This window comes from Meles meles, chromosome 1, assembly GCF_922984935.1.
Source record: "Meles meles chromosome 1, mMelMel3.1 paternal haplotype, whole genome shotgun sequence".
Classification (NCBI taxonomy): Eukaryota; Metazoa; Chordata; class Mammalia; order Carnivora; family Mustelidae; genus Meles; species Meles meles.
Window position 1 is genome coordinate 206,042,522 of NC_060066.1, and position 108,723 is coordinate 206,151,244.

At 48.4% G+C, this 108,723-nt stretch overlaps 3 protein-coding genes and 2 long non-coding RNA genes across 8 annotated transcripts; 4 read left to right on the plus strand and 1 right to left on the minus strand.

The window, feature by feature from the left end:
* Window positions 1–3,842: 3,842 nt before the first annotated feature.
* Window positions 3,843–7,358, plus strand: LOC123950833. The gene is made up of 3 exons (XR_006820310.1): window positions 3,843–3,892; window positions 4,546–4,725; window positions 6,869–7,358. It is a non-coding gene; the product is annotated as an uncharacterized LOC123950833 (long non-coding RNA).
* An 8,850-nt stretch (window positions 7,359–16,208) lies between these two features.
* Window positions 16,209–26,301, plus strand: AGMAT (agmatinase). The gene is made up of 7 exons (XM_046010458.1): window positions 16,209–16,600; window positions 18,325–18,527; window positions 21,160–21,208; window positions 22,472–22,667; window positions 23,371–23,550; window positions 24,943–25,027; window positions 26,003–26,301. The coding sequence occupies exons 1-7, from the start codon at window positions 16,329–16,331 to the stop codon at window positions 26,074–26,076; spliced, it is 1,059 nt and encodes a 352-aa protein (XP_045866414.1). The 5' UTR covers window positions 16,209–16,328; the 3' UTR covers window positions 26,077–26,301.
* Window positions 26,302–28,416: 2,115 nt separating this feature from the next.
* Window positions 28,417–68,601, minus strand: DNAJC16 (DnaJ heat shock protein family (Hsp40) member C16). Of its 2 annotated transcripts, XM_046010455.1 has the most exons (15): window positions 68,510–68,601; window positions 66,457–66,641; window positions 62,565–62,631; window positions 61,004–61,343; window positions 50,515–50,699; window positions 48,479–48,583; window positions 47,634–47,792; window positions 35,969–36,099; window positions 34,423–34,606; window positions 33,366–33,548; window positions 33,135–33,211; window positions 31,866–31,946; window positions 31,662–31,760; window positions 30,925–31,095; window positions 28,417–30,423 (listed from the first exon to the last, which is right to left on the minus strand). In XM_046010455.1, exons 2-15 carry the CDS (start codon window positions 66,621–66,623, stop codon window positions 30,024–30,026), a joined length of 2,349 nt encoding a protein of 782 aa, XP_045866411.1. In that variant the 5' UTR covers window positions 66,624–66,641; window positions 68,510–68,601; the 3' UTR covers window positions 28,417–30,023. The 2 variants fall into 2 exon arrangements, with proteins under 2 accessions (XP_045866411.1, XP_045866412.1); XM_046010456.1 differs by lacking the exons at window positions 50,515–50,699; window positions 62,565–62,631; window positions 66,457–66,641; window positions 68,510–68,601 and having other exon boundaries at window positions 61,004–61,131.
* Window positions 58,854–60,073, plus strand: LOC123945220. The gene is made up of 3 exons (XR_006819126.1): window positions 58,854–58,921; window positions 59,176–59,325; window positions 59,664–60,073. It is a non-coding gene; the product is annotated as an uncharacterized LOC123945220 (long non-coding RNA).
* A 1,806-nt stretch (window positions 68,602–70,407) lies between the features above and the next one.
* Window positions 70,408–85,030, plus strand: CASP9 (caspase 9). Of its 3 annotated transcripts, none has more exons than XM_046022058.1 (9): window positions 70,410–70,628; window positions 72,314–72,707; window positions 74,988–75,022; window positions 75,939–76,115; window positions 76,544–76,633; window positions 77,804–77,951; window positions 81,417–81,596; window positions 82,234–82,343; window positions 84,175–85,030. In XM_046022058.1, exons 1-9 carry the CDS (start codon window positions 70,497–70,499, stop codon window positions 84,262–84,264), a joined length of 1,356 nt encoding a protein of 451 aa, XP_045878014.1. In that variant the 5' UTR covers window positions 70,410–70,496; the 3' UTR covers window positions 84,265–85,030. The 3 variants fall into 3 exon arrangements, with proteins under 3 accessions (XP_045878026.1, XP_045878014.1, XP_045878021.1); XM_046022065.1 differs by having other exon boundaries at window positions 72,314–72,563; XM_046022070.1 differs by lacking the exons at window positions 82,234–82,343; window positions 84,175–85,030 and adding an exon at window positions 81,820–82,224 and having other exon boundaries at window positions 70,408–70,628.
* The last annotated feature ends 23,693 nt before the right edge of the window (window positions 85,031–108,723 follow it).

Below are 108,723 nucleotides of genomic sequence, written 5' to 3' on the forward strand. Positions count from 1 at the left end.
TGGGTGGCTCAGTTGCTTAAGTGTCTGCCTTCAGCTCAAGTTATAGTCTCTGGGTCCTGGGATTGAGCCCCGCGTCAGGCTCCCTGCTCAGCAGGGATCCTGCTTCTCGCTCTCCCTCCACACGCATTCTCTGAAATAAATAAATAATTTTAAAAAGATTTTATTTATTTATTGGACACAGAGAGAGAGAGAGAGATCACAAGTAGGCAGAGAGGCAGGCGGAGCGGGGAAGCAGGCTCCCCGCTGAGCAGAGAGCACAATGCTGGGCTCGATCCCAGAACCCTGGGATCATGACCTGAGCCGAAGGCAGAGGCTTAACCCACTAAGCCACCCAGGCACCCCTAAATAAATAAAATCTTAAGGAAAAAAAGTGGTGAGAGTGAGTATGATGTTGGCTATAGGTTTTTCATATACAACTCTTATTATGTCAAGGGATGCGCCTTGGACTCTGCTCAAATGCTTCTTGAGATCTGGTTCCAAGTGTGGACTCTCACTTCTCTCATCACTCTAGGAGGTAGACTTTGCATCTCCAACATACAAGTAGTAAATGGCCATTCTAGGATTCAAACCAGGCAAACTGACTTGAGTCCACACTTTTTTTAAAGTTTACTTATTTATTTAAGTAATCTGTACAACCATCGTGGGGCTCGAACTCATGACCCAGAGATGGAGGGTTGCATGCTCTTCTCGATAAGCCAGCCAGGGACCCCACAAGTCCACAATCTTAACCACTACTTTACATGGCTACATGTAAGACCTCATTTCATGCTTCTAAAAGCCCACAGAGATAGGAACTATAGGTTTCCCTTGCTATCTGAAAGTAGATGGTTCCTACGAAACCTTTTGTAAATTGAAATGGTGCAAAACAAACAAGTCATTTTCAAAATCAAAGATCCTCTTTAGATTTCTTTTGGTTAGTGAAAAAAGTACTAATGTAGGTCTTTTATAAAACTGAAGTTTCATAAACCGAACTTTTGGATGGCAGGGGAATCCTGTATTTGTATTCATTCCCATTTCATGGATGAGGAAATTGAGGTGTGGGAATTTTAACCAACTTGCCCAGGTTCATACAGCTAGTGAATAGCAGGTTCTCCAAGTTGTAAAAAAAAAAAACACAAACCTTTAAGAACAAGAAACATCTATTTTCAACCTTTAACTAGAGCACCAGCATTCTGCTGGCACACTACACTTGAAGACACCTGGCTGTGTTCCAAAACCCTTTCAACACCATATGGTCACCACCAGCAAAGTTTCTGCCTACTTCTAGGTTCTTGCCTAATTCTTCTCTACTAGGAAGAACAGATTGGTAAAGGCATTGACCCTATTTGATTTTTAAAACTCCTGCAGTTGGTGGGTGCCTGGGTGGTTCAGTTAGTTAGGTGTCTGCCTTTGGCTTGGGTCGTGATCCCAGGGTCCTGGAATTGAGTCCCCCATTGGGCTCCCTGCTCAGCAGGGAATCTGCTTCTCCCTCTACTCCTCCCTGCCCTTCTCCTGCTCACGCTCTCTCTCATGCATGCAAAAATGAATAAATAAAATCTTTAAAAAAAAACAACTCCTACAATAGGGACTAAATCCCCAAACACTCTAAGTACTCATTTTTCTTTTTCTTTTTTTTTTTTTAAGCAGGTAGATATTGTTCTTTGAATATTCCCCTTATCATCAGTTAGTGGTTGCTCAAAGAAGTCTCTCTTACCTTGCTGTTCCTGGCATGTCAACTGATAGCAGACAGTGCTCCATTTTACTCATTTTACCTTAACACAAAAACTCTTCTCATTCGGTTTCCTATTTCTTAGGCCAGGATCATGTGCAGATATATAATGCAATACCTCTTCCCTTTCCTGCTTATCGTTCCTAAAGTCTGATAGCATTTCAGTTCCACTATATTCTAGGTCAATTCTTCCTCTTCATTTCCAGTGTACCGTGTACTCATTGGGTTATCAAAATATTGCAGGTAATTATGGTTGTAATTTCAAGCACTATAATTTGCCTACTCAGAAATTTGTAGCTAGAGATCAAAATGTACTTTGATTACCAGAGTCAGCCTGGGCAAAAGTACAAAACAGGCCAAAGTTTGTCCTTGGCAAACTCAACGTGATGCTCCTTCTTTGGCTCCCTTTCTCTCCACCTGTTCCTCCTCATTCTCATGGGTCCTACTTTCTTCACTTGCCTTTTTAAAACCTGCTCTCAGGAAAGGAGCTGGATCAACTCACACTAAGGTACTAATGACTGCTGAAACTCAGTCTGGTCTCTCTTTAGGTAGTTGCATTTTAATAGGGATAAAGGTATCAATCATCAGCTACAGATTTCTAGGCTTCAGCAGAGAATTTGGTAGGGAAGGCAAATTTTCCCAAGAACACATGCCTAGTTCTCTATTCTGTTGACATCTGACCAGGATTTTATTGATCTACCCTTGATATACCTGGTTTAATACCCACCTTCATAGTTAAACTGCTTTCCTATTTTTTTCCCTTCAGGAAGCTCCTGTTTTTTTTTGTTGTTGTTGTTTTGTTTGTTTGTTTTTTTTTTTCATGAACAACGTGTGTCTTTCTTCTTGGAACACCACATCATAGTTGTGGAGAAACCTCAGGTATCAGGTATCATGACTGAGAGTACAGAGCCAGCTTTTAAGATATAAAGTGGAAACAAAACATTCTCATTGGGCACTGCCAATGTGAGAATCATTACAATAGCAGGGATATGTTCAAAGTCCTTTAGCCTGTTGGAACAACTTTGGTCCACTGGCCATAATCAGGAATAGAACCATAATTTCTTCAACCATTCTTTTTTTTTTTTAAAGATTTTATTTATTTATTTGACAGAGATCACAAGTAGATAGAGAGGCAGGCAGAGAGAGAGAGAGAGGGAAGCAGACTCCCTGCTGAGCAGGGAGCCCGATGCGGGACTCGATCCCAGGACCCTGAGATCATGACCTGAGCCGAAGGCAGTGGCTTAACCCACTGAGCCACCCAGGCGCCCTCTTCAACCATTCTTAACACCTACTGAATGCCAGACATTGTTCTAGGCACAGCAGGGAACAAGACAAAAAGCCTATCCACACGGGGCTTACATTCTAGCAGGAGCTTACATTCTAGTAAGGGGTCACAGAGAACATAAAAATTTGTCAGGGGGTGATAAATGCTTGAGAGGGGAAAAGAGCAAGCAGATGACAGGGAGTGTTGGGAGAAGGGTGAGGAATTTGGGCACGCAGTGGTCGTTACTTCGCAGAGGGTGGTCAGGAAAAGTCTGTCTTACAAGATGACATCTGAGCAGAATGAAGCAGAACGAAGCAGTAAATCATGTGGACATCCATGAATACTCAGCACAGGTCATAGCAGGTCCGTAGACCTAAATATGAAACGATACCTGCCTTGTTCCAGAAACAGAATGAAGAACAGCATTTCCGGAAATCAATGAATGAGGACAGTAGATAGATAGGAACCTATGGGACCAGATTATGTGGCAAGTGATCCTAAGGTCTTGGCTTTCACTGACTGAAATAGGAAGCCACTGGAGAATTTTGAGCAGAGAAATGACATGATGTAACGCGTGTGTCAATAGATCACTTTGGCTGAGGCACCTGGTTGGTGGGGCCGGCGGAGCATGTGACTGTTAATCTTGGTGTTTTGAGTTCAAGACCCAGGCTGGGTGCAGAACTTACCGAAAAGAAAATCAAAATCACTTTGGCTGACTTGCAGAGGAAGGCATTGGTGGGCTAGTTAGAGCCAGCAATAGAACAAGCAATAACCCACGTGACAGACCTTGGGGAATCTGACCAGGGTGCAGGTAGTGAGAAGCTGTCAGATTCTGAATTCATTTTGAAGGCAGAGTCTAGAGGACTTGCTCACGCACTGAACACAGTGTGGAAAGAAAGAGGAATCAAGGATGGCCACAGGTGTGTATGTGTCAGTATTCCAGAGTATACATAGTATTTTAAACTCCTTTGCCGGCTAGTGTGAAATTTATTAGAGGGAAAGAATAGTCCTGCCAGCAGCCTCCTGGCAGTTTTAAGAAAGAGCTGGGCGGTCCCAATGATCTCAAATCCCTTTCTTTTTTTTTTTTTTTTTTTAAGATTTTATTTATTTATTTGACAGGCAGAGATCACAAGTAGGCAGAGAGAGAGGAAGCAGGCTCCCTGCTGAGCAGAGAGCCGGACGCAGGGCTCGATCCCGTGACCCTGGGGCCATGACCCGAGCTGAAGGCAGAGGCTTTAACCCACTGAGCCACCCAGGCGCCCCTCAAATCCCTTTCATATGGGACATTTTTTCCCGTCAGGCCTCACAAGCTTGTCGCGGGGTCCCCCGAACCCTGGCCTGCACGCGGGGTCCTAGGATTTATGAACTGACCCGGGGGTAACCACCTTTCCAATAACTACCTCGGCGAGACAGGACCCCCGACCCCCGAAGTGATGCCTCTTACCCGAGATGCAGGATCTCTCTTCTAGCCAGTGCTGAGTATGACAGCCTTAAATAATATAATAACCTTAATATCCCTAAATTTCACCCCTTATTAAATATTACAAATTTCACACTTTTTCTGTGCCCACAGGAGGCAGACTTCAGCATCTGACGAGTCTTATTCTCAGGAAAGGCTCCTGCACGACCAGACAAGCCTCACGACCGCCTCTGGCACCGTTTTATCTCTTCACTGTCACTAGTGCGGAAAGGCCCCAGCTGCGCCTTTGGTCACCCTCAGACCACCCCATAGAGGCCGCCGCCGAAACCCCAGGTAAACAGTGCTCCGGCCGCACCACCACCAGAGTCCCACAGCCGGGCGGAAACGCGCCTGCGCCGTATCACGTGACGTTAGCGTAGCCTTCCATGGAGCAGGGGCGTCTAGTCACGTGACGCAGCCAGGCCAATGCCCGGCGTCCGCTCTCTGGGCTCCTGGTTGCTAGGCGACCCCCTCCCAGCTTCCGCGACCTGGCTTTATCGCGGAGGTAACGTCGGACGCCGCAGGCGGGTCCGGGCTTTTGGAAGTGCCGCAGGCTGCGGTGGTGTTTCGCGGTTTCCGCCTTCTCTGTGGCGGACACCGGCTGGCGGTGTCCACTCCCGTGCGTCGTTCGGGGCTCCAGTCCGGGTGTCCCCGCGTCCGCGGTCGTCTGGGCCCGAGCCGGCGACCGAGGGGCCGCAGAGCCGCGCGGGTTAAGCCCGGTCCACTCTCAGGCTCCCCGCCTGGGCCCGCTCCGCTCCGGAGAACCGGCTCAGCCTCCAGCTGGCGCGGAGGTGTGCGTGAGGCAATGGCGTTGGGAGAAACTGGTGCCTGGTGGGAGTCCCAGGCGTGGGTGGCCTCTGTCAGGGCTTAGGCTTGTCCTGGACCAGAGAGAGGAAATGGGCGGTGGACTCTGTGCACTGCTGATGCGTCTTGGCCGAAAAGATGGTGCCTTGAATAGTGGTAGACCTGAGGATAACAGATTTCCATTAAAAAGAAGAAAAAAAATCGCAAAAGAGCCAAATACTTATTTAAGAAAAGTTTGTGGAGCACCTGGCTGGCTCGGTCGGGGGAGCAAGCAACTCTTGATCTTGGGTGGGTCCTGACTTCCAGCCCCACACTGGGTGTAGAAATTACTTTTTATAAAAAAGAGTTTATACATTTACCTTTCTTTTAAAGGCTTTGCCTTTGAGATTTCTAATAACAGTGGCAGTCTTTCGCTGTTCAGCATTTTCAGTCCAGAAGTACTTGTGGTGGGCTTGGGAATTGTATGTGGCTCGGTTCTAAAAGTTATATGTATAATCTTTTCTGTATTCCCCATGACGCTACTCAGTATCTTAAAGGTAGAGAATACAGTTATAATGATCGTTTTAATGTCTTTGCTAATCCTCCCATCTGTGTCACTCCTGCGTCCATTTGTACTGGTCGGTTTGTGTCCTCATGGGTCCCATTTACCTGTCTCTCTACTTGCCTGGTAATTTTATTTTATTTTTTAAAGGAAGAGTATTTTATTTGTTTATTTATTTATTTAGATTTTATTTATTTATTTGACAGACAGAGATCACAAGTAGGCAGAGAGGCAGGCAGAGAGAGAGAGGGAGAAGCAGTCTCCCTGCTGAGCAGAGAGCCCGATTCGGGGCTCGATCCCAGGACTCTGGGACCATGACTGGAGCCGAAGGCAGAATTGCCTGGTAATTTTATGATGGCATGCCAGATATTGTGACTTTTACCCTGTTTTAGTGCTGGATATTTTTGTGCGCCTGTAAATCTGGAAATTGGTTCTGGGGTGCAGTAAGTTACTTGGAAATAGTTTGGTTCTTTGGGGTCTTGCTTTTAAGATTTGTTAGGGCCACAGCCGTGCCAGTTGTAGGGCTCATTATTCCCCCCAAGGCAAGACCTTTATGAATGTTCTTCCCAATACCCCATAAATTATGAGCTTTTCTAATCTGGCTAGTGGGACTATGCCCAGCCTGGTGGGTGCATGAAGCACCTTTCCCTCTAATCCTTTCAAGGGGTTCTTTTCCCCAGGCTCAGGTCGTTTTCTTACTTGAATGCCCTATCCAGGACTTGGTAAATAGCAGAATAGGGCCCTCTACAGGTCTCTTGGGATCTTTCTCTCTCCCTCTGTGTGTGTGTGTGTGTGTGTGTGTGTGTATTCTCTCTGATACTCTGTCCTGTAAACTCTAGCCACCTTGGTCACTCTGGACTCTTGTCTTCACAATCAAGGACTCTGTCTTCACAATCAAGGACTCCACTGAGCTCTGCCTCAGCTTTCCTTCACTGCACTGTAGCTTGTAAGCTCAAGGTAGTAAACCAGGGCAAGTATTAGGGCTCACCCTGTTTATTGTCTTTTATTAGGGATTATTATCCATTGTGGCTTTATATCCAGTGTACTGAAAGCCATCGTTTCATATTTTTTGTCCTCTTTTGGTTGTTTTAGGTGGGAAAGGAAATCTGGTTGCTGTTTCTTTATCATGACTTTTGGAAGTTGAAGTCCAAATATCACACCCATCTGGAAAACGTTTGTGTCTCAAAACCATTGAATCTTGGGGTGCCTGGGTGGCTCAGTGGGTTAAGCCTCTGCCTTCAGCTCAGGTCATGATCTCAGGGCCCTGGGATCAAGCCTCGAGTCGGGCTCTCTGCTCAGTGGGAGCCTGCTTCCCACCTCCCCATGCCCCGTCTGCCTCTCTGCCTACTTGTGATCATTGTCTGTCAAATAAATAAATAAAATCTTTAAAACAAAACAAAACAAAACAAAAAACTGTTGAATCTTGAAACTTTAGGTTGCATACTGTTGAGCTCACAATCAATTTATTCCAGGAGAAGACCGCTGTTATCTATCTTCCTATCCCTACAGACTTAACCAATAGCCTCTACTTGGCGGACACTCAGTAGAAGCTGGAGTGCTTGAATAAACTATTTTGAGCAAACAGCTGTCGGTCAGCTTATGGTGTTTTCTTCCAACATTTGTTGATGGGCCTTTGCAATTTTCTTCTTGCCTGCCAGCAGCAAGTGAAAGCTAGGCAGAATGGAAATTTCTGGGACTTGTTATTCATGACTGTAATTATCCACAAAAATGCACCTTTTAAAAAAGTTTATTTGCAGGCATGAGGAAACTTTTAGGTATGAGGAGTATGTTCTAAAACTGGGTTGTGGTGATGGTTTCACAAGCTGACAAAAAGTCATTGGATTGTACACTTAAAAATAGGTGAATTTTATGGTAAATAAATTACACCTAAACAAAGCAGTTTTTTAAAAACATTATTTTTTTAAAGATTATTTTAGAGAGAGAGAGTGTGTGAGCGTGCACGTTTGCAAGCAGGGGGAGGGGCAGAAGGAGAGGGAAAAGGAGAGAAGCAGACTTCCCCTGAGGGCAGAGCCAGACTCAGGGTTCAATCTCATGACCCTGAAATCATGACCTGAGCCGAAATCAAGAGTCACGTGCTAAACTCACTGAGCCACCCAGGTACCCCTAAATCAGTTTTTAAAAAAACTTATCTTGAAGATTTCCAAGGCATTTAAAAAAAATTTTAAAATTTTTTAATAAACAGGGGCGCCTGGGTGGCTCAGTGGGTTAAGCCTCTGCTTTCGGCTCAGGTCATGATCTCAGGGTCCTGGGATCGAGCCCCGCATCGGGCTCTCTGTTCAGCAGGGAGCCTGCTTCCTCCTCTCTCTCTGCCTGCCTCTCTGCCTACCTGTGATCTCTCTCTGTCAAATAAATAAATAAAATCTTAAAAAAAATTTTTTTTTAATAAACATATAATGTATTATTAGCCCCAGGGGTACAGGTCTGTGAATCGTCAGGTTTACACACTTCACAGCACTCACCATAGCACATACCCTCCCCCAATGTCCATAACCCCACCACCCTCTCTCTACCCCCCTCCCTCCGGCAACCCTCAGTTTGTTTTGTGAGATTAAGAGTCTCTTATGGTTTGTCTATTTCCAAGGCATTTTAATGTGAAAAAGAGAGTTGCCAACCACTTTATATAAGCTAAACCGAGTTTTGGTTTTTTCAAAAGCCTTCTACGCATTGAAATACAACCTTGAGGGGCGCCTGGGTGGCTCAGCGGGTTAAAGCCTCTGTCTTCAGCTCAGGCAGAGGCTTTAACCCGCTGAGCCACCCAGGCGCCCCTCAAGGTTGTATTTCAATGCATAGAAGGGTCCTGGGATCGAGCCCCGCATCGGGCTCTCTGCTTGGCTGGGAGCCTGCTTCCTCCTCCTCTCTCTCTCTGCCTGCCTCTCTGCCTACTTGTAATCTCTATCTGTCAAATAAATAAATCTTAAAAAAAAAAAAAAAGAAATACAACCTTGACTAGGTGGGGTATGCAATGACGGACTGTCACTTTGCACAATACACATGTATCACTTTTGTAATCAGAAAAAACTAAAGATTTTTAAAGGAAGATCAAAATTTAAAAGAGAAAATCAAGTCAAGGGTGACACCAAGAGAAAAAAGGTTATTTGACCCATCCACAAGGCAGTGAACAGGATATTCGGTTAGAAATCAGAAGGTCTGAATTCTCTTCTCATTCTGGTCTTTGAACTCTGAGCTAAGACAAATTATATAGCTGCTGGCTATTGTTCCAGAAACCGAGTTCGAGTAATGAAGTGAGTATTTGAAGTGTGGATCATAAGTGTCAAGAGGGGAACTCTGAAACAATTTTAATAGCAGCTATAGGAAGGATATCAATTCAGGGGGATTTTTAAAAATTCTCTTAACTGTCCAATACTCACTCCCTTCCTACCACTCTGACTGAAACCTTTAACAGGTAAGACCATCTCTCATCCTGGATCCTGGGGAGGAAGTGGCCATGCAATATACATTGACATTACTGGCTTAACACTCCAGTTTCCTTACCAAATGTTTTATTTATAGGATAATTGAAAAGACAAATGAAGTAAAACACATCAAGTGTTGAATATAGAAAGAAATTGGGATGGAAAAGTAAGTCATAACGAAACAGAACAAATACTTCATCTTCCCATCGACTTTATGATACTGCAGGTATGATACAATGTATCATACCTGCTTTATTGTATGAGAACTTTCTCTGTACTTCAAGCATTGGTCCTTATCCTCCAAGCACTTATAACAATGTTCTCTTGGTTTGAATTGCCCAGGATGAGTTGGCTTATAGATGGCTTTGTCTAAACAGCATTTCCCCACGTGTCCCTGAGATTTGTGTCGGTCTGGAACCTTGGTTTTTAGCTACAGTTGCTTTGGTCCTCAATTACTGAGTATTCAGTCTCACTCGTAACGAGTCAGATCTATTACCCAGAGTATATAGTTTACAGTTAAGAATTGGCCCCTGCGGCGCCTGGGTGGCTCAGTGGGTTAAGCCTCTGCCTTTCGCTCAGGTCATGATCCCAGGGTCCTGGGATCGAGCCCCGCATCGGGCTCTCTGCTTGACAGGGGGCCTGCTTCCTCCTCCTCTCTCTCTCTCTCTCTCTACGCCTGCCTCTCTCCCTACTTGTGACCTCTGTCAAATAAATAAAAAAAAAAAAAAAAAAAGAATCGGCCCCTGCATTTATCTAATGCCGTTCCCACCAAGGACCGGATTGACCATATGCTTTTAGTTATGCGTCATCACCAGGAAGTCAGGAGAGGTTAGCTCCTCCAGGCTCCGCTCTGCAGGCGAAGGAGAGCTACTCAGAAGCTGCTGACTTCCTGAAGAAGGCAAAAAGGACTGCCATCTAAAAGAAACTCAGGGGAAAACTGGCTCGGGCTTGAAGAAGTCTCAATATTTTCTTCAAGAAAGAATTAAATGGTGCAAAGATCACATGAAGCTAGCCTACTGTATAATAAAATTGTGGGCTTGGACGCCTGGGTGGCTCAGTTGGTTGAGCGTCCAACTCTTGATTTCAGCTCAGGTCATGGTCTTGGGATTGTGAGATCCAGCCGCGAGACCAGCTGTGTGCTCACTGCAGAGTCCGCGGGAGGTTCTCTCTCCCTCTGCCTCTGCCCCTCCCCTACGCTTGTGCTCTCTGTCCATTTCTTGAAGTTCCTCTTCCTTGTGAGACTCTCAGGCAGAAGTTTTCTGAGCCCTCTCCTGGCTTGACTTGGAAACTGCATGATGGTAATCTTTAAACTTCATCAGGTGGGTCTTTCCTTACATAAATTCATGCTCTCCCCTCCCTTTCTCTTGCCCCAGGAGGCTTACTAGGACCAGAGAGAGGCTGAGCCGGCCACTTATTTGGCATCCGGATAAAAGTGGTTGGATCAATCAGGCTCCAGATGTCCATCCAACTGGCAAATGGACCACCAAACTACCAATCTCATGTCCAAATAGTACATATTATTTTCGAGATTCCAAAATGATGCCATGGGGCGCCTGGGTGGCTCAGTCGGTTAAGCGTCTGCCTTTGGCTTGGGTGATGATCCCAGGGTCCTGGGGTCTTGTGCTGCATCAGGTTCCCTGCTACAGGGGAGCCTGCTTCTCCCTCTTCCTCTGCCTGCTACTCCCCCTGCTTGTACTTGTTCTCTCTCTCTCTCTCTCTCTCTCTGTCAAATAAATACACAATTTCAAAAGCAAATGATGCCATTAATGGAAGTAACACCATGTGAGTGTGTGAAGTATTCTCAGAACCATTGTTGAGTGTGTAACTTTGTAGGTAAAGAGTGGGGAGTCTGACAAACTTGGGAGAAAGTATTCTGAACCTGCTAAAAAATACTTATTTTTCTTTAAGGCCAGGGGACAAGGAAATGTACCAGTGTAACTGTGTGACAGTGAGTAAAGTGTCCCCGAAAGCCCCCGGCCAAGTGTCTCGGGGAGGCTGGAGTTGAGGCAGGATCATTTCCAAGCGTCTGCAAGCACAGACCAGTTTGTTGACTCCGTCCGTGGAACCCTTATACCATTCTTTAGGCCAAAGGGAATCCATGCAGACAGCCGAAACGTACACAATGTCTTTCCCATGTTCTCTGGCTGTCGCAGTTTTGGGCTGAAACAGCAATCAGCCTAGAGCTGCCCTCTACAGCTTCCAGAAGATCCACTCACTCACCCACCAAACATTTATCCTGTTACTTGGTTTTTGAGGCACGGCGATTAGAGGCTGGCTGAAAGGACGAAGCACATATTGGAACTTAGAGTTTACTAGAATGGTGTTTTGGAATCTTTTTCCTGTCAGGGCACACACAGAAAAATTGGACAATTTGTATGTCACATTGAGGTAAACGTTGATGGTGAGGAGTGGATTTAGGGATCTGTATGGGATTTGGTTAAAAAAAATATATATATATATATTTATATGTACTTTTTTTTAAAAAAAGATTTTATTTATTTATTTATTTATTTATTTATTATTTGACAGAGAGATCACAAGTAGGCAGAGAGGCAGGCAGAGAGAGAGGAGGAAGCAGGCTCCCTGCGGAGCAGAAAGCCCGATGCGGGGCTTGATCCCAGGACCCTGAGATCATGACCTGAGCCGAAGGCAGCGGCTTAATCCACTGAGCCACCCAGGCGCCCCTTTATATGTACTTTTAATATATTATGTATAATTATGATTTGGAAAATAAAATGAAAGTATTAGCATTAAATATTGAACTTACATAAAATTTCCAAATAAAATATTTTCAAATTTTAGCTTTCTCTGTGAATGTGACTTTTTATTCTCAGGTTTTACGTTTGAATTGGCTAGATGCAATAAGTACCAAGACTTTTCAAGAAGGATCCCTTTGGGGCCCCTGGGGGGCTCAGTCGGTAAAACATCTAACTCTTGATTTCTGCTTGGGTCATGATCTTGGGGTCATGAGATTGAGCCCTGTGCTGGCCTGGCGCTGGCTGGGAGTCTCCTTGAGAGTCTCTCCATCTCCTTCTGCCCCTCCCCTCACTCGTGTGCTCTCTCTCTCTAAAAATAAATAAATCTTTATTTTTTATTTTTAAATATTTTATTTATTTGAGTGAGAGAGAGCACGAGCTGGGGGACAGAGGGAGAGGGAGAAGCAGACTCCCCACTGAGCAGGGAGCTTGACACGGGGCTCAGTCCCAGGACCCTGGGATAATGACCTGAGCCGCAGGCAGACATTTAACTGATTGAGCCACCCAGCCGCCCCAATAAATAAATCTTAAAAAAAAAAAAAAGGATCTCTTCAAGTTCTTGATAGCTACGAACAATTGGAAACTCAAGTAAGTAATAAAAATTTAAAATTTTAATATTAAAAATTTACAAAATTTAGATTTATAGAAGCGTCTTATTTTCTTTCATTAATGGTTGTACAATTGAAATTTCTTGCAATAACAATCGGTTTTTAGGAGCTCCTGGGTGGTTCAATGGGTTAAGCCTCTGCCTTCAGCTCAGGTCATGATCTCAGGGTCCTGAGATTGAGCCCGGCATGGGGCTCTCTGCTCAGCGGGGAGACTGCTCCCCTGCCCCCCGCCTGCCTCTCTGCCTACTTGTGATCTCTGTCGGTCAAATAAATAAATAAAATCTTTGAAAAAAAAATCGGTTTTTAATCCAATCAAATGCTTTCCAGGCAAGCATTTCAAGCTAATGACAGCTCTGATTTAAAGCACGTTCCTTCAGAACAAATACTTAAAATATCCGCCTGGTATGAGCTGGCATGTGTTGTTTGAGGCCAGCTGGCCTCTGTTCTGATGGGTCGATGCCTGTGCCATCTCAGAGGTTAAATATTTTTAATACGACCCCTCCATCAGCATTGTTCAAGCAGTCGCTCCGAAGTTAGCGTGGACCCTGTTTGGACAACAGCCAAAACTGGACAGAGATCTGATGGTAAGTAGAGAGGGATCTAGGTCAGCTGTCTGGGGCTGCTCTGGCCCAAAGCTCCCAGCGTTGCTGCTCGTCCTCCTTGGGGCCCTAGTACCCAACTCCTCTAGCGGGACCGTGAGCCCTCCTCCGCAATGGATAGCAGTGCACTCTGCAGCTGGCCTCGGGGGTCGATGCCCAGGTAATGCCCGGCAAGCCGCAAATGCTGCTGATCCTGCTGCCTCCTTGCGAGGGTCAAAGAGCAGGACGTCAGACTCCGAGGGGTACTGCGTGGCCTGCATGTACCCAGAGGTGACTGGCCTTGCTGGTGGCCCCAAGGACCATGGGATCTTTATGTTATGTATACCTCCCCCCCCGCCCGCCCATAACCCCTACAAACACTAGTGCCCTATGACCACTAGTTAGGAAACTCAGCAGTAGAAAAAAATAAAACATACAATGACGACACGACCTGGTATTTACCAACTGTTGGTTTCACAGAGCTCTTCACAGTGGACCTCATTCAATCCTGATCAGAACAGTCAGAAAGGTTTATCATTCCATTTGGCAGAACAGGAAATGAGTTCAAAAGGGTGAATTGCTCAGGTTGACATGCTAAGTTCATGCCTCCCTGACCAGATACCTCGGGGATGTACACATGGGTGTGCTGGTTTCAATAATGTCAGTTATTGGAGTGACAGCTTCACTTAAAAATTTAGGGGGAGCAGGGGCACCTGGGTGGCTCAGTGGGTTAAAAAGCCTCTGCCTTTGGCTCAGGTCATGATCCCAGGGTCCTGGGATTGAGCCCCGCGGCAGGGGGGGGGAGGGGTCAATGCTCAGCAGGAAGCCTGCTTCCCCACCCCCCGCCCTGCCTGCCTCTCTGCCTACTTGTGATCTCTGTCTGTCAAATAAATAAATAAATAAAAATCGTAAAAAAAAAAATTTGGGGGAGGGAGCAAACTGGTAAACAAGATCAAATGTTTTTATACTAATATAAATGTGTGTTATGAAACAGAACAAATTGCAAGTCAGGCATGAAACTGCAAAGAGACATTGTGCTGGGTGGGGAGCTACTTTGAGCTGTTGCCCCAAACCCGCAGCGGTTTTCTCCTGTTATATGTCATTGAGATACACAGAGGGTGGAGCTAGGATTTAACTTTTTTTCTGACCCCAGTTCCTTTACTTGTCCCCCAGTGAAAACGGTGAGAATTTTAAGTTTTAAGAGTTCCAGAGAGAGCAGTTTGAATCTGGGCTTAGCAGAACATGGGGAAGGTGGAGGTGGGGGTCGTGGGAGAGAGAACGTTCCAGGCGAGGAGATGGCGTGAGCAAAGGACAGGAGGCAAGAAAGTGAGGGCTGTGTAAGGTGAGCAATGGCTCAAGGGACAATCACACGCAAAGGTATGGTGGGAAGCCAGATTAGAAACGTGGATTGGCTTCAGGAAGCATTATCGGTCTGATGGGAGAGTGGAGACATCAGGTGGAAAGCTAGAGGTGGGAGGCTGGAACCACAGCAACAGCAGAGAGAGAGAGTGGGGGGCTTGCCTGCAGGAAACCATGGGGACTCACTAAAGGATGGGACAGAGAGCAGGATCAACAGAAGGAGGTGGAACTTCGCCCGCTGAGCCACAGGTCACCTGGGCTGCTGTCAGAGCATCTGGGTGAGGAGTAAGAAAATGGGCAACTGGAGGGGTGCCTGGGTGGCTCAGTCGTTAAGTGGCTGCCTTCAGCTCAGGTCATGATCCCAGGGTCCTGGGATCGAGCCCCGCATTGGGCCTCCCTGCTCAGCGGGAAGCTTGCTTCTCCCTCTCCCTCTGCCTGCGCTTGTGTTCCCTCTCTCGCTGTCTTTCTGTCAAATAAATAAAATCTTTAGAACAACAACAACAATGACAAAAAGAGGGCAACTGGAGCCTGTGGCTGGGATTTGGTCTGTGAATTACCTGCGTCCAGGTCAAAAACGTCACCTTGATATTGAAGGAGACCGCCCTCAGAGACGGAGCCATCCGGAGAGCAGGAGGGCACACCTGATGGGAGGTTTAAAGGAAGGACGAGTTCAGCAGTATCGAAAGATAGGAACGGGTTGGTGTTATCACACAGTCCGGCACGCAGAAGGCACTCAAATATTTGTGAGAAGGATGAAAGAATAAACCAGGGGTGAGAAAATGATACATCCAGGACAAACCATATGAAAGAAATGATGATCGAATCTGCCCCTAGGGCTGTTAAGGGATTGTTGCTTCTTTTTTTCCCTGGAAAATACTCTACAGGCTCTTTCAACACTGGCTCTTAGGAAACTTTGCCCCCAGCCTACAGAGTGGAGGCCGTAGGTGGTGCGGGGTTTAAGGTGCGACTTGGGTATGAAGTTTGCAATTTAAAGCCAACTCAGGCCTTTTCCATTTGATCTCAGCTTCCAGAGATTGAAAACGTGTAATTCCACCGCCTGGCTCATGTGACTTCATTACAAATCACTTTTTCCTTTCCCTGGTGTTTTTCTCCTCTTTCCCCCTTAGAAATAAAGAGGATTGCAGATTAGGGACCTTCACGGGGGGCAGGGGGGGCGGGTCTCTAAATCCAAGAAGATTATTTAGAAAGACTCCACTTCTAAGAATCTTACCCAACATTTCTTAATATATTATTTAAAAAAAAAATGCATTTCCAGGGGTGCCTGGTGGCTCAGTCCCTTAAGTCTCCTACTTTTGATTTCAGCTCAGGTCCTGTTACATTATCAGGGTCATGAGATTGACCCCGCTATGGGCTCCGGGCTCAGTGCAGAGCCCGCTTCTCTCTCCTTCTGCCTTTCCTCCTCCGGTTTGCACCCTCGCTCTCTTTCTAAAATAAATAAATCTTTTAAATAAAAGTGCATTGCCTATTTCTCTTCCTTAGAAAAAAGTGTTTTTTTTTTTTCTTTTCTTTAAATCTTTTCACTTTTAAAAACATTACTCTGAAAGGGAGAAACAGGGGTCAAGGGCCAGTTTTGGGGTGGGGGACACAGACAACCGGGGCGGGGCCGTGGCCGGGAGTGGGGAGGCCAGGCCTGGCTTTGTTTATCGAGCGAGCCAGAGGCCAGAGTCCAGAGAGGGGGCGGGGAGAGCGCGGCCCCTCGCCCGCCCCGTTCCCCAGGCGGTCCGCTCCTTGAGCGCGCGCTGCTCGGCGCCGGCACAGCCCGCGGGGCCTGGCGCTGTGCGGTCCGGGCGGGCGGCATGCTTCGTTGGATTTCGTCCCGGGGCGCCCGGGGCCTGGGGGTCGGCGGGGGCGCGCATCCTGCCGTGGGGCTCTGCCACCCGGGCCGCAGCTCCAGCAGCCGGTCTTCCGATGCGCCCCGGAACCAGCCCCCCAGCTCCGAGTTCGTGGCCCGGACGGTGGGCGTCTGCTCCATGATGCGGCTGCCGGTGCAGGCCTCTCCCGAGGGGCTGGACGCCGCCTTCGTCGGGGTGCCGCTGGACATTGGGACCTCCAACCGGCCCGGGGCGAGGTGAGGTCCGAAGGATTAGGGGACAGGTGGCTGGACCGCCCGATGGCCACTGGGCGCGCAAGACAAAGGGACGGGCGCCTCCGCTCACCCAGGGTGGGACTGGAAGCTGGTGTTGGCTCCGAGAAGCTCCCGATCGTTGTTGGAAAGACCGTTGATTTCCCTCCTCCCGCATCGAGCAATGGTGAGGGCTGGTCACGGGTGTCATCTGTTGGTGACCGCAGCCTTCTCCACACATTGATTCCTGAGCCTTGCTGGGTGGCTGTGGGACTGGGGGTTGGGGGGTGGGGAGGCAGGGGACATTATTTCTGAGAAGAGGAGAAACTGGATGCCCCTTCCCCAAACCTCGAGATGTCACCTGATCAAGAATTGTTCAAATACAAGGATTTTTTAAAAAAATACATTTTACTATTTTAAATTTTTTTCCATTTTATTATTTTAAAAGATTTTATTTATTTGACAGAGATCACAAGTAAGTAGAGAGGCAGGCAGAGAGAGAGGGGGGAAGCAGGCTCTCTCCTGAGTAGGTAGCCAGATGCCGGGCTCGATCCCAGGACCCTGAGATCATGACCTGAGCTGAAGGCAGAGGCTTAACCCACTGAGCCACCCAGGCGCCCCTCATTTTATTATTTTTAATCTCTATACACAGTGTGTGACTGGAATTTGAAAGCCGGAGATCAAGAGTCCCACCCTCTACCTCCAACAGTTGAGCCAGCTGGGGACCCCAAGGCATTTTTTCTAAGATGGAGGCAGTGGAAGTAAAATCTGTTTTCCTAGTGAGTGAGCATCAGATAATTTCTTTCTTTTTTTTTTTAAAGATTTATTTATTTATTTATTTGACAGAGAGAGATCACAAGTAGACAGAGAGGTAGGCAGAGAGAGAGAGAGAGAGGGAAGCAGGCTCCCTGCCGAGCAGAGAGCCCGATGCGGGACGGATCCCAGGACCCCGAGATCATGACCCGAGCCAGAGGCAGCGGCTTAACCCACTGAGCCACCCAGGCGCCCCAGCATCAGCTAATTTCTGATCAGCTCGCCGCCTTACCGCAAACACGGATGCCGCCATTTATTAAACATCTCCTAAATGTAAGGCCCTTTGCAGAGGTGACCTGGCTCCATTCCTCCAACACCACAGCAGGTAATTTTACAGATTAGGAAATTGAGGCTCGTGGAGATTAAGAAATTGTCTAATGTCATTTAGTAAATTGTTGATGGGTGGGTCCCTAAATTCGTGCCTTTGATGTCTTCAAGTATGTAGCCTGGGGGGTGCCTGAGTGGCTCAGTCCTTAAGCATCTGCCTTAGGCTCAGGTCATGATCCCAGGGTCCTGGGATCGAGCCCCTCGTCGGGCTCCCTGCTCAGCGGGAAGCCTGCTTCTCTCTCTCCCACTCCCCCTGTTTGTGTTCCTTCTCTTGGTGTTTCTCTCTGTCAAATAAATAAAATCTTTAAAAAAAAAGTATATAGCCTGGATCAGTGGTTCTCAACCAGAGGTGATTTTGCCCCCAGGGGACATTTGGTAGTGTCTGGAGGCCTTTTGGTTATCCCACTTGCTACTGGCATCTAGTGGGTTACAGATCAGGGGAGACATCCTACAAGGATTGGTCGGCCCCCCCTCATGTCAAAGATTCATGCAGCCCCAAATATCAGCAGTGTAGAGGTTAAGAAATCCTGGCGGAGGCAGGACCTCTGAGCTTTCTGGGGTGGTTCACAGGATGATTTTTCCTTCTCCAGATTTGGACCCCGGCGGATCCGGGAAGAATCAGTGATGCTGCGGACAGTCAACCCTAGCACGGGGGCCCTCCCCTTCCAGTCCCTCATGGTTGCAGACCTAGGCGATGTGAACGTCAATCTTTACAACCTTCAGGATAGCTGCCGTTTAATTCGAGAGGCCTATCAGAAAATCGTAGCAGCTGGCTGTATTCCCCTGACCTTGGGTAATGGCGTCTGTGGGGACAAGGGCAGCTCTCGGGGCTGGGAGTTCCTTTATCTCAGGCTTGGGTGTAGCTGCTCCTTCAGGGGAAGCTACTGTGAATATGGAGACAGCTGGAAAGAGAATGTTTTTTTTGTTTTTAATTTTCTTTCTTTTTTAAGATTTTATTTATTTATTTGACAGACAGAGATCACAAGCAGGCAGAGAGGCAGGCGGGGCGGGGGGTGGGGAAGCAGGCTCCCTGCCGAGCAGAGAGCCCGATGCGGGGCTTGATCCCAAGACCCTGGCATCATGACCTGAGACGAAGGCAGAGCCTTTAACCTACTGAGCCACCCAGGTGCCCCAGAAAGAGAATGTTTTTAATTCATGTGTTTTAACCCCTGGGGAGATGCTGCTTACATTTTTGGACTCATATGACTGACAGGGATGGACTAGGGTGAGGCAAGTGAGGCATTCACCTTGGGGGGTTGGCAAAAAGTCAACAATAGATATGATCGACTTTGCCCTTTTGAGGCTCCAATATGGTTCGGAATAGCACTGTTACTGATCCTGTCTTTTTAACAAAATTTTTATTTTTTTTAAGATTTTTTTTTTTTTAATTTGACAGATGAGAGAGAGATGACAAGTAGGCAGAGAGGCAGGCAGAGAGAGAGGAGGAAGCAGGCTCCCCGTTGAGCAGAGAGCCTGATGCAGGGCTCCATCTCAGGACCCTGAGATCATGACCTGAGCCGAACGAAGGAAGAGGCCTTAACCCACTGAGCCACTCAGGCGCTCCTTAAAAATTTAACATGGAGGGGCACCTCGGTGGCTCAGTCGGTTGGGCGTCCGACTCTCGGTTTCCGTTCAGGTCACGATCTCAGGGTCCTGGGACTGAGCCCCGCGTCTGGCTCTGGGCTCAGTGCAAAGTCTGCTTGTCCCTCTTCCTCTGCTCCTTCCCCTCTCCATCTGTGCTCTCTCTCAAATAAATAAATAAACCTAAAAAAAATTTCTTTTTTTTTAATATTTTAGTATATGTGCTGCCGAAGCGAGCACTTTTTTTAATATTTTATTTATTTTATTTGACGGAGAGAGAGGACACAAGTAGGCAGAGAGGCAGGCAGAGAGAGAGGGAGAAACAGGCTCCCCACTGAGCAGAGAGCCTGATGCGGGGCTCGATCCCAGGACCCTGAGATCATGACCTGAGCCGAAGGCAGAGGCTTAACCCACTGAGCCACCCAGGTGCCCCTCTAAAAAAAATTTCTTATCCTAGATTTTTTTTTTGGCCTTGACCTTGATTTATAAAAATCAAAATAGTTACATCAAAAAATTACATCATAATAGTTACATCAAAAAAAATCACATCAAAGTAGCATTTATCTTAATGACTCAGTTTTTTGGTGTTCCTTAAATTTTGCATCCCAGCAAGTTCCTCTGCCCACCTCAACTTTGTCCTACCCCTGAGAATCCAGGCCTCGGGAAGGCTCACAACAGAACCTCACTCAGCTGTGGCTTTTTTAACCTTTTCAAGGGCATGCTTTTCTTTTTCCTTTTTTTTTCCCTTTCTTTCTTCCTTCCTTTCTTTCTCTCTTTCCTCCTTTCTTTGAAAGAGAGAGGAGAGCACGATAGAGCGTGCACGCCCCTGGGCAGGGGTAGGGGTGGAAGGGGCAGAGAAGAACAAGAGAGACTCTTTGGTGCTCTACACCGAGCACAGACCCCACCCAGGGCTGATCTCATAGCCCTGAGAACGCAACCTGAACTGAAATCAAGAGCCGGGCGCTGAGCCAACGGAGCCCCCCCAGGCCCCTCTCAGGGACATAGTTTTTGTTTTGTTTTTTTTAAAGATTTTATTTATTTGACAGAGAGAGAGAGAGACAGTGAAAGAGAGACCACAAGCATGGGGAGTGGGAGAGGAAGAAGCAGGCATCCCGCTGAGCAGGAAGCCTGATGTGGGGCTCGATTCCAGGACCCTGGGATCACGACCTGAGCCGAAGGTGGATGCTTAAAAACTGAACCGCCCAGGTGCCCCTTATTTAATTTTTTAATTTATTAATTAATTTGTTTTTTAAGATTTTGTTTATTTATTTGAGAGAGCACAAGTAAGCGGAGCAGCAGGCAGAGGGAGAGGGAGAAGCAGGCTTCCTGCTGAAAAGGGAGCCCGACATGGGGCTCGATCCCAGGACCCTGGGATCATGAACGGAGCAGAAGGCAGACGTCTAACGGGCTGAGCCACCCAGGCTCTCTGTTTCCTCTTTTTTTTTTTTTTAAGATTTTTTATTTCTTTATGTAACAGAGAGATCACAAGTAGGCAGAGAGGCAGGCAGAGAGAGAGTGAGAGGGAAGCAGGCTCCCTGCTGTGCAGAGAGCCAGATGTGGGGCTCGATCCCAGGACCCTGAGATCATGACCTGAGCTGAAAGCAGAGGCTTAACCCACTGAGCCACTCAGGTGCCCTCCGTTTCCTCTTTTAAAGGACTGTGTAATCCCAAACATCCAGTGGCCATCTTCCCACCGCCGAATAAGGTCTCCCGTTAGCTGAGGTTATAGCCCTTCGGTCTAATCAAAAGAGCAGCACACCTGGGCAAATGGAAGACTGCTGTCGGTAACACGCGGTCCTCTCCTCTCACCCACGTTCCAGATGTTTTCTTCTTCCTCTTTGCAGGTGGAGATCACACAATCACATATCCGATTCTGCAAGCGATGGCAAAAAAGTAAGTCCTGAGCATCTGTGTGCGCACAAGGGTCTCGAGATTCAGGAGCTGGGGAATGAGTGGTTTGCCGCTAGATGGTATCACGTGACCTCTGCTGGCTCAGGTTATTTGGGGTGATGGGAAATTCCCGACTGAGTTGCTTCTGTGGATCAAAATGAAGGTCGGGGCGCCTGGGTGGCTCAGTGGTTTAAGCCGCTGCCTTCGGCTCAGGTCATGATCTCAGGGTCCCGGGCCACATCTCGTTCTCTGCTCGGCAGGGGGCCTGCTTCCCTCTCACTCTCTCTGCCTGCCTCTCTGCCTACTTGTGATCTCTCTCTGTCAAATAAATAAATAAAATCTTTAAAAAAAAAAAAACAAAAAAAACAAAATGAAGGTCGAGCTCCGGGTTTCTCTGTCAGTCACCAGCTGGGAGCCAAGACAATTTATTACTAACACTTGTGGCTGCCCTTGCTCGCCCTAGATTGGCTCTGGTGCACGTGCTCAGCGTGTGTCTCTGTCTTTGGAAGATGGGCCCCTCGTGAAATACACAACCCCTGTTCACTTCAGTTTCTGTTTGGCTTCAAAGGCCCAGTACACAGGGGTGTTGCTTTTTGAGGGGAGGCCCTAAGAGGGCCCCTGCCCCAGAGAATGAAAAAATGGATTTTCCGGTCCTGCAGGTCTATCAGGGACGAACTAACTTGGGTTAATTAGTTTGAAAAAGAGGCAGAAGGGCCAGAGCGGCGCAGCTCCAGAATTCATACACGGGAAGGATATGTGGGTAGCATCTTCGTCGGTGGTGGGCGGGTGCAAGTCTTTTCTGGAAGCTCCGCTTGCCTGGCATTGATTTAGGTTGTATGTTGCTTTCCGGTGGCTGGCGGGGCTGTTGGAGATGATGGAGAGAGGGTTGGGTTGAAGCTGCTTCTTGGTGCCAGGGTTGGAGAAAGGGGGTTTCTGATGAGCTCTGCCAAGCTCACCTGAGCCTCTGTCCTTCATTCTTACCTGTCTGGGCCTCTCCGGCTCTAAGTGAAGAACATTCTGGGTGATAGGTAGGTAGTTGGTTGCAGCTAAAGCAGTGTACGTGTCTGTCTTCTGCCGGACTTCTCTGAGCTGATTATTCTGAGCCACTAAGTGATTTAAAGACACGAACCAGCTGCAAGGCTGGTCATTGATGCCAGGTCGCCCGTGGCTATGAAAGGTCAAGTGTGGAAGTGTGGGGAGCCTGGAGGGGGGCGGTGCTCAGGCCCCAGAAGGAGGCCTGGCCTCTGAGCTGCCTGTTGTCATCAGGCATGGCCCCGTGGGGCTGCTGCACGTGGACGCTCACATGGACACGGCTGACACGGCCCTCGGAGAGAAGCTCTACCACGGGTCGCCCTTCCGCCGCTGCGTGGACGAGGGTCTCCTGGACTGTAAGCGCGTGGTGCAGATCGGCATCCGGGGCTCCGCCATGACCTTGGATCCTTACCGATACAGCCGGAGCCAGGTGATAAACCAAATGCCCCTTCCTCTGCCCCCAGCCTGCAGAGTCCTTGCTCTGTGGTGCCCATTTGGTGGTGGCTCTGGATTGCACAGGGTTTTAATAACCCAGTTCAGAAAAACAGGAAGGAAGGCCGAGTTTGCACCAAGAGGGTCGCGTGGAACAGAGAGGAGAGAGGATGTGAGTGCATGAGGCACCTGGGGCCTCTGATCGCCGGGGTGGGGAGAGGAGCAGAAGCGCACCAACCTCGGCGCTGTGGCTGGCTTCAGAGAGGGCGGAGGAGGTCCGAACCCAAGGCCAGGGGCCATCTTTCTAGTTCTCGTCCTCCCCCCCCACCACTGGCCAGAGGTAAACACGAATGACAAGAGGCCAACAGGAAAGACCCAAGTCGCCTGCTTTCAGAGCATGAAAGGGCCCTTTTCCTGGACAGAGCCCTTCAGGGGGTGCTAAGTTCCTCCCTCCCTCAAGCTCTAGCCCAGCCTCTCTGTGATCCCATCTCCGCAGGTCAGCTGTGACTTATTCCTGCTTCTTCGGGGCTGTCACTCCTCCCTTCCTCACCAGTAAGATGGGGAAGGCAGTTCTCTCTTCGTGAGGATTGGGGGTCCGATGTCGTGTGTACAGAAGCGCTTAGCATGGGGCTGGCACATACGAAATGCTCAGTCAACGACGCCATGCAAGAGGCTTGGCGTCCCGCTCTTGACTTCCTCAGGGCTTCCGGGTGGTCCCGGCCGAAGACTGTTGGATGAAGTCCCTGGTTCCTCTGATGGGGGAGGTGAGGCAGCAGATGGGAGGCAAACCCATCTATATCAGCTTTGACATTGACAGCTTGGACCCTGCCTATGCCCCGGGGACAGGCACCCCTGAGATTGCCGGTCTCACCCCGAGTCAGGTAAGCAGCTTCCACCAGGGACAGTGTCTTGGGCGGGGAGGGTTCTTAACGCCCCACTTTCCTCAGACTTGCGGTGGGTGAGTCTTCGGGATCAGGACAGGATTTTAAAAGCTGAGGGGTTAGACCTTTGTTCTCAGGGCCGCTTGAAGGTTGGACCCTCTTGTTGAGTGAGGAGTGGACCGATTTTGGCAAGGGCCCTCCTTTCTTCTCTGGGATTGGATAGTCTGTTCTTTGAGCCTTCTGCCTCGGATCCACGTATGGTTGGCTCGGGGGGACATAGGCCAGTATCCCCGCTTAAAAACACTAAGCTTATCTTTCTGGGGTTCCATTTAAGAAATGCTCACGGTGGGATTAACTGCCGGCCATGGATGTTGAGACGTTTTAGAAACACTCAAATAAAGCTCTCTGGCCGTGGGCTGAGTGTCAGGAAACGGAGGCAGAATCGGAGTGTGGTTTTAATTCGAAGGTGAGCTCCAGGAGGATCGGGCTCTTGCCGCATGTGCTCCCCTGTCCTTAGGAGTCTAGAACGGTGCCCGACATAAAGAGGAGGCACTCATAGATATCTGGGCGCCTGAGGGAAGACCGCTCACACCTGAACTGTGACCTTATCTCCTCTAAGAAAGGGGGGCCTGTGAGTAACAACCTCTCGAAGTCATTCTCCATCAGTTCTCCGCAGAGATTTCTAACACACAATCCTCTTTCCTCAGCTTCTCATTCTGGGCTTCTCACTGGCAGAACGGAAACTCTTCTAGACAAAGCGACCTCTTCCTACCATTGCTCTCACTTATGCTGTCTGCTGGCCACATCTAACTACTGGTATTTCTTTCCATCTCGGTGTCTTTGCGTGTGTCTTTCACTCTGGGCTGCACTGCTCCTACCCAGTTGCTTGGCCAACACCGTGGGCTAAGTGCTTCCACCGCTGGGGAGGCCTTCCCCCAGCTCTTGGGGCTGTTTCGTGTTACACTTTCCTATGCTTGCTTTTTTTTTTTTTTTTAACGATTTTATTTTTTAAAGTAATCTCTACACCTAATATGGGGCTTGAATTCTCAACCCCGAGATCAAGGGTTGCACGCTCTACTGATTCATTAGGCCAGGGGTTCCTACACTGGCTTTTCTTGAAGCCTTTAATGCAATCATTGAAATGATTGGTCTGTTTGTGTGTATTCTGTCCCACAGTGGACCCCTTGGGAGCGGGGGGCTGTGCCTTGGCCATTTGTGTCTCTGTGATGCCCACCAGGCGTGCCTAGCTGTCGACTGATGCTTATTGTGGGAAAGAGATAGTTCCAAGTCAGAGGGTGGGCATGCGTTGGAAGAGAGGCACTGGGACCTCTGTGGTTGCTTTTCATTGTGAGCGGTTACTGTTGTGGACAACTCGGGCTTGGTCTCGGACAGGCGCTGGAGATCATCCGGGGTTGTCAAGGCCTGAACGTGGTGGGCTGTGATCTTGTGGAGGTTTCGCCGCCCTATGATCCTTTTGGTGAGTAAGCGGGAATATTGTGATGTGTAGGCGGCTGCTGGTTTAAATTATATTAATGTACTTGATAAGCAGAAGATGGATGGGCCCTTTTGTGTGATTCGGGAACCTGCTGAGGATGTTTTGCAGCGAAGAAAATAAACCAATTACTGCACACCTTACAAACACGAGCTAATTAACAAAACCCCTGGGAGGGGCGCCTGGGTGACTCAGTGGGGTAAGCCGCTGCCTTCGGCTCAGGTCGTGATCCGAGGGTCCTGGGATCGAGCCCCGCATCGGGCTCTCTGCTCTGCAGGGAGCCTGCTTCCTCCTCTCTCTCTGCCTACTTGTGATCTCTCTCTCTGTCAAATAAATAAATAAAATCTTTAAAAAAAAAAAACCAAAAATAAAAAAAACAAAACCCCTGGGAGGTGGCTATTACTGGCCCGGACAGCAGAAGAGAAAGAAACCAGTCGGTGGTTTATCAGTAGGGTGGCACTGTTCTACCCTTCTTTGATAGTTCATTGAGAAGTGAATTATTGAGGCATAAGTAATATTTATTAATATTAAAGAAGTGGAAGGTTGGGTGGCTTAGGAGAGAAATTCGAAGCAGATGCCATCCCCAAAATTTCGACTTAGAGAAGCTTCCAGACTTAGGCCTGTTAGCCTCAGAGGGTAGGTGATAAATACAAATAGACACCATCATTACAGGTTTTCCTTCGGCAGCAGGGTGGAGTGGGGGCTGGAGGGAGGCGGTGGTGGGATTCTGTTCTCAGGGTAAACAACGAACCGTGTACATTTCAGGAGGCTCTTTCTGAATGATGCTTGATGGAGCCGAGTACCAGGGAAAGCGTGTCCACAGGGTGGCTGGGCGGCCCGGAGAAGAGCGTGGAAGAGGGGGCGAGTCCTAAAGGCAGCCCAAAGGGAAGAGGGTGGAGTATTGAGAGTCTCGGCGGTGGGGGCGGCCTGCCTGGTGTTCACCTTCGGTTCTCTTTGTAGGCAACACGGCCCTGGTGGCGGCTAACCTGCTCTTTGAGATGCTGTGTGCTCTCCCCAAAGTGACCGTCGCCTGAACCTTGTGCTCCTCAAGACACAACGGTTGTGCTCATGACAGTTCTTAAGAATTTATGCGCAGAGTCCATGCCACTAGAACTTTGTCCCGGGCGCCTGGGTGGCTCAGCGGGTTAAAGCCTCTGCTCAGGTCATGGTCTCAGGGTCCTGGGATCGAGCCCCCATTGGGCACCTATTCAGCGGGGAGCCTGCTTCCTCCTCTCTCTCTGCCTGCCTCTCTGCCTACTTGCGATCTCTGTCTGTCAAATAAATAAATAAAATCTTTAAAAAAAAAAAAACTTTGTCCCTGGAGGCTATAAAATCACAGCATTCAGTACAGGCCTCATCCAACAGCTAATATTTCTGTGGAGTTTGAACAACTAAAACCAGAGAAGCACTGTACTGTTTTGATGAAAGACGTTGGAGGATTAAGGGGAAAAGGGAGCCAAGGAGCCTCTGATTCAAAATGATCTAAAAATTGCATAAATGAAATAAAAAGTGCCCTGTGACATAATACTGTATACAACCCCGTATTTCTCCAGTTTCTTCCCTTACACGGTGGCTCCTCCTGAGGGACTCAGGGCTGTATCTGGGTTTTAGGACCACCGTGAACATAAACAAAAAGTTTGAATGAAAGTAACATGCAGATCCTAATCAAGAAACTTCCTGCTCAAAAGCCCGGGGGATGCATGGAATGTCTTTCCAGCCAGACATCGGGTGGCCTCCAGAGAGCCCTTGGGGACATTTCCTTAACCCCTTCCCTGCCTCAGTTTTGCATTATCTACTCTCGGAGCTGATGTGCCATGACAGCAACTCCCGAAATTGGCTGTGAAGATTCACGCGTGGGCTGAGTTACGCGCAAATTCGGTTTGCATCGCTAATGTGTCCGCAAGCAGATCGTCTCCCAATGCAAGAGCGACATGTAATCATCACACGTTAAAATAGTTTATTTCTGTTCTCCAGTCTGTAATATTCTCAAAACAAAAATAACATCAGCTTCAGTGCCTGTTCACAATACAAAACAAAAACAACATAAAAAAAGACACCATTTGCCAAATAAGTTATTTGTTCCTAAGAGTATCAAAAGTGCAAAATCTTCGCCTAAAATCTTCGCCTTCTTTTCAGATCGGTCTCTAAAGTTCCATCCTTCTCCTTGACAACGGAACGGACGGATTCAGCAGCGGCCACACTGCATTTGTTTTCAAGGGGTGAGGTCAGGCATTTGGATGGGAACGATATTTCATCTGCAAAGATATTCTGCATCAGCGTGTCGAGAATTTGACTTAGGAAAAAAGTTTGTTTTGCTTCTGATCTCTTTTTCCCAAACAGAGCAAATCACTTAAAAACAAATTCATATTTCATTTCTTTTTAAATCAGGAAAAGCGTTCATGTACTGAGTGAGGAGGAAATCAACCTATTGATTTAAAAACTACGACCAAATTTTCATGGTCGGTAAGTGATGGCAGAGAGAGAGAGAGAGAGAGAGAGAGACACCGTGGTGCCCAGCAGAAGTCAGGGCAGTCCTGTTCACTGAAATGCTGCTGACTCAGAGCTGCCAATCTCTTACACAAATTACGCCACCTGCACCTGAATGATAAAAAAAATTTGTAAGTAGGTGTATATTCTACAAAGACTTGTTTTAGGTCAGTTTTCACCCCCAGCTGCCAAACATGATACATAGGTTATATCAAGCGGAAAAGCCTACTTCTAAAAATGAAACAATGTTGTCAGTCTCAAGATATTCAAAGACCAAGAAATGAACTTAAAGCCAAAATTACGTCTGTGTGATTACACACGAGAGAAGGAGAAATGGTGGCATTGGTTGAGCATGAGAATGGCTCATACATTTGACACAGAAGTAAACAAATTCCTGGAAACATTCATAGGAGAGGCTTGGGTGGTCAAGGGCAAAGTTCACTTTAAAGTAGAACCTTCCTGGCATCCTCTAGGGGGACGTATCTTCCAACCCCGTGCAGACCTGTGAGATAATTTTTGGGCTGAAAAATTCACCAGGAATGTTTTTAATCCTCTCTATTCTCACTTTCCTTTCTTCATGCAAATGGAGGGCGCAGCTTTCTGTCTAAAGGTGCTTTTTATTTTAATGAGAAACATTTTTAAAAGAACAAATCTGGGGAGGTTTTGGTTTTCAGAAATTAAGGTCACGGATCCCTCCCATTAGTACCAGAAATTAAAAAACCCACCACTGAACCAGAACACAACTCACACCAGCGCCTTAGCCATAAAAGACCCAGAAAATAATTTTGAGGCTGGTGCATCAAGGAACCAAATGAATCCCTTAATCACGCCTGCCTGGACCAGGTGCCAGGAGACACAGCGACCAGAGTAAGCATGTGATTTTTAGAGGATCATGTGGGGGGGGGGAAGCCTGGCAGTTTTTTTTTTTTCTTTTTCTCTTTTTTAAATAAAGCTATAGACTCCGTGGAAACGACAGGAATTCCTGGGTTTCAATAATTTATTACTTGCCACTGTAGCTCAGTGTTCGAATAATTCAGGATCCAAATGGCTTAGTTTAAATTAGCACTGATGATTAAAGAAATACTAACTGAGTCAACTTCCCATCACTGATTCTGACACTTAGCATTACAAAAGGGCAATCTGCTTTGACATCTGAACTGGTCGCTCTCTGAGGCTGTTCAAACTCCACTGGTGGTTTTGGCGCCCCACCCCCCCAAAACACAAACTCTCTAAGTGGCGGGTGTGGTCCGCTGCACACTGGGGTTCTGGAAGCCGGGGTGCTGGCGGGAGGGCGGACCCTGTTACTGGTGAAGCAGTTGTGAGTTAAGAGTGAAAGCAACTGAGAGACCACAATACAGGCCAGAAGCTCAAAGGAAGCCTTTTGCCAAACAGGATTCTAGAACAAGTCTTTGCTCACTTGTCACAAAAGAGGGCTCAAAGTTACAGGACTTTTGGGGTAACAGTGTTCAAAATACATTGTTGAGAAATCTTTAAGTTCCTTGATACAAAGACATGTCTGGTAATTTACTAAAGAGACACCCCCGGAGGGAAGAGGTTCCTGGAGCCTGACGACTGTCAGGCAGGCATAAGGTAGGTGTCTTCAGTTTAACATCTACTGGCTTATAGCAGCTTATCTCTACGTCCAGAGAACGAGACTACAAATTATGGCTCCTAAGATTCATACCCTAAAACTGACAGAGGCAGAAAGGCTTGTGAGACAGACACGTAAATGGCTCAACGTCATTACAGTACTTCTTGCCGTGCGAACCCTCCCTGGCTACGCTGAGTGCCGGGGAGGCGGCCGATGGGGACGCCCCAAGGGGTCACTTCTGTCACTGCTCAGCCCTCCCTTCTCCTGTCTCGGGAAGAAAACCAAACTCACACGCAGGACCCCCAATTGCCCCTAGCCTTGTAAAACCGTGGCTGACAAGCTGCTGCAGGGGGATACCCCCCAAATACACTTTTAGCCACTGACTACCGGAAAAAGGACCAAATGTGAGATTGCTTGGAACCAGGCCTCTTTCAGGATGCAGAGCCGAGAAGCTGCCGCGTGGGCTGTCGGTCCCACCGATACCAGCATGCGCCGGGGCGGAAGCACAGCGGGGGCGGGGGGGTAGGGGACCCGACCAGCGCTCCAGGCTCGTGGGGTTCCATCAGGCCCTGCTGCTGCCTGGAGCCCTGTGCTTCTCCCCCAGCACAGAGACAGGACAGGGAGGACAAAGGAAAAGGGGATGAGCAGTCTACTTTAAACAGTGCGGCATTCAAATGAGGGGGGAAAAAACCCAAAGCAAAATATTTTGATCTAGGGAATTCAACTTGAGGTGTTTTTCACTCCTAGGTTAGAACAGGACAAAGGAAAGATTCTTCTAGCCATCGTTCTAGAAGAATAATCTAGAATCTATTCTCTGTCCGTGGGGATAAGTGGAGTCCTGAAAAGACCTGTTCCAAGGGCCTATTAAAAAGCCTGAAGAGTTAAAGTCTCTCTTGAGCTCCCTCAGTCTAGCTCAGGCCACGACGGGATATAAAACCTCTGTAAGGAGCCTTCGAGCAGGCGCTCCATCCATAAGGACAACTTGCTCAATTTCCCTCTGATGGGCCTGGGTCCAAGGCCACAGGAAGATTTCCCTCGAGATTCGCCCAGGTGGAGGGAAGAGTCAAGGTCACTGCAGGACCCCATGGCCTCCTCCTCTTCCACTGCTTTCTGGGGCTTGAAGAGGCAGAAGTACTTCTTGTGGCCATTCAGAGCCAGCACGTAGCCCGTGTAGTCGCGCTCCATGAAATGCTTGTCGTACTGGTTGGGGATCGGGGCTGCGTCCTGGGCAAACTCGAGCAAGTACTCCAGCCACTCTCTGTGTTTATCCAGACTCAGGAAGGAGAAGTGCAGGCAGCCGCTCCTGGGGAAGGACACGGCACGGTTAGCGCACAGCCCGGCACCCTGAACCGCGGGAACACAAACACCTCTTTCAGGTCTCAAACGCTAGGACGGACGCTGTGTGTCGGACAGGGCCCCAGTTCGGAAAGAATGGAGGATTCCTGTGGGATGGGAGGGGTTCTGCGACGGCTGTCAGAGTCCGCTCTGGGCCCCGTGCTGGGTGCCACCGCATTACTCCCAGTGCCTGGCTTCAGGAAAACACACGAGAGCTAGAGGACAGAGTTTCCTGAAATGCTCAGGGAAGAAGACTCAGGGAAGAAGTCAAACTCCTTTGTTCGGAAGCATCAGGACACGAAGTCGAGGGGAGAAAGGTCCCCCCGGGATGGCTGAGGTTTCTGGGCTCGAAAGGTCACAGCCGACATCTCATCGCATGCATGAAGCCCCTCATGGTCAAAGAGGAAAGGACGACCTTCTCCTCAGCCCCCTCCTCCCCCGCCTCTCCCTCTCTCCCACACGCGCTTACCCAGTGAACGTGTACACCTCCAAAGCGAATTTCTGCAGGAGGCTGGTCTTGGTGGAATTGGACAGGATGAGGACCACGTTCATGTGGCCGGGCCTCAGGCGGACCAGGTTACTGGTGTAGGTTACATCTGTGAGCTCAGTTACCTCCACGAAGCCTTTTTTAGGAATCTTGCTGTGGAGAAATAGGGAGGAATTAAGACAGTATGAGAACAGGAGAATGCCATTACTTTGAAAAGAAACAAGAGGAAGAAAATGCTACGTTCCAACCAGACTAGGGATGTCCTTTAATGTTCTGGAGCCTGACACATCGGCAGGATGGGGACGGTCCCCGCTTGGTGGTGCTGGGCCTACAGAAGGCCGTTCAGATGTCGCCGTTTGGCTGGTGGAGAAGTGGCTTTAGGACAGGGTGAAGGGGAGCCACATGGTTACGGTGACAGGCTTCTCTGCTTTTGGGTCATCTAGCAACTCGGACCTGCTTTGCTTCCTGCACCTGTTATCATGCCTGAGACTGCGGCCTGGAGGCACTGAGTAGCATCGAAGTAGGTCCTGTGTCTAAAGGCCTCGGGGGTTTCAGTCAACACTACCCATCAGCTGCCTCTTCCCTAAATTCCCATCTCACATACGAGGAGGGGACCCAGAGAGCCGACAGACACTAGGTACTCGAACACCATGCTCTCAGACTGTGGCCTGTGGCTCTCCTGCCTGGCAGGGGGAGGTTTGGTGTCCTGTTAGAGAAACCTGCTGTTTTCTTTGGTGAAGCTTGGCTCGGTCTTCCCGGCCTTCTCATGGGCCTCCTCTTTGTCTGGAGGGTTGGATTCTCGCTCATCGTTTGAGTCACTAAAGTAAGAAACAGGGAGTTTTAGGAAAGAAACAGTACACACAACCCCGAGGTTTGGGGCTCACCCTTGAGAAATCGGGCTGGGAAGCCACGGAGCTATTTACCTGAAAGCCTGAACGATGACGGTGCCGAAGAGGATGAAGAGGGCAGAGAAGACCAGGGACAGGAGAGGCATCATTTCCCGCCTGGAACGGAGTTAACAGACTCTGGTCAGCCCCAGATGCGCTGCTGAGCTCTGCCCGTGAATGACGCTGGGTTTCTTTTCCTCGGCTCAGACAAAACCCAAAGAACCCAAACCAAAAGGCTTTCATATCAATAAACACTTTATGGTTTCATACAAGTGAGGTTTGTTTTTTGGGGGGAGGGGGAGCATGGGGGTGGGGAAAACGAGATTTTCCCTCACCGTTTTAATTCAGATTGCTTATTCTTAGAGTCTGATTATCTTGTCTCAATAGACTAGGCTGTGCTTGGTAAGTTCCGCAGAAGGGAGTGACAGGATTTGTGCTGCGAACGTGGAAGAAAATTCTGATAGCAAGGGTGGCGACTAGAACGTCTGTGGAAATGTTTCCCTTACTTTGATTATTTTCTTCCCCCCGGCTGGAATAATTCAGCGGTGGCCCAGAGGGGTGGAGAAGGAAGAAAATGTTGACCTTTCACGACATTCTCTAGGACTGGTGCTCTAAAATTTTATTCATCCACAAACACTCCTCAAAGGCCTGCCACTTTTCAGGAGCCGTGCCGGGTGCCAGGAATCACAAACATGAATGAGATGCAGTTCTGCCCTTCAGGAGCTCACGGTATTGTTGGGGGTGGGAGTGGGAGAGCCCTTCCTTCTCTGGTTAACTCGCTGACTGGCTTGTACATCTCTACACAAGCCTCCACAAGTGCTGGGCCCTGGGCTGGGCACCAGGGGTGCAGCGATGTAGAGGACAGGCCCAGTGGTTAAGGGGCAATCAGCAAACACACACAGAAAAATAAGATGGGGCAATCAGCAAATATGTATCCCTCTGCCAGCTGCTCTCTGTCAAATGAATAAATGAAATCTTCGTTTATTTAAAAAGACTTTGTTTGACAGAGAGAGAGCACACTATCAAGGGGAGTGGGAGCCGGATATGGGACTCCATCCCAGGACTCTGGGATCATGATGTGAACCGAAGGCAGATGCTTAACAACTGAGCCCCCCGGGCGCCCCAATAAATAAAATCTTAAAAAAAAAAAAAAAGATAAAGGGAACAGTCGTTGAAAACATGTAAACATTCTTCCACTTGCCTGTATTGAGTATACACTGGGATCAAAGAAAGACAGATTCAAGAGAAAAACAGTGGTTCTGCTATCGATGGAGAAAAGGAAATTCCATCTAGCAATACTCCTACCAGTTGTTGTGGAATATGCTGTCCCAGCAGTCCGAGATGTATTCAGAAGCAGAGCAGACCCATCGGAGGAGAAAGATCTATGGACAGAGAAAATGTGGGACGGTCAGGACTGAGCCCCCGAGCTGGGCGGAGAGAGGTCCTCGCCCAGCACAGCGTGCTGCCAGCCTCTGCCCCGGCTCTGGGAGCTTGCCAGCCCTGCCCGGCGCCCCCTCTCCTGGGCCACATGCTTACAGGCGCAAGCTCGTCTGTCAGGTCTGGGAGTACAGCTTCCGAGGACAGCAGAGCCGGGTCTCGGCGCAGCTGGTCGAGGTAGCCCAAAAGCGTGAACTTATCGCTCTCACTCCCTGTCCAGGGAGCCCCCAGCGTTTTATACACCACCCTTCCTCCCGTGGTGCGCCTCTCCAAGATAGACACCTGGGGGGAAAGGCCAGAAACGGTTACAAGTCTTCAAGTTTGGTTTTTTTTTTTCCTCAGGGAGGATGGTAAAGAGGATCCAGTGAAGGCAGCAATAAGCTCGAACAGGAATATGGATGGGTATACAGTACGTGCACGAGATTTAAGTTCTTTCTGACAAAAGGACACCACGTTTATGGTGACTTTCCAAAGTTTCCGCCAGAAGTTAAAGCTCTTTCTTGTGAGTAGACTTTTTCCTGTAACTTCTGACTTAAACGTATAATAAGGAACTTGAATTTTTTAGAAAGATTTTCCATTATTACCAAAACGATGGCAAAGACAGGGAAGACTTTAATGCTTCTGTAGAGTGATGACAAAGGAGGGGAAGGGAAGAGAGATCAATTAAAACGAAGTGAACGAGGCAGAAGGAGGGAGATTTTACTGCCTAAGGAAGCCTAAAGAAGATTTTACAAAATAGGTATTCTATTTTTTTTTTTTTCCAAGTAGTGGACATGGAGCCCAACACAGGGCTTGAACTCAAGACCCTGAGATCAAGAGTCGGACACTTAACCAACTGAGCTATCCAGGTGTCCCTTATAAACTAGATATTCTAAGACTACACCTGCCATGGGGAAAAAAAATGGTTGAAAAGAACTGATTGCTCTTGAACCTTTACTCATAAGAAAGACGCTTTCTGTAAAGGTCTAATGCTGAAAATCTAGGAGGTGAAATCACTAGCGTAAAAGACTGTTTCAAGAGTAGGCTTTCAAAACAGGCTCAGAGGTTTCTGGATTTCTTGGAATCTGTATTCAAAACTGTCAAAGAAGGGAGAAACAGAGGTCAGGTGCCACATGTGTGTCAAGAGCTTGGACTAAGGAGAGGATCCATGACTCACCGCTGATTTTCCTTGAAACATATCACTGTCTGGTAGCAAGGCGCTGGCAAACTCCTGCTGCCGATTGCTGTAGACGTGCACGAATCTCACTGTGTCTTGTGTGTTTGCCAAGGCAAAGGACAGGAAAGCCTCAAAGGGTTCACTCAGCTTGGTAGCCTCAGGGGTCAGTAAAACCACACAGTACCTGCACAATGACAGAAGAGAAGACTTTATAATCCATCTCCAAGGCTAAGGCTAGAACAAGAGAAGGTGAAGAAGAGGCTCGCTCGTTTTACAGACGCGAATACATTTTACTAATGGAAGCTGTACGTCGGAAGTCTCTAACGAGAGACGATTTCCAAGTCATCAGTGACCTGCTTCTCTTCTAGACTGGTGACAGCTTCCCCAAACCAAACGTTATCACACTTAGGAATTTCTTTTGTGGCAAAGGCCTCTGAATCCTTCCAAAAGCCGGTTGTTCAAGTGTCTCCATGACAGGCAGGGCTGGTCAGATCTGTCTTGGGTCATTAGCCGGATTGCAGAGGGACACTTCACCTCTCAGAGGCAAGCAAAGACCCGAACGGGCTGTGCCATATGGGGAAAGGGGTCAGGGCATTCCAAGCAGAGAGAGCCTCAAGTGCCAAGACCCCTGGATGGGGAGAGACTGGACCCCGCACACAGTTCCAGGAAGATCACTGGCTGCTGTGTGGAGAACCGCCTGGGTGGCACAAGAGGGGAAGAGGACGGGACGGAAGCAGAGCCTGGCTGGGAGGCTGGCACGGGGGTCTCCAGAGGGGGCGGTGGTAAAAAAAGGTGAGACGTGCATGGATCTGGGATAGTTTCTGAAAGCCGTGTACACAGTCTTTGAGTCCATGAAATTCTTCTTTATATCGAATTCAAGTCTTCCTTCTCCCTTAGTCTTATAAAGGAATCAGAAATATCTGGAAACATAGGGAAGTTTTCCCATTTTAAATAATACCGGAGCTGTATTTTCGAATACGATGACCAGAATGTTTTCCTTCCTTCCATACCTAGACACGTTGCATGATGAAATAGTCCTACATTTAAAGCCACGGACTGATTAATCTGAAAGAGGTCTAATAAATATTTCCTTTGTGTTTCTAGACTTTTTACGTACTCTGTATGAGTAAGTATGCCTCAGCCTTCCCATTCCCAGCTAATTCTCTCAACATTTCCTCAAAGTTAGTGTTTTCCCGGCCCCCTACCCTAGGCCTCCGAAGGCTCGCTCTGCATGGGACCTCCTACTAGGAACAGTGACATGTTCATATCCAGACTTCCTCAGAGGGACCCAGCCTCTCCCTGACAGTTGGCTAAAGTCTACTCATCCTTCTGGCCTCAGCTAAAGGGTTATGAATGAGGGAGATCTAATCCGAACCCCCGCCCCCCAGGGCCAGGCCGGCACCCCGGATACTCGTACACTGCACTACTGACATAAAGAGTTAAGTTGTGACGTCACAGGTACTGTCACAGGTAACTGCCTGGTAGAAAAATGTGACATGTCCGCTCTCCCGTGGCGACAAGCAGAGGCAGAGCCTGGCATCCTTACTTCCTCTGTCGGTGAGAGCGCTTCACGGGGCAGAGCTCACGGAAGAACTTCTGGCTGGTGAGTCGGGCCGCCAGCAGGTACTTGTTTTGGGTGACGAAGTCGTCAATGACCTGTTTCTTCAGACCTCGGACCTGCAGAAGAACCAGGAAACAGTTGATTTTTATGCCCTTTTCGCACTGCAAATGGGCTTTACACAAAGCTTAAAAAAAAATGTGGCTGGGGTGCCTGGGTGGCTCAGTGGGTTAAGCCTCTGCCTTCGGCTCAGGTCATGGTCTCAGGGTCCTGGGATCGAGCCCCGCATCGGGCTCTCTGCTCAGTGGGGAGCCTGTTTCTCCCTCTCTCTCTGCCTGCCTCTCTGCCTACTTGTGACCTCTCTCTCTGTCAAATAAATAAATAAAATATTAAAAAAAAAAACCACAATGTGGCTGACCCGGGGTACTGCAACAGCAGGGGATGGTGACACATGGCGGCGGCCACACTCGTGGTGAGCGCCGCACACAGAGAAGCTGAATCACTCTCTTGTGTACGTGAAGCTAATGGCGCACTGTACGTAAACTACACCCGAGGAAAAAGATTATTAAAAAAAAAAAGAACTGGAAAAAGAACGGACCCGGGCTAAATCGTACATCAAACAAGACAGAGCTGTGTGAGTAAATAAACACGGGGGATCTCTTTCAACAGCTCAGGGCTGGAAACAACGACTGAGCTATTTCAGGTCAAAGGAAAATCAAGTGCACTTTCCAATGAAGTACTTTTGTATATGGGTATATGCTGGCAGACTTAAAGAGGCTTTTTTTTTTTTTTTAATTTGACAGAGATCACAAGTAGGCAGAGGGGCAGGCAGAGAGAGGAGGAAGCAGGCTCCCCGCTGAGCAGAGAGCCCGATGCGGGGCTCGATCCCAGGACCCTGATTTCATGACCTGAGTGGAAGGCAGAGGCTTTAACCCACTAAGCCACCCAGGCGCCCCTATTACTCATATATTTTTTTAAAGATTTTATTTATTTATTTGACAGAGATGACAAGCAGGCAGAGAGAGAGAGGAGGAAGCAGACTTCCCGCTGAGCAGAGAGCCCGATGCGGGGCTCGATCCCAGGACCCTGAGATCATGACCTGAGCCGAAGGCAGAGGCTTTAACCCACTGAGCCACCCAGGCGCCCCTTTTTAAAAGACTCTTAAGTGGGCTCCACACCCGAGGTTTGGACTCACAGCCCGAGACTCAGAGTCACACATTCTACCAACCCGGCCAGTCAGGTGCCCCTAACGGGTCATCCTGAATTCCAGGCAAACTGACTTCCCTTTAAGATGGAGAGCACACTGAACAATTAAAAATAAACTCCAAAGTGACTAAGTACAAAAGGCAGACTATAAAACTGTATCATGGCCACTTTGTTATCACTAATTTTTGTGCATTTTGGAGGACGGAAATTATACATCCAGCAGGTTGTCTGACCACAACCTAGAAATCCATATAAAATGTCGACAAGAATCTCTCTACATGTTAGGAACATACTCAAATCACCTACGTATCTAAGAAGAGCCTACCAGATATTAGGAAAATACTCTGAAATTTTAAAAAAGTATTTATTTATTTGAGAGAGAGAGGGAGAGAAACAGAATGAGTAGGAGGGGCACAAAGGGAGGGAGAGAGACTCTCAAGCAGACTCCCCACTGAGCGTGGAGCCCCATGCAGGGCTCGATCGCACGACCCTGAGATCATGAGCTGAGCCAAAACCAAGAGTCGGACACTTAACCAACTGTGCCACCCAGATGCCCCGTGAATCTGAATGACTCATGAAAGTACTGTTTATAAACCCTGGGGTGCAGCTAAAGCCATACTTGGAGGGTAATGTTACAATGAATAAAACAGAAAAGAAATTAATGACCTAGATGCCCACATCAACAAGTTTAAGGAAAAAAAAAAAAAGGACAGCAAAAATATGAAAGGGGAAAGAAGGAAATAATAAAGATAAAAATAGAGATCCACGGGGCGCCTGGGTGGCTCAGTGGGTTAAGCCTCTGCCTTCAGCTCAGGTCATGATCTCAGGGTCCTGGGATTGAGCACCGCATCGGGCTCTCTGCCTATTAGCAGGGAGCCTGCTTCCCCCTCTCTCTGCCTGCCTCTCTGCCTACATGTGATCTCTGTGTCAAATAAATAAAATCTTAAAAAAAATTAGAGATCCACAAAGCAAAACAAACATAGAAAAAGGAAAAGAAGAATTAACAAAGCCAAAGTTGGCTCTTTGGAAGAGCTAATAAAACAGACATGGGGCGCCTGGATGGCTCAGTGGATTGGGCCGCTGCCTTCGGCTCGGGTCATGATCTCGGGGTCCTGGGATCGAGCCCCGCATTGGGCTCTCTGCTCTGCAGGGAGCCTGCTTCCTCCCCTCTCTCTGCCTGCCTCTCTGCCTAGTTGTGATCTCTCTCTGTCAAATAAATAAATAAAAAATCTTAAAAAAAAAAACAAAAAACAGACAAACCTCTGGTAAAACCCATCACGCAAACGAGGAAGCACAAAAGCCCACTACCAATGGTGACAAGGAGGAATCACTAGCTATGTTGTAAAAGTTAAAAGAAAAAGTCACTTAAATTCGAAAATTTAGAGGAGACAGAAAAATTTCTAGAAAAATACAGCAGTATCTGAAAAAATAGAAAGCTTAAATAGTTGCGTAATTGTTAAAGAAGGTGAACCAGCGGCAGTCAGAGATCCTTCCTTAAACACCAACTCAAGGCCCAGATGGTGTCACAGATGGCTTTGATGAAACTTTCAAGAGGACAATCCAATCTTACATAAAGTCTTCCTGAGAATAGAAAAAGGGACAACGCATCCACCTCACTTCAGGAAGCAAAGCCTCACACAGGCATCAGGAGAAAGAAAAGTCAGAAGTCAACCTCATTTCTGAACACGAAGGCAAAAATCCTCAACAAAATATTAGCAAACGGAACCCAGCAATACGTTGAAAGCATAATATGAATCGTGATCTTGTTGGACTTATCTTGATGAACTCAGGTTTAACTTTAGAAAACGAATTAATGTATTTAGCACATTTTAGAAGAGGAAAGATTAAAGAAAGAAGAAAAATCAGGATAATCTCAATGGCTGGAAATGGAAATGGAAAAATCCATCTGATAAACACTAATACCGTTCAGGTCAGCAGTAAATAGAAGGGAACTCCCTAACCTGATGAGGGTGGTTACAAAAAGCCTTTTGCAAGCATCATACTTACTGGGGACATGGAGATCAAGAACAAAGATGCCTTCATCACTACATTTCTTTCTTTTTTAATTTTTTTTAAGATTCTATTTATTTGTTGGTTTATTTATTTGGGTGAGGGGAGAGAGAGAATGTGCATGCTCGCACATGATGGGGAGGGGGAGCAAAAGGAGAGAGAGAGAGAATCTCTAGCAGACTCCCTGCCGAGCGTGGAGCCTGACATGGGCCTCGATCCCAGGACCCTGAGATCATTACCTGAGCCAAAATCAAGAGTCAGATGCTCAACCGAATGAGCTACTCAGGCCCTCCCTCCATCACTACGTTTCTTTCTTCCTTCCTTTCTTTTTTTTCTTTCTTTCAAGATTTTATTTATTTGAGAGAGAAAGCGAGGGAGAGCACAGAGGGAGAGGCAGAGGGAGAAGAAGACTCCCTGCTGAGCACAGAGACAGATGCAGGGCTGGATCCCAGGTACCTGGGATGCTGACCTGAGCCTAAGGCAGACGCTTAACCCACTGCGCCACCCAGGCGCCCCTACTACCTTTCTATTCCATGTCACACCAGAGGTCACCAATAAAGTAACAAAAAGAAATAAATAAGGGCTGGATAAAAAAGAAGTAAAACTGCCATTAATCTCAGATGATATGACTGTGTATTTAGCAAGCCCAAAAGATGGTACAGATAAATTATTTCAATCAGGAAGAGAGTTTAGCAAGGTTGTTGGACACAAAGTCAATGTTTAAAAATCAGTTGTCTTGGGGTTCCTGGGTAGCTCAGTTGGTTGAGCACCTGGCGATTGGTTTCAGCCCAGGCCATAATCTCAGAGTTGTAGGTTCCAGCCAATAGGGCTCTGTGCTCAGCTGGGAGTCTGCTGGTGATTCTCCTCCCTCTCCCTCTGCCTCTCCCCAACTCATAAGCACACTCTAAAAATAAAATCTTTAAAAAATCAATTGTATTACTTAATACCAGCAAACAGAAAATTCAGTAAAAAAGATACCCTTTTCAATAGCATAAAAATACAAGGTACGAAGAAATAAGCTGGAAAAAAGGTACGATCTTTATAGAGAAAATTACAAAAGCTTATAGAGGTATATTACAGAACACCTAAACAAATGAAAACAGATATATGACACTCACAGGTGGGAAGGCTCAAATTTGTCAAGGTGTGTATTATCCCCAAATTTATTTATTTGCATTTATTTAATTAATTTTAAAAAAAGATTTCATTTATTTATTTGACAGAGAGAGACACAGCAAGAGAGAAACCCAAACAGGAGGAGTGGGAGAGGCAGGCTTTCTGCTGAGCAGAGAGCCTGATGTGGGGCTCGACCCCAGGACCCTGGGATCATGACCTGAGCCCAAGCAGATGCTTTAACCACTGAGCCACACAGGCGCCCCTCCCGAACCTGATTTCAAGACTCAATACAAACCCAGTAAAATCCCAACACACTTGTTTGCTTTGATGGAACCTGACAGAATATAACATGTATATAAAATGTACAAAAGACCAAGAATAGCCAAGATGCTTTTGAAGAAACTTCCCCATCCTCCTAAAATCCAAAAAACAAAGTGGGAGGATTTGCTCTATGAGTTATCAAGACTTTTTCCAAATGGCTAATACCTAAGTAAAAAAACCAAACGACAAAGCTTTTAGATGCTCCGTGAAGGGATTATCTTTATCACCTTAATGTAGGAGAAGGTGTCTTAAATAGCAAACAAACAGAACCAATCAATCATAAAGGGAAATGTTGAGAGGAATGAATATGTTAAAAGTAAGAACAGGGGCGCCTGGATGGCTCCGTGGGTTAAGTCTCTGCCTTCGGCTCAGGTCATGGTCTCAGGGTCCTGGGATCGAGCCCTGCATCCTCCTCTCTGCCTGCCTCTCTGCCAACTTGTGATCTCTGTCTGTCAAATAAATAAAATCTTAAAAAAAAAAAAAAGTAAGAATGTATGTTCATCAGAAAGACACCAAAGGCAAGAATATGGTCGTAGCAGCACTGGTCAAACCACTAACAACTGGGAAGAGCAAAGTCTGTCGGCAGCAGCCAGGACAGAAACACTGTAGCCCATCCACGCCAAGACACAGACAACAGGTCTGAACCTCACAAAACAAGCTGACAAAAGCCAGACACAAGAGGTATACGCTGCATGATTTTAGTTGTACAAATCATTAGCAAAAAGACAGACAATTCAATAGGAAAAAATGGGTACGACGCTTGACCTGTCACAAAAGGGGAAACCCCAAAGGCCCATCATTAGTTTCCTTGTGATCAAGGGAAAAGCAGGGCAGAATCAAACGAGATACCATCAATCAGTCAACTCGAGAAATTACATTGAACTGGTGTTGGCGAGGATGTGGAGCAACGAGACTTCCACACGTGACTGGCCGAAATCTAAACTGGTAACATCACTTCGGAAAACACATAACCTAGAAAAGCTGCAGATGTGCAGACTCCAGGACTCAGGAATTTTGCAATCAGACACACCCAGGAAGCAACGGTTCCCAAAACGTTTTGGTCCCAGAACACACTTACGCTCCGTTTTTTAGTCTCCATGCCCAACATAGGGCTTCTTGAACTCATGACTCTGAGATAAGGGTCACAGCCTTGACCAACTGAACCAGCCGGGCACCCCCGGACTCAGTGAACTTTAAGTACTTTGTTAAATTCAAGTTCACTGATCACCTTGCACTGAAAATGGATCTTTTACTCATTTGGTCATTTGGAAAATATTAGTTCACTGATCTTCCAAATGCTGACGAATTTTATTACACATATAAGAAAAAGCACACCACATGGATGAACCAATCTCATCAGAAGTTTTGAAGCTGACAATGGCTGATACAAATTTTTCAAATTTCGAATGTTCTTGGAAGTTCTGCATTTTATCACTGGCAACAAATACTGTGAGTTGCTTCCCTTGAAGTGCTAGGCTCACTGTGCTCACTGTTTAGGAACTATCTGCCCCAAACCCAAGTCAGAATAATCCTAGTTGTCGGTCAGTCATTCTTTCAAGTAAAAATAACGTTTCGTTAAAAAAGGCGCTAGCTCAAAACTCAGAACTCCTGGGTTAAGTCATCACACCAGCGCTTACCCGCCAGACAACAACAGCCTCCATACTCTCCCAGGCAGCATGTTTCCTGTCCACTTCCCATTTTGTCATACAGGATGTTTAAAACACCCCAAAGATGAGTACTTGAGGGCCAGTCTATTTATTAATAAAATTAATCACAGGTACCTGGGTGGCTCAGTGGGTAAGGCCTCTGCCTTTGGCTCATGTCACGATTTCAGGGTCCTGGGATGGAGACCTGCATCGGGCTCTCTGCTCAGCGGGGAGCCTGCTTCCCTCTCTCTCTCTGCCTGCCTCTCTGCCTACTTGTGATCTCTGTCTGTCAAATAAAAAATAAATAAATAAAATAAAATAAATCCCTGTTACTGCCTCATCAAGGGCATTAAGTGGTAAGTAAGTTGTTTTTTTGTTTTTGTTTTCTGTTGTTGTTTTTTTTTAAAGATTTATCTATTTGACAGAGGTCACAAGTAGGCAGAGACAGAGAGGGGGAAGCAAGCTCCCCGCTGAGCAGAGAGCCTGGTGTGGGGCTCAATCCCAGGACCCTGAGACCATGACCTGAGCTGAAAGCAGAGGCTTAAGCCACTGAGCCACCCAGGCGCCCCTTTCTGTTTGTTTTTATGGTGAGTGCTTAGGAGTGAAAAACAGCTGCTTACTGTGGTCTGGGGCCCAGGCCTGGGTTTACGCACTGGGCCGCGCACGAAGCCGCACACGGGGCCGCGCACTGGCAGTTTCACCCACTATGGCTCTCGTACCATCGGCGTAAGTGTCAACACACAGAAAAAGAACAAATTACGTCTCTGTGTTATTATGAAGACTGCTCTGATCTCACAGACTTCTCACCCTCACCCCAGCGTCTGTGAACCTGTGCGAACTGCTGTCCTGGAGAAACCCAGACAGACTGAGATACACGTGTTCATGGAAACGCGGCTCCTAAAGCCCCAAAATGCCCACCGAGGGAAGAAAGAATCAAGAAATTAGCACGAGGCCATAAATACTGCAGACCAAACACAACACATTCAGCAGTGTGCCACGAGACAAGCGGGGCCGCCAGCGTCACCTACTAAGTGACCTGCCACGGAGCGGCGCCGGTTCCAGACCACAGGAGCAAACTGGAAAAGCATCCATTGTGCCAGTAATTTTGTTTTTTTTTTTAGAGAGCAAGAGAGCGAGCCTGTGTGCGTGCACAGGAGGAGGGAGGCGCAGAGGGCTACAGAGAATCTTCAACAGGCTCTACCCCCAGCGCGGAGCTGCTGCGTGCGGGGCTCGATCTCATGACCCTGAGATCATGACCTGAGGCCAATTCAAGAGTCGGATGCTTAACCGACTAAGCCCCCCAGGCACCCCGAGCCAGTAATTCTGTAAATGTATCTGAGTTACAATTTCCCCCAGGGGACAAATGAATCATTCTCAAGAGAAGAAGCTATTCCTGAAAAGCAATTTTGCAAGTCTTCATAGATTAATCCTGAATCGAGAAGTTCCTTTCCTTTCCTTTCTTCCCCGCTGGCATGTTTTCTTCCTGACGCTCTCAGCTCCTCAGCGGCCACGGGACAGGGCACCGCCTTTTTAACTGCCTGCGGTTGCCCAGAAATCTGTCCTTGGCCCCCTTCTCTCCTCCCCTCACCTACTACCAATGCCTGGGAGATGGCTCCCCACTGGGGACTTCTGCCTCTCACCACTCACTGAGGAGCTACAGACCTCCCTCCTCAGCTCACTGAGACCTGGATCCCTACACCCCCTTGTCCGGTGGACACCATCCCTCAGACTTCCTGTAGGCCCCTCGCGTTCTGCACGTCCACAGCTGAATTCATTACCTTCTTCTAAACCTGCCCTTCTCTCCTTGCTGTCCCCTTCCCCCATCTGGTTCTGCCTCATGCCATGTCCTTCCCGAAGTCCCAGCCTCAAGGGCCTATGTTCACATCGCAGTGAGTCACCAGGCTGGTGGATGGAAACTGCCTTCAGGCCTCTCTCCTCGGATGGAGTCGTGAGGACAGAGCCCAACTCTGGATGTCAGAGCTCCTCTGTATTCCCTCCACAACAGGCAGGCAACAAAATGTTTCCTGAGTGAATGAAATAAGTGATATTTTAGAACTTCTCATTCTAGCTTCCTTTAAGAGAGGATGAGTCAAAAAAAAAAAAGAGAGGATGAGTCAGGCTTCTTACTGCTTAAAAAAAAAAAAAAAAAAATAGGGCTGTCTGGCTGGCTCAGTTGGTAGAGCATGCTGACTCCTGATCTGAGGGTGGCAGGTTCAAGCCCCATGTTGGGTGTAGAGATTATGTGGAAAAAAAATTTTAGAAAAAAAAAAAAATTAAAAATAACATTAAAGAAATAAAGTAATACATGTTCACAAAAGGGATTTTTGAAAACCCAAATATTAGGATAATATCTAATTTTGCCCTCAAGAGATGCATTTATTTCCGGCTTTTTCCTGCATGCATGCATGCGCACACACACAAACACACACATATACACACGTCACAAAATCGAGTGTCTAGAATTGGTATCTACTGAGATCCTTCTGCCTGTGCTGAGTCTACCACAAGTTTCATTCTCTTACAGACCTCATCTAAGTGATTTTGTCTGAGTTATTAGTTAACCACTGTGGAACTCGGGTCTGAGATGACCATGGAGAGGGTTCAGACCTGCTACAGACTTGTGTCTCAATTTTGCATCCATGCTCCTTTCAATATTATGTTACAAATACTGTCCCCATCAATAAGTGTTCTAGAACTGCCGTTTTAACGGCTCAACGGCTATATAGTAGGCCCTGTTTGGTGTATACCAATCGTTAGCCTACTGTTGGATACTTATATTTTTCCCCCAGTGAAACTGGTTACAAACGATAATGTCTCTGTATTTTGGGCCTGAATTCCTTTTCCCTGAGGACAGAATCCTAAAAGTTAATCTCATTTCCCTTAGGTCTTTAGGCAAGCCGCCTCTTAGTGAAGCCTTTCTCTGTCATTCTGCCTTAAAACATGTGAACCTGCTCTCCCAACTCCCCGTTCCCTTTTCCTGCTTTATTTTTCCCCTCGGCGCTTCTCCCCTTACGACAGGCCTCCATGGAGTGAGGCTAGGCCCATTTTCTACTGTTAGAACACATGGCAGACCTTGGAACAAGGAATTCAGGTGACTTTGTTCAGGGCTTTGTCCCCAGAGCAGGGTAGGGTTTGGCCCAGACGAGGTACTCAGAAGTACTCTTCTGGCGAATGAATCCAGGCAATTGGCCTATTATCACCTAATTGCTTTTCTGAAAACTTCTGAGGCTTCCTCCAGCTCCGCAAAACAAAAGACTGCCCAGTTTCTCTCTACTCTCAACGGAGTATCTTCTCTTTGAAAATCTTTAACAATGTGATGGGAGGAGAAGAAAACATTAAACTAGCTTTTTTTGATTAGTGAGATTTAATTTTTAAAAGTGATTATTAGTCCCTTGAGTCTCTTTTCAGAATTTTTTTAAAGATTTTATTTATTTATTTGACAGAGAGAGATCACAAGCAGGCAGAGAGGCAGGCAGAGAGAGAGGAAGCAGGCTCACTGCCAAACAGAGAGCCCGAAGTGGGGCTCGATCCCAGAACCCTGAGATCATCACCTGAGCCGAAGGCACAGGCTTAACCCACTGAGCCACCCAGGCGCCCTCTTTTCAGAATTTTATTCATATTCTCAGCTTACCTTGCTTGGGAAATTTTATTAAAACCTTTTTAACTTGAGGGGAAATTCACATAACATAAAATTAGCTATTTTAAAATATCACTCCGTGGCATTTCGTACATTCACAGTGTTCTGTAACAATCACCTCTCTCTAGTCCCAAACATTTCCATCGCCCCGAAAGAAAACTCTATACCCATTAAGCAATCACTTTCGGAAGTTTTGTGTTGATCTCTTTGATTAGAAGAAGCTCATGAGAAATTAAAGATAATCTTTTTTAGATCGGTTTTAAGTATTTCCCTTAGCTTATTGTTTAACTTAAAATTTTTGAAGTATTTACATACAAATTTTAAACCTATACACAAATTAAGATTTTCCAACAAGATTTTCAGCCCTTATCTTTTTTATTTTTAAAGATTTCATTTATTTATTTGACAGAGAGAGAGACAGCGACAGAGGGAACACAAGCAGGGGGTGGGGAAGGGGGAGAAGCAGGCTTCCTGCTGAGCAGGGAGCCTGACGTGGGGCTCCATCCCAGGACCCTGGACCATGGCCCGAGCCTAACAACCGAGCCACCCAGGTGCCCTGAACCCTTCTTTACCTTAAGATCAGATATTCATTTATATGTTCTCTGAGTTAGTTTACTACGGGTTTCTTTCATTCCTTTTTGTTTTATATTTAATTTTTAAATTTATTTTTGTAATTTATTTTAGAATAAGATTACTGATTTTCTGATAGGATCACTTTAGAGATAAAAGGTGATGACTGTTTCTTATTTTATTAAAAAAATTTTTTTAGGGACGCCTGGGTGGCTCAGTTGGTTAAGCGGCTGCCTTCGGCTCAGTGTCCTGGGATAGAGTCCCGCATCAGGCTCCTTGCTCAGTAGGGAGCCTGCTTCTCCCCTCTGCCTCTGCCTGCCACTCTGCCTGCCTGTGCTCGCTCGCTCTCTCTCCCTCTCTCTCTGACAAATAAATAAATAAAATCTTTAAAAAAAATTTTTTTTAAATATTTTATTTCATTTTTTTTTAAGATTTTATTTATTCATTTGACAGAGAGAGATGCAGTGAAAGAGGGAACACAAGCAGGGGGAGTGAGAGAGGGAGAAGCAGGCTCTCCGCAGAGCTGGGAGCCTGATGTGGAGTTCGATCCCAGGACTCCAGAATCATGACCTGAGCCAAAGACAGATGCTTAATGACTGAGCCACCCAGACACCCCTGAAGATTTTATTTTTAAGTAATCTTTATACCCCGGGGGTTGTAGGTACAACCCCGAGACAGAGGAGAGTCACAGAGAGAGACTGTGTGTCTAAGTCAGCCGGGTGCACCCTCTTATTTATTTTATTTTTGTGGCAAAATATATAACATAAATGGACCATTTTAACCCTTTCCAAGTGCGCAATTCTGTGGCATTAAGTACATTCACACTGTTGCCATCCACCTTCCGAACCTTTTTATCTTCCCAAACGGAAACTGTCTTCATGAAACACTAACTCCCCTATCTTCTTCCCTCAGCCCCGGGCATCAACACCATCCTGTTTTCTGCCGAAAGATTATTTTTTGAGTAAAATAGAGTGAAATAGTAAAATTGGATAAAAACCAAATTTGTTTTTAAATTTCGTGCTTCTGAAGGGAAGAAACGAAAAACGACTTTCTCCTTCTCACTGGCTCTGTTCAGTGTCGCCGTTTATTTCTAAAGGCCCAGGACACAATGTGAGGGCGATCGCAAGCCGGGGCAACTCCCACGTACCTGGATGACGTCTGCAGGCTTGTTTATGTGTTCTTTAAAGATCAAGATGGTGGGGGCATAGACGTTGACATTGTACTGTCTTGTCATCTCTTCGGCCCCTCTCGAACCGACGTGTACGTATCCAAATGACAAGTAATCTTTGTATGCAAAAGCAGTCAACTGTTAGGGTGTAAGAGAGAGGAAGAAATTAAATTGGTGGCAGGATCACACAAACCAAGAGAGGACCGTTCACCCCACGGGTGGAGACGATTCCTAGCTTGTACAGCCCCACTCGGGCTGCTAGACCTCTGTGCACTTGGGAGAAATTCTAGAGCGCTTCACGCCTGAAAACTGTACCCACAAAGCTAAACACAGTGAATTTTATTTTTTTTCACCAATGGAGAAAAATACTCAGTTTCCTGAGATCTACACTGGGTTGGAGGCATGGAGGGTTTGAGGAGTTCCCTCAATTACGGAAGATGGCAGCGAGGGTGAGAACGGTTAGGTGGGACACTTTGCTCTCCCATCTCATGTCATAAGGCTAACGGGGGCGCGGGGGAGCCAGAAGTGCTGTGGAGGGTCACCGTGGGCACAGGTTATACAACCTCTCAGAGCTTTGGTGTCCTGGTCTATAAAACTGGGATGCTATCTACACCCCTGGGCTCTTCCGAAGATTCTAGGCTAGTATGTGTGTGGAAGGCACTTGCATGGTAGTGGCATCAGGACGTGCTCAGTGTACGGTGGTTAAGGCAAATTTCTAGTCTTCACACATTTCTCTTTGGGTAAGCTCTTACAAACAGGACAAGCAGGCCACAAGTTCCTTCTACCAAAAAAAGAGCAAACATTCCCCCCAGCACCTCATATACCTTGTACAGCAGCGGTACGATGGGCATCTGGTCAAACAGAAGCACGTGAGGCTTATTCTCTTGCTGCCAGCCAGAGAGGAATCGCACGTAATTTTTATTTGTAACCTTAAATGGAAGAGAGGAGGTTGGTTTCAGTAGTCAGTTCCCAACAAGTGCAATAATGCAGTCAAGAGGTAATGAAACACAATCAAGTAATTGTAAAATACTGTTTCTTAAGAAATAAAAAATGCAGGGGCGCTTGGGTGGCTCAGTGGGTTAAAGCCGCTGCCTTCAGCTCAAGTCAAGATCCCAGAGTCCTGGGATCGAGCCCCGCATCCAGCCCCGCATCGGGCTCTCTGCTCAGCAGGGAGCCTGCTCCCCCCACCCCACCTGCCTGCCTCTCTGCCTACTTGTGATCTCTGTCAAATAAATAAATAAAATCTTTTTTAAAAAAAAGAAAAAATGCAGACTACTACTTTTTTGTCTTTGTTTGACTAAAATGGTAAAAGAATAGTTACTGATTTCCTCTATTCATGTTCCCAGTCTTACAGACTGAAATCAACAATCTTTTCTGGAATAATTACTGAGCATGTTATTTAAAAAATCGAACTGAATTATAGACATGATTCTTAATCTGTTACAGACGGTCCTTATTCATCTATTAACCTGTGGAAGATAACGCCGTGATTCCTCTTTTAAAATGACTTAAAAGAATAAGGGGACCCACTCAGTCTATACGTTACACAATTTCATTTATTACCACGTGAATTGGTACTGTTGTGCTTCCCTGTTTATGCCTCAAATAATCCTACTGAGAATATAAAAAACATGAATAAATAAAAATTTTTCCTAGAAATTTTTCATAGTTAAAGAAGGTTTATCTTTCCATTCTGCTTCCACGATGCTCTCTAGTGAACCTCAATCTGGCCATTTCACTCTCAGCTCAGTCCCCTTCGGTGGCGCCAGCACCTGCAAACGCGGCCCAAGTTCCTGACCAGGGCGGCTGGGCTCTCAGAGGCCCTGGCAGTAAGATGCCAGTAAACCCCTCTCGTATCACCCTCTCCTGCTCACTGGTGACTACCTAACACAGAGCTGACTGCTTCACGTCCTGGACCTCTATCTGCCTGCAACTCATTCCCTTTCTCTGCTCACTGGGCGAACTCAGTGCCGGGACTGTCTCTGCCAAGAAGCCTTTCTCAGCTCTCTTGGGCAGCCTCTTGGCAGATCAGATGGAAATAATCACCCACTAGCCTGGGAGCTCCTTGAAAAGAGTCCCCAACATTAGAGTGACTGGCGGAGAACAGGTATTTCATAAATGCTTGAGGACCCATCCAGACAACCTGTGATCATTCCAGGAGCCTCCAACAAGTATTTCTTCTGTGGATAATGATCCTGGCGGGACAGTCTATGCATAGTGCATGTGGGAATAAGATGGAATTGTTGGTATGTTCACTCTCTCTGGTATAGTTAAAGGAATGAATTGCTAAAGCAAACAAGAATCCTGTTCCAGCTCCTTTGATCCCTAATCTAAGATCCTGGAGGAAAAATGCTTCTCAAGTATGAAGATAAACTACTGTGTGCTCTTTGTGCCTGGCTTCTTTAGTGCAATTCTTGTTTGTGAAATTGACTCATCCTTGCCTTACGCTAAGTTCTGAAAGTTGCAAACGTGGAATCTTGTGTATTCCACAGATGTGACTGCTAAATACACAAAGTAACCTAATTTGAATCCTTTCATAAGACAAATACCTTCAAATGAAGAAACACACGAGTCAGAAAGAAATCCTTCATCCCATGTTGTGATCTAATTTTTGGTTTAGAAAATGAGAGTCACTGTCAGATCCCCACCACTGCGGAAGTGTGTCCAGTGGTTACTAACAGGGAGTCTCTCAGTCTTTCTGCCCTGTTTCAATTTTCAGTCTCCTACAGATTTCGTTTAGACGATTTCGGCTGAGTGATTAACACATGACCTTGCCCTCGGGTCTGAGATGACCAGACAGAGGTCAGGGCCGCCAGCGGTCCCAGGCACCTGGTAACCTACTGCTCCGCCAGGTACTTACTTTCTCCACCAAGTTCCCTGGAAGAAGATTCTCTACAAACTGTCGCAGGTTCTCGCGGACGACCGCGTTATGGAAGAAGGAGATTTTCCCATTTATGATTCCCAGGATGGAGGGAGTGCTGTGCGCTCCCAGGTGATGGGCCAGGCGTCTCTCGTACCCAGCATGGACCACGCCGATTCCTACACCTGCAAAGTGTGGAAGACCTACATGAGGCTTTTTTATGCCCCCGTGGTAGATGAAGTAATGCTGCTAAGTGATTTTCTGGTGTGCGGTTGAAATCCTGACCTAGGAGGGGAGGATGTCTTTCCTAATAGACCGATGAGCATTTTTTTTTCATTACTGATATTCTAAATCGGTTCAGTTGTATTACTGCAGAATAGTCTGGCAATATTTAAGAGCTACAAATCTTTGTATCCTTCAGTCCTATTATTTCAAATTTTTGGAGACCGTGAGAAAATACTTCAAAAGAAAAGAAAGCAATCTGCTCACGGTGCTTCTATTCACAAGGAAAAAGACCTGTAAACAATCAAGGGCTCAACAACTCGGCAATGGTTGGAAAAATAACTAGGATTTATCGAGAGAAATCAGTCTTCTCACTCTTCAGAGAAATTCTCCATTTTATATAAATTAATTTATAGAGAGAGATATTGGAAAGTACACATTCTCAAAAAGAGAAAGAAATTAAGATCACTCAGAAGTCAAATCCCATATAATACTGTTAATAATTTGGTATCCATCTGTAACTTTTCTTACACTAACACGTGTGTGGACACATACACTTTACAAAACGGGCATCTGATACTCATTTCACTTAATGCTTGAGTAACTTCCTTGTTCCTTCCTCCAACCACGGTATCTGGTAAGCCAGGTCCTCTGCCAAACACTGAGGTATATGAAATATTCATAGTCTGCCCAACAGACTTCTCAAGCTTAACATTTCCCAAACCCCACCCCTGCTCTCCTCCCCCAGACCCACCCCACGCAGGCCTCCCCGGGTCACCCACAGGGTTCCTTCCCTCCTATCACTTGCATGGAAGACCCGAGTCATCTTCTACCTCTCGCTGTTCACACCCCACGTCCAATCTGTCAGCAAGTGCTGTTGGCTTTGTTTCCAAAACGCACCAGGAATCTGTTTGTCTCCACTTTCTTTAGATTCTTCTCTGAGTCACCATCTCTCTTCCCTGGTTGTGCAACACCCACCCAACGTTACTGTCTCTCCTGGTCTCCCCGTGGCCTGTTCTCAACATGATAAGCACACTGTCTCCTCTAACACATAAACACAGATCACGGCACGCCTCTGTCCCAACCCTGCAAAGACTTCCCATTTCACTCAGAGTAAAGGCTGATCTACAGGAAGGGCAACAAGGCCCTTTGTAATTTGGTCCCTGGTCCCCTTCTGACCTCCCTCTCATCCTCCTCCTCCTCATTCACCTTGCTTCAGCACCCAGCATCCTTCTCTTCCTTAAACACGCTGGCATGTTCCCGCCTCAGGGCCCTGGCACTGGCTGTTCCTTCCGCCTGGAGTGCGTGCCTCCCCGTCTCTTGAACTGAGTCCCTCCTTCGCCAACTCCAAGCCCTTCTCCATGAGGCCCACCCGGCTACCATGTTTGAAACTACACCCCCCACACACACGGGATCCCCCTCAACCTGATCACTTTCCCTTTTTCCACAGCACTTCCCACCTTCTAACAAATCACATACTTTGCTTTTTTCTGTTACTTGCTTGTTGTCTGTTTGCCCCTGCTAGGACGGTTCGGTTCACGGATGTATCCCAAGCACCAGGCCAGAGCGTGGCACGCAGCAGGAGCTCATGGAAACTGGGCCATCAGTCTGCCTGAATACTGAAGTCGCTTTTGGCTTTCACTATTACAGGAATATTTTAACGGGTCCCCTTGTATATCTTTGTGTACAAATCTCTGTGTACAAATCTTTGTGCACATGTGTGATTTCCTAATTAAATTCCAAACATGGGGGCGCCCGGGTGGCTCAGTGGGTTAAAGCCTCTGCCTTCGGCTGGGGTCATGATCCCAGGGTCCTGGGACCTAACCCCGCATCGGGCTCTCTGCTTGGCAGGGAGCCTGCTTCCTCCTCTCCCTCTCTGCCTGCCTCTCTGCCTACTTGTGATCTCTGTCTGTCAAACAGATAAAATCTTTAAAAAAATAAAAAAAATAAATAAATTCCCAAAATGGAATTGCTGGGTAAACGGCAGGGATCACAAGCTTAATGCATTGATGAAAGATGAAACAAATCTATCTACAGGGTACCGACTATGACCCTTGGAGGATCTCGCGGGCAGGTAAGGAGGAACCCTGGATGTCACATGGTCCACCCCCGCCTGCTGCAGACAAAGAGTGAGCTTCGGAGAGATGATGCGGAGCCGCCAGCATGGCAGAACCAGAACCCGAGCTGGACGTGCCAGGTCTAGTACCTGACATCGCACCACACTACAGGTGTCACAGATAACTACGAATAGTTCCGTTCAGCAAACGCAAGTGCGTGTGAAAATTTGGCGAGAAGAACAATATAGCAGGCACATACACTGAGAGGTTTGGTCTTATGTAAAGTCAGAAGAACATCACCTAGGGACGTTGAGTGGCCCCACAGCAAAGGCCCAAGGGTGGAACGACCACGTCTTGAACCCCTTCTAAGTGAGGCAGCGCGGTGAGAGCTTTACAGACATGATCACTTTCCATACTCGCCAACACCCCCAGTGGTCATGCTGTTACCTTCATGTTCCCCGGCCGGGGAGCGGAGGCCAACTGAGCTGGCATCACAGTCGGCACGCAGTGGGACCGGGGTCTGAACCCAGGCCCATCTGAGGGCGAAGCCTGGCTCCTTCTTGGCTTGAGAGATTGACCTCTTCCACCCTAGGTTCTGGACACTGGAGGGATCGATTTCTTGGGAGACCGACTCACCCTTAATGATTTTACACAGACCTGACGCCAATACATTATCCGATCCCAGGCATACACCTTTCTAGCGACTGTGCCATTCAGGGTGCCCTCTCTGCCAGGTTTCAGGACACACACGGACCAGAATTAGTAATCAGAAAGGTGACTGGTGAGCCTGGAGTTGAACGGAGAGATGCAGGCAGTCCTGAGAGCAAAGGGAAACTGAAAAAGATCTGCTGTTCCCGCTACTCTTCTGCCTGTCCCGGGGCTCCCTGTCCCAGCCCCGTGGGCTGCCTCCTCAGCCAGGCCCTCCTTGTCTGCCCAGCTGCAGCCTGTCACCTGGGCCTGGCATTCTCTGGTGCCCTCCCTGCCTTACCAGGCTACAGGCCCCGTTGTTGTGCTCTGTGATTGACAGCGGTGTGTACTCACGAGAACATAAGCTCTAGGAGTGCGGGGAGTTTTGCCTACTTTGTGCACTGCTGCATCCCTAATATCTAGAACAGCTCGTGGCACTTAGTAGGCACTCAGTTAGAAACAAACACAATGAATTACAAATCAGTATTCACACTCAGATCCAGATTCAAGCCCAGCTCTGCTCCCCATGAGCTGTGTGACTTCAGGCAAGTCGTTTCGCCTCTCTGTGTCTGTTTCCTCATTTTAAAATGAAGGTTAAGTTGTTCTGTTGGGACTAAATCACGTAACATAAAACAGAACCTAACCCCCAGCCTGGAATACAGTAGGTGCCTAACTAATTACAAATGTTATTATTAAGTATTATTTCATCCAGACCATGGTGAAGCCTGAGACCAAGACTGTGTGTGTGGCGGGGGAATTTTTGCCTCGAGGGGCTGATCTCCTCCTGCAGAGTGGGATACACTCAGCAAACCCTCGCTCTCTCCGGTGTCCTCCCGCCACCTCTCCCCGCCTCATCAGTATAGACTCTTTCCTGCTTAGAACAGAATACAAGCGGTTAGGCTTCATTTCTTTTACTTAAATTACTGTCGACTCCTTACATACAACCGCTTTGTTAAATGTGTTTCCAAATCTATAAAGGCCATTTTCTTGGATCATTTCTGCAAAGGACTTCGACTGTTACTATCATAATTCCACTTCTAAATTCTGGAGGAATTTTACCTCTCTTCTATGGATGAACTAGCAGATGGATTAGAATAGAATAAAGAATGATAAATATTTGGTGTTTTTCAATTGGTGGTATTTTCCCCTGAGAAGATATTTAATAAAGAATTCAGATCTCAGGGCACTAGGTGGCTCAGCTGATTAAGCAGCTGCCTTCGGCTCAGGTCATGATCCCAGAGTCCCGAGACGGAGCCCTGCATCAGGCTCTGTGCTCAGCACAGAATCTGCTTCTCCCTCTCTTTCTGCCCCTCCCCACCACTGCTGCACATACACACGCGCGCGCTCTCTCTCATGATAAATAAAGTCTTAAGAATTTGTTTATAAATACTAAATTAATAAAAATAAATTAACAAAATCTTAAGAAAAAAGAATTCAGATCAAACCCTCCACGCTTGCCACCCAAGCTGGGAAGGAAGAGTGAGAAAAGCTGGCGGCACCGTTACCCCGGGGAGACTCCGGTTCGGAAGTGACCAGTAACGGCTGGGGACTTGGGGTCTCTGAGTCACAGAGACCAACACAGTCTCCATTGTCCTTTGCCTTCAAATTTTCTACACTTCAAAGTTCAGCAAAGCTCATAAAGCAAGCTCAGCTAGGTCAACAGCGAGTAAAGCTCCATGTATCTGTATCTCGATTAAGCAGAGCCTGGCTAGAGGACAGAGGGACAAGCCCCAAACCCAGAAAACGTGAGCAGTGAATTGAAAAGAAAGACAAAGCAGATGGGACCTCTTCCAGAAACATTTGATTTTGATATGGATTGACATTTCTGGCTAATGTGCAGGTCCTGGGTAATTAAAAATACTAGCATTTCCTTCTGTCTTGGAGGGTGTAAGAAGTCTTCCTCCTGCACGGTACTGAACATGGCCACGTCGCACCTCTACGGAGGTACCAACTGCACTCACTTCCATGAGATGATCCCAAACGTGTACTGCGCCATTTAGGGAAATTCTTTCCTTTTTTCCTCTCTAACATAGACACATTCCTTTTTTTTTTTTTTTTTTTTAAGATGCTATTTATTTATCTGAGAGAGAGAGAGAGCAAGCACGCACAAGCAGGGGGAGTGGGAGAGGGAAAAGCAGGCTCCCCGCTGAGCAGGGAGCCCGATATGGAGCTCGATCCCAGGACCCTGGGATCATGACCTGAGCCGAAGGCAGTTGCTTAACCAACTGAGCCACCCAGGCGCCTCTAGACACATTCACCTTTATTTCAAGTTTTGCATGTGTCTTAAGGAATGGTACAGAGCCAACTGGAGGAACAGGCCAGCGTTCAGTTTGACTAAACACAAACCCATCAATAAAGAAATTATTAAGAGGCTAAATAATGTGAAATGGAAGAAAATCAAGGACAATGAGCAAAGCATATTTTTAAAAAACTAGTATCTAGGTAGACCCTTTACCTAGCCAGTGTAACATTGTTGCAGACTTAACAATTCCTTGAAAGAGAGGAACTGCTCCTTCTTTTAAAATAAGAAGTCATGGGGTGCCTGGGTGGCTCAGTCATTGGGCATCTGCCTTCAGCTCAGGTCACAATCCCGGGGTCCTGGGGCTGAGCCCTGCATCAGGCTCTCTGCTCAGGGGGAAGCCTGCTTCTCCCTTTCCTCCTCCCCCTGCTTGTGTTCCCTCTCTCGCAGTGTCTCTGTCAAATAAATAAATAAAGATCTTAAAAAAAAAAAAAGTCATCATGGAGTATCTGGGTGGCTCAGTCGGTCGAGGGCCTGACTCTTGGTTTCGGCTCAGGTCATGATCTCAGGGTCATGAGATTGAGATCCGTTATCGGGATCCATGCTCAGTGAGTCGTCTGCGTGAGGTTCTCTCTCCCTCCCTCTTCCCCTGTTCACACTCACACTCTCTATCTCTCTAACATAAATAAATAAATCTTTACAAAAAATCAATGTGAAGTCATGGTGAATACGTTGCAGGACTGTTCAAACTGGGTTGCCCTAAAATGGTATTTGATTTTTTAAGACTCGCAACCTCCTTTACACCCTGGTCGCTGTCTGCACCCCTCCCGGTGAGCACGTAGAGCACTGAAATGATTCACCTGTGTCTCCCACCCGAGTCTGCTGGTGCAAGGGCCACGTTTTACTGATTTCTGAAGCTGTACAGGCATGGTGGTTAACCGTGACCCCTAGAGCTGTGCTCTTGGGTCTGGATCCCAGCACGCCTACTTGTGGATAGTGTGGCTTTGATTAGTTCCTTAACCTTCCTGGGCCTCGGTTTGCTCATCTGGAAAACAGGGATAATAACAGTCTCTCCCTGAGTTGCTCTGGGGATACAGACAATCCTCACGACGCACCTAGCACAATGCCAAACAACTGAAGCTCAATAAACACTACTGTAAGTTACACATTAACGGCTAATATAGTACTTGGTCCATCGGGAAGAGAGTGCACAAGGAGAACATGCATTCTTTCTCATCCCCCACTCACTCCAGCAGCGCTCCATTATTCTGTAATTGCAAATGTGATTCTGTACTTGCAGATGCCAAGTGTGCATTCTCTGGGTACATACTTTCTCTTCAGCTAGACAGTAAACTCCTCGAGGTCGACGGCAGCACTGACGACTCTGGTCCTCCTCCCCAGGGTGGCTGTCCAGACACGTGGGCTACGTCTGCAGACCAGCCGTTTCCACGCTGTGTGGCTGAGGATTCCACCGAACTAGCTACCACGTTTCCCCCAGGGTAGAACTATCCTATTTCATCCATCCACGCATTTTACGTTGTTCTGAGAGAAGGTCCAAGCTTTCCCAGACCCCTCAGCTGATCTTTAAGATGGTCTGTTCTTCCCTTTTTTTTTTTTTCAGAGATTTTATTTTAAAGTAATCTCTACACAAAACATGGGACTCCAACTCACATCCCGGAGATCACGAGTCACCCGCTCTACTGACTGGGCCCATCAGGTACCCTAGTCTGCTCTTCCTATTAACTCAGAATAGGAACATTTTTGGCAGGGGATGGCTCTGTTGGCAAAGCATCGGACTCGTGGCTTCGGCTCAGGTCATGATCTCAGGGTCGTGAGACTGAGCCCTGAGTCGGGCTCTGGGCTCAGCGTGAAGTCTGCTTGAGATTCTCTCTCTCCCTCTGCCCCTTCCCCTGCTCACTCTCAAATAAATAAATCTTTAAAAAAAAAGAAAGAAAGAAAAATATTTTGGGCAGTATCTGTCTGAAAGGGTAGTGCTGCCTCACTGGGACGGGGAAATGACCACAGGGGCCGTAAGGATCTCACCACGCTGCCATCCAGCCGTAACCAAGTGGACTTTGACTCTCAGGAATTTGCCACTAATCCCAATGTTCCAAAGAGGAAAGTGGTTTATAAACCAAACGAATCTAATACGTTTGGTCAAAACCAGCCTTCCAGGGAACGTTGCGGGTGGAGCGGGGGAATGGACTGAACCCTCCGTAAATGTCACTTCTGTGAATCTGAATTCAGCTGCTTTCACCCTTGTCACTTGAGTCCTGATCCACTACGATCAAAGAGCACGATGGCCCAAAAGCATAGTAAGATCTTCCATCATCGAAGACTTAAGGTCATTAAAAGGCGGTACAGATACAGCTGGCACACGACGCACGGACTTACAGTCCGACTACTGGGGCTCAAAGCCCAGATTTGCAGAACACCAACTGTGGGACCCTGACAGAGTCCCCCAAATGAGCCACATGTCTGTCAAAGAGGGATGACAACAGCATCTGCCTTAAATGGCTGTTGTTTAACATGAGGTGATACTTGTAAGTGTGCTTGGCATAAATTCTCCGGAAATATGAGCTCATATTATTTTCATGTCATCACGCACAGTCCAACCGGAGTTACTATTTAGAACAATCTCTCAAATCCAGCTCTTCCGTGCCCTGTCTGCCCGTCCACTGGCTCAAGTCAGAATGCAGAGTCCATCTTGACCCCCTCTCTCCCTTTTTCTTCATTTCTCACATTCAGATGGTCTCCAGGAGCCACAGGTCCGTCAACTCCCATGATCCTACCTCTCAAATCTCTTCCACTTGTCCACCTCTCTATTGCTTCTGCTCCTAGTCTGGGCCAGTGGTTGCTGTCCTGCCACGGCCCTTGACCTCCCTGGTTCCTCTTCTGACCTTCTTCAATCTGTCCTTCAAGCGGCTCTAACAGCTTCCTAAACCATGGACGTGATTAAATCACACCGCCATGTAACATTTTTTCTTGGCTTATTACATACTGTAAAATAAAGTCCAGCTTCTCGAGCCTGGACTTTCAGGCTCCTTACTTCCTGGTCCTGGCGAGCTCTTCCTGCTTCCTCCCCCTCAGCCACACCCGAGTCACATCCTGCAACTGCCTCTCCCAGGCACACTGTTTCTTTGGCTGCCCTGTTCCCTGTTTCCCATCCAGCTTCGAAGTACCTTGTAAGACTCCGCTAAACGTAAGTCAGGAGTCGGTGCCTGCTGGTCAGTGAGTTGAAGAAAGCAGACTCATGTATTTGAGAATGATTTTAAAACGATTTATAAAATAGGTATTTAAAAAAATTTTACTTTGGTAAACCAGAAAACCTGGTTCGTCAGACATTCCCCAAGGCTTGTTTTATATTTGTGATTAATATATATTAGAAATTAATAGGTATTTTTCTCATTTAATCTTTGTATCAAATCTGGTTTGACATTATTACATCCGTTTTAGAGATGAGGAAACGTGTGTCAAGCAATCTGCCCAAGGGCACGAAGACAGTAAATGACAGAGCTCGGACATGAGCACAGCCGGGGGCCTGCTGGAGCAGCACGTTCGCTGACGCTGGTCTGTGTGAGTCCGAAGCCCACAGATGGGACACAGGTAACCCCTGCGCTTTGCTCACTCACGCTGTCCACCAGGCACGTTTCAAATAGAACGTTGGGGACGCCTGGGTGACTCAGTGGGTGAAGCCTCTGTCTTCAGCTCAGGTCATGATCTCAGGGTCCTGGGATCGAGCCCTGGATCGAGCCCTCTGCTCAGCGGGGAGCCTGCTTCCCCCTCTCTCTCTATGGCTGTCTCTCTGCCTACTTGTGATCTCTGTCAAATAAATGAATAAAATCTTAAAAAAAAAAATTAGAAGCTGGCTCTGACCTGAGTTTGGTGTAGACACACTGCTGTCCTAACTCAAGCACTGGTTTAACGTTTCTGTTCTGCTCCAGGGTCTGAATGTCGGCGCCCAGACGAACGAGGTTAAAGAGGTTTCAGTATACCACCTAGCGTGGCATAAAACGCCATTACGCTTTTTGACGAAGAAGCTGCTCAACCCAGGGGCTTCCGGCTGATCTCAGCCTGTCGTCCTCTCATTATGCACCACCAGCAAGCATCTGCTGACTGCCCACCATGTGCGTGACACTGTGCTAAACTTATTTCCTCATCTTCTTCCAAGAACCTCCTTACTCAATCTCATGAAAGCATTTTGGCAAATTGGAGTGCTTCGGAACCACAGGCTGGAAATTTCTGTTTTAGGATAAATGAACTGATGGTTTTCATGGGTACATTCTCTCCAGAGACATCCGGGCCCTTGGTCCCTATGATTGAGTCTGACCTTTCTTAGTTACTCAAGAAGAGGTCTGCTAATGCCTATAACACAACACACACACACACACACACACACACACACACACACACACACAGACACACACACAATTCTGTAATTCCAACTTTTAAGAGTCATTAAAATAAATACCCGGCCTGGAATCCTGGCATTTTCCCAGCACTAAGTGGTAACTATGAACATAGGAAGGGCTAATCTGTGATCCAGAATGGTAACGCATGACCATTACTGTCATGGATGGACCTGTGGCTCTTTGCCCAAATCCATCTGTTGAAGTCCTAACCCCCAGAACTTCGGTATGTGACTGTATTTAGAGATAGGGCCTTTAAGGAAGTAATTAAGTTAAAATGAGTTAGTCAGTGTGGGCCCTGATCCAATATGGCTGGTGTCCTTGTAAGAAGAGATGAGGACACAGAAAGAGAGAGAGAGACACCAGGAACGTGCAGAGAGAGACAGGACCACGTGGGCAGGCAGGGAGAAGGCGGCCACCTGCAAGCCGTGGAGAGAGGCCTCAGAGAAAAACCAAGCCTGCCAACACCTTGATCTTGGACTTCTAACTTTGAGAACTGTGAGAAAATACACTTCTGTTGGTTCGTGGTATTTTGTTATGGCGGCTCTAGCAACTCCGAGTGTCAAAACTGATGTCTGAGGGCTGCTTTGTTCAACCAATAATTTTTAAACTTCTCCTATGCATTAGTCTCCCCCAACCAGATGTTAGGAAACTGTACAGAGGCTTCAAGGCTAGGTTAAGGTTTAAATTAGTAGTGCAAAATGAGAATGGCTGACACATTTCTTTCTCTCAAAATGTGTCCTTGGAAAAACCCCGTCATGTGAACTTTTGAAGAGAAATCTCACTGTTCCTTCTTCCCAGGAGCCCATACAATTCAAGATATAAATGTTCCCTTCTTCTATACAGACACCTTTCGGCAAATAAAATGATCTTACCCAATCCTTCCAGTTCTTGAACTACCTCTTTCCAAACAGGCTCGATGTGGATACAGCTGAAGCACCAGTCTGAGGTGATCTTGATGAGGTAGGGTTTCCTGAAGCTGTCTGGAACCACTTCATTCACGTAGTGTGAGAAGTGCAATAAATACTTCTCATCGATGGAGTCCCGCCGCTCAGAATTAAAAGGGAAATGAAAAAAGGATTCATCGAAGTAAAAATTCTCATGGAAATGGCGGAAGCGATACTCTCGCTGTTGCTGCTGCTTCTGGTAGCCCTGGTTCTCTCCGGCATCTCCATAGTGATCATAGTTGGATCTCTTTTCTTCATTGGAAAGAATCTATAAGGAAAGCAAAAAAAAAAAAAAAAAAAAAAAAGGAAATCTATGAAATGGAAAAATTTTCACCCAAAGGACTATCCTGTGAGCAGCACGGGAGACACGGGAAGAAAAGAAGCATAAAGCTATAGCACGGTTAGACATTCCGAAAGCAGTCGCCAACATACCCGGAAACTTCTCTCTCAATAGAAACATCCAGTATTTCAAGACCAAAAGACTTCAGTCCTTGTGTTTGTCTTGGCTTTAGAGATTCTGTGTTGTCAAAGTACTCAACACATCAGGAAAGCAAATAAAACTTAACATAATGTTGACCACAAAAAAACGGACTACGTCATGCCACTTAAGTTGGAGTGACTCAAAGCCGGACAGGACAGGCTGCGAACACCAAAAAGCTGCCACAGCACCAAGTGCAGTGTCCTGCACGTGAGCTTTGTTTTACTTAGAAACAACTCCGAAGTCTAAAAGTCGAGAAACTGTTTCAGGATGAGGTTCTATTCTATGAGCCAAGCACTGTATTTCGAAGATTATCACCCAACACACATCAAGGAAGCGGCAGACGTCTCTTTTGTGCACATTCCAGACCAAGCTACTTAAGCTGACATGTTGGAAAACTGTTGAAAATCTTGTGTTTCCATGTACTTGTAAGCTTGTGCCACTTTAATAAATACAGGCCCGTCAGTCTTTCTTTAATACAAGCTCTAGTACATACGTTGCTGAGGTGAGCATGTGATAAAAAAGTTTCGGGGCGCCTGGGTGGCTCAGTGGGTTAAGCCTCTGCCTTCGGCTCATGTTGTGATCTCAGGGTCCTGGGATCGAGCCCCACACTGGGCTCTCTGCTCAGCAGGGAGCCTGCTCCCCCCGCCCCCCACCTGCCTCTCTGCCTACTTGTGATCTCTGTCTGTCAAATAAATAAATAAAATCTTTAAAAAAAAAGTTTCGACAAAGGAAGTAGAGACCTACATTGAGGAATTCTGAGAATTCTGCAATTCCAATTAAAGCCTTTAAAATAGGCCACTTCTTTTTTTTTTTTTTTAAAGAGCTGAAGTTTTCAGGCACCAATTTCAACATATTGGATGTGACTCAATAGGCTTTCTTTACCATCATCTAGAAATTAGGTCAAGGACACTGGGGGTGTGTGCCCTCTCGGAGAGGTCGTTACAAAACTGGCCACTTAAAGAGTATTTTATCAGAGCTAATGGACGCATCACAAGTTTGACACGATACCTCATAAGCCTTGCTTATTTGGATGAACTTGTCTTCTGCTCCAGGATTTTTGTTTTTGTCAGGATGCCTGAAACACAAACGGGCAGGCAGTGAGCGTTGATTCAATGTTTTACACACAATTAACATCCTGTACACACAGTTCACTACATCAGAGGTGAATGCAAGGCCATTTTGTTAGGACGGTTTCTTAAAAATAAATGGTAGAAGCAATCAGTTGCTTCCCATGACCATCATACTTAAGTGAAACTTTGAAACCGGCTGTTTCTACCCAAAATGCTTCAGTGCGGCACAATTTCAAAGCGCCAGGGAGTTCAGCAGCGTCCCACGGAGGAAAGGTGTGCTGTGGGTATGTTTTTACCCTGGTTCCTAAACACCACTGAAGCTGGCTCCAGGCTAATGTCACTGAGCCCTAAGAGCTGACTTCTCTTCCTAGGATGGGGGCAATTCACCCCAATATCAGAATGTCATCTAGGAAGGGATTTCTTCTGACCAGTCAGGGAGACATAGGAAATAGCTTTTCTGACACACCATGAATTCGTTTAGTGACAACCATGTTCCAAATAGCATTTGGCTACTGATGTTCAAATGAGAGCGTTTCAGTTTCATTATTGCCCTGCTTGTCCCTTTTTGCCTAAGGTGGCCTTTTGCCTATAAGTGGATAATGATTTCCAGGCCCCATGTTTTAAGAGGTGAGAAAAATCTGCAGTTTCTGCAAAGTGATTTAAATTTCTGTTAGAAATAATGTTTGCTATTTTTCATAGCTGGCAATCAACTGTATCCATTTGCAGTCATTGACTATTCTGTTATTCTGTAATAGACCCATGTTTATGCCAATTTCAGCTTTGGAGATTTTTAAAGTCCTGAAAGTAAGGGCTAGGTTTTCCTTCCTTAAGATCCCCCAAGACCTAAGTCAGTGTTTTATACCAACTGATATTCCAATGTTCTTTTTGTTAGGAGACTCAAAGAGTGTATTCTTTATGTAATCACTTCACCTAACTTTTAGTAAATTTCCTCTAGCAAAGGTCCAGGAAAGAGAAATCATCCACCAGGAAGCAAATGACTACTAAAAATAGCACCAAGTACATTGGAATAAAGAAAACTTATAACTTGATCAACTTATTCTGGCAGGAACATGTTTGAATGAATTATACCACATATTCTGATTTCTCTAAAAATAAACTGCAAATGGCTGGCTGTTGAATTTAGACATCATTCCTCCCTTAACTATTTAGTTCTTATTATGGATATTAGTGGGGAAAAATGTCAGCTGGGTATAATGAAAATAGTATGAGTTAAGGAAACAAGATGGTGGTTCCAAAGCATGTTTCTGGATGAGAAAAAAAAATGTTTTAAATATTCAGACTTAGGCTGAAGGCTGAAAAGAGAAAAATGATGCAATCACAGAAATGAAGACTGAACATACAGAATGTGGTAGGGGAAGAAGGACTGGAAGGGGCTTTTGAGGAGACTGAACCAAGGAGAGGGCTGTGAGGACGGCTGGGTTAGAATCACAGATCCTGACGCAGACAAAACCAAGGCCAGAGAACAGGGAGGAAACCACAAGACAGTTTCAGGTTATAAGGAATATTTTCCTAATTGCAGGACACTACCACAAGGTGGCAAACATGTAGGGAAGGATAAATCCGGCTCTAGGAAAGAACTGCCCAACATATTTTCAGTAGGTAGGAAACATGTCACCAATAGCAATATGATACCCGTTCCTTAAACCTGGGAGTGAATACTGTACTTGGTATCTACTGGCTGTAGAAAAAGTAATACAGAAAAGTCGTAGACAATCGTTTTACTGTTCCAGTGACTGACCATGTTAATACTCATTTGCTTCCGATCAAACTTTAGGACGCCTTTTTTCTTGGGGTGTGAGGGTGTTTATTTGGCCAGTGTAGATGATAAAAGGGAAAGCACCTATGTGAAAACTTAATTATTAGGAGAGAAAAAGTTTTTCTGAGAGGAAAAAGTGACTTGAAACGATTTCACCAAGGAACGGGAAAGTTCCTGTGAAGCTTCAGAGACATTACTTAGCAGTAAAACCTAGCAGAGAAGAGTCACAAACCCAATTCAATGATTAACTGCTTCTCCCAGCTGCTGTTCATTCCGACAAGTCAAACTGGGGAAGTATCGCTCATTTCAGTGCCCATGAAGCTGTCATGAAATGAAACCAACGATTTTAGGGATAAAACAGTGCTGTTGCCAAAACAGCAACAAGGAATAACACAGTGAAAATACAAAGGTGAAGTAAAATTTTAGATTTTCCCTGGATGATACTCTCTATGCTTCTAAGGTGATGAATGACTCCTAGAGAGAATCTAATTAAGGAAGAGAAGCATATGACTCATTTAATTAATAGCATAACACCCTTTTCAGCTCTGGAAGACAGAAAAGTCAAAGTTGTACATTTTAATAAACCCCACATACTCAAGCGATCATTTCTGCTTTTAAAATGTTGCCAAAGGTCCATACCCTGTCCAAAAGAATGTGGCTGCCTTATGAATTTATTGCAGATTTATGTATTTTGCTTTAAATACAAAGAGGCAAGAGTCTGAAACAATGTGGAAAGCAATTTTGTTGTAAAGAGAGTCCCTGGAAAGAGGCCACACATAATCAGACTGTGTTTTCAGTATTGAATTCTGGATTCTCTGTGATTGGAGTTTGGTTTAAAATATTTATGTATTCAAAACACTGTATTTGAAACTACATTTTACCTTTATCACAAACCCGTTTAAAACTCAGCTCCCTCTTTCACTGAAGAATAATGGTGTCAGGCAGAGGCACACACAGAATGCAATGTCATGTACACGTGGCAGCTTTGCTCCCGCATAACTTCCTGCCCGCCCCAACACTAACCCACTCACTCTTCCGTCTACGCAGACGGGTAAGGGATTAAAAAGTAAAAAAAGCAATAAACGACTATTGGCGCAGAAGGTCAAGCTATGGGGCCCAGAGGTCATACTTATTAGTAACGGTGAGGCTCGATTTACCCCCAGGTAAAAGAGGGACAGCGTATCTCTCTCCTAGGGTAATTATAAGGTATAAATAAGATAAAAAACATAGAACTGGGAGCCTAGCAGGCAGGTATGTGATGATCATTCCCATTCCAAACCTGCTTTTCTATCTATGACTGGCTCCCCCAGCTTCTAGTCATCCGTGCCCTTCCCATCCTCTCCTCTCTTGCTGCTCCCCTCCAACTACACAATCTAGATACTTCTACTCCTTTGGCACGTCCAAAGCATTGGTGGAAAAAACTGCTGACATCTGTCCTTAAGTTTTAAATTTATTGCTATCCCGCTAATTCACATATACTCTTTAGCAAATACAAAACCTATCAAGGCAAAATGATGATTTTTTCTACAGGATGATTTTTAAGAGTAACGTACTCAGTTCCTGAATATTGTAAAGCTGAGGGCAAAAAGCTCTTACACTAAATTTTCTTGAAAGCTTAAAATAAATAATTTAGAAAACAGGACTGGAGGATGTTCCCTTCAGCAATGACACTTACAAAGAGTTACTTTGTGAATAACACAGCGTGGGGATGGTTACCTGACCTATGGTTGATTACATACATATTTTAAAACTAAAGCTCCCTTCTACGTTAATGTTCAATATGCTAGCAGCAACTAGGGTCATCTTTTTCGCCAAAGACTTCTTAAAAGGGGGTTTCCCAGCAACACAGGCTTTGGATCTCATCACTAAAAAATACAGAATAACATTAGCTCTCCCCAGTAAAGTATAGAGAACATTAGCTCTCCCCAGTAAAATATTTTAGACAGATGAACATAGAAACAGAGACAAATAAAAGCTAACCATAATTTAGGCTTCATTCCCCTGCTAAAACTGCTTAGTTTATATTAAACTGCTATTTCTTTGTTTCACCTACCATTCCCGGGCGAGCTTCTTATAAGCCTTTTTAATATCAGCCTGACTGGCTGTTCGGCTGACCCCTAGGACTCTGTATGGGTCAAAATCCAACGCAGACAGAATTTGCAGGATCAGAACCAGAACTATCAAGAACTGCCAGGAAATGCTCAACTTTTTCACTTCCATTTCTCTTCCTTTCCAGAGCTGAAATGATTGAAGAGGCAGTAAGTTTCAGTGGTAGGAACCTGGACAGTCTTACTTTTTTAGGTAAAGGGGTAAGATATATAGATGAAAAACAAAACAAACAAAAGCTCTTCGGCAGGAAAAGTGTCAATCTGTTTGACCAGGTCTTTTAAAATCAACCATCTTGCTGCTATTTTTGAATATACCACACATAAGAACTATTATAGATGAAAAGACGAGCAGTAAAAATTAACAGCAACTTTCCAGACTCCCTGGGTTAGAAAAGCTTTAGAAATGATTGAAAATGAATGAGATGAAGAAATGATAAGCCAATGTGGGAAAATATTCATAGGAAAATCAAGGCAACTACATCTCAAACATCTCAAACTGTTTCACTTAGTCTGACAATAATACTTTAAATTTAAAAAATAAGTGGCTTAAGAACACTTCACTGAGTACATGCTAAATAAATTCATGAGATCGTAAGATTTGCCAGGTGCAAAACTATGAAACTCAATAGCTGTGACATTCTTGGGGTTAAATAAGTACAAGTAGGAAAGTGAGATACTCTTAAAAAAAAAAGACGGTTATGACATTGTGTACCCCAAATCTATTCTTTCTCACCACACCCACTGGACCAAAAAAAAAAACCCAGGGAGAATACTCTTTAACCAAGAGCAATACAGTTGTCATAAATAGAGACCAAAGATGAGGAAAAGCTGGTGAGAAAAAATTTAGTTTTCCATGTGAACGGAGTTTAATGGCAAAAGCTGTAGATCAGGCAGGGTCTCCAAATGTTAAAGATTCATGTCTGGGGAGTGCCGTAACTGAATTCACTGTGGGTTCCCAAAGAATCCTGGTTGGTTAATGAACAAGGTCGTGCTGTATTGCACAGACATTTACAGTTCAGAAGTACGATCTTTGTTCTATCATACGGTGAGTTTTCAAGGCTCATATTTATCTTGACTTCTCATGAATTACTCAAGTTTTATGGTTCAAGTGTCTAATGTGACACCCGACTTAAGGAAGGCAAAGCTGTTGACAGCGGTGGATTTTGACAAGCAGAAGTCTCAAGAGTGCCTGGGAGTGCTCATAAAATTGACCCATTTGATGGCCAATTTTTAGGACTGCATGCATACTGAGCGAAAACCCTAAACCAAATCAGTCTCTTTCTTGTTAAGGCAACCTATAACCGATTCTGTCCTACAAACCCCGCACAGAGCGCTGAAACCCGGGAAGGTGAGGTAGCTATCGGTGAAGCACAGCCTCTGGAAACAGACTCATATTGGGATCTGTCCTCCACCACTTTATGACCTTGGGCAATTTACTTAAACTTGCAAAGCCTCAGTGTCATTCATAAATGGAGGTGAATTAATACCACCTTGAAAGGATCAAGGAGGGAGTTAAATGTATGTAAAGGATTTACTGAACATAGGGTCAACAGTCAGAAAGTGATACTTATTATTTTTCCTATCACGCAGTGCCATCGCTGCCTTATTCCACCGTGTCAGTCGCCTCCAGTGAGCAGCCCCAGAGGCGGGGGGTCTGTGAAGTTCTTTGGCTGGCAGTCTCGAGCTCGACTGTGCCCGCCTCGGGGCAGGAAACCACCTGCCCAACAGGTAGGCTACCGCCCGAGGCAGTATCCCCCGGGCCAGGTAGCGGCTCCAGGAGGCACGCTCCAGGTCTGAGCTCCCGCCGGAGGTCGCAACCCTCCAGGAGACGGCCGCCTCCCCCGCCGCCCACCGAGAGCCCTGGGCAGGGCCCTGTCGGCTCCCAGTTTCCCCCGGGCCCGGGGGAACCGGGAACGAGGAAGAACTGACGGGAGATCCCCGAGCCTGCCCGGCCCCGCCGCGTCCGCGGCTCCGCGCGTCACGCCGGGAAGGAGTTACCGGGAAAGGGCACCGGCCCAACCGGCTGCGGCGTCGGTGCTCCAGTTAGTCCGCCGGGCCGGGAGCCTCCGGTCCGCACCAGCGCTGGCTGGGACCTGGGGAGGGGAGGGGGGCGGGAACGAGCGGAAGGGGTCACGTGACACTTAAAGGCTCGGCTCACCGAAGGCGCGGACTGAACGGGTCGAGGACTTCTACTTTGCGAATCTGTTTTGACCCTTGCTACCCGCCGTCTGCGCGTGGACCTGGCGCGGTTGCCATAGGAACGAGGCGCGCTCTTTGGCTGGATCCAAAAGGATGATCGTGACCAAAGAGGCTAAGACGTGCCTCCTAGAGAGGCGAGGTCGCGATGCATGATGGGATGCCCCAAAGACATCCCCGATTCAGGGAGGAGTTTCCCCTCCTACCCGGAGATGGCTCTCGTCTGGCAACAGTTGCTAGGGTGGGGAAGCAATAGCTGGTCCCTGTTCTCTTTAACCCTATTCATAGAATCCTAGAGCGTCAGAGTTGGACGGGACCTTGGGGAGCCTTTCTAGTCCGACTCCTCCTTATACTGATGGGGAGACCGAGGCCCAGAGAGAGGCAGGGACTTGCCCAACGCCTAGAATCCAGGACTCCCAAACTTACTACCAAAGCGAGCTCCACCTTAGAATATGCCAGGGACTGGCCTCAGCACTGGAAAGGGATGTGTGTGTGTGGCGGGGAGGGAGAGGGGAAGTCACAGGTGAATTAGGCACACTTTCATTGAGTCAATGATATAGGTTCCTTGGGGATATAAAGATACAGATTTCATATCCCCCCGCCCTGTTTCTGTTATTAAAATTTTTTTCTTTGCATTTATCACCAACACGTTGTATCTTTTATTTCTTTATATTATCTTTTTCTATTTCTTATATTTGTTCATATTGTCATCGTCTGTCTCCTCCCACTGGAATGTAAGCTTCTAAGGATAGGGCCTTTTATTGTGTTCACCTAGATCTTCTTGGGGCCTGCGTAGACCTCAGCACAGGCAGGATCTTAACAAATATTTGTGGAATAAACGAATGAATGGGGCTGGGGTTTCGAGACTCAGAGAATGGATTCTAAGGTGGACTTGAGTCGGGTTCAGGTCTGAATTTTGACTGCCTTGTGCCTCTTACTACCTCTGGGACCTTGAACGGAGACTACTTCCCCGAGCCCCGTCTGTAAGATGGGTGAAAGGAACACTTTTTGGTATATTCCTTCGGTAGGATTGTAGTCAAGTGAGATAACGCAGCGTCAAGTGACTAGCGCAGTGGCTGAGACTTAGCAAATGCTCAATAAACAAGAGCAATTATTTTGAAATGTGGAAGTGAGCTGTACAAAGTGCAAGTTCAGAGAGTAGATTTCTGCCAGTTTGGGGTGTTTTCTTTTTTTTTTTTCTTTGTAGGCGGTACTAGGGTGGGAGGGAGGGCAGGGGGGAATTTTAGACCTTGGTTGGATCAGACAGGCGAGTTTGGAACAGTAAACGTCGATATCTGGGCACGGGACTGGGGTAGGAGAATTACAGTTTTATCACAGGTGGGGAGGGGACTAGAGGACACCGCACCCGCGAGGGGCTTGAATGGGGCGGGACAGACCATGGCTCCAGGTATGGGTGTCCCGCTTACCAGCAGTGTGACCGCTTCCCAAGTTTTTGTAAAAGCGGAGTGGTGGTGCCTTCTAGCTGGGGGTAGGCTGCGCGGACTAGGGATGCGCACTGGGGGCGGGGCAGAGACGCAGGGTAAGCCGGAGGGGCGGGGCGGCGACATGGGGGTGTGTCCTGGGGGCGGGGCGCGGAGGCTGAGCGGCTGGGGCGGAGGTGGGGCGGTGGCGGGGCCTGGGGGCTGGACCCACGGGGCCTAGAGGGGATGCGGGGGCGGGGCTCAACGCGGGGGCCGGTCCCAAGGCGGGTCCTGGGCGGCGGGCGGGGCGCGGCGGCGGAGGCCCGGAAGCGAACCGAGGCCCTACGGGTCCCCGCCGTCTGGCTGCCATGGACGAGGCGGACCGGCAGATCCTGCGGCGGTGCCGGGTGCAGCTGGTCAACGAGCTGCAGGTGGCCCCGCTCTGGGACGTTCTGCTGACCCGCCAGCTCTTCACGCCCGCCATGATCGAGGATATTCAGGTGCGGCCAGTTTCCCGCTCCGCGCACAGACTTCACCTCCCACCTGGGGTTAGGGGGGCCGCGCGGAGAGGGTTGCTGAAGCCTCAGGATGACTTTAAGGCCGTGCTCCCGGTCTTTCCTTCCGATCTGTGCCCCCTGTACCCATCCCCTTTGGGGAATCATCCTGTGGGAACCCCCTTTTACCTCGCGGCGTTGAGCCCACTGGTTCGTCCAGCTGAACCGTGCCATCCCAAACGCCTCTTCCAGGGTTGGAGAGTGTGATTCCCCGCCCCGCCCCGCCAGCAGGCCCTGTTGGCTGCAGCAGCACTGTGTTTCTGCCCGGGAAGGAGGCCTGTGTTGTTCCTTTTAGCGTGGAGGTTCAGGGCACCCAGCTGGAGGGGATGGGTCACACTCCCTGGGACTGTGTCCCTGGCTAAGCCACTAATCGTCTTTGAACGTTAGTTTCCTGGACTCTGAACTGGGTTACAACGGTAGTAGCGTGCGAACCAAATGAGCTAATGGATGTGGAACTCTAAGGTCAGGTGCAGAGTCAGGGCCTAGCTGCCCATGCCCTACCTACTTTGGCCAGCCTCTCCTGTGCTAAGTTTATGTTTCCTAAGGGGTTTTGGAGGTGAGGGGCCTGATGCAGGGAATGGAGAAAATAAACATGCAAGGTTCTCTTTAAAAGCAGGGGGGCGTCCAGGAGGTATTTCCTATCAGGAGGTGTGAGTGGCTTTCCGGAGGCCCCTGCCCTGGGGGCTGCTTGCAGACCATGTGTCGGTTTCCTCCATCATCCAGGAGCTTGGCCTGACCTAGTGAGGAAGTCTTTAATAGGATAAGGGTCATATGAAAAATTATCAGTGAATAATAATAAATTAAAAGAAGTGTCTTGGGCATCTGCTCTGTGGCCTATACTAAAGAGTGGAAATGGTTTGAGGCCATCTCTGTGCCTTCACATACAAATTCAAATGCCCACAGAAGCCCGATGGGTGGCCATTGCAGTGGGCAGCCCCCCAGGTCCAGCTCAGTATGGTCATTCCAGAATGCTGGCCCTGCGTTGCCAGATTTTTAAAGAGAAGCTGAAAATCTTGATTTTGATGTTAAATTCCCTGATTTTAAATGTTAGCAACAAATTCAGATTTTTATTTATTTATTTATTTATTTATTTAAAGGATTTTATTTATTTGACAGAAATCACAAGTAGGCAAAGAGGCACCGCTGTCTCCCATTCCAGCTTACATTTCTCATTTCTCTGAATTCACTCTTCACTTCCTAATGCTCTCTGGGGTCTCAGCAAAGCTTTACATATCCTGCCGGAGGCCTCCCTGGCTTCCCAAGTCTGAGTTGGATTCCCCTGGACCCTCCTAGGCTCGTGTGCTTTCCCACCTGACACTTCTCTCTTTGGTGTGTCACCGTTGATTCGTGTGTTTGCAACCCCTGCTAGACGTCTGCTTCTTGAGGACTGATACTGTCCCCTGCTGTATTTTCAGCACTTAGCACAGTGTTGGGCTCATCAGAGATGACTCCAAAATACTGAATGAATAGATAAGCAAAGGCTGGCCGGTTACAGTCAGTGTAACTGCAGGCTCAAGTTTTGCCCACGTGCCCAATTGTTTAGACTTACGCTAGATGGGAGATGGGGGGGACAAAGTGAGAGTCACAGGACATTGTGTAGATAATAGTGCCATGTCTTTCTTTCCAAACAGCATGCAGGCTCAGGGTCTCGGAGCGATCAGGCCAGGCAGCTCGTCACAGATCTAGAGACCCGAGGGAGTCAGGCCCTTCCTTTGTTCATCTCCTGCTTAGAGGACACAGACCAGAACAACCTGGCTTCAGTCCTGAGAGCGCGTCGGCAAGCAGAAAAGCAGAATCCAGAGGCTGTCAGACCCTGGAACCCCATGCCTGTAGTGGTTGGAGCAATGGGCCTCACACCAGAGGATCTCAGAGGGAAGCAAGGTCCGTCAAAGGCGACTCCCGGAAAACTCGCTCCAGTGGTACTGGGGCCTGAGCAGCTCTGGCCAGCCAAGCTCAGGCCAGAGGTTCTCAGACCAGAGATGCCCAGGCCAGTGGACAGTGGTTCTGGACGATTCAGTGATGTCTGTGAGTACCAAGAGAGTGGTTGGTGGGTAGTTGGACCTATGAGGTTAGTGACGTTGGATATCCAGATCTCTCCCCAGGTGTGGGAAGTTCTCAGCCATTATTTTCCTAAATAAGCTTGCTGCCCCTTTCTCCCTCTCCTCCTTCTTCTGGGACCCCAATAATGCATAGACGTTTCTTTTCAAGATAACCCATAGTCCATGTAGGCTTTCTTCATCTTCTTTGTTCTTTTCTCTTTGTTCTCTGCCGATAATTTCAAAAGACTTGTCTTCTGCTTCGCAGATTCTTTCTTCTGCCGGATTGAGTCTGATATTGATGCTCTCTGTTGCATTTTTAATTTGATTCATGGCATCCTTCAGCTCCAGAATTTGTTTGGTTCTTTTTTATGATTTCTATCTCTCTTGTTCATGTGTTATTTTCCTGATGATGTTGAACTGTCTTTGTGTATACTCTTGTAACTTACTGAGCTTCCTTGAGATAGCGATTTTGAATTCTTTGTCAGACACATTGCAGGTTTCTATTCTCAGCGGTCAGTTTCTGGAAAATTATTGTGCTCCTTTGGTGGTGTCCTATTTCCTTGATTTCTCATGTTTCTTGAAGTCACGTGTTGGCTTTGCATTTGAAGGAGGAGTCATTTGAAGGAGTCCTTGCTGACTGGCTTCTTCAGTGCATCCAATCTTGGGTTATTTTGTACCAGCAATGTTTTGGAACATCTCTGCTTGATTCCTGGACTTCCACAAAGGCAGTCTCACTTGTGGATGGTGGTCAAAATTGGTGTTCCTTGGCGGGGAAGATAGTAGAACACTCTTATTTGTGCCATTTTGGTGATGTCCCTCTCTCGCTTTGTGGATCGAATTTAGGGAATGAAAGAATTCTTCAGTTGTGGATACTACTTATATCGTCGGGGTGCTGCGGGATTTTGGAAGTGAGTGATAGCTCCAGATTTAAGGCTGTGAACTATGGGATTCTTCAGGCAGGTAAAACCACTTCCAGTTTAAAAATGGACGTGAATGCTTTTCTGGCATGGCTTTAAAACTCTTGAGAGAATAGTTCCCAGCGAGGGGTCCCAGCCCTCTGTGAGCAATGAATGGCAGAACTGTGGGATCACGAGAATAGGCTCCAGTACAGCTCACCTTGCATGGCAACTCGGAGATAGCCACCAAGTTCTCTTTGTTTAAGAGGAAGAAAAATCCTACTACCTTACAGGCTTGTGGTCAGTGCTCTTCTTGCTAATCAAAATGAAAACTCATTTGACACTGCAGGAAAGATGATCACCTTTACTCATATATTCATTCTGCAAATACTTGCTGAGGACTTTCTGGGTGCTGGGCTCCACGGGTTCTACAGAAGGAAGTGTCCACTGTCCTAGAGCTTCCCTTATGCCTTTCTGTTTTAGAATTTCATGTGAATGGAATCACGTCATGTATACTCTTCTGGCTCCTTTCCTGGACATAACAACACAGCATTGTACATGTCTGTACCTTGTTCCTTTTCAGGCTGTGAAGCATTCCCATGTATGACTTTTTTCCTACATTGTTTATCCATCAACTTGTTGAGGAACATTGGGATTGTTTCTAGTTCTGGGCATTAAGACTATAAGGCTTTAGGGGCGCCTGGGTGGCTCAGTTGGTTAAACATCTGCCTTTAGCTCAGGTCATGATCCCAGAATCCTGGGATCGAATCTTGCATTGGCCTCCATGCTCAGTGGGGAGCGTGCGTCTCCCTCTCCCTCTGCCTGCCACTCTGCCTACTTGTGATCTCTCTCTCTCTGTGTCAAATAAATAAAATCTTAAAAAAAAAAAAAAGTGATGTTTCAGTGGGGTTGCCTGGGTGACTCAGTCGGTTAAGCATCTTACTTCAGCTTAGGTCATGATCTTGAGGTTCTGGGATCGAGCCCTGCATTGGGCTCTGCACTTGGCGAGGAGTCTGCTCCTCCCTTTCCCTCTGCCACTGTTCCTCCTCCCCGCCGTGCGCGCGTGCCCTCTCTCTGTCTCTCCAATAAATAAATAGAATCTTTAAGGAAAAAAAGGAATGAGGCTTCAGTGATCACCCACAGCCAGGTTGTTTTCTGCTCACGCACCCATTTCTCTTGTGTCTGTACTTGGGCGTGGAATTGCTGGTCAGAGGGTAGGTGTGTGTTCAACCTCACTGGAGACTTCTGAGCCGTTCTGCAAGGTGGCCGTGCCCCTGGTCTCCCACTAGCACTACCTTGCTCTTTTATACTCAGAGACCCTTGCACCACCCCTGCTGGGGCAGCCATTCATGTTTTCTCTCTCTCTCCAGGTGATCAGGAGATTTCCAAGCAAAATGCTGATTTGGTGAGTCTTCTTGTGACCTGGGGCCAGCTGCCTTGGCTTTGGGCTCTTCTGCTCTACACGTCCCAGGTCCTTCCCTCTGCAGCAGTGTTGGGAGCCCAGGGAACCGAGCCCAGCTGGCGGGAGGGTCCCAGGCCCTCTACAGCTCCCTGACGCTGGCGCAGCTCTTCCCGGAGCCGACTGTCCAAGCCTCCGCGCTCTTCCCTTGTCTGCGAAGTCGGGGGCTCAGACCTCACGTGAGGCGGCTGTCAGAATCGGTTATGGGACCGAGTCACTCTCACTCACAGCACTCGTTGTGTGAGTCCCGCGTGCCGGTCCTGGGCTCCGTGCCGCGATCCTGGGAGTGGACCCCTGGTGTTTCTAGTCCTTGTGCTAGACCATCAGCTTAGCAGGGGGTAGTACACAAAGAAATAACCTCGGTCTAAATGGTGTTGAGTACTGTGACAAAAAGGACGGGCTGCTGTGAGGGAGGATTCCCAGGGATCCGGGGAGCCTGGCTGGGAAGTGGTGTCCGTCCTGAGGGCGGGCCGGGCCACGGGTCTGTCTGCTGCAGGAGATACCCACGCGGTTCTCAGGGGCTCCCCTGGGTGGACAGTCTCTCCGGTCCTTTTAGGGCGAATGCCTCTGGGTGTTGGATTTCTAAGCTGAGTGCTGCTGTGGGGACTGGTGTTCTCTCCCAGGTTAGCTCTCTGTGTGCCCTCCCGCACACGCTCACGCCCATCTGGGTTGCAGTCTGTGTGCTTTTGCCCCAGAATGCCAGGTGTAGATGCTGCTGCCCTGTCAGAGGGCGGGCAGACCCCTCTTCTGTCCCCTCTCTCCAGACTGCCAGCTGCATGCATGAAAACCAGGGGCTCGCCTTCTCTCCTGGGGCGGGAGGGCAGCGAGCCCCGCGCTGCCACTGGTCCCTGTGCTTGGGCAGGCCTACGCCCTGAACGCAGACCCCTGCGGCCACTGCCTGATCATCAACAACGTGAACTTCTGCCTCGAGTCGAGGCTCACGGCCCGCACCGGCTCCAACATCGACTGTGAGAAGCTGCGTCAACGCTTCCACTTGCTGCATTTCATGGTGGAGGTCAAGTGCGACCTGACGGCCAAGGTAGGGTCGCCGTCCGGGAGAGGTGGGGGCGGGGTGGGGCAGGGTCCCACGACCCACTCGATGAAGCCCAGTGACTCCCCGAGATGAGCCCTGAAGACTGGAGCATCAGCAGAGGCAGCGTGGCTCCGGGGGGTCCCAGGTCGGGTCGCAGACTCCGGGCGACCTGGTTGAAGACGGGTCGTCCCGTACGTCTCCTGGACTTTAGCTTCCTCGTCCAGACAGCAGGAAGGGGACTCCCACTGTGAGGAGTGAATGAGCCGTGCCCGAGCCCAGCACCTTGTCGCCAGGAACGGTGGCTCTTGTGACTGTCAGGGCGGTCCTTACGGCAGTGTTGGCCGCGGGAGCAGGGGAAGTGCTCTGCCCAGGTGGGCCCGGCGTGGGGACCCGATCCGTCCCTGCTCTGCCTTATCTGACACCTTCTCTCGTAGCAAATGGTCCAGGCTTTGGTGGAGCTGGCGCGGCGGGACCACAGCGCCCTGGACTGCTGCGTGGTGGTCGTCCTCTCCCACGGCTGTCAGGTAGAGGTGTTGGCTCCTTGGGCAGCGGCCCCCGAGGTGCTGAGCTGAGAGGCCCTGACGGAGCCCCGGTCCTTCCTGGGTCCTGGCTTTGGGGGAAGAACCATGGGGCCCTGTCTTTCCCCCGTTGGCCTCCTGGGAGCCATCTGGCCCTCTGAGGAGTTGGAATCTCCTCGGGGAGGGCGCCGTGTTCCTGGGAGAAGCCATCTGGGAGAGAGAGGGAAGGAGGTTCTGCTCACCAGAGCGCCCACCCTGGATTTCGTTCCGAGCCGGGCATAGCACATAGGAGCTCCCAGCTCCTCCCTCCGTCCTGCTCGCCATGGTCCCAAGCCCTTTGCTGGGTGTCGGGACGCTGGGATCCACTCTGGGCTTGGCCATTAATGTGCTGGGTCATTGTGGCCCAGCCCCTCCCCCTGCCTGGGCCTCAGGTCCCTCGTCTTTTCACGTGAGGGTTGGACAGATCAGAAAGGAGGCCTGTAGTCCCGCAGGGGGTTGCATAGTGTTTTCAAACTGGGAACTTTGTCATAGAAATCAGGATTTTCCAGTTTCTCTTGGAAAAAGCACAGTGGCCTGGCCTTACTAGGCCACATCCTCAAAGAGCAAAACTCTGGCCTGTAGCTGGGCAGGGACTGCCCCCTTTTCATTCATGGTGTGATCCCTAGACCAACAGCACGGTCTTCACCAGGAACTCACGAGAAATCGGACTCTTGGGCCTTGCCCCAGACGTCTTCATGCACTTTGACAGGGGGCAGAAAGTCTGAGAAGAACAGAACAGTGGTTCTCAATGCTTAGCTGCATCAGAGGCTCCTGAAAGACCATATTGCTTGTCTCCACCACCAACGTTTTGAGTTTGGTCTGGGGGAGCCCAGGACTCAGGAGGCCTTACGGGTTCCCGGGTGATGCCGAAGCCACTGGTCCAGGGACCACAGTTTGAGAACCACCGATCTAGAAGAAGCTGGTTGCACTCTCCAGTTAGGCGGTTTTAGGCACGTGAGTCTGAGACCTCGGGAATGTAGATTGGCTGGACCCGTCCAGAACCAACCTCTGTCTGAGTCAGGTTTGTGCCCCTGGCTGGGATCTTCTAAGCACTTTGGCCCCACAAAGCCACTGAAGAGTGTGTTGGATTCTCACCCCAGCTTCTTGGTTTTGTAACCAGGATTCTTGGTCTCCTAGGCCAGCCACCGCCAGTTCCCAGGGGCTGTTTATGGCACGGATGGATGTCCTGTGGCCATTGAGAGAATTGTGAACATCTTCAATGGAGCCGGCTGCCCCAGCTTGGGAGGGAAGCCCAAGCTCTTCTTCATCCAGGCCTGCGGTGGGGGTAAGCAGGTCCTCAGTCTCCCCGCCCATGACTCCAGTGGGAGGAGCCGCCCCCGCCTTCTCTCTCCAGCCCGTCCCGATGCCCAAGGGGTCTGTCCAGGTGGTCAGAGGGTCCCAGACATGGCCCCTTGGCCCGAACGGCAGCACCTGCCTTTGTCTCGAGTAGGCCTCAGCTTTGTCCGGCCTGTGGAGGTCAGAGCCTCTGGGGTCCTTCAGCTCCGGCAGCTTCAACTCCAGAGACTTGGCAATGACAAAGCAGAGGAGAGAAAAAAAAAAAAAAGCTCTTTCATTTTCCTTATCATTCCTTCAGCCTGCCTCAACTAGACCCTCTTTCTACTGTCCCAGAGAAACGGAGGCCAGAGCCAAATTATTAGAATTCCCAAGGGCCCGGGTATGAGAGATTTCAGTAATATTATGTGTATATATATACATAGATATATATATGCATATATATACATAAACGTGTGTATATGTGTGTGTGTGTATATATATATATATATATATTTTTTTTTTTTTTTTTTTAAGAAAGAGAGCACACGAGGGGGTGAGGAGGGGCAGAGGGAGAGGGAGAGAGACTCCCAAGCAGGCTCCCCGCTCAGTTCAGGGTTTATTTCCAGGACCCTGAGATCATAACCTGTAGCATATCTATTTTTAACAGTTATTCATTTATTTTAGAGAGAGAGAGCACGCATCGGGGTGGTGGGGAGGGACACAGAGAGAGAGAGACACGCAGACTCCCCGCTGAGTGGGGAGCTGGACGTGGGGCTCGATCCCAGGGCCCTGAGATCACAACCTGAGCCGAAACGAAGAGATGGACGCTTACTTAGCTTGCTGAGCCCCCCGGGCGCCCCAGCAGCATATTCTCCTGAATGTGTTCATCTGCCCTATATTGTTCCACGTTGGTGGGGTCAGGTGAGGGGGTGTGGGTTGTCTAGGAGAGCAGGCTCTGGTCACATGACATCTGATAAGTGTTTATTGAGTAAAAATTACTGTGAGCTGTGATACCCGGCTGTGTGTTAGGTGCTGGGGATACAGGATAGACCAGGTCTCTGCCCCCTGGAATTTATAATTTGCCTGGAATTGCATTAGGTCACGGTTGTGGCCCATGCTCGTAACTTGACCATGAGTGACTGGGAACGCCAGGTTCAGTCTTGGTGGTTCCTTGCTTCCTGCACAAACATGGGCTGGTTCATCTCTAGAAGCCTTGGCAAGTGGGGATAAGAACAGAACCTCCTAGCGTCGCTGTGAAATATCTCGCATGTTATAGCACTTAACACGGTGCCTGGTTCCTTCTTGTAGCTACAGACCTGGACTCTCCCCGTCCCCCTGGCCCCAGAGGACCCCGTGTCGCCTAGGAGCCCCCTGCCCCCCCCGTCCCCAGCACAGTTACCTCAGAGTTATGGTAAGAGGAAGGTGGAAAGGCTGCTGCTCTTAGGGTTGTAGAAATCCGCTCCCACTCATCGTTTTTATTACGACCCCAAAGGTAGTCAGCCGACATTCTTGCTCTGAAGCAAATGGTTCGTCTTTCTTGTGTGAAAAGAGGGAAAGGTGAGGTGGGCAAGGGAACCACCGACAAGGCTGAGCTAGGACACAGCTCGCTGGGAAGGTCACAGGTAGCTGGTCTCCCGGCTCCGTGCCTCCTCATTGTCCCCTCTCAGCAGCAGGGTCACTCTCCGGACTCCTTAGCCGGCCCACGAGGTCTGCAGCCTCTGTTCTGCCCTCACAGCACTTTGGCCTTGTGCTGAGATGGCCTTGCCCTCCGGTCAGCTCTCCCGGGGCAGGGCCAGGCCCGTCCGCCCCTCAGCCGGGTCCCCCCAGCCTGGCACAAAGCCCACAGCATGGTTGCGTCTTCTGTGGATCCTGATTATTTGATTTTGAAATAGAACCGTATAAAAATCACTGTGAGCAAAAACTTTTTTTTTTAAAGATTTTATTTATTTATTTGACAGACAGAGATCACAGGTAGGCAGAGAGGCAGGCAGAGAGAGAGGGGAAAGCAGGCTCCCTGCTAAGCAGAGACCCCGATGTGGGGCTCGATCTCAGGACCCTGGGATCACGACCTGAGCTGAAGGCAGAGGCTTTAACCCACTGAGCCACCCAGGTGCCCCCGCAAAATTTTAAATAATATAGATTTCCTCCACTAAAACCAAAAACCAAAAAACAAAGAAAACCCAACTCCGTGGGAACAGCAAGGTTTCAGAGCTGGAATGCGTGATTATGAGGCTGCCTTTGGAACTGTGGTCCCCTCTGCCTCAGGCGGCTGTGGACCTTGTGCGTAACGCGGTGGCCACATGGGGGCGGTAGGGAGACCGAGAACAGAATGCTGACCCGCCCACAATTTGGGTCCGTTGCCCTCGGGGTGTCCTCTTGTTTATCTTGGGTTGCTTTTGCAAAATTCACTGTTGTTACAATTTCAAAGAATTTTAAAATCCTTTGACAAGTCCCGCGCCCCCTCCGTCAGAGGTGGCCCACGCCGCAAGGCAGAGACACGCGCCTGGAAGTTGGTGGCGCTGGTGTGGCCTGTCGGGAGCGGGTCCCGTGATACAGCGTGACCCGGCCCCATGGCCGGAGCCCAGCTGCGTCCGCTGTTCATTTTGGGGCCGTCTTCAGGTTTCCAGGGCTCATGCTGAGAAGGCAGAAGGGAATTGTGTGCTGCGGGGTTGTGGATTTTCCGTGGGGAGGGTTCAGCTCCTCCCCCTGGATTTATTCGTTGGTTTTTGTTTTTTTTTAAGATTTTATTTATTTATTTGGTAGACAGAGATCACAAGTAGGCAGAGAGGCAGGCGGAGAGGAGGAAGCAGGCTCCCTGCTGAGCAGAGAGCAGGATGCGGGGCTCGATCCCAGGACCTCCGGAGCATAACCCGAGCTGGAGGCAGAGGCTTTAACTCACTGAGCCGCCCAGGAGCCGCTGTGTGTTTATTCTTACCGCGAAGTGAGTGAATAATGCCATTGCTGAGCAAGGTTTTGTTGGAACACTGTTTTCAGTTCTCTTATAACTTGTAACTCTTGTAACTTGTTTTTACAGCTTTTAAAAAAAATTTCTGTACCCCCCCCCCCCATTTTACCTAATGAATGTGTACAACTTTTGTCATAGTAAAAGTAAAGGTTGGGGGACACCTGGGTGGCTCAGTCGGTTAAGCATCCAACTCTTGATTTCGTCTCAGGTCGTGATCTCAGGGTTGTGAGATCGAGTCCTGCATCAGGCTCCACGCTCAGTGGGGAGTCTGCTAGAGATTCTCTCCAGTTCCCTCTGCGCCTCCTCTGCTCGCCCCTCCCCCAAATTAAAAGAAAGGCAAAGCTTCGGTTTCTGTTTCTTGTGGAGGTTTGCTCAGCCCTGGAACCCTGGCTCCAGAGGGAATCCGGTGGTCTCAGGCTGGGGCAGGCCGGATGTCACCAGGAAGCGAGGAGCAGGAGCTTTGGTCTGTGTGTCAGTGATGAGTGGTGTGTCTGTCTTTGGTTCCTGCAGAGCAGAAAGACCGTGGGTTTGAGGTGGCCTCCGCTTCCCCGGAAGACAGGACCCCAGGCAGTGAGCCTGAGTCAGACGCTGTCCCGTTCCAGGAAGGCCCGGGGCCCTTTGACCAGCCGGACGCCGTGTCTAGTTTGCCCACACCCAGTGACATCTTTGTGTCCTACTCCACCTTCCCAGGTGAGTGCGTCAGGAGGGCGCCTCCTCCCAGCCGGCGGGTCCCCCGCTCTGCCCTCAAACCAGCTGTGCTGTGAAGGAAAGACATGGGTATGAGTCTTGGCTCTCCCTCCTGCCAAGGGACCCTAAGCAAGTTACTTGGCCTCTCTGAGCCTCAGCTCGGGGCAACGCAGGCGAGTCGCTGAGGAGGCAGAATTTAAGGGAGCACCTGCTCTTGGATTTGTAGGCCTCACTTGCCTCACGCTTGTCTTGGCCCTGTCTCGGTCTTCTCATCTTTAAAATGGGACTAGCAGTCGCCCTTCAATGGGCGTCCTGGGGGTTCTCGAGGTGGGTAGTGCCTCGCTGAGAATGGTGACTGGCACGTAGCAGGTGTGAACGCGATCGTCTCCTTCCTTTCTCAGCCCTTGGGTGAGTCATGTGACTTCTCAGAGCCTTGTTCTCCTTGCGGGGAAAGCAGGAATCACGACCGGAGTCCCAAGGTGGTGGTGAGGGTGAGGTTAGGCCCTGACTGCGACAGCGGGCAGAGATGTGGGCCGCTCCTGTGGGCCGTGTGAACGGGCCCAAGTCCGGAGGCTGCTCCAGCCTGCACATGGTGGGGGGTAGGTCTCTCCAGGAAAGCTCAGCCCTTCTGGTTCTGCAGGCTTTGTTTCCTGGAGGGATACCAAGAGCGGCTCCTGGTACGTGGAGACCTTGGATGGTGTTTTTGAGCAGTGGGCTCACTCTGAAGATTTGCAGACCCTCCTGCTCAGGGTGAGCGTGACCTCCCTCTGGGGGAGGAGAGGGAAGGCTGCTGGGAGGGGCGTGCGTCGTCCTTGGGGGCCGGCGGGCGGGTCCTGCAGGGCCCCGGGCCCACACCAGAGGGTCCTCGTGCACCTTGGCTTGCCGGGAGAGTTGGTGCTTCTGCTTCTCTGAATTACAAGGTGTTACTGTTACGGTGACATCGGTCGGTTCAGAGGGCTGCCTTCCTGGCTCCTCTGAGGTCCCGGCTGACGCTGGGATCCCCGCCGGCAGGGCCAGTCCTCAGGGCAGGGCAGGATGGCGCAGCGGCCAGAGCGTGGCGTTCCTGAAGGCAGGTCATGGGGCCTGCACCCTCCACCCCACCGTGTAGTCTTTCAGGCCTGATGCTCGAGAATTTTGATTTCCTCAGTATATGCCCTTCTCGGGGCAGGGGGGGCCGATGAGAGAGCAGGAAGCATGGCCTGATGGGGCCCCAGCCTCTCTCCGCGGAAGCCTGCTCAGAGCAGCTGCCTCCTCCGCGGGCCTCAGAGCTCACGTGGGCCTCTCCCACTTGCTCAGCTGCTTTGTGTCGCGAGAAGGGTCTAGAAGGGCTGGGCGCATGCCTTCCTCCTGGGGAGGCTCTGGCTCTGTGCTTTGCAGAGCAGAGCCGAGGACAAAGGAAAAACAAGTGAAGGACTCGAGGCGGCCCCGTGTGCCGTGGCTCTGGGCCGGTGACCTCAGAGGCAGCTGGGGGCCGTGCGGGGTCGGCCTGGGAGTCCATCAGGGCCAAGCGGTGCACTCGGCTCCTGGGCCTGATCCCTTGTCTCAACTCGCCCTTAAGCGAACCCCTCAGTCTGATTGGAACTATGTGAATTTTTGAAGTTTGAAATTTTGACTTTTGAGTTTTCTAAACTTACAGTGGAGATACTTTTCTTTAAACACCCTCCCTCCCAACTCGAGGAGACTGCAGGTTTTTAAAGTAGTTCTTAAGCTTTTATGTATGGACGTATGTGTTTATTGAAGTGTCGTTGACACACATAGCGATGTTCTGTGAGCTTCAGGCGTATCGCACAGGAGCTGGCCATTCTGACCTGCTCCGTTTCCGACCTGGGCCGCTTCACCCCTCCTTTGGCAACCTGGTGGTCCCTCGCTCCCGGGAGGTCACCATATTGATGCCGAACTGAGTGCGGACACCCGATCGGCATAGTGCACTACAGCCCAGAACTCCTGGGCTCAAGTGATCCTCCTGCCTCAGCCTCCCGAGTAGCTGGGACTACAGGCGCGCGCCACCGTGCCCGGCGAGCCGGCCATTCTGTACATCACACCGTGCTTACCACGATAAGTGTAGTCGCCCTCTGTCATCATACAAAGTTATTACAATATTATCGACATAGTCTCTATGCCGTACTTTTCATGCCCAGAAGTTTCTACCTCTTAATCCCCTTCGCCTATTTTGCCCATCCCCCCACCGCCCGGCCCTGGAGCGTCGTTTACAACAGCCAAGATACGTAAGCAGCCCAAGCGTCCATCCACAGATGCGTGGATAAAGAAGATGAGGTATAGATACACAACGGAATATTACTCAGCCGTAAAAAAGGACGAGGGCTCTCCGTTTGTGACAGCGTGGATGGAGCTAGAGGGTATTAGGCCCCCAATGTGAAATAAGTTAGAGAAAGACAAACACAGTATGGTTTCACTCGTGTATAGAATCTAAAAGATAAAACCAACAGACAGAAACAGACTCTTAGACACAGAGTACAAGCTGGCACTGAGACAGGGCTGGGTCAGTGGCCATTCCCACCCATGGGCCGTCTTACTTCCATCGAGAGCACTCACAGACCTCCCCGTGCTCATGTTTTCACAGGTCGCTAATGCTGTTTCGCAGAAAGGGTTTTACAAACAGATTCCCGGTTGTTTCAATTTCCTCCGGAAAAAACTCTTTTTTAAAGTGTGATGAGGGCCAGGGCCTGTCCCCTGCTCACCTTGCTTTACCGTTCACCCCAAAACCCTCCTGCCCACGGAGGAAGTGGCCTGACCCACGGCAGCCGAGGCCCCATCTGTCCTACAGCCACGGCTGTCATTCTTTAAAGGGGTTTGTGGCCTGTCGTGGGTCCACTCTTTCTCCACTGGTAGCCGACAGGCTCTTAGCAGCTTCCACGTCGGAGACAAATGACGGGAGACAGAGGAGGAGGAGCGGAAGACGGCCAAGGACACCACAGGGCTCTTCCCAGCGGCCCTTTCTCCAGCCAGTGGCTGGGGCCTGTCACTCCACTGTCGTGACTAGAGGAAAGCTTCTCAGAATCAGTACTATTGACATTTGGGGCCAGATAATCCTCTGTTGTGGGTCCGTCCTGGGCACTGGAGGGAGTTTAGTGGTGTCCCTGGTCTCTGCCCACAGACACCTGTATGCCTTTCCCTGAGTGGTGACAACCAAAAATGTCTTCAGACATTGCCAGGTGTCCCCTGCTGGGACCCCGCCTGAGAACCACTGATCTGTAGGAAATATTGGCTACAAACAAACCAGCCTCTCTCTTAGATCAGCAAATTTGGGGCGACTGGAGTCTGGACAGCTGGAGTCTGCGAATCCTCAATGAAATTCTAAGTTACCAATTTTTTTTAATGTTCCAGTATTCTTTAAAAAAATGTTTAGGTGAATATGGACACCTTTTTTTTTTTTTTTGGCCTATTTCCCCCCCTCATTTTGTTCCAACTGTTTGTTTTTCTTTATAAAGGAGTTTTTTGCCTTTTTATTTCTTTATTTTTTAAAGATTTATTTGAGTGAGAGAGAGAGAGAGAGAGAGAGGGGAAGGGCAGATGGAGAGAAAGTCCCCAACAGACTCCACCCTGAGTGGGGAGCCCAACTCCAGGCTCAATCCTATGACCCTGAGATCACGAGCCGAAACCAGGAATCAGATGCTCAACTGACTGTGCCACCCGGTGCCCCAGATTTTGGCTTTTTAAAAAACGTCTCCCGGGGCGCCTGGGTGGCTCAGTGGATTAAGCTTCCATCTTCGGCTCAGGTCATGATTTCAGGGTCCTGGGATCTCTGCTCAGCGGGGAGCCTGCTCCCCACCGACCCCCCCACCGCCTGCCTGTCTGCCTACTTGTGATCTCTCTCTCTCTGACATATAAATAAATAAATAAAATCTGAAAAAAAAAAAAAAAAAAAAAAAAAAGGTCTCCCCATCTCTTACTTTATTTGAACCCCACCCCATCTCAGGAAGGTGACTGGGCTGGGAGCTGTGTCCTTGGGGCAGTGAGGTCCCAGGTAAGGCCCCATCCCTGAGGTCTTGCCAGCTCTCCAGACCGTGGCCAGTTCGTAGCTCTCAGGGCATGGGTGTTAGTCTTGTTTGCTGAAACTCACCAAGACAGGGATTCATGTAGTTGTCATCTCATTATTATTTTCCTCCTGTGACCCTTCCAAGTCTCACTAGTCGCGGGGACTTGTGGTGGTTCGTTATTTGCAGTCACCTGTGGGCCACGTACAAGCAGATAACCCGGTTGACCCAGCAGAGCAGAGCGGGGCTTGGCAGTTTCTGGCTTTCTCCCTCCAGAAATTCAGGCGAATCAGGTGGCCCTCTCTTGGGGAGCCTGGTGACCTTCAGGAGAACGGGATGTTACGACAGCTCTTCACGGACCTGCTGAGGGTTCTTAGCCCGAAGTGCTGTTTGGGGCGCAGGGCCGTGGGCCTATGAACACCTAAACACCAGGAGCCGAATGTGTGCATGGGCAGGTGTTTCGATTTCATTTGTTTCTCAGGGGGATCGAGAGCCCCGAAAGGGTTAAGCCAGCGGTGGCGTATTTGCAAGGCACTGTGCTGCGTTGCTTTCAGAGGCCGGTTAGTGGTCTCTTCACCCGGCCAGCTCCGTCTCTCAGTGCTGCTTCTGGAGCTCAGCTCTCGTGCGAGAGTGTGTGTCCGGGTGGGTTCATGGTAGCCACGGGAGAGGGGATGATAGGGGATGGATGACAGCGTCACTCGTTATGGTCGTAATAAAAAATATTACTGAGCTGTCCCAAAGGATGACGTGGAGGGATGGACTGAGACGTGAAATGTGATACCGTGTTCAGTGACAGCGTGAAGAGTGAGATGCAGCTTTTGGCTAGAAGATATTCTGTATGAACGTACACAGGTATTTGATACAGGGATGCACGTAAAGTCCGGAAGACCATCCACCATGCTCTTAACAGTGATTATCTCTGGAAGGTGGGATTGGAGACGTAAAATGAAGGGGACTTTCCTGTTTTACTGGATATACTCCTGGATTCTAATATTCTGACAAAGACTGTGTATTACCTTCTCAAATAAAAATAAACATTCAGCTGCTGAGAATGCGCGTGTTGCTGTCATTCCATGAACATTTGTTGAAAGGATGAATGCCCTTGGCCACCTGTCCCCTGTCCCACCCTGCTCGTGCGTGGCAGGTGCTCCTGGCTGCACGTGGCACGCTCCAGGCTGGGAGCATGACAAGGTTTCAGCGGGGCCTCTGCAGCTGCTGGGGCCGCCTCCACCAGAAGACAGCTGCCTGCTTGAATGTGCCAGTCCTGGAGCCCATTACTGGGCATGTGTACCTGCTCCAGCTGCTGTCCCGCGAGCTGGGGGGGCGGGGGGTGCCTCTGCCCAGCCACCTCCCCAGGCTTGCCTTCCCCGTTGATCTCCTCTGACATCTGGCCATGCTTTTGGCTGTGGCCTGCTCTGTGGTGCCTCTGTCTGGCTCAGGACAGCTGATGCTGGGACAAAAAAGGACAGTTGCCCCCCCATCCCCCAGCCCCTTCTTTGGGTCCCCAAGGCGCTGCCAGGATCAGCTGCTCGGTGGTGACTCACGCAGCAGCTGTGCTGGAAAGGGCCCCCGGGGTGTGGCTGGGGAAGCAGCCCCAAGCTCACCTTCCCGCCAGGTGGTCTTGGGCCGGACTCCTTTGAAATCCTGGTGGAAGCCTGCAGTCCAGGGCTCGGATTTTGCTTTGCCCCAAGGGAATCACGGCTCCCGCAGCCCCCACCCCCAAACCTTCCTCCCAACTGAGCAAACACAAACCACAGTGAATTAACAGCCACACTCTTTTTGATTTTACGTTTTTCTCCAACAAACTTTTCTGGAATCTCCGGTGCCCGTGACCCCTTGATGACAAAGGGCCGCCAGCAGACAGACAAATGGACAGAGAGCCCGTGTGCAGTCATGGGTCCCAGAGACGGCCACCTGCTCCTTTGACGGTGCGGTGTCCCTGCTGCGACCACGTGCTCATGGCTGTGGTTTCACACCGGATTTTAAAACAAGAGCATCAGTTTGATTCAGTTGAACAGTTCTCTGCAAAATAAACTTAAAAGGCTGAAATCACGAGCCAGCTTTCCCTCGCTTCGGGGCGCTGTTGCGAACAGCGCATACAACCCCCCCCCCCCCGTGTTCTAGGCTTCTGTAAAATCGTGGAGGGGGGTCCCGGTCTGGTTCACGTCCATTTTACAGAAGAGCAAATGGAGGCAGTGACCGTGCCAGGAGATAGGTGGAAAAAAATGACCCCGATCAGCGTGGAGCCCTCCTGGTCCCTCCCAGGAGCCATCACCAGACCCCATGCCCACTCCTCCTCCCCCGGGCCCTCCCAGGCACCCCTCCCAGACCGGCCTTTCCCGTGAGGTCTCCCTGCTCTGGCTGCTTCCATCTGCTGCTGATTATATCTGTGGCTGCTCCCCAGATTGGTGCCAGGTTTTGCGGTTTTATTTTATTTGATAATTTTTATGGTTTTCTTTACATACAAACGTGTGTCTGTTGTTTACAAAAATAGGAACGGAGCTGGTGTGGAGCTTACAGGAGATCGCTCTCTGGGGACACATTCATAATAGCAGTGGGACCGACTCAGTCCTGGTTTGCCTGGTCTCTCCCGTCTAAAACCGAAAGTCCTGCATCCTGGGAAACCTCTCAGCCCAGGGCAAACTGCAGAGTAGCTGGCGGACCCTTTAAAGGGAGGCATTTCTAGGGTGCCTGGGGAGCTCAGTGGGTTAAGCCTCTGCCTTCGGCTCGGGTCATGATCTCAGGGTCCTGGGATTGAGCCCCACATCGGGCTCTCTGCTCGGCAGGGAGCCTGCTTCCTCCTCTCTCTCTCAGCCTGCCTCTCTGCCTACTTGTGATCTCTGCCTGTCAAATAAATAAATAAAATCTTAAAAAAAAAAATCATTCATGGTGCGGGGGTCTCCAATGATCAGGTTTTGGGCTTTGCAGATAAATATGTTTATAGCATTGGATGGTAGAGCCTACATGCAAAAATAAGATAAAATGCCCTCGGAGTCTGAAGGAAGCCACTCTTAATGCCTGAGGAGTAACCTTTGTTTTCAAGCTCTCTAGACGAGGCCACCCTCTAGGCACCTTTGACTCCCAGAGATTGCGGGGGCCCAAGGAGGGGGACCCAGCGGGGGTTGCCTAGATCGGCAGCCTCCTCCAGGGGGCTCCTGCCTAGCTCTCAGGAGGAAGGAGGGGGCTTCTCAGGCCCTAGGAGGGCACTGTTCTTGTGGCGCCAGGTGAGCATGACGGGGCCGAGGAGGCTCTGGGCTTCTCAGGTTCTCCCTGAGGGGAAACACTCTGTGAAGCCGGAGAGCCACGTGAATACAAGACCAGGGGCTTGTGGTAGTCACTACAGCGGAGGGAGGCCCCGAAGCTGACCATGCCATACGCTTCCCCCTGGCCACTAATCCTCTGGCAGGTCCATGGCAGGCCATGGTCCGCCTGAGGAAAGCCACAGTTCTGTCAGGAGGAACCCAAGAGCTTCTGTGGGGCCATGGGAGGGGAGGGGGCTGCCCACGAGAGCCCCGTGTTTCCCACATTTGCAGTGAATTTAAATCCTGTCCCACCTGGGTTGTCATGTTCCCTGAGGCCAGCCGGTGCGGTCATAGCTCAAGGCGACGCCATCATGACCAGGAGCGAACACTGGTTCTCTCTTTGTGCCTGGAACGGAGCTTGGCACTTTATATGCTGTATCTCATTTAACTGTCACAAAAACCCCGGAAGGTAAGTATTGTGAGCATCCCTGTGTCACCAAAGAGGAAAAAAACAGGCCCGCAGTGGTTGTGACTTGCCTGAGGCTGGTCAGGCAGTAAGTGAAGGAGCCCCCAGTTGGGAAGGATGTTTTAGTGAGGTGAGCTTCCCCAGTGGCCCCGATGACACTGTCACCTTCGCCTCCGTTACGAGTACGGCTGCTACAAATGACAGGACGCATGGTATCGTCGTTCTCCCCTTGAACATCAGTAGGCTTTTTAAAATTTTTTAAAATTTTTTATTAACATAATGTATTGTTAACCCCAGGGGTACAGGTCTGTGAATCGTCAGGTTTACACACTTCACAGCACTCACCATAGCACATACCCTCCCCAATGTCCATAACTCCACCACCCTCTCCCGACCCCTCCTCCCCCCAGCAACCCTCAGATTGTTTTATGAGATTAAGAGTCTCTTGTGGTTGATCTCCCTCCCGATCCCATCTTGTTTCATTTTTTCCTTCTCTACCCTCCAAACTCCCCACGTTGCCTCTCAAATTCCTCATATCAGGGAGATCAGATGATAATTGTCTTTCTCTGGTTGACATATTTCGCTCAGCATAATACCCTCTAGTTCCATCCATGTCATTGCAAATGGCAAGATTTCATTTCTTTTGATGGCTGCATAGTATTCCATTGTGTATATATACCACAGCTTCTTTATCCATTCATCTGTGGATGGACATCTAGGTTCCTTCCATGGTTTGGCTATTGTGGACATTGCTGCTATAAACATTCAGGTGCATGTGCCCCTTCGGATCCCTACGTTTGTATCTTTAGGGTAAATACCCAGTAATGTGGTTGCTGGGTCGTAGGGTAGCTCTATTTTCAACTTTTTGAGGAACCTCCATGTTGTTTTCCAGAGCGGCTGCACCAGCTTGCATTCCCACCAACAATGTAGGAGGGTTCCCCTTTCTCCGCATCCTTGCCAGCATCTGTCGTTTCCTGACTTGTTCATTTTAGCCATTCTGACTGGTGTGAGGTGGTATCTCTTGTGGTTTTGATTTGTATTTCCCTGATGCCGAGTGATGTGGAGCACTTTTTCATGTGTCTGTTGGCCGTCTGGGTGTCTTTGCAGAAATGTCTGTTCATGTCTTCTGCCCATTTCTTGATTGGATTATTTGTTCTTTGGGTGTTGAGTTTGGTAAGTTCTTTATAGATTTTAGATACTAGCCCTTTATCTGATATGTTGTTTGCAAATATCTTCTCCCATTCTCTCAGTTGTCTTTTGGTTTTGTTGACCGTTTCCTTTGCTGTGCAAAACTTTTGATCTTGATGAAGTCCCAATAGTTCATTTTTGCCCTTGCTTCCCTTGCCTTTGGTGATGTTTCTAGGAAGAAGTTGCTGCAGCTGAGGTCAAAGAGGTTGCTGTCTGGGTTCTCCTCAAGGATTTTGATGGATTCCTTTCTCACATTGAGGTCCTTCATCCATTTTTAGTCTATTTTTGTATGTGGTGTAAGGAAATGGTCCAGTTTCATTTTTCTGCATGTGGCTGTCCAATTTTCCCAACACCATTTGTTGAAGAGACTGTCTTTTTTCCACTGGACATTCTTTCCTGCTTTGTCGAAGATTAGTTGACCATAGAGTTGCAGGTCTATTTCTGGGCTCTCTATTCTGTTCCATTGATCTCTGTGTCTGTTTTTGTGCCAGTACCACACTGTCTTGATGATGACAGCTTTGTAATAGTGCTTGAAGTCTGGGATTGTGATGCCACCAGCTTTGGCTTTCTTTTTCAACATTCCTCTGGCTATTTGAGGTCTTTTCTGGTTCCATATAAATTTTCGGATTATTTGTTCCATTTCTTTGAAAAAAATTGATGGTATTTTGATAGGGATCGCACTAAACATGTAGATTGCTTCAGATGGCATACACATTTTCACAGTATTTGTTCTTCCAATCCATGAACATGGAACATTTTTCCATTTCTTTGTGTCTTCCTCAAATTCTTTCATGAGTACTTTATAGTTTTCTGAGTACAGATTCTTTGCCTCTTTGGTTAGGTTTATTCCTCTGTGTCTTATGGTTTTGGATGTAATTATAAATGAGATTGACTCCTTAATTTCTCTTTTTTCTGTCTTGTTGTTGGTGTAAAGAAATGCAACTGATTTCTGTGCATTGATTTTATATCCTGACACTTGACTGAATTCTTGTACAAGTTCTGGCAGATTTGGAGTGGAGTCTTTTGGGTTTTCCACATAAAGTATCATATCATCTCAAAGAGTGATAGTTTGACTTCTTCTTTGCCGATTTGGATGCCTTTAATTTCTTTTTGTTGTCTGATTGCTGAGGCTAGGACTTCTAGCACTGTGTTGAATAGCAGTGGTGATAATGGACATCCCTGCCATGTTCCTGACTTTAGTGGAAAAGCTTTCAGTTTTTCTCCATTGAGAATGATATTTGCAGTGGGTTTTTCATAGATGGCTTTGATGATATTGAGGTATGTACCCTCTATCCCTACATTTGAAGAGTTTTAATCAAGAAAGGATGCTGTGCTTTGTCAAATGCCTTTTCAGCATCTATTGAGAGTATCATATGGTTCTTATTCTTTCTTTTATTAATGTATTGTATCACATTGATTGATTTGCGGATGTTGAATCAACCTTGCAGCCCAGGAATAAATTCCACTTGGTCATGGTGAATAATCCTTTTAATGTATTGTTAGATCCTATTGGCTAGTATTTTGGTGAGAATTTTCGCATCTGTGTTCATCAAGGATATTGGTCTGTAATTCTCTTTTTTTAAAAAAAGATTTTATTTATTTATTTGACAGACAGAAATCACAAGTAGGTAGAGAGGCAGGCAGAGAAAGAAGAGGAAACAGGCTCCCTGCTGAGCAGAGAGCCGGATGCGGGGCTTAATCCCAGGACCTTGAGATCATGACCTGAGCCAAAGGCAGAGGCTTTAACCTACTGAGCCACCCAGGCGCCCCTTGTTGGGAGATTTTTGATGACTGCTTCAATCTCCTTACTAGTTATGGGTCTGTTCAGGTTTTCTGTTTCTTCTTGTTTCAGTTTTGGTAGGTTATACATCTCTGGGAATGCATCCATTTCTTCCAGATTGTCAAATTTGCTGGCGTATAGGTTGCTCATAATATATTCTTATAATTGTTTGTATTGCTTCAATTTTGGTTGTGATCTCTCCTCTTTCATTCATGATTTTATTTATTTGGGTCCTTTCTCTTTTCTTTTTGATAAGTCTGGCCAGGAGTTTATCAATCTTATTAATTCTTTCAAAGAACAGCTCCTAGTTTCGTTGATCTGTTCCACTGTTTTTTTGGTTTTTATTTCATTGATTTCTGCTCTGATCTTTATGATTTCTCTTCTCCTGCTGGTTTTAGGCTTTCTTTGCTGTTCTTTCTCCAGCTCCTTTAGGTGTAGGGTTAGGTTGTGTATTTGAGACCTTTCTTATTTCTTGAGAAAGCCTTGCATCGCTATATATTTTCCTCTCAGGACTGCCTTTGCTGTGTCCCACAGATTTTGAACAGTTGTGTTTTCATTATCATTTATTTCCATGAATTTTTTCAATTCTTCTTTAATTTCCTGGTTGACCCATTCATTCTTTAGTAGGATTCTCTTTACACTCCATGTATGTGGGTTCTTTCCAACTTTCCTCTTGTGATTGAACTTCAGAGCATCGTGGCCTGAAAATATTCAGGGAATGTTTCCAGTCTTTTGGTACTGGTTGAGACCTGATTTGTGACCCAGAATGTGATCTATTCTGGAGAATGTTCCATTTGCACTAGAGAAGAATGTCTATTCTGTTGCTTTGGATGGAATGTTCTGAATATATCTGTGATGTCCATCTGGTCCAGTGTGTCATTTAAGGCCTTTATTTCCTTGTTGATCTTTTGCTTGGATGATCTGTCCATTTCAGTGAGGGGGGTGTTAAAGTCCCCTACTCTTATTGTATTATTGTTGAGAACATCAGTAGGCTTTTATAATATGCTAATCCTCATAGCAAATATTTATTCCTCTTTGACAGGTGGGGCATTGAAGCAAGAGAAGTGTCACGACTTGCCCAATACCAATCTAATGAATAATTAAGATGGGTAATATTTTACCACGTAAAAAGCATTTTCACATCTCTTTGGTCATCTCTTTTAGTCTTTACCAACTGTCTTTCCATTTTACAGATGAGGAAACTGAGGCTCTAGGGTGGCTTGCTCAGGGTTACATAGCTAGTGGCTAACAGCTGGGACCAGAAGCCCAACATCTGGACCCTTCCCTGGCTCTTGCTGCCTCTGAAGAAGTATTTTCTGCCCTGGAGTTTTCTGCATAAATGAGCAAGTGTGCTTGCTATGCTTGTATCTTGATAAGCCTGAGACACCTCCCCCGCTTCTCACTTCTGCTGAGTTTCCATGTGTCTTTGCTTTTGCAGATAAGCTAGTCAAGAGGGTGTTATTAATTTATTTGTATGCATGCAGGTGGATATACTTCTGGAAAAATCTGATGATTTTGTAAGCGAAGGGGAGGTCCTCAATTCCTTCCTGGTGGCTGACCACCATTTGATTTTTGATGGTTGGTGGGTTTGTGTTGTTTTGTTTTTATTTTTTTATTTTTTTAAAAAAGATTTTATTTATTTATTTATTTGACAGACAGAGATCACAAGTAGGCAGAGAGGCAGGCAGAGAGAGAGGAGGAAGCAGACTCCCTGCTGAGCCAAGAGCCCAACACGGGGCTCGATCCCAGGACCCTGAGATCATGACCTGAGCTGAAGGCAGAGGCTTTAACCCACTGAGCCACCCAGGCGCCCCTTGTTTTGTTTTTAGAGAGGTGGAGAAGGAGCAGAGGTAGAGGGAGAGAGAAAATCTTAAGCAGGCTCCATGTTCAGTGTTTGGAGCTCGATGTAGGGCTCGATCTCACAACCCTGAGATCATGACCTGAGCCGAAATCAAGAGTCAGGTGCTTAACTGACTGAGCCACCCAGGTGTCACTGACTGTTGGAGTTTATGTCAAATGGAGACTTAACACTCAGTGAGATTGGGTGGCTCGTGAGGCAGCAACATTTTTGGGGGAGTGGAGCACCTGGTGAGGGTCTGGGGGCTTTTGTGGAGATAATAGAGTGAATGCTATTTCAGATTCTGACCTTGGGCCATACAAAGGGACTTCTCTGCCTGATGTCATGTGGTCCTTATAACCCTCCTTTTATCTTAGTGGCAACGACAACAGCAAACACAGGGCAACTACCAGGTACCAGGCACTGGTCTATGTGCCTCCCGTGGATTCTCTCCTTCAGTTCTCTCACATGCTTTTATAATCCCCATCTCACAGACGAGGAATCTGCATCGTGGACAGAGGCTCAGTAACATGCCCACAGTCCCACAGCGAGGGAGGGGACAGGCTGGGGTTTGAACCCAGGTAGTCTGACTTCTTATCAGTCTGGGCTTTTCTGCCTTTTCCAGGCAGCCACCACTTCTTCCGGACACACTGGGATGGTGAACATCCAGAGAGTCCCTGACTGGACAGGGGTGACCTGGCCTCCTTTCCCTTCCGAGGCTTGGACTCCGGCGCCCACCTACTCTGCAGCCTTCCCCAGCCGGTGAGGTAGCAGGCATAGTCGTTGGGTTCCAAACTGCCCCCCTGGCTCTTGCTATCTAGGGTCGGCCAGTTCGAGCTGGACAGTGTCATTCCTGGGTCGGTAAAGAGCCAGAGCACAAAGAGTGGACTGTTCCTGCCCCCGTTTTATTTCTGATCTAGCCCCCCCGGTACCATCGAACCACCCCGCCCTCGGCCAGGCTGACAGCAAGTCTTCCTTCTGCTGGCACGACGAGGGATCCAACCCCAGGACTGCGGTTGTTTTTTTTTTTTTTTTTTAAGATTTTATTTATTTATTTGACAAACAGAGATCACAAGTAAGCAGAGAGACTGGCAGAGAGAGAGGAAGGGAAGCCGGCTCCCGGCCAAGCAGAGAGCCCGATGCAGGGCTCGATCCCAGGACCCAGGATCATGACCTGAGCCAAAGGCAGAGGCTTTAACCCACGGAGCCACCCAGGCGCCCCCAGGACTGCATTTTGTCCGCGGTGGAGCTTGGAGCCCTGGATTCCTCCACGCATTTTCATGGGTCTGCCTGGAAGGGGTGGTCTGGACAACAGCAGCAGCGGACCCGCCTCCTGGCTCCATCGGTGAGGGAAGGAACCTTCCAGACAATGCAACCCAGCCCACCCCCCCACCATGTGTCTGTCACCTCACCAGAGACCCAAAGTGAGAACCGCCTACTTGAGCCCACTCAGTTTTAAGTCATTAAGTTTTGGGGTGATTTGTCACCCAGCAGTATGTACCCAGGAGAGTGACACAGGCGGATAGGACAGATAGAGATGGGCTGACGGGCTTCGTGCTGATGGGCTTCTCAGTTGTTGTTGTTTTTTTCTTTTTTTTTTTTTTTAAAGATTTTGTTCATTTATTTGAGAGAGAGAGAGAGTGAACACAAGCAGGGGGAGTAACAGAGGGAGAGGGAAAAGCAGGCTCCCCACTGAGGAGGGAGCCCAACGCGGGACTCGATCCTGGGATCATGACCCGAGCTGAAGGAAGGCAGATGCTTAACGGATGGAGCCACCGAGGGGCTTCTTGGTTCTAACGTGCGTTCTCAGCCATCCCTCCCACAGGGTCACGTCATATAATCTCTGTTCCCACTGGACTGCTCTGCTCCTTGCTCCAGGACCACGGTCCCTGCTGTGACCAGCCCCTTTTCTTGGCAGTCCTCCTGACCTGGAGAGCCCCCTCTCCACTCCCTGCCCCCCACCTCCTCCCCATCTCTCAAGGCCTCCCCTGACAAACGCTGTGTCATTTCCATAGCGTTCCAGTGTCTTGTCTGTGTGTGTCTCACCTACTTGACAAGTGCCCTTGAGGGCAGGGGTGCCTCGGAGACCCCTGTACCCTCTGAGCCATTGTGAGCGCTGGATTGCAGCGGGCTGACTCGGGGAAGGGACGCTGAGGGTTCCGGCCACAGGGCGTCCTCCTGCTCTCTGTGGGTCTGCGATGACGCGTCTTCTGGGAGATCCGGTAGAGCAGGCTCTCTGGGCAGCCATTCACGAGCGGTACCTTGGGCAGCAAAAGAGGTCGTGCATGTGGCTGAATCCCGCAGATCTGAAGGGATGGCTGGAGGTCCTTCTGGAACTGCAGACCCGCTCTCTGGTCTGGGAGGGCCGGTGTTACAGGCACCTCTGGGTTCCGGGAAGGGGATGTGGGGAAGCTGGAAAAGGGGATGATGCTTAAGGTATTGAGGGCCCGCTGAGATCAGGCTCTGGCCAAGTACATCACACCTCACTTAAGGCTCCATTCTACGTTTGCTACTTCGGGCAAGCTCTGTAACTTCTCTAGCTCACAGTCTCCTCATGTTGGAAGCAAGGATAATGATAGTATTTATGCTAAGTGTGCTTGAGGGGTAAGTTCGCTGGTTTACTAGCACAGGGGAAGCGCTGAGCGTTCGTTTGTATGATTGACAAAGAACTCACTGGAGGGGCGCCTGGGTGGCTCAGTGGGTTAAGCCGCTGCCTTCGGCTCAGGTCATGATCCCAGGGTCTGGGATCAAGCCCCGCATCGGGCTCTCTGCTCAGCAAGGAGTCTGCTTCCCCCTCTCTTTCTGCCTGCCTCTCTGCCTACTTGTGATCTCGCTCTCTCTGTCAAATAAATAAATAAAATCTTAAAAAAAAAAAAAAAAAAGAACTCACTGGAAAGGCATCCTGGAGTGCAGGGTTTCTGGAGGGTTGGTGACCCCCAACATTCCCGTCTATCCCAATGGAAGACCCAGTTGGCTGCGCACAGATGCCAAGGTCAGAGGGGCGTGGGAGTAGAAAGAGGCGTTCCCCTGAGCTGCAGTGAGCTGCTCAGATTTACGGGTGACCCTAAACTCACAGGGCTGGGGGTCTTGTGTGTCTTCCTCACGGCTGTTTCCCCGATGCCTAGAACAGGGCCTGGCGCACAGTGGGCGCTCAACAGGTGTTTGCAGAATGAAGGCAAGAATAAACCCATGGGTCCGCATTTTGTTTAGTGCCACCTGGATCTCAGGATTAATGATCACGGAGGAAGCCTGATGGTTCAGCAAACATCCCTTGGCCCTGCTATATGCCTGTCCCTGGGCTGGGGCTAGAGACTCAGGGCTGAGTCAGGCACAGCCCCATCTCCCTGCAGAGTCCTACCTGCATCTCTAGTGCAACGAGCCAGGTGCCTCGATGGGGTTTGTACCATGACAGTGGGAAAGGGCAGGACTGAGAGGTTGATTCTGCCCAGATTCTCTCTTGGGCAGAGGACCTTTCCCTTTCCCCCACTCCCTCCTTTTCCCCACTTCCTGGGGCCATTGCCCACTGTCTCGATGGCTCAGACGCACCCCCCAGCGCCCGCACACCGGGACTGCACTCTTGCTGCACGAGCACCCGCTCCTGGCGACCCGCAGGATTAGCGGGCGGGAGGCTCAGGTGTCTCTGACAGTCTTGGCCTCTCTCTCTCCTGGTTCCTGGCCCCACCCCCACTCCAGGCGTCCTTGGGGCTGACTCTGCCTCCAAGGGGTCAGAGCTCCTTCCCCCTCCCTGCAGAAGAAGCAAAGGAGGGCAAGGGGTTGTACTCACGGCCTCCTGCAAGAAGTGCCCCCTCCCCCCCAGCCTCTCCTCCACATCTGTGCTCCTGGCAACCTAACCTACAGGTGCACTCAGACAGAAGGTACCCTTTCCACAACTGATGGCAGTTCCAGTCCTCCGAACACAACAAGCTTGGGGACCTTGATGCCAGCGAGCTGGGCTCATCAGTGGAGAGGCTGTGCCTGCCCAGCCCCCATGGGGCCCCCAAGAGGTGGGAGAAAGGGGGCCGAGTGAGAGGGTCAGCTCCCGTGATCCTTTGCTCTCTCTGGCCCTCCATGGGCAGGGACACTCCAGAGACCTGGCTTTGGACAATGTTGGGATGGGTGCAAGTAAGCCTGGGAATTTTTCTTCCCCAGGGACTATTAGTTCATGATAACATAATAATTCTAACTACATAATAATTATAACCACATCATACTAACTATACACTATAACAGAAAATAAAATTACAATAATATAAACTCTCTGCTATCATGGGGAAATGAATTGGACGCAAAGAAAATAGGAGTCATTTGCTCTCAGGGACATTTTCTAATTGAATCTCTGACCCCTCATTTTTAGGGAGGAAACTGAGGCTCGGGGAGGAGTAACTGGTCCAGAGTGTCACCGCGAGTTAGTGAGAATCCAGAACTAGAAGCGGGACTCCTGACTCCCGGCCTCTATTCTTTCCCTACCCCCTCCCAGAGCTCATAAATTAGGTGGGGAGAAGGGGCAACTCTGGCAGTTGGGAGGGTTCCCACTGACATAGGTAAGCAGAGGTCATGGGGGCAAGAAGACAGGTAAACAGTTAATGTCACAGAGTCTTTTCTTTCCCTTGTGGATGTTTTTTCCTCTTCTTTTCGTAGTTACCTTTTTTTTTAAGATTTTATTTATTTGTTTATTTTAGAGATTGAGAGAGAGAAACAGTACAAGCAGGGGGAGAGGGACAAGTAGACTCCATGGTGAGCACAGAGCCCTGTGCGGGGCTGGATCTCACGACCTTAAGATCATGACCTGATCCGAAATTAAGAGTCAGATGCTTAACTAATTGAGTCACCCAGGCGCACCCCTCTCCCATTGTGGGTCTTTGTAATGGTGACCACTCACTTTCTTTGAGCCCTTACTAAGTGCCAGGCCCCTTAATGCATCATCTCATTTAAACACACTCAACTGAGGCGCCTGGGTGGCTCAGTGGGTTAAAGCCTCTGCCTTCGGCCCAGGTCATGATCTCAGGGTCCTGGGATTGAGCCCCGCATCAGACTCTCTGCTCAGCAGGGAGCCTGCTTCCCCCTCTCTCTCTGCCTGCCTCTCTGCCTACTTGTGATCTCTCGCTCTCTCAAATAAATAAATTAAATTAAAAAAAATAAACACACTCAATTGTCTGCCTTTTTTTTTTTTTTTTTGGCCAGGGATGACATCGAGGCTTGGTAAAGTCATTCAAGTCACTCATGGGGACCCATTCTCAGATCCAGAGACCACATCTAGTACCCTCAAGAGGACAGGACATGGGTCTCCTCCTAACAGTCCCCTCATTGCCCTGGCCAGGCTCCAACTTGCAGAGACGCGCACTGACTGGCGGGACGATCAGGCCAGTGTCTGGGGAATAGCGGTTCCCTGATGCACCGGGCAGCTGTCAGGGCCCAGCTGTTGGACGGCCAAGACCTTGGGCAGGTGCCATGTTCCTGCCACTGAGCTGAACTGCGTGCGCTCTGGCAGCCCCCCCCAGGGGGGGGGGCTCTCAGCTCAATGGAAAAGATATTATTTGTGGGCAGCGAAGTATGGCCAAAAGAGCAAGGATTGAACCAAATGTAAAACCCCCACTTTCCCTGGGTGATTTGGGGGCATTTATATAACCTTTCTGAGCCCTCATTACCTTATTTGGAGAAAGGAGCTCGTGACACCCACTGTGCAGGGCTCTTATGATTAGTAATCACAGCTACTGCTTTGTCTCATCATTTGAGCCTGACCATGTAGGAGACACTATTCTGAGCTCAGGACGGGGATCAGCTCACATCATCATTGCAGCAATCCCGGGAGGCACTATTTTTGTTCCCATTTCACAGATAAGTAAACTGAGGCAACCCACGAAAATTTACACGACACCATCCATGCTCTAAAGACTGTTAGATATTTTTAATATAACCGACTGGGAAAGTTACATTGAGTTGCTCTGGTCACGCAGCTTGTGGAAGAGGGATTCGAGCCCAGATTGGCTGGCTCCAGAAATGTGGTTTGGAAACTATACATGCTACTTTAGTTCTAAAGCACCTAGCACTTATTTTTCGAGTGACTGGTGGGTTGTAACCTAGGGCCACAACCCTGGGTGAGTGCAGAATTGCTGAACTAAGTTATATGAGTCCTGGCCTTGTTTAAAATTGTGGTATTCTGTTCATCATGGGTTATTTTTTGCATTAAGTTTGATTTTAAAATACATTAATATAGTATTCATTTTAGTTACTGAGTTGTGTGGCATCCCCTTAAATTTTGCCCCAAAGTGAGTATCTTGCTGGTCTCATCCTCGTCCCCACCCTGCCTGACCTGCCCACCCAGCCCAGTTTAAAAAAAAAAAAAAAAATCTCCCAGGGCAGCGGAATCAGGGAATAGAGAGAGGCTCTTCCAAGACTAATAGACTAATTGGTTCCCAAGGCAAAGATTCATTGTATGAGCCGTCCCAACTGGTCCAGAGGGAGGGGCAGTGTTTTCCTAGGCAGCAGTGGCTGGTTCTCAGCACAAAGGTGACCTCTGCTATGGGGGTGGTGGGGCAGGTAGATGGCTCCTCTTCCAACTTCCCGGAGAAAAATTACTGTGGGAGCCTGAGAAAAGGAAGAGCGCAGGCAACACCCAGAGCCAAGTTCTGCATTGTGAAATATCAGGCCTCATTCTGGGGCTGAAGCCCTCTTCATGGAGAGGTTGTCCACTCACCCCCTTTCGGCTCCTTTGTTCCCAAAGGGCTCCCACTGTCATTATGTAAATTGAGTAAGCGTGTAGCCAATGAAACGGGAGTTCCAAAAGCGAGTTGTGATTTATGCAGAAACGAAATGAAACGCTTGGAAGAGACTGGATAACCGTGACCTTAAAAAGTCGCTACCCGATTAGGTGTCTGTGAGAAAGCGGAACGCCTGGGAAGGAAGGTCGTAAAAACCTCGAAGAGCTCATGCAGATTGCTTTATGAGGGTCTCAAAGTCAAGGTGCTACTTTAAAGAAATGGAATTATGGGTGATGTATGATGGCAGTGGTTTATAGAAGACAGAAAGCGAAGAACTCAAAGGATTGGCAGACGCATCTATTTATGAGTTTTAAATTAAAATAAATGTTTAATTGTAATAATTTGTAATGGATGATTTGTAATAAGTTCTCTCTAACCAACTTTCACTTACGCTGTCTCGATCATATCAGATAAGAGAGATTTTCCTGTATTTGTTTATGTCAGTGTCAGCCTCCATATATCCACTGGGAGTCCCACCACTAACAGGTCCTAGTAACTTGTGTTTGTGCCGCACCCAGCATTTTCGTCTCAGTATCACTACGATTATTTCACAGCAAGGAAACATTTAAGTTCATTGGTTTAACACCAGCTAGCCTGTAGTTGAGAAGTCATTTGCATAAGCAGCACTGCTTGGTTCCTTAAAGCAAGGAACATTTGCATAGGCGGCGTGAATGGTCCATAGGCTAACAGTACATTTGTAAGCCAGCCTGTGGTTGGTCACCAGGGTAAGACTCTACTTGTGAATTTACGCCTCATGGGTAGTGGAGTGGGGCAGTTCCTTACCCAAGCTGGAGAGGTCTCTCCTTCCAACTCCAAGGTTGACCAAGGCCACAGAAATGTATTTTATGGGTGAATTTTCCTGACCTTTGCCAGTGCCATAGACCCCGTGGTGGACGCAAAGAGGTTATGTGAGGTCATTAAGTGCAGGGAGGGGAGAAGTGGAGTGTGGGTTTACTCACCTTCTAGGGCCAGTTGTTGGGCTTCCCACCTTCACTTCCAACCATCCTGGGTGGTTGGGGCTCCTAAGTGGGGAGCCCACAGCTGAGAGTTCTAAAAAGAGAAAAGGTTTTGGGTTTAGGAAGTAGTGACCCATTCAAATAGTATAACCTACACTTCCTGCATTCCCAAACCCCAAAGAAAAAAAAAATCTTTGTTCTGGAAGGATCCCAAGAAATCATAGAGTCCTGTCTTAGAGTCCTGCTTTGAAACTTTCATCCAACTTTCTTTTAACCACAGCACTGAGTCCAGTGTGGGCAGGGAGGGCCCCAATCCACTGGAGGACGGGGAAGGTGTCTCTGGGTGACAGGGCTTACCTCCAGCCACGAGCCAGTGCAGACAGCGGTAGGGGCCTGATCACGGAGCGTCTGTAGGTGTCCTGTAAGTGTGGCTCGGCCTAAGACTCTGGCGTTATGAGTGGGCTTAGAGGCCAGGGATACATTAGGAGTACAGAAATTGGGGATTTTCTCAAAGCCAAGTGGAACAAAGGGCCTGTGTGCAATTTCCCCCCCCCCCCCCCCCATTTCTCTTCCCACCTGTCATCTTGGAAATACTTTGAAAAAGATGCCAAGGGTGGGTATTGAAATATGGGTTCTATTTGCTTTTAAGAGAGTACGTTATGTGTTAAAGAAAGAGGAAAATATTGGTTGTCGGTCCTTGGAGTTTTGTTTAAAAAAAAAAAAAAGATCAGGTTTGCATGCTGAAGAAATGGTACCCTAGGCAATTCCCAGTGGGGCTGACATTCCTGGCCAGGGGACATCCAGCCATGTCTGGAGACATTCTCAGTTGTCATGGCGGGGCCTGGGGCACTCCTGGCGTTTAGTGGGTAGAGACGAGAGGGGCCCACAATGCATAGGGCAGCCCCTCGTAAGGAATTATCCCACCCCCGATGTCAATGGTGCCAGGGTTGAGGATTTTGTTCTAGGCTGTGCCATGGCTCGCTCTGTGACCTTGTCTATGGAAGTCTCTAGGCCCAGGGCTTGCCGCTTGCTGAAACAGAGAGAGAAATGTTGCAACATTGTAGCGAGGGCTTGAAAAAACGCAAGGAATGCGCTTAGAGGAGAGGAGCACAAGATAGATTTGCACAATTGGGGGTTGGCAGCACCAGTCCTGGGGTGAAAGAGAGAATGCTAGCAGAGGAGGGCTTGGTTGGATGGATCAAGGTGTGTTTCACTGTCTGCTCCCGACACAACAGCAGTTTGCTCCTTCTCTGATACCTTCATCTGCCCAATGGGGTCAGAGCAGGACTTTCTTAGAAAGGGGGCTGACACTTGCCAAACACCACATACAGATGTTCAATGTGTTTGCATGTCTTATATAAGCTTTACAAAACCCTGCAAGAGGGTTCCATATATGAGACGAGGAAGCTGAGGTTCAGAGAGGTAAAGTGACTTGCCCAAGGTCACACCTCATGTGTGACAGCGCCTAAGGCAGAACAGGAATGCCAACCTAGGTTGATTTGTTTTCCAAGTCCCTTTACTTGATGCCAGTGGTGATGGCCTTCTGAGTCTCATCCTGCAATAAGCCCCTTGTTTTTGGTGGGGGAAGGGTGTAGAGGATGAAGGGTTTCCTCACTCTTCCTTTTAGACTCTCAGCCTCCTTGCTTGTTGTGGTCAGAGCCCGGTGCCAGGCAGGCCAGGGACCATAGCCGGAAAGTAAGTAGACGTCAGCAGTGAAGACCTGGGCTCGTCCTTACTGAGTCGGATTTGAATGTTCTATCTTGGACAATTCCCTCTTCTTATGGGCCCGAGTTTTCCTCAGTTACCGTCTGGGTCCTATTACCCGTATGAGACTCCTCGACCCTCGGAGCTCAGGATGGATCCCCTAACTCAGGACTGACCTCCTAAACTCAGCAAAGTCCTAGAAACTTCGACCTGTCCGGGTCATCTTTTAGAAACCAACTAATGGATTGCAGGAACAGGAAAAGAACCGTTTGGGGACCACGCCTGCCCTGATGAATCAGAAATTCCCCGACAATTACCTCAGCTTCGTTAGAATGTTAAAGCCGCCTCTGAATATTCATCTCAAGCCCTAATAAAAAGAGCCTGCTGGGAATCCTGGCTCTGGAAGCTATTCCCCAGGAACCTCCTTGTTTGTACAAATAAAGTGACCTCTGCCTGGTGTAGTCTTGGTCTCTAGAGCACCACAGAAGGGGCCCACTTGGGTCCAGCAACAGCCCTGACTGCAGGATCGCCCTAAGAAATCCCTGAGAAAACCCGTGTGTTTTGTCATCACCCAAGGGTCACTTGAAGGTGAGGGAGGCTGGGGTGAAGAATCCCGCTGGACAGGAAATCAGAACACCGGTGTTCTAATTCCAATGCTACCCCTAACTCCTCCTAACAAAACCCTAGACTTCGAGGGAATGGAAATTAGGCCAGTGGAGAGTAAGTGACCCCACAACCCGCTTTCCCCTCTGGGGCTTACTTATTTACGTGTTGTTGGACAACAAGGCAGTCCAGAAACTTCTGAACTGGGCTGGGTCCTTGAGGTCTCCGTGTGGACAGGCAGATGCAGAGGGGAACTTCTCGTGGGGTTTATGACTCATTCAGTAGGGTTCCTCTGAGAAGCCTGTTGTTCCGTGGGTAGGGGCTTCGGTTTACGTCCCCCGTGCTTCTGTGTCCTGACTCCGTGGTTTGGATCCTTGCTCCTCAGAGACAGTGATCTGGACCACCACCAGCGGCAGAGGCATAGTTTAGGATGAGAGTTTAGGTGAGAAATGCACACCCTCCCCCCTCAGACCTGCCTATTCAGCATCTGCCGTTTCTGGAACAAAACACCAGGGGGTTCTTCTGCATGTTGAAATGTGGGACAAGGGCCCCGCATCGGGCTCTCTGCTCAGCGGGGAGCCTGCTTCCCTTCCTCTCTCTGCCTGTCTCTCTGCCTACTTGTGATCTGTGTCTGTCAAATAAATAAATAAATAATCTGAAAAAAAAATTCCCCCTCCTTAAAAAAAGAAATGTGGGACGAATCGGGTTAGGGCAAGCAAATGTGTACTAATATGTTCACTCTTTAAGATTTTACGATTTATTTATTACTTGAGAGAGAGAGAGCACATGAGCAAGCAGGGTGAGGGAGGGCAGAAGGAGGGGGAGCGAGAATCTCCAGCAGACTCTGCTCTTCCTTTGGGGCCTGACGCAGGGCTCCATCTCACAACCCTGAGATCATGACCCGAGCTGAAGTCAAGTGGCTTCACTGACTGCGTCAGCCAGGCCCCCCTGCAATGTTCCCTCTTAAATTCTCAGACCTGCAGGCCTCAAACGTTAGAAGAGCAGAGCATTCTTCAAACTGTTTCATCAAAGAATCCTAGTAGATCTAGGCTGGCAAACTTTCTGCAAAGGACCAGATCGTAAATATTTTAGGCTCTCGGACCATACGGTCTCTGCTGCAAGCAGTCGGCTCTGTTGTAGCAGGGGAAACGCAGCCATATGGCGTAGCTGTGTTCCAATAAAACTTTATTTACAAAACATACTTGGTTCGCAGGCTCTCGTCCTAGTGGAGCAACGATTTGGCGTCTAGCGCTCCGCAGTCACGTCCCAAAAGTTCTCAGAAGTCTCGTCTCTCATCTGGAAAGCTGAATCTGAATTTTGTAGCTGGCTTCATGGCAGAGCTGGGTTTAATATAATTTTTTTTTTTCCTTCCTACCCAATCTTTGTAGGAAATTGTTGCTTTAGGAAGAGGCTTTGCCTTTATTCTCTGCCTTTACATCCCCCACCTGTCTGCCACTGAGCAAACATTTGTAGAGGCTGGCCCCACACGCCAGCTGGGAGTGAGGCTTTGTCTTCTAAGGAATGAATCCTGATTGATGGATTGATTGAATCCTCCTAATCCTGTCTCCTAAGGATTGAAAGCAAGAGGGAAGTGCTGCTCACAGGACACAGGTGTGAGGTCGGTGGTACTAATGATCCTTATCACAAGCCTCTGTTATTTCATTGGCTCTTGACGGGGAAGGAAGGCAGAGGCCCATTTTACAGATAGGGAAACTGAGGCTCTGGGCAATTAAGTGACTCAGCCACTGCCCCTCCTTGTCAGTGGTGGAGTTCAGAGCTCTGGCCCAGTGAGCGGCCTTCCTTCTGCCCTGTCACAGTTTGTGCTCTTAATTTGTGCCAGAGATAATGTGGATGGGCTGGACTGCCACCGTGGGCCTGGTTCTTCAGCCTTCCCTGTACTCATGGCTTTGGCCTTGTCACTCTGCTGTGACCTTCCGGGAGGAAGGGGAGAGACACGTGGAGCCGAGCTGCCCCAACCAGACCAGCTCAGTGGCAGCAGAGCCCTAATTCGGAGTGATTCCAGCCAGAGTCCCCAGGGCCACCGAACTGACTCCCAGCTGACCTCAATATGTGAGAAAGAAATGCTTGTCATCAGATGCCACGGAGGGCCTGGGGTTGGTTGTCACATGGGGCTGTTATTCACACCAGCAATAATTCCCCTCTCGAGGGGATGCCTGGGGGGCTCCATCAGTTAGCTTCTGCCTTTGGCTCAGGTCCTGATCTCGGGGTCCTGGGATTGAGCCCTGCACAGGGCTCCCGGCTTGGTGGGGAGTCTGCGTCTCCCTCTACCTCTGCCCTGCTTGGGGACGTGGGCACACGCGCGCTCTCTCTCAGATAAGAATAAATAAAAGCTTAGAAAAAAAATAATTCTCCTCTCGGTTTTCTATCCGGACTCACTGCCAGCTTCCTTCCCACGCTGCACCTGTCCCCAGCAGGGCCACTAGGGGGCTGCACTGTGCCGGGGTGGGGGGCTGGGGGATTGGGGTGGGGGTGGTCCTTAAGGTCTGGGGACTAATGGCAGAATAACATAGTTGTTAGCCACATAGGCTGGGCTTAGTCACAGCGCCCTTTACTTGCTGTGTGACCTTGGGAGAGTTTTTAAACCTCTCTGAGCCTCAATTTCCCCATCTGTCAAAGGGGAGAATAATCAGACTTGTTATGATTATCAACGGAGTGTGCACCTGAAGCCCTTGGGTGGCACTTGGCGCACAGATCAAGGCTCAATACCCAGCAACTGCATTATACTCCCAAGAGCACTCAGTGGTCATGGGCCTGTGGGGCTCTGGGCCCCCGGGCCGGGGGTTCCGCTGCTGAGGTGGAAGGTGAATGGGAGGGTCAGTGCGTCAGCGCCCACTTTCCCTCACTTCCAGCCATTGGTTTGTGACCTCTTGACAAAGTCCCCAGATCCTTGCTGTCACCCAAGGGAGTCCCTCGTGACCCCTCCCTTCCTTCTCCTTGCATTCCCACAGCACACTCTAGATTCTGCCGGAAGGGAAGAGGGATGGGGCACTTATTTCCTATTGCTGCCTTCACAAATGATCGCAAATGCAGTGGCCTAAAACCCGTAGAATAATTATCTTTACAGCTCTGGAGGCTCTCGAGGAGGAGAACCCTTTTCCCAGTCTTTTCCAGCCTCTAGAGGTCGCCTGCCCTCCTTGGCTTGTGACCCCTTCCTCCCCCTGCAAAGCCAGCGCGGAACTTCTTCAAATCGTCATCTGACTCTGACTCCCTGCTCCCGCCCTTCTCCCCCCTCCACCCCCAAACCGCCTATGACATAGGGCTCAGCTGGGTAATGGAGGATACTCTCCCAACCCAAGGCCACAAATCAATCACGTCTGCCAAATCCCTCTTGCAGCACGAGGTAACGTCCTGTACATGAGGACGTGGACGTCTTACGGGGGCTGTTACTCTGTTTGCCACATATAGACATGCACACGGCAGTGACTCTTGTCCCCAAGTCTGAGAATTGTACACTCTCGGACGAACAGAGCCGTGGCTTATGTTTTATCCTTTATTAGCTAATAAAAAGTAATCTGGATAATTCAAACACATTCATGGAAGTTTATATGGATTTGAGACGGGAGGGGGCAGCTCGGCAGCACAGCTCAGATGCCTCTTATGTAAGTACTGAATTATTTCTGACCTGCTAAACCCCTCTCTCCATCATTGCCTAGGTCGGGCCATGCTGATTTTGTCCTTGTTCATTGCAGTAGCCTCCACTCTTGCCTGCTCCCAATCACCCTGCATACGGCTGTCAGATGCACGCTTTGGGGGTACATATCTGAACCCAGGGGTCCTTATCTACCCACAACCTTTCTCTGGCTCTCTACCACCCTCAGAATAAAGTCCCAACAGTCCTCTGCCACAGCACAAGGCTGTCCTTGAAAGGCTTTTGCTCACTTTCCAGACACATCTCTTGCCGTTCCCTGCTTGGGTGGCCAACCATGCCAGTTTGCCTGGGACTGTCCCAGTCTTAGCTCTGAAAGTCCCTACATCCTGGAAACTACCCAGTACTGGGATTGTTGGTCCCTCTATCCCTGCACCGCACTTTATGCTCTAGCAAAATCTGTTGCTTGGAGATGTTTTCCAAGTAGGTGCCATTACTGCTCATGCCCTTCTCTCAGTCCGGAAAGCCATCCCTTAAGTTATCCGCCCCAGGTACCAGACAGCAGTGTGCCAAACTCCGGATAACCGACAACTTCATGACGGTGGTTAAAACTAGTGCAGGTTTATTATTTTTTCTCACATAATAAGACATTCAGAGCCTGGTTGCTGGCATTGGATCTGCAACTTGGTGGTGATGGAACTCATGGCTGCAGTTCTCTTGGCTACAAGACGGCTGCTTCAGCTCTGCGCATCACATCCATATCCATATTCTTGCAGGGCAGTAGAGTTGTGGTGGTCAAGAGCATGGGTTCTGGAGCCAGATCACTAATGTCTGGATCCCAACCCCATCACCTCCTAGTTAAATCACCTTGGGAAGTCACCAGCCCTCTCTAGCCTCAATTTTCTCATTGGTGAAAAACCTCATAGGGTCGTTTTGGAGATTCAGGAAGGGAATACATGCAAAAACCTGTAGAATAGGGCCTGGCACATAGTAA

Bases quoted from the DNA above. Each gene is read 5' to 3' on its own strand.
- CASP9 (XM_046022058.1), top strand. From the start codon at position 70,497: ATGGACGAGGCGGACCGGCAGATCCTGCGGCGGTGCCGGGTGCAGCTG. The intron at 72,708-74,987 runs GTGAGTACCAAG...CTCTCTCTCCAG, and splicing joins TGGACGATTCAGTGATGTCT to GTGATCAGGAGATTTCCAAG. The intron at 75,023-75,938 runs GTGAGTCTTCTT...GTGCTTGGGCAG, and splicing joins CCAAGCAAAATGCTGATTTG to GCCTACGCCCTGAACGCAGA.
- AGMAT (XM_046010458.1), top strand. From the start codon at position 16,329: ATGCTTCGTTGGATTTCGTCCCGGGGCGCCCGGGGCCTGGGGGTCGGC. The intron at 16,601-18,324 runs GTGAGGTCCGAA...TTCCTTCTCCAG, and splicing joins TCCAACCGGCCCGGGGCGAG to ATTTGGACCCCGGCGGATCC. The intron at 22,668-23,370 runs GTGATAAACCAA...TGACTTCCTCAG, and splicing joins ACCGATACAGCCGGAGCCAG to GGCTTCCGGGTGGTCCCGGC.
- DNAJC16 (XM_046010455.1), bottom strand. From the start codon at position 66,623: ATGGAAGTGAAAAAGTTGAGCATTTCCTGGCAGTTCTTGATAGTTCTG. The intron at 48,584-50,514 runs GTAAGTACCTGG...CTTCCATTTAAG, and splicing joins CAGGGAACTTGGTGGAGAAA to GTTACAAATAAAAATTACGT. The intron at 34,607-35,968 runs GTAAGGATGCCA...GTCATTGTGCAG, and splicing joins CGCTCTCACCGACAGAGGAA to GTACTGTGTGGTTTTACTGA.